At 42.6% G+C, this 144179-nt stretch overlaps 1 protein-coding gene, 2 non-coding genes and 1 pseudogene across 4 annotated transcripts; 1 reads left to right on the top strand and 3 right to left on the bottom strand.

Moving 5' to 3' along the window:
* Positions 1-522: 522 nt before the first annotated feature.
* LOC138436254 (non-POU domain-containing octamer-binding protein pseudogene) lies at positions 523-3900 on the bottom strand (annotated as a pseudogene).
* A 28229-nt stretch (positions 3901-32129) lies between these two features.
* TRNAG-CCC (transfer RNA glycine (anticodon CCC)) lies at positions 32130-32202 on the top strand. The gene has a single exon. It is a non-coding gene; the product is annotated as a tRNA-Gly (tRNA).
* A 10309-nt stretch (positions 32203-42511) lies between these two features.
* KCMF1 (potassium channel modulatory factor 1) lies at positions 42512-120722 on the bottom strand. 2 transcript variants are annotated; one of them, XM_069583085.1, is made up of 7 exons: positions 120313-120722; positions 75657-75824; positions 69590-69729; positions 54504-54605; positions 51029-51203; positions 48766-49048; positions 42512-44632 (listed from the first exon to the last, which is right to left on the bottom strand). In XM_069583085.1, the coding sequence occupies exons 1-7, from the start codon at positions 120326-120328 to the stop codon at positions 44371-44373; spliced, it is 1146 nt and encodes a 381-aa protein (XP_069439186.1). In that variant the 5' UTR covers positions 120329-120722; the 3' UTR covers positions 42512-44370. The 2 variants fall into 2 exon arrangements, with proteins under 2 accessions (XP_069439186.1, XP_069439187.1); XM_069583086.1 differs by lacking the exon at positions 120313-120722 and adding an exon at positions 119841-120189.
* On the bottom strand, positions 50788-50860 carry TRNAE-CUC (transfer RNA glutamic acid (anticodon CUC)). The gene has a single exon. It is a non-coding gene; the product is annotated as a tRNA-Glu (tRNA).
* Positions 120723-144179: the final 23457 nt, after the last annotated feature.

The raw sequence follows: 144179 nt of genomic DNA, 5'->3' as shown, positions 1-144179 counted from the left end.
CATGTATATTGAGACAGACAGTGCACTAAGTCATGTCCAACTCTTGTGACCCTATGGACTGTAGCCTGCCACGCTCCTCTGTCTATGAGATTGTTCAGGCAAGAATACTGGAGTGGGTTGCCATTCCTTCTCCAGGGGATCTTCCTGACCCAGGAATCAAACCCAGGTCTCCATCATTGCAGGCAGATTCTTTACCGACTAGGGTGGGGGGCGGGGGGTGGTGTAAGAACAAGAAAGCAAATAGAACAGGGTGGACAAAGAGTGGAATGATTAAGATTGATGGGGGCTCTAACTGGATCCATTTTGCCATGGCTCCCTGGCCCTTGCAGGCTCTCAACAATCACATGAGATTTTAGGAATGCACCACACAGAATTGATTAGTGAAAGGATATACCACATAGAACTGATTTGTTAAATATCACCCCTCCCTTACCCTCTGCCTCCAACATACTCCCTAGAGTACTAGAGACCTAAACTATTGGGAGGAATCCTTGACACTTTTCCAGAGTAGAATTTGGCTAAGTCCAAAAAGGATCCTTCTTTTAAGGGTTTTGGGAAACTAGACACTGCAATTTTATTAGTATCGGCGACGTTTGTTTGGAGCAAATTCAGCTCCAGGAGCTGCACAGCTGAGCGCAGGAGGGGTTCCAAATGCCCCAATTTTTTCCATTGTAGCAGCTTGGCCAAAGCGTTCAGTTGTTGGTGGGGTCAATCCTAAGGTTCCACCTGGCATCATAGTGGCTGGTCCTGGAGGAGCTGGGGTACCAGCTGGCACAGGAGCAGGGGGCATGGTGCCTCTGTTGTTTATGCCCGTAGCACCTCCCATGGGCATCTGACCCATCCGTATCTCTTGCTCTCTCTCATCAGGGAAGGTTCCCTTGAATCCTTCCTGCTGTGGTCGCATCATTTCTTCTTGTTGCCGCCGCATCTCTTCCTCATGGCGCCTGCGCTCCTCCTCCTGCCTGAGCTCCAGCTGCTTTCGTTTTTGCACTTGATTGTGCAGCTCTTCCATCCTCCGAAGTTCTTCTTGACGCCTCATCCAATCCTGCCTCATTAGCATGACCTGGTGCTCATGGCGAGCAGCCTCCATCTCCATCTCCAGCTTCTCACGAGCTTCCTTGATGTCTCGGTCCACTTGGTCCTGCTGCTGCTTTTCCATCTCAATAAGTGCCTTCCAGCGCCTGGCATACTCATACTGAAAGGAGCCAGGCTGTGCAAATCTGGGTGGCTGTTCTCGCTGTTTGTGAAATTGCTGATTCTTTATAACCAGCTTCTCTGGGAGTCCCTCTTCATCATCTAACTGGTCCATGGGCTCCATAGTCACAGGTCGAGGAAATGTGGTTAGCAGGAAGGAGCCTTCACTGCATCTGTCCAGCTGCTTTCTGAGCAGCTGGCTTCCCTGAGAATTCAACAGTGCCTTTTCCTGAGGGCCTGCCTCGATCATCCACAACGACTACAGCCCTCTCCACCTGGCCGAACACAGAAAAGGCCTCCTCCAGCAGTTCACTGGACACACACTGAGGAAGGTTTCGGACTGTAAGGGATGCACTGTGGCAGGCAAAGTGCACACACAGCTGCTTTCCACGGAGTGGCATGTTGTCCAGTTCTACTTTGGCAATCTCCGCTAGGGTTCGTGTTTCCAAGCGGATAAAGCCAAAGCCCTTGTCCTTATGAATGAAGACTTCACCTGCCTTCCCATATCGTATGTGAAATAGATTGCCAGTCCAGCTTCAATGCATGAGACAGGGCGCTCAGGGCCGGTGCACTGGGATGACCCTGAGGGATGGGATGGGGAGGGAGGTGGGAGGGAGGGTCTGGATGGGGAACACATGTCCACCCATGGCTGATTCATGTCAATGTATGGCAAAACCCACCACAATATTGTAAAGTAATTAGCTTTTAATTAAAATTTAAAAAAAATTTTTTAAATCCTCTTGTTTATGGATAAGATTGTTTATTTATAAAACCAAAATAAACTACAGGTGAATATTTAAACTTAAAAGTATTTATTTATTTTTGGCTGTGCTGGATCTTTGTTGCTGCATGAAGACTTTCTCTGGTTACAGGGAGCAGGGGCTACCCTGTGTTGCAGAGTAGCTTCTCATTGTGGTGGCTTCTCTTCTTGCAGAGCTTGGGTTCTAGAGAGTGGGGGCTTCAGTAGTCATGACTCACAGGCTCAGTTGTCTGGGGGCATATGGAATTTTCTCAAGCCAGGGATCAAACCTATGTCCCCTGAACTGGCAGGCAGATTCTTAACCACTGGACAACCAAGGAAGTCCATCAGTTTCACTCACTCTTATTCCTCACTCTCTTCCCCTGGGATTGCCCTCCCCAAAAGCTTTTTGCGCAGACTCCTTTGTCTGTTCTCAGGGGAACCCACAAGATAAAGTAAAAAAGGCACTTGACAAAATTCAAACTTGATTTTATATACAGCTACCCAGTATTTATTAAGTACTGCTTATTTAACTTCTATGTAGTGTACATCATGAGAAACGCTGGGTTGGAAGAAGCACAAGCTGGAATCAAGATGGCCAGGAGAAGCATCAGTACCCTCAGATATGCAGATGACACCATCCTTATGGCAGAAAGTGAAGAGGAACTAAAAAGCCTCTTGATGAAAGTGAATGAGGAGAGTGAAAAAGTTGGCTTAAAGCTCAACATTCAGAAAATGAAGATCATGGCATCTGGTCCCATCACTTCATGGCAAATAGATGGGGAAACAGTGGAAACAGTGTCAGACTTTATTTTTGGGGGCTCCAAAATCACCACAGATGGTGATTGCAGCCATGAAATTAAAAGATGCTTACTCCTTGGAAGGAAAGTTATGAGCAACCTAGATAGCTTATTAAAAAGCAGAGACATTATTTTGTCAACAAAGGTCCTTCTAGTCAAGGCTACGGTTTTTCCAGTAGTCATGTATGGATGTGAGAATTGGACTGTGAAGAAAGCTGAGTGCCAAAGAATTGATGCTTTTGAACTGTGGTGTTGAAGAAGACTCTTGAGAGTCCCTTGGACTCTCAAGATTCAACCAGTCCATTCTAAAGGAGATTAGTCCTGGGTGTTCTTTGGAAGGAATGAAGCCAAAGCTGAAACTCCAGTACTTTGGCCACCTGATGGGAAGAGTTGACTCATTGGAAAAGACTGTGATGCTGGGAGGGATTGGGGGCAGGAGGAGAAGGGGATGACAGAGGATGAGATGGCTGGATGGCATCACCGACTCGATGGACGTGAGTATGAGTGAAGTCCGGGAGTTGGTGATGGACAGGGAGGCCTGGCAGGCTGCAATTCATGGGGTCACAAAGAGTCGGACATGACTGAGCGACTGAACTGAACTGAACTGAACCCACTATTTAGCATCTTATCTTAGTGTAGAAATATTGAAATTAGAAACAGTGTTACTATCTCTATTATGGTTTAACATCATTTCGGCTGTATTAGTCAACACAAATTATACAAGGGCAAGCATATTAGATAAGAAATATAATATTGAAAAGAAAGAGATAAAATGATCTCTATTTAGCAGCGTGGCCAGTGGTCCCATCGATCTGTCTCTTGTTTCAACAGTGTTTGGAAGGAACAGACCTAGGGCCCCATACTCTGACCACCCTGCAGCCTCCTCTCCAGCCACAAGTCCTAGACCACCTTCTTGGCCATTCCCTGCCTCTGGAACCAACCAACCCTGAGGTTAGCCCCTTATTGCCCACCAACCAGGAGCTCCAAGATTCATCAGGATTATTCCACTGAGATGGAGGCCATTTCAATGGCCTGGTTAGCCTGCATCTGCTGGCCTCCTGTACCCACTTCTTTCTGGACTTCTATTCTGACCACAAGGATGTGGCTCTAGAAGGTAGAAGATCCTTCTTCCAAGTGTTGACCAGAAGAAGCACCCGAGTACCTCATGCCTCTTGAAGAGGGAAAATCAGCACAATGACTACACCCCCTTCAGGACCTGCAAAAGCTGTCTCAAGATGAAAGGTGTAAAACCCTGGACATCATGGAAGACTCTATGGCCCTGGAGAAGAACTTGAACTAGGCTTGTGGGGATTTGCATGCCTTGGGCTTGGTCCATACATCCCCCACCCCATCTCTGTGACCTCCTAGAGAACCATTTCCTGGATGAACAAGTGAAGCTCATCATCAAGAAGTTGGACCACTACTTGACTAATTTCTGCAGGCTGTCCAGCGCTAGTCTGGGCTGGGAGAGTATCTCTTGAAAAGTCTTAACTTCCAGAAGGACCAGGAGTCACCAGAGCCCAGCAGCCTTTGAGGAGTCTCTCTGCTCTCCACCTGACGTCAGAGCTTCAGCCTGATCCTGTATCTATAGCCACTAGGCAGCTCTTTAACCACCCTGGAATCTTCTCTTAAGCCTTAGACCAAATGGAAACATTAATGTTTCGCAGCAACAAACAAACAAAAGCCCTATCTCTCTTTGTAGACAATTGTTTAGTTGGGACACCCAAAAGGATTGAAGGAAAAACTATCACAAACAATAACATGTAGAAATCAGTAGCCTTCATGTATATGCTAAGCAATCAGAAGATGTAATGAAAGAGAAGATACATTTAAAATAGCAAAAGTAAAATAAAATATCTACTGTAGATCTAAAAGACATGTGCCAAACTTCTATGAGTAAAATCGATGAAAGACACAAAAGGGGACTGGAACAAATAGATCCATCTCGCTTTTGGATTGGAAGATTCAGTTTGTAAAGTTGTCAATTGTCTGTCAAGTAAGTGATGTACTTACTAGTCATGATCTCAGTGGAAATTATCATTGGGTTTTGATTGTTTATTTCGTAGGGTTGAACAAATTTATTATGCAAAGATAATTCTTCCAAAAGGAAAGAATAAACAAGCAAAAATTGCTAGTAAAATTCCTTAAGAGAAAAGTAGAGTCGAGCCCTTGAAGACATTAAAATGTTATAACTAAATGTTATAATTAAAACAGCATAGAAGTGACACATGAACAGATAGACAACTAGCACTGAATAGAAATCCAGAAATAGACCTAGGTGCAAAAGGAAATTTGGCATACAAGAAAAGGTTGTATTTCAAATCAGTGGGGGAAAAAACTTTTAATAAATGGTATTGAGACCATATGGAAAAAAGTAACATGAGATTCATTCTTTTGATAAGCTGGAATAAATGGTAAATGAATAACAGATCTAAGTATGGAAAATGAAAACACAAATACTAGAAGAAAATCTGAGAGCATTTCTTTATTGCCTGGGAGTGGGGTAAACATTCATAATTTCACAAATCAGAAGTAGAAGAAAAAAACTGATAACTTTCACTGAAAAGACATAAACATGCTTTGCGGGAGATAAATTAGAGAAATAAAGAGACACACAGAGAGAGAACCATACATTTTCAAAAGACAAATTGACAAATGGGGAAAAGGTATTATAGCTTGCATCACAGAAGGCTAATACTTCTAATATATGAAGTGTTCCTGAAATTTAAAATAAGAAAAATACACAAACATAGTAGAAAAAAATGCAAATTGCAAAGATGCTCAGCCTATTTCATAAGATTGAAGGAAATGCTTGTTAATCAGGGAAGTGCTTGTTAAAATTACCCTGAGATAATATTTCTCCCCTATCAGATTGGCAAAATCCAGAAGTTAACAGCATACTCTGATGGTGAGATATAGAAAGTGAGGCTCCCCCATTACTCACGAAATGCAAAGTGATATAATCTTAATGGGTATCAACTTGGCAATATCTAACAAAATTAAATATGCATTTGCTCTTAGATTTAGCAATCCTAGGAATCTATCAGGACTTTCCTGGTGGCTCAGATGGTAAAGCGTCTGTCTACAATGCGGGTATCACAGAGTGCATGCTTGCTAAGTTGCTTCAGTTGTATCCAGCTCTTTGCGATCCTATGGACTATAGCTAGACAGGCTTCTCTGTCCATGGGATTCTCAGGCAAGAATACTGGAATCAGTTGCTATGCCCTCCTCTAGGGGATCTTTCTGATACAGGGATCGAACCTGTGTCTTTTGTGTCTCCTGCAACTGGGTTCTTTACCACTAGTGCCACCTGGAGAGTCACAGGTAAAACTATGAAATGACATACAAACATGAGGTTTATTGCAGCACTATCTGTAAACAATGCAAATATCTATCAATAACGACTGGTTGAATATTGCCCCTATGAAAATGGAGTACTATACAGTTATAAAAAGCAGTGAGAAGAATCTCCACTGCTATGATCTAAATTGTGTTCCTTCCCTCAAAATTCCTATGTTGAAGCCCTACTCCCAGTGTGATAATATTAATATTTGGAGATGGAGCGTTTTGGTAATTAGGTTTAAATGAGGTCATGAGGGTGTGGCCCTTATTATGGGATTAGTGCCTTTTGAGAAGAGGTACTAAAGGGCTTACTCTGCTTGCCATGTGAGGACACAGTGATCAGGCAGCCTTCTGTTAGCCAGGAAGAAAGCTCTTACCAGAAACTCATCATGCTAGTGTCTTGACCTTGAACTCCCAGCCTTTACAACTGTGAGAAACTTAATTTCTGTTGTACAAACTGCCCAGTCTATAGTATTTTAAAAATATTTATTTATTTGGCTGCATTGGGTCTTAGTTGCAGCACACAGGATCTTCGATCTTCTTTACAGCATGCAGAATCTTTAGTTGCCACAAGTGAACTCTTAGTTGTGGCATGTGGGATCTAGTTCCCTGACCAGGGATCAAACTCAGGCCCCCTGCAGTGGGAGCGTAGAGTCTTAGCTAACGGACTACCAGGGAGGTGCCTTTGTTGTGGCAGTCCAAGCTGCTTAAGATACCTATCTACCTCTATACAGCGATCCCAGGATATATTGTTCAATGAGAAAAAAGAGAAGGTACAGATTTGTGCACAGAATGCTGTCCTTTGGGTTAGAAAAATATGGCGATATGAATATGCAAATGTCTTTGGTGATATTTTTGTAAAGAAAAAGTGAAAGCATAAATTTTTACTACAGAGCAATCTTTTCCAGTTTTTTTATTCCAATGTAGCTCTTACAATTATTTTTAGATCCCAGGGGACCTTGCCTAAAAATTATACCTACAGCTCATGGTACATTAGCTTGCTTGTAAAATGTACATATAATTGCCCAATAATAGTCGACAGTGCTCTTTTGAGTAGAGAATGCTATTTTCTCCCGCCCTGGGAGTGTGCATTTTGCTTAACTTATTAGCACAATCTTTTTTTGTGGTTTCTCCAGTCACAAAGAATATTAACTCCAGTGCAAATCACTAGTGTAGGTAAGAGAAGTTTTAGCTGCCATTAAAAAATAAGTTTCCTACATGAGTATTTAACATTATCCAAACAGATCTTCCCAGATGGCACTAGATGGCACTTCCCGCCTGCCAATGCATGAGACATAAGAAACTCGAGTTCAATCCTGCATTGGGAAAATCCCCTGGGGAGGGAATAGCAACCCACTCCAGTATTCTTGCCTGGAGAATCCCATGAACAGAGGAGCCTGGCGGGCTACCATTCATTGGGTCACAAAGAGTTAGACATGACTGTAGTGACTTAGCACACAACACAAAAAGATCTGAAGTTTTACTACAAATTTCTACTATACTAGATGTTAATGAGGCGTAATATGTGTATGTGTGGTTTTTTCCCCACTGAAAAGTAATAAGTACTTTATAGCCAACACTCTCTTTTAAAAAGTATTGACTTACTTATATATCTATTTCTCTGGCTGCGCTGGGTTTTGGTTGCAGCGCTCAGGATCTTCACTGAGGCCTGTGGAATCTCTTAGTTGTGGCATGCAGGCTCTTCATTGCGGCATGCGGGATCTAGTTCTCTGACCAGGGATAAAACCCAGGCCTTGGGATCTCGGAGTCTTAGCCACTGGACCACCAGGGAAAGTCCCAAACATTCTCAAAAAAAAAAAAAAAAAGGTAAGCTTAGCTAACCTTTTTTGAAATTAACTGGTTTCTTTCCAAATCTTGCACAAAATTTTAAAGTTGTATTGAGATATGATTCACATACCATGCACTACACCCATTGCAAGTGTATAGTTCAGTGATTGTCAGTATATTGACAAGTGTACGCAACTATCATCACAGTCAAATTTAGAAAGTTTTCATCATCTCAGGAAGAAATCCAATACTCTTTAGCTATAACCACCCCCACCATACACCCCAGCCCAAGGTAACTATTAATCTCTCTCTCTTTTTTATTTATTAATTTTTTATTTTTGGCTGTGCTGGGTCTTCATTGTTGTGTGGGCTTTTCCCTGGTTGCAGAGAGTGGGGGCTACTCTATCGCAGTGGGCAGCCTTCTCATTGCGATGACTCTTGTTGCAAAGCACAGGCTCTAGGGCACGAGAGCTTCAGTATTTGCAACTTCCAGGCTCTAGAGCACAGGCTCAATAGCTGTGGCAAATGGGGTTAGTTGCTCTTTTGCATATGAGATCTTCTTGGATCAGGGATCAAACCCGTGTCTCTTGCATGGGCAGGTGGATTCTTTACCACTGAACCACCAGGGAAGAACTATTTGAAGGTTCTAGTAGCCATGTACAGTAATTAGCCCCTTTACTTGTCAAATAGCTGTTGTTTGCAGGTCAATCAGTCAGTCACGTCAGTTGCTTAGTCATGTCCGACTCTTTGGGACCCCATGGACTGCAGCATGTCAGGAATCCCTGTCCATCACCAACTCCCGGAGTTTACCTAAACTCATGTCCATCGAGTCTGTGATGCCATCCAACTATCTCATCCTCTGTCGTCCCCTTCTCCTCCTACCTTCAATCTTTCCCAGCTTCAGGGTCTTTTCTAATGAATCAGTTCTTTGCATCAGGTAGCTAAAGGAATGGAGTTTCAGTTTCAGCCTCAGTCCTTCCAATGAATATTCAGGACTGATTTCCTTTAGGATGGACTGGTTGAATCTCTTTGCTGTCCAAAGGACTCTTAAGAGTCTTCTCCAACACCACAGTTCAAAAGCATCAATTCTTCAGTGTTCAGTGTTCTTTATAGTCCAACTCTTACATCCATACATGACTACTGGAAAAGCCATAGCTTTGACTAGATGGACCTTTGTTGGCAAAGTAGTGTCTCTGCTTTTTAATATGCTGTCTAGGTTGGTTATAACTTTTCTTCCAAGGAGTAAGCATCTTTTAATTTCATGGCTGAAGTCACCATCTGCAGTGATTTTGGAGCCCCCCAAAATAAAATCTGTCACTGTTTCCATTTTGCCCCCATCTATTTGCCATGAAGTGATGGAACCAGATGTCATGATCTTAGTTTTCTGAATGTTGAGTTTCAAGCCAACTTTTTCACTCTCCTCTTTCACTTTCATCAAGAGGCTTTTTAGTTCTTCTTTGTTTTCTACCGGAAGGGTGCTGTCATCTGCAGATTTGAGGTTATTGATATTTCCCCCAGCAATCTTGATTCTAGCTTATACTTCATCTAGCCCAGCATTTCTCATGATGTACTCTGCATATAAGTTAAATAAGTAGGGTGACAATATACAGCCTTGACATACTCCTTTCCCAATTTGGAACCAGTCTATTGTTCCATGTCCAGTTCTAACTGTTTCTTCCTGACCTGCATACAAATTTCTCAGGAGGCAGGTCAGGTGGTCTGGTATTCCCATTTCCTCCAGAATTTTCCACAGTTTATTGTGATCCACACAGTCAAAGGCTTTGGCATAGTCAATAAAGCAGAAATAGATGTTTTTCTGGAACTCTCTTGCTTTTTCGATGATCAAATGGATGTTGGCAATTTGATCTCTGGTTCCTCTGCCTTTTCTAAATCTAGCTTGAATATCTGGAAGTTCACAGTTCACATACTGTTGAAGCCTGGCTTAGAGAATTTTGAGCATTACTTTGCTAGTGTGTGAGATGAGTGCAATTATGCGGTAGTTTGAACATTCTTTGGCATTGTCTTTATTTGGGATTGGAATGAAAACTGACCTTTTCCAGCCCTGTGGCCACTGCTGAGTTTTCCAAATTCGCTGGTATATTGAGTGCAGCACTTTCACAGCATCATCGACATGTTTGTAGGTAAGTGTCTTTAAATTTTGGAGTCAGCTAGACTAAATGTGTTCCCTAAGAATTCATGCATTAAATCCTAATGCCCAATGTAATGGCGTTTGACTGTGGGGCCTTTGGGAGGTGATTAGGTCACAAAGGCGGGGCCCTCATGAATGATTACTACTTTTATAAAAGAGATCCTTCCCCTGCCCCTTCACTTCCATGAAAAGATGGCTCTATGAACCAGGAAGCAGGTCTCATTGAATATGCTAGTGCCTTGATCTCGAAATTCCTGACCTTCAGAACTGTAAGAAGTAAATTTCTGCTGTTTGTAAGCCACTTGATCTATGATAGTCAGTCGTTGTTATTGTTTAGTCACTAAGTTGTGTCCAACTTTGCGACCCCATGGACTGTAGTTTGACAGGCTCCTCTCTCCACGGGATTCTCCAGGCAAGAAGACTGGAATGGGTTGCCATTACCTTCTCCAGGGGATCATCCCGACCCAGGGATCGAACCCACATCTCCTGCTTGGCAGATAGGTTCTTTACCACTGAGCCACCAGGGAAACCCTGATAGTTGATTGTAGTAGCCCAAACGGACTAAGAGCCATTGCTGAATGTGTCAGTTTGGCGCAGACAGTGCACAAAGGAACAGAACACCTCAAAGTACCAGTCCATGTAAAATTCATTCATAAATGTTTCTCGTCACAAAAACGTCCTTTTTTTTTAATGTCTATTGTCCCCTACTGCATTGAGAAAGCTCACATGCAGCAATGAAGACTCAGGGCAGTCAAAAATAAATAAATAAACAAAAGGGCATGCATACAGAAATGAAAGGAATTTATGGCCATTTTTAAGTCTACCATAAGTGGGGACATCTTCTGTCAGAAAGCATAGAAACTGTCAAAGACTAATGGAGCCATTTTAAAAGGGCATAGGAGACAATCTTTCGGGGCTTCCACTGGCCTAAGATAGAACAACGGAATTTGCTTTAAAATATCCAGAAGGAAAATTCCCTGGTTGTCCAGTGGTTAAGACACAGAACTTTCTTTCCCGTGGTCCCAGTTCAATCCCTGGTTGGGGAACTAAGATCGCTCAAGTCGTGCAGCATGGCCAAAAAATAAAATAAATTCCTCTAGAAAAAACAAAGCTGGGGTGTGAACAGATGCAATGTTTGGCAGAATGTTGAATATAGTAGAAGCTGAGTGATAGACACAAGAAAATTCATATTAGTAGTTTCTTTGCTTTTGGTATATTTGAAATTTTCCTTAAGAAGAATTTTTTAAGTAATACTATTTCAGGTTAAAAAATGTAGAAAATACAGAAATAGCCAAAATATAAAATTATTGGTTAATCCCATCACTCAGAGATACAGCTAATAACAACAGTGAACCATTCTTCTGGGCTGTTCCTATTCATGTTTGCAAACCCTGGCCCGTCCGGCATTCCTCAGGTGTCATTAGCCATCATTACATAAACACAGACTTCTGCCACTCTCTGGGGAGCCGAACCTCATGGTTATCTATGGGAGAAGCAGCTTGCTTGCAGATTGGCATCTACAATAAGGAGGCTCTGTCCTTGGCACCCTGGCTTTGGGGTACATGTCCGAAACCAGTTTTTTTGCCCTGACTCAGGATTTCACCTGGGCAGGTCCCTTCTGGTTCTCATACAGGTCTCCCCTCCAACTTGTCTAGCTGTCTGTCTCTGCTCAGACTGTCAGTTTCTCACACCCACAAAGGGAACTGTGAGTATGCCATGATCTTTTTTTTTTTTTTGCCATGATCTTATATCTGAATTCAGTTCATGTTAAACATATCCTACACATTTGGAGAGACTCTGCACCCCCCACCCTTTTAATTTGGGGGGAGTGGGGTAACAAGAAGACTGAACTTTTGCTTAATTCGTATGGATTCATTTTGCAAACAGAGCTTCAGTGTTAAAAGAATCTGCCTACCAGTGCAGGAGATGCAGGAGACGTAGGTTGCATCCCTGGACTGGAAAGATCCCCTGGAGGAGGAAATGACAACCCACTCTTGTATTCTTGCCTGGGGAAGCCCATGGACAAAGGAGTCTGGCAGGCTACAGTCCAGGGGGTCTCAAAGAGTCAGACACGAATTAACAACTAACCACTCCAGTGTTCTTGCCTGGAGAATCAGGCAAGATTTGGCGGAGCCTGGTGGGCTGCCATCTATGGGGTCGCCCAGAGTTGGACACGACTGAAGCAATTTAGCAGCAGCAGCAACACACGCATTTTGCAAACTTAACAAATTGGGATCATAACCCCCCCTTTTTTGTTTTTTGCTTTATATATCCTGGAAATAATTTCACATGCCAGTGAATATACTTTCTAAAATGATTTTTAGTGGTAGCATAATTTTCTGAACGAACAGTCTGCATAGTATACATTCAAATAATTTTCCGTGGCTTTTTAACATAATTTTTATTTATTTGGCTGTGTCAGGTCTTAGTTGTGGGCACGTGGGATCTTTGATTGTGACACTCGGGCTTAGTTGCTCTGCAGCATGTGGGAGCTTAGTTCCCTGACCAGGGATCAAACCCAAGTCTCCTGCATTGCAGGGCAGATTCTTAACCACTGGATCACCAGGGAAGTCCCCGCAGCCTTTTTCACAGCTCTAAATAATGCTGCATTGAAAGTAACAAAACCTTCCACTGCATCTCCATTTCCCTAGGATAGGTTCCTAGAAATGAGATTACTGAATCAAGGCATTTGGACATATGCATGTGTGTGATACATCAAAAAGTTGTCAGTGTTCTATGTGAAAATGGTTTTCCTTTGATTTGCTTTTTTTTTCACTTGTACATCTAATCTTTTTTTTTTTTAATATAATTGCTTTATAATGCTGTGCTAGTTTCTGCTGCACAACAGAGGGAATTACTGTATGTATACATATATCCCCTCTCTCTCGGCCCTCCCTCTCATCCCTTTTGTTCATCACAGAGCACTGAGTTGAACTCCCTGTGCGTTATAGCATCTTCCCACTAGCTATCTATTTAGTGGTTGCTCAGTTATGTCCAGTTCTTTGTGACCCCATGGACTGTAGCCCTGCCAGTCTCCTCAGTCCATGGAATTCTCCAGTCAAGAATACTGGAGTGGGTTGCTGTCCTCCAGGGGATCTTCCTGACCCAGGGATTGACCCCAGGTCTCCTGTGTTGCAGGCAGATTCTTTACTATCTGAGCCACCAGGAAAGCCATTTTACACATGGTAATGCATATATGTCTATCCCAATCCCCCAGATCATCCCACCCTCCCTTCCATTTCTTTGGTTATTGGTAAACAGAAGAAGCATTTCAATGATTTGGGCGGAAATGTCAGGAGATATTAAGGGAAAGAAGCACACAGAGCTTTCTCTTTTGAAGGATACCTTTATTGGGCACTGCATTAGTGACTGGGAGGAGTGAGCAGTAAAGTGCTGGCGCTCCTAGGCAGGTGTCTTAGCCATTTCTCTATCTGTGAGGACAGAGTCACAGGAGTACTGACCCCTGTGTCCTATTCCGATCTTGTAAGATAATCCACACAAGGCCCAGCTTTCTCCTACTGTAATGCAAACACATCTCTGTCAGGGTCATGACGTGAATGGACATTTGGAAATATTAACTGAGTTTATCGCCAGATGATAGCATTACATGTGATTTTGAGTTTTCCTTTTTTTCCTGCCTTGTTATATATTTTTGAAGTTTTTTTTTTTAAGATAATGATCAAGTGCTACTTTAATGAAATGAAAAGACTCTAAAACAGTTTGTAAAAATGAAGCAGCCCCCAGCTGGAAGCTCTCATTCTCCAAGATCAGCAAACGATTCAGCATCACAAGCTGGCCACTCGCCCCAGACACCTGACACCCTCACCCCGCGCCCCCACAGCTGCCTGCCCCTCCCCCCAGAAACTGCATGGGATTGTGTCTTGGGGCCACCTGCCCAGTGCACAACTGTGACCCCTTACACCCTAAGCTGCTCTCGCCATGGTAAACTGAGGGGTTGGCTGGTGGGGAAGAGGGTCGTACTGGAGTTGAGCAGGGATGGGGAAGCTGAGGACTGCAGTGGAGCCCCAGCCCATCCAGTACCACCATCTGCTTCTCTGGCTTGGCAAGCCCCAGATGGCCCTGGATCATTTTTAGAATTGACAGAGGCCATTCAGATCACCTAGCCTGTGGTCCAGCCTAAACTTAGCATGAGAATCAGGCACCAAGTGTCTTCAAACATACGGATGCTCTGGCCTCACTCCAGACCTATTAGATCAGAACTCTGGAGGTGGCCCCTGTCATCGGCAGGTGAGTCTGTTGGTCAGACAAGGTTGAGAACCACTCAGTCCAAACCCTACATCTTATTATCTGAGATGCTCTGCCATGCGGTATCACATGACCTGTGACAGGACTTGAACACACACCGCCACTGGTTATGCAGCTTGACTCATCACTGTCCTTCCTTATATCTTGAGGGTGCCTGGCTGTTTACCCAGATTTTCTGAGCTATCATCTCTATTGGTCTGCATAGCACAGGATGAGGAAGGCAGGCAGACATTGTTATCTCTGCTCTGAAGACCAGGAAACTGAGGCCCATGAGGGTGAAGTGAATTTCAGGTCTGAGATGGAGCCAGAACTGTAATCTGACTTCATTTTCAAGACACTCAGTAGCAGGACCCCTTCCAAGGGGGGTCACTCAGGTGTGAATGCCTTGAGAGTCTGCATTTCTGAGCCCTGCCCCAGACCCACTGTATCAGCACACCTGGGTGTGGGAGAGAGTGAATGCAATTTTTAGAAACTCCTGAGGGATTGTGATGGACACAAAGTTTGAGGATCATTTCAAGTGCCTCCGTGGTGGTTAACTGAAGCTACATAGTAACATACATGCCTGCGTGCATGCTCAGTTGCTTCATGGTGTCCAACTCTTTGTGACCCTATGGACCACCGTCTGCCAGGCTCCTCTGTCCGTGGGGTTTCTCCAGGCACGAATACTGGAGTGGGTTGCCATGCCCTCCTTCAGGGGAATCTTCCAGCCCAAGGGATTGAATCTTCCTTCTTTAATTTCTTCTTAAAGAATGTTATATAAATGGAATCATACATTGTATATTCTTTGTGAATCAACTTTTTCTACTCAGCATAATTCTCTGGTGGTTCATCCCTTTATTTTTCTGAGTGTTTTTTTTTTTTAATCACGAATGGGTGTTGAATTTTTTACATGTTTTTTCTGCATCAATTGATCTGATCATGTGATATTTCTTCTTTAGTTTGTTAACATTGTAGATCACACTGATTGATTTTTTTCCATCTTAAACCAGCCTTGCATTCCCGGAACTCCACCTGTCATGGGACATCATTCGTTTTATATATTGCTGAATTCTATTTGCTAATATTTGTTAAGGATTTTACATTTGCATTCATGGGGGATATTGGTCTACCTATTGAGTTTTTATTTCAACCATTATACTTCAAAAATTTTTTCAGTTTATGTTGAAGTATAGTTGATTTACAGTGTTGTTAGTTTCAGCAAAGTGATTTAGTTACTCATATACATGTACCTGTTCTTTTTCAGATTGTTTTCCCATACAGATTATCACAGAGGATTGAGTTATCTGTGCTCTCTAGCAGGTCCTTGTTGGTTATCTATTTTATATATAGTAGTGTATATGTGTTAATCCTAAACTCCAAATTTATCCCTTCCCCAATTATATTTTAAATTTCCAAACATTCTACTTAATTTACCTCAAAAACTGCCATGTAATTGACAGTCTCCTGTTGCTCTCTCATTTTTGTGTTTCTGTAGTGATAAGAGATTGTGAGCTCATATTTGACTTATCTTGATCTGGGGGAAATCCCAAGGGTTTACACTAGGGAAGATTTCCTCCAAGTGGAATTGCATTTCTTTGTGCTGGGGGGGTCAGACAACCAGTCTCCTGGGTCCCCTTCAGCCTTCTTTGTACCCTCCCATCAGAGTTTCAGGCCCAGCTCCCCACCCAGCCCTTTTGTTGATTGTCTGATCTCCCAACTGCAGGGCTGTCAGCATTTACTGTCCAGGCAACTCTGCTTTTCAGGAATTTTCCCCTTGAAGATTTCTCTCTGCTTCTTGCAAACCCAGAAAAACAGTACAAACCATGATTTTTGTATTTGTTTGAGGTCATCTAAGAATTTCTAGTCCACTACAGTGCTGGCAGGAATTGGGGGCAGGAGGAGAAGGGGACGACAGAGGATGAGATGGCTGGATGGCATCACTGACTCGATGGATGTGAATCTGAGTGAACTCCGGGAGTTGGTGATGGACAGGAAGGCCTGGCGTCCTGCGATTCATGGGGTTGCAAAGAGTTGGACACGACTGAGCGACTGAACTGAACTGACAGTGCTGACAGCAGAATTAGATTCCAATTTCACACCTATCAGGGTGGCAAACACTTCAATACCTGATATTTCATGTGTTGAGGACATGAGCAAGTTAAACCCTTACGCGTTAGCGGTTGGAGCATAAATTGGGAGAGCCACTTCAGAGAGCTAGTTATTATCTAGAAAAATTCAGTTGCACATATCTCACCTTCTACTTTTGGTATATATACTCTAGAGAAACTCTTCCACAGATGTCCTAACAGACAAGTATAAGAACATCCACCATGCTTTGTTCATAAGAGAACTCATTGGAAACAACATTCATTTAAAAGCATACATTATGGTGCATGTATACAGTGGAATACTGGGAAGCAATGGAGATGAACAAACTAGAGCTGCATGTATTAATATGGATAAATCTCACAAATATAATGTGAGCAAAACAAGTGACTTGCAGAAAAACATACATGATTACGTTTGCATAAAGACTAAAGCGTGAAGAACAACAGCAAGCATAAATAAGTAGGAGTAGGAAGAAACACTAAATACTAACCCAGCACCAAACTGAGAACAGCAGCTGCTTCTCAGAGGTAGGCTGAAGGGACCTCCCTGGTGGTCTAGTAGCTAAGACTTAGAGCTCCCAATACAGGGGGCTTGGGTTTGATACCTGGTCAGGAATCTAGATCCCACATGCCACAACTAAAAGAAAAGATCCTGCTTGCTACAATGAAAACTGAAGATCTTGCATGCCTAGTTAAGACCTGGCACAGCAAATAAATACAATAGAAAGGAAAGGGATATAAATGGGGGAGGGGGACCCAGGAGCTTCAACTGAATTAACATTTAAAAAATAATAATTTTATTTATTTACTTATTTTTGGCTGTGCTGGGTCTTGGTTGCTGTGTGGGCTTTTCTTTAGTTGTGGAGAGTGAGCGAGGTGGGGACGGGAGGCTATTCTTCACCGCAGTACGCAGGCTTCTCACTGCGGTGGTTTCTCTCGTTGCAAAGCAGGCTTCAGCAGTTGCAGTTCTGGGCTCCGGAGCACTGGCTCAACAGTTGTGGCAAATGGGATTAGCTGGGCTTCCCTGGTGGCTCAGTCAGTAAAGAACCTGCCTGCAATGTAGGAAACCCAGGTCCGATCCCTGCATGGGAAGATCCCCTGGAGAAGGGAATGGCAACCCACTCCAGTGTTCTTGCCTGGAGAATTCCATGGACAGAGGAGCCTGGTGGGCTATTGTCCCTGGGGTCACAAAGAGTCAGACCCAACTGAGCAACTAACACACACACACAGGCTTAGTGAATCCATGGCGTGTGGCATCCTGCTGGACCAGTGGATTCTTTACCACTAAGTCATCAGGGAAGCCCTGAATTAATATTTTTTCATTTCTTAAACTAGGTGATGAATACATGACTATTCACTCTATTATTCTTTGTATTTTTAGTATATAGTGTCTTGTCATTGAGCCACCTTGGTACCTCTGAGTACTTCTAATGGAGTGAACCCCAGAGTCTGCAGTGGTAATGAGACTGTTGAGTTCAGTCAGGAAGAAGGTGTGGCGTGAGAATAGAAGACAGCTGAGGTCCACCAACATCTCTGAAGGCTGCAAGGGGGGAGGAGTTGGCAAGCGTGGTGTTTACAAACCCTCAGAAGAGAATTCTAAGACTGCTTGCTTGGTAGGCAGCTTCCGAAATGGCTCCCAATGATCCCCCTCCTGCATTTATATCTTTGGGTAATAACTTCCCATGGAACATGGGCTAGACACAGTCCCTTGATTCTAATAAGTGTTAGTCGCTCAGTCACGTTTGACTCTTTGCCACCTCATAGACTGTAGCCCGCTGGGATCCTCTGTTCATGGAACTGTACAGGCAAGAATACTAGAGTGGGTTGCCATTCCCTTCTCCAGGGGATCTTCCCAACCTAGGGATCGAACACAAGACTCTTGAATTGCAGGAAGATTCTTTACTCTCTGAGCCACTAGCAAAGCCCTGATTCTAACAGAGAAATGGGCAAATGCAATGGGATGTCTCTCCCCAGCTTAGGCTGAAAAAGAATGTGACTTCCATCTTGCTTGAATTGATCTAAGGAAAGACACACTTGACGTGGAACTGGGGGTGACTGGCAACAGTCAGAGATGAACTCAGTCCAGCCAACCCTGAGGAACTGAATCCTATCAATAGCCACATGGGTTAGCTTGCAACAGACTCTTTCTATAGACAAGCCTTCAGATGAGACCATAACCTGACTCACATTCTGACTGGAGTCTGTGATGGACCCTGATCCACAGAACTCAGCTAAGGCCTGCTTAGGTTTCTGTGGGCTTAGGTTCCTAACTCAACAAAACTATGCTCCGTGTTTCCTCCAGCCTCTCTGCTGATGGCTTCACTCCTCTTCCCAGATTCTCTTTGCTCAGTCTGAAAGAGCAGCACCTGATCTGAATTAGGCCCCCAAGCTTTACTCTCTCCCCCAGAAACCCAACACTCAGCAGGAATACTGAAGAGGAAAGCAGTCTCTGCTTTCTTGGATGTTAAAAAAAGTTTTTTTTTTAATTTTTTGGCCTCACCATATGGGGCATGGGATCTTAGTTCCCCAACCAAGGATCAAACCCAATGCCTCTTGCATTGGAAGCACAGAGTTTTAACCACTGGGCCACCAGGGAAGTTCCAAGGCCTTCTTGAAAATTTGAAGGAAAGAAAATAGTCTGAATGTTCAGGGGCCCTAACTGTCCTCTCGGCGAGATCTTTAGTCAACCCCCCCTGGCCAGACCTGCTGCAGCTATGCCCAGCATCTCTGCTCATCAGCCTCTTCCATAAGATAAAGGTTGGGCTGGGAGCCAGTATGATTGACAGCTGGAGCTCCTATGGGGCTCATTAAGAGAACTGGATGAGGGACTCCAATAGAGTTTGCCCTCTCTTGCCAACCCCAGACCCATCAGCAGTCTGGGAGCATGGAGAAGAGTTCTCCTGGGCTAGATGCTGTCTGCATCCTGCCAGCTCAAATCCATTGCCAAGGGCAGCTCTACTTTTGCCCAGCAGCTGGCCTGGAATATTTCTAAGTACCAAAGCTTCCCATCCCTGGGACCGAGGGTCTCCTCAGAGCCCCTGGCACATGCTCCTCACTGCTTTCCACTCTGGGGACCCCAGGAGCTACTCTGGACCACTCGGGACCACTCCTAACCCTTCTTCCTCCCCATCCAAGTGCTTTCCTTCCCTGATTCCCCAGTCTCATGACATCCTGAGCTGGGCTATCTTGTTTCTGGTTGGCTAATTTCATTTCCAAAGACCTGCTTACGATACAGAGTGTTTAAAACTAGCTGTAGACTTCATGCCCACATAACTACATCCAAACCTGGGCTGATTTTCCTTTTCTGTTTATACTCTGCATTGTTCTAATATTTTTATGGCTCTTTTGTTACTTGCAACCTCTGGCAGAGCAAGAGATACTTCCAGTTTGGAAGGTCATTATTTTCTCTCCAGGTGATCAAGAGCAAGGACTCTGGAGGCTGTAGTATTTGAATTCCTCACCTGGGTGAATTTGGGCAAAATACTTCATCTTTCTGTGCTTTAGAATTCTAACCTGTGAAGCAGAACCAATAACCATTCCTTCGGCAGAGGATTGTGATGAAGATTAAATGAGTTAATAGGTATAAAGTTCTGACTGATATACACTACATCTTATAAAGGGATTTTTTAAACAATATTTTTATTTGGCTGTGTAGGGTCTTAGCTGTGGCACACAGGATCTTCTGTCTTGCTGTGGAGTGGGGGGTCTTTGGTTGAAGCCTGTGAACTCTTAGTTGTGGCGTGTGGGATTTAGTTCCCTGACCAGGGATTGAACCGGGGCCCCCTGAATTGGGAACAAGGAGTCTTAGCCCCTGGCCCACCAGCGACATCCCCACAGTATATTCTAAACAAATATTTATTAAATAAAAATTTGAAATTCAGCTCAGCTGTCAGTGAAAGCAGGTGAGTCATGGGGTCCAATGGCTCCCACCTCAGCCCCTGCTTCTGTCTCTCCCAACCCACTTGGGGCCCCATCTCCCCAGGCCCAGGTGTCAGAACTGGTGCTAGTTTTGGTTATGACTCCAAACTATTGGCTCAGGACACAGCCCATCACTCAGGCCCCACAGGTCCTGTGCAGCTTTCACCACCTTTATCCTTTGCCCATGAGCACTGTGCTGCAGACCTTCAGGGCCTGTGGACAGGCCATCCTCCTCCATCTGACTTCCCAGGGTCACTGAGTTCCCCTCCCTGTCCCTCTGGGGCCACTGTAGGACTGTCCTGACCCCAAAGCTTGACTGCTGCAACCTCCTGGTCCTCCAAAAGCATCGCGCCAGGTCTTTAGTGTGCTGACCCCTCACTATGGGGCATGGTTGAGGCCCAAGTCCCAACCAACTCCCAGTCCCCCTTTCTTGCTTGGTGTGGAGACCACTCTTCCTTACAGTGAAGCCCACGGTTCCCTCTTGAGGGCCGGACTCTGTCATTATCCTCTCTCAGCCCCACCCTGCTGCTGTTGAGATGGAGATGAGCTCAAGGATTCATTCACTACTTGGCTATGGTTGAACCAGCTGCTTCAGACTCTCAAGAAGTTGCTTCCAGGCTGTTGTCCTGCAGGTCTCAGGTCTTCACTGGCTGTTGGCTAGAGGTTTACTGTAATTCTTTGCATTGGAGTCCTCTCCACAGGGCAGCTCACAATATGGCATCTGGCTTTCCCTAGAACAAGCAAGTGAGAGAGCCAGGGGGTGCCTGCAAGGTGGAAGTCAGAGTTGTTGTGTAACCAATAAGAAATATGTATTTGGTCTTTGGTTCCTGATAGAGAGTTATCGGATTCCAGGGATTTTCCCAGTAGGAGAGACAGCAACCTTTTTTTCTTTCAAGGCAACTCTTGGCAGCCCCTAGATGGCTTCAGGGTGGCTGTTGGCCACAGGAAGACAGAGGCATGATTAGTGGATTAGAACTTTCAGCCCTATCCTCCCAGTCTCTGGGGAAGAAGAAGAGGCTGGAGACTGAGCTAATCATGATAGCCAATGATTCAGTTAATCATGCCTACATAACAAAACCTCAGCTGGACTTCACTGGTGGTCCAGTGATTAAGAATCCACCTTTCAATGCAGGTTCTAGGGGATGCAGGTTCATTTCCTGGTTGGGAAGCTAAGATCCCACAAATTCATTGTTCAGTTGTTAGGTCATGTTTGACTCTTTGCAACCCCATGAACTGAAGCACACCAGGCTTCCCTGTCCTTCACTATCTCCTGGAGTTTGCTCAAACTCATGTCCATCGAGTCAGTGATGTCATTCAACCATCTCGTCCTCTGTTGCCCCCTTCTCCTCTTGCCCTCAATCTTTCCCGGCATCAGGGTCTTTTCCAGTGAGCTAGCTCTTCATATCAAGTGGCCAAAGTATAGGAGGTTCAGCATCAGTCCTTCCAATGGAAATTCAGGGTTGATTTCCTTGTGATCTCCTTGCTGTCCAAGGGACTCACAAGAGTCTTCTCCTGCACCATCGTGGGGCAACTAAACCCACACACAACAACTAGAGAGCCTGTGCACCACAACTACTGAGCTTGTGTGCTCTCGAGCTCATGCTCTGCAACAAGAGACACTCATGTGTGCCGCAATCAGAGAAAGCCCATGCAGGGCAATGAACACCCTGTGCACCACAAGGAAGAACCAACACAGTGCAAAAAAAGAAAACTCCACAGAACCACAAAATCATGGCTTTCCAGGTTGATGAAAATATGGAGGTGCTGGGAAGGTGGTGCACTTGGGGAAGGTACGGAAGCTCTGAGACCTTCCACCACCTCTCACCCTGTGCATCTCTTCCACTTGGCTGTTCCTGGGTTGTATCCTTTATAATAAATTCATAACAATAAGTGCAGTATTTTCCTGAGTTCTGTGAGCCATTCTAGCAAAACGTGAACCTGATAAGGGGGCCATGGAAACCCATGATTTATAGCTGGTTTGTCAGAAGTACAGGTAACAATGCTGGGACTTATGACTGACATCTGTGGCTGGGGTAGGGCAAGGGGGACAGTCTTGTGGGACTGAGCCCTTACCCTGTGGGGTCTGTGCTGACTTAAAGCAGATAGTGTCAGAATTGAATTGTAGGACACCCAGCTGGTGTGAGAGCTGGTTGTTGATATGGAAAAATGCACAAATTTAGTGTTAGAGATGTTATGAATGGAAACAGCTTTACAAAGACATAAAAGGCATCGACTGGAAAAAAAGAGATAAAGCTTCCTATAGTTAGATGATGTGATTGTCTACATAGAAAATCTAAGGGTTTCCACAGAAGAAACTTCTTGAACTAATAAGTGAATTTAGCAAAGTCACAGGATACAAGGACAACACACACATGCGAATCTATATTCTTATTTGTTACCAATGTGCAAGGGGAAACTCAAATTTTAAACAAGATCAATCCCAGGACTTCTCTGGTGGTCCAGTGGTTAAGAATCTGACTTTCGGTGCAGGAGATGCAGGTCCTTGGTCAGGGGACTAAGATCCCTCATGTCCTGCATGATGTAAAACAGATTCTGCATGCCACAACTAAAACCAAACGCAAATAAATAAATATTTTTAAAAATCAATACCATTTTTAATATTAAAAATATACAATACTTAGGCATAATCTAATATATGTACAGGATTGGTATGCTGAAAACTATAACACCAATGAAAGCCATCAAAGAAGACCTAAATAGAAGGGCATACCATGTTTGTGAGTTGGCTGTTAATAATTCTCCCTAAATTCTTTAAGCCTTTGACTGTGTGGATCATAATAAACCGTGGAAAGCTTTTAAAGAGATGGGAATACCAGACCGTCTACCTGTCTCCTGAGAAACTTGTATGTGGGTCAAGAAGCAGGAGTTAGAACCCTGTATGGAACAACTGATTGGTTCAAGATTGAGAAAGGAGTATGACAGGGCTGTCTGCTGTTTGTTTAATCTATACACTGAGTACATCATGAGAAATGCCAGGCTGGATGAGTTGCAAGCTGGAATCAAGATAGGTGAAAGAAACATCAACAATCTCAGATATGATACCACTCTAACGGCAGAAAGTGAAGAGGAACTAAAGAGCCTCTTGATGAGGGTGAAGGAGGAGAGTGAAAGAGCCAGCTTAAAACTAAACATTATAAAAACTAATATCATGGCATCCGGTCCCATACTTCATGGCACATAGAAGGGGAAAAGGTGGAAGTGGTGACAGATTTCCTCTTCTTGGCCTCTAAAATCACTGCGGATGGTGACTGCAGCCTGAAACCAGAAGATGATTGCTTCTTGGCAGGAAAGCTATGACAAGACTAGACAGTGTGCTGAAAAGCAGAGACATCCATTACTCTGCTGACAAAGATCCATATAGTTCAGGCTATGGTCTTCCCAGTGGTCACGTAGGGTCACGTATGGACCATAAAAAAGGCAGAGTGCCTAAGAATTGATGCCTTCTAACTGTGATGCTGGAGAAGACTCCTCAGAGTCCCTTGGACAGCAAGGAGATCAAACCAGTCAATCTTGAAATCAACCCTGAACACTTGTTGGAAGGACTGATGCTGAAGCTAAAGCTTCAGTATTTTGGTCACCTGATGCAAACAGCTGACTCATTGGAAAAGTCTCTGATGCTGGGAAAGATGGAAGGCAGAAGAAGAGGGTGTCAGAGGATGAGATGGCTGGATGACATCACCGATACAACGGACATGAACTTGGGCAAACTTTGGGAGATGGTAAGGGAGAGACCATTACTTTACTAGCATGTGAGATGAGTGCAATTGTGTGGTAGTTTGAGCATTCTTTGGCATTGCCTTTCTTTGGATTGGAATGAAAACAGACCTTTTCCAGTCCTGTGGCCACTGCTGAGTTTTCCAAATTTGCTGGCATATTGAGTGCAGCACTTTCACAGCATCATCTTTCAGGATTTGAAATAGCTCAACTGGAATTCCATCACCTCCACTAGCTTTGTTCATAGTGATGCTTCCTAAGACCCACTTGACTTCACATTCCAGGATGTCTGGCTCTAGGTGAGTGATCACACCATCGTGATTATCTTGGTCATGAAGATGTTTTTTGTACAGTTCTTCTGTGTATTCTTGCCACCTCTTCTTAATATCTTCTGCTTCTGTTAGGTCCATACCATTTCTGTCCTATATCGAGCCCATTTTTGCATGAAATGTTCCCTTGGTATCTCTAATTTTTTTGAAGAGATCTCTAGTCTTTCTCATTCTGTTGTTTTCCTCTATTTCTTTGCATTGATCGCTGAGGAAGGCTTTCTTATCTCTCCTTGTTTTTCTTTGGAACTCTGCGTTCAGATGCTTATATCTTTTCTCTTTTGCTTTTTGCTTCTCTTCTTTTCACAGCTATTTGTAAGGCCTCCTGAGACAGCCATTTTGCTTTTTTGCATTTCTTTTCCATGGGGATCGTCTTGATCCCTATCTCCTGTACAATGTCACAAACCTCCGTCCATAGTTCTTCAGGCATTCTGTCTTTCAGATCTAATCCCTTAAGTCTATTTCTCACTTCCACTGTATAATCATAAGGGATTTGATTTAGGTCATACTTGAACGGTCTAGTGATTTGAACCATGAACTTCCAGATGTTCAAGCTGGTTTTAGAAAAGGCAGAGGAACCAGAGATCAAATTGCCAACATCTGCTGGATCATCAAAAAAGCAAGAGTTCCAGAAAAACATCTATTTCTGCTTTATTGACTATGCCAAAGCCTTTGACTGTGTGGATCACAACAAACTGTGGAAAATTCTTCAAGAGATGGGAATACCAGACCACCTGACCTGCCTCTTGAGAAACCTATATGCAGGTCAGGAAGCAACAGTTAGAACTGGACATGGAACAACAGACTGGTTCCAAATAGGAAAAGGAGAACGTCAAAGCTGTATATTGTCACCCTGCTTATTTAACTTCTATGCAGAGTACATCATGAGAAATGCTGGGCTGGAAGAAGCATAAGCTGGAATCAAGATTGCCAGAAGAAATATCAATAACCTCAGATATGGATATGACACTACCCTTATGGCAGAAGGTGAAGAGGAACTAAAAAGACTCTTGATGAAAGTGAAAGAAGAGAGTGAAAAAGTTGGCTTAAAGCTCAACAATCAGAAAATGAAGATCATGGCATCTGGTCCCATCACCTCCTGGGAAATAGATGGGGAAACAATGGAAACAGTGTCAGACTTTATTTTGGGGGGCTCCAAAATCACCACAGATGGTGATTGCAGCCATGAAATTAAAAGATGCTTACTCCTTGGAAGGAAAGTTATGACCAACCTAGATAGCATATTGAAAAGCAGAGATATTACTTTGCCAACAAAGGTCCATCTAGTCAAGGCTATAGTTTTTCCAGTGGACATGTATGGGTGTGAGAGTTGGACTGTGAAGAAAGCTGAGCGCTGAAGAATTGATGCTTTTGAACTGTGGTGTTGGAGAAGACTCTTGAGAGTCCCTTGGAATGCAAGGAGATCCAACCAATCCATTCTAAAGGAGACCAGTCCTGGGTGTTCATTGGAAGGACTGATGCTGAGGCTGAAACTCCAATACTTTGGGCACCTCATGTGAAGAGTTGACTCACTGGAAAAGACCCTGATGCTGTGAGGGACTGTGGGCAGGAGGAGAAGGGGATGACAGAGGATGAGATGGCTGGATGACATCACTGACTCGATGCACATGAGTTTGGGTGAACTCTGGGAGTTGGTGATGGACAGGGAGGCCTGGCATGCTGCGGTTCCTGGGGTTACAAAAAGTCGGACACGACTGAGCGACTGAACTGAACTGAACTGAAAGGAGAGACCTGGCATGCTGCAGTCCAGGGGTGTTGCAAAAAGTTGAACACAACTGGGTGACTAAACAACAACAACAACAACAAATTCATTAAAACTCAATTCAAGAAAAAAATCCAAGAAGAATTTTTATAGACATAGACATGATATTCTAAAGTTAATAAATAAAGGCAAAAAATAGCTAGCACAATGTTGAAAAACAATAATGAAATGGACAGAATTACAGTACCCATTTTGAAGCTTAAAATAGGGACTTCCCTGGTGCTTCACTGGTTAAGACTCTGCAATTCCAGTGCAGGGGGTGTGCATGCATTTGATCTCTGGTCAGCGAAGTATAAGATCCCACATAAGAAGTAAGATCCCACGTGCTCTGTGGTGAAGACAAAAAAAAAAAAAAAGAAGAAGCTAAAATAACCCAGGGAAAATGAAAAGTGAAAGTTGCTCAGTCGCGTCTGACTCTTTGCAACCTCATAGACTATGCAGTCCATGGAATTCTCTAGGCCAGAATACTGGAATGGGTAGCCTTTCCCTTCTCCAGGGGATCTTCCCAGCCCAGGGATGGAAGCCAGGTCTTCTGCATTGCAGGCGGATTCTCTACCAGCTGAGCCACAGGGGAAGCCCTAAATAACCCAGACAGTGTGCTGCTGGTGACACTGAGATACACAGACCAATGAAATAGGATAGAGAGAAAAATGGAGATTGGATTTTTGACGTTGGTTTAGTGGAGGAAGGATAATATTTCCAGCAAATGATACTGGAATAATTCTATATGCATATGCAAAAAAAATGAACTTCATGCCTTATATTTTAAAGTTAAGTCAAATGGATTACAGAGACAACATTAAAAACTTTTGTACATCAAAGGACACTCTCAAGAAGATGAAAAGACAACCCACAGAATAAGAGAAAATATTTCATATAAATATTCATAATCATATACCAAGTTTAAAAATGGGCAAAGGGCTTACCTTGACATCTCTCCAATAAGATATACAGTTAGCCAGTAAGCACGTAGAAAGATGCTCAGTATTACTAGTCATAAGGGAAATGTAAACCAAACCCAGTATGAGATACCACTTCACATTAATTAGAATGGATACTTTTTTTTTTAACGGAAAATAACAAGTTTCAGTGAGAATGTGGAGAAATAGAACACTGTGCATTGTTGCTGCAATTGTAAAATGGTGCAGCAACTGTGGAAATAATGAAAATGGTTAATTTTATATTTTGTGAATTTAAAATCAATAAAAATGGAATGTCATCAAAACAAAAACCTTCACGCTGTGAAAGAAACTATTAAGAGAATGAACAGATAAACCACAGACTGGAAGAAATTACTTACACAAATTATATGTGGTAAGGACTTGTTTCCAGAATATATCGGAAACCGAACCCAGTAAGAAGACAAACAAACCAATCAAGATATGGATGGGCAAAATAAACATTTCACCAGAGAAGATATATGAGTGTCTAATAAGCATGTGAAAGATGTTGCATGTCATTAGTCAATTTGGAAAAGTAAATTAAAACCACATTGAGAGGCCATTATACCCTCATTCAGATTACTATAATTAAAAGAACTCTTGGGATTAAGCCAAGAGTTAATACACTACCAAGTGTATTTCCAACACACAGCAGGGACAAGGGAAAAATGCCCGTGGGGTTCTACCAGCCTCAGTGGACCTGCTCCAAAGCGGACATTGGCTAGAACTCCATTGACTCCCATTTACTCCCTTGCCCTACAGGCTCCTGTCCTTTAGGGGCCATGGATCTCAGGCTATCAAAGTCAACTGGGAATCTGTGGGCAGATTTTCTCCAAATTTTAGGTATTTCCCAATGCTTAATTACCCAGGTTAATAGCCATAGGTCCCAGTTGGGAGAAGGCCAAAAGGAATCATTACCATATTCAGTTGCCATTCATCACCAGGGCCATCTGCCTGGAGTTCCAGTCTCTTTTTTTATATTTTAATTTTAATTTTTTGGCCATGCTGCAGTGCTTGCAAGATCTTAGTTCCCTGACTAGGGACTGAACCCTACGGCAATGAAAATGCCAAGTTCTAACTGCTGGACCGTCAGGGTTCCCTCCAGCCTTTTCTTTAGTCGATGGATTCTGGGTTCAAAAACTGGCTCTGTGTAGAAATAGGCAAGAGGGTGTGCCTTTATCAGGGATTCTCCGGTGGCTCAGCGGTAAAGAATACAACCGCAGTGCAGGAGACGCAGGAGATGAAGGTTTGATTCTTGGGTCAGGAACACCCCCTGGAGGAGGAAATGGCAACCCACTACAGTATTCTTGCCTGGGCAATCCCATGGACAGAGGAGCCTGGTGGGCTACAGTCCATGGGGTCACAAAGATTTGCGCACGACTGAGCATGCATGTGATTTCATCATCGTCATCCTGGATTTCTCAGTTTGAGTACTGCTCTTGCTGGCTAACCAACTGTTTTGTCCGCGGCCAAAATGTTTCTGTCACCGTCTCCATAGCTCCCTTCTGCCCTGATCCATTGCTGGCTGCCACATCAGCCTTGGTGCTTGCAGGGATTATTGCAACCCCCCGGGGTTCAGGTGGTAAATGCTGCCACTTATTCTCTATTGCTTTGTAGTCCTTCCTGGCCCACTGTTGCCAGAGCCCTTGCGTAGGAGGAAAGATTCCCACTATTGCTCCGGAAATTTGTAAAGGAAGTGTGCAAAGGGACCCCCTGGAGGTCTTCAGGAGGGTTGGGCAGTGGGTGGCTTCTCCATTAGGTGTTTATGCACTGCCCCCAGGTGGCCACATCCTGAACTTCACCCTTATCTCTTGACTGGAGGTTGGCTCTCCAGATTCTGTCTCTGCCTGAAGAACCTCCAACCTCACGCTGCTGGAACATACCCCATCCCACAGGCCAGTGTGACCTGGGGCAGGTTATGTAACCTTTCTGGGTCTCAGGGTTAGGTTCTTTGTAAAATGGGGTAATGATAGTGAATTAAATGAGATGATGAATTTATACATCTAAATTCCTGGTTTAAAGGAGAAGGAAATGGCATCCCACTTCAGTATTCTTACCTGGATAATTCCATGGACAGAGGAGCCGGGCAGGCTACGGGGTTTCAAAGAGTTGAACACGACTGAGGCAACTGAGCACAAACTAAGGACGCAATAAACATTAGCTGCCACCAGTGGTAAAGAATCCACCTACACCCCTACACCACCTACACCTCTTACACCCCAGTGCAGGAGGTGTAAGAAACGCAGGCTCGATCCCTGGGTGGGGAAGATCCCCTGAACGAGGGCAGGGCAACTCATGACAGTATTCTTACCTGGAGAATCCCATGGACGGAGGAGCCTGGCGGGCTACAGTTCATAGGGCTGCAAAAAGTCAGACACGACTGATGCAACTTAGCACACATGCATGGTGCTGGCAAGCTTAGTTCTTTTCTCTCTAAATAGGGAGACACCTCTGCAGAATCCGTATTCAATATGAGGCCACCCTCTTTTCAAGGCTCCTTGAAAAACGTTCTGCTTGGTTCTTTTTAAAATTCCTTTATTTATTTAGAGTTAGTTTTGGTTGTGCTGGGCCTTTGCTGCTGCATGCAGGCGTTCTCTAGTTGTGGCGAGTGGGGGCGACTCTGTTGTGGTGCCCAGGCTTCTCATTACGGTGGCCTCTCTTGTTGCGGAGCATGGAGCTCTAGGAGTGTGACTTCAGTAGTTGTGGCTCAGGGGCTTAGTTGCACCTTGGCATGTGGGATCTTCCTGGAGCAGGGATCAAACCTGTGCCCTATATTGGCAGACAGATTCTTTACCACTGGCCCATCAGGGAAGTCACTCTGCTTGGTTCTTTCTGGCTTGACTGGACCACAGAGTTGAGTAAAAGGATAAGAGTTGCTCAAATGATGCAAAACTTGGCTCAGAGCTGATTTTGAGACTGTTTAGAAATCTCTCACCAGGGCTTCCCTGGTGGTCCAGGGGTTAAGAATCTGTCTGCCAGTGCAGGGGACACGGGTTCGATCCCTGGCTGGAGAAGATCCCACATGTAATGGGCAACTAAGCCCATGCACCACAACTGCAGAGCCCTAGGGACCGTGCTCTGCGATAGAAGTTGCTGCGATGAGAAGCCTGTGCACGACTACTAGGGAGTAGTCCCTGCTCGCCAGAACTAGAGAAGACCCACACAGGCAGCAAAGACCTAGCGCAGCCAAATATAAATAAATAAATATATATAAAAAAATCTCTCGCCAGATAGTGCCTGTCTGCTCTTAGACCCGGAAGGACAGACTTCTCCAAGGGTGGGGCCATGGAAGCATGCATTTGCCCCAGACCTCTCCTCACTGGACCCATTGTTGGTGCTTCTTGCTGTGAAACTGCCAGGTGACTTCACAGACTTGATGCCTGCTCATTGACACAGCTGGTCTCTGTGAGGAAGCTATTTGTCCCCGGATCTCACAGAGCAGGAGAGTCAGGCTCAGAGGAAAGATGTTGTGAATTCATTGCCTGACAGGGCACTTCCCAGCCCTCCTTGCCTCTTTGTCATAATAGAGTCCATTCACAATGGCCCTGCAGGCCTGCCACCACCTCCATCCCTTCCTTGGCTGCTGAATTGATCCCTTCCACCACGGACAAGCAGAAACTTTGCAAGATCTGCTGCCTCAGCTTCACAGGAATGGGGCAAGCCTGTCCATCTCGAGGACGGAAGAGGCAGCTGAAAGGTCAGGCTGGCAAATGAAGAAGGCCTAGGTGATGTGTCATGACCTTAGTGTTCCTCATGGTGATGACCTCCAGCCTCTGGAAACATCAGGGGCAATTTGAAAGGCAATAGCGCTGGTGCCTCACACGGTAAAGAATCTGCCTGCAATGTGGGAGACCCAGGTTCGATCCCTGGGTCGGGAAGAGCCCGTGGAGGAGGGCATGGCAACCCACTCTAGTACTCTTGCCTGGGGAATCCCATGGACAGAGGAGCCTGGCAGGCTACAGTCCATAGGGTCTCAAAGAGTTGGATACGACTCAAGTGACTTAGCATGCATGCATGTCTCATTAGCTATCATGCCAGATGAATTTTCCTTTGTCTAATTCGAGTCAGACCACCCGGTCAGTTCCTCGGCTCCTGCAGTGGTGGAGCCTGGGGAAATTTGTTTCATCCCTGCTTTTCAGTGTCAAGCATTCCCCAGGCAGCAGTATGGTAGCTGACAGGGCAATGAGAATCACCGCTTCAGCTGCCAGGCTGGCCGGCCACACTTCCATGGGCTGCAAGGAGGTACTGAGCCCATGTGGATTTAGATCAAATGTTACATACACGGACAGAAAAAGCAAAATCAGCATGGTGTCAGCAACTGGTGTCCCCACAGGACAACCCCGAGCTGATGGTTTGAGTGACAGATGGCAGGGGCGGTGGGCTGCTCTGCTGTGCAGAAGCCCAGACTCAACTTGAGCCAAGCAGTTTCATGAACTGACTCAGGGGCTGCAGACGCATCCTTCTGAAAGCCAAAGAGACAAGTGGGAACCAGGGCGTGGATGAGAAATGGCCTCACAGCAGGCTCCTGAATGGTAGAGAGGGCCAGGTAGCTCAGGGGTAAAGAACTGGCCTGCCAGGAGTAGATGCAAGGTTTGATTGCTGGGTCAGGAAGATCCCCTGGAGAAGAAAATGGTGACCCACTCCAGTACTCTGCCTGGAAGATCCCATGCACAGAGAAGGCTGGGGGTCGCAAAGAGTTGGACACGACTTAGGGACTAAATAACAATAACAGGTTGGAAAGGGCCTTAGGGCAGCAACTCTCTAGGCAACTCACCTCCTGTTGACCTAAGTTACTGCAGGATGATCCTGTAAGACACAAGTTGGAGTATAGTTGAGGGGCACCAGGGCAGAGCTTCTGCTGGGCACTTGGTTTCATCATCTGTAATACAGGGATAAAAGAATATCTAACACAGGTATATACATATACATATTTAGAGAAGGTTCACATGCAATTTACCATCTTAAAATATACGTTTAAGTGCTTTAGTATATTCACAGAATTGTGCGACTGTCACCACTACCTAATTCTGAACATTCTCTTCACTTCAAAAACTGAGGACTTCCTTGATGGTCCAGTGGCTAGGACTCTGTGCTCCCAATGCAGAGGGCCCAGGTTCGGTCCCTGGTCAGGAAACTAGAGCCCACATGCTACAACCAAGTCTTCGAATGCCGCCGCAAAGATCAGACAGCCAACAAGCCACAAGTAAGACCCGATGCAGCCAAATAAACAAACATTAAATAACAAAAGAAAACAAAATAAACTGCACTCATTAGCTGTCACTCTCCATTCTCCTGTCTCCCTGGCCTCTGGTGACCACTAATCCACTTTCTGTCTCTGTGGATTTGTCTATTCTGGTCATTTCATTTAAATGGAATCATACAACATATGGCCTTTTGTGTCTAGCTTCTTCCATTTACCTTAAAGTTTTCAAGGCCCATCTAAGTTGTTGCGTGTGTCAGAACATCATTCTTCTTTACGGTCAAATGATACTCTACTGCACAGATATATCCTGTTTTATTTATCCACTCATCACTTAAAGGACATTTGGGTTGCTTCTACTTCCTTGTTGTTATGAGTAATGCTGCTCTGAACACTCATGTATACGTTTTTGTGTGAACAAATGTTTTTAATTTTCTTGAGTATATACCTAGGAGTGGAATTGATGGGTCATATGGAGAAGGAAATGGCAACCCACTCCAGTATTCTTGCCTGGGAAATCCATGGACAGAGTAGCTTGGTGGGCTACAGTCCATGGGGTTGCAAAAGAATCAGACACAACCGAGTGACTGAACAACAACAATGGTAACTATGTTTAATCTTTTGAGAAACTACCAAACTCTTATCCACAATATCTGAGTATTTTATATTGGTGTGAACCTTTAAAATAATAAAAATCACTCTTAATAGCATGTGGCCCTCAATTGTCATCCTTTCATCCCATAAATATTTATGGAGCAACTACTATGTGCCGAGCATCATTGTACATGCAGGGATTTAGTGACAAATAATACTGACAGAAAGCTGGGACTCATGTGTGTGCATGTATATATGTTTATGTATGTGCACAGGGGTATGTGTGTGTGTGTATATATGTGTGTTATACACGTGTATGTATATGGGTATATGTTTATGTATGTGAGTGTGTCTGTTTATGTGTGTATGTGTGTATGAATGTATCTGCGTATATATGTATTCAGTTCAGTTCAGCTCAGTTCTGTTGCTCAGTCATGTCTGACTCTTTGTGACCCCATGAACTGCAGCACACCAGGCCTCCCTGTCCATCACCAACTCCCGGAGTTTACCCAAATTCATGTATATATTATGTTGGAGCAAAAGTAATTGCGGCCTCGAATTGTTGAATTTTCCTGTTTGATATTGGAATATGTTCTTAAATAAATGTGGCTATGTTATACATCATTTTAATGTGCATTTCTTGCTTTATGTTTTTTTCACTAATGACTTATTACTTGCTGTTTTTTAATATTTATTTTAGACCAGGGAAATGATGTTAGACAAAAATCTAATTCAAACGATTTTATTATTTGAGTTCAAAATGGGTCGTAAAGCAGTGGAGACAACTCACAACATCAACAATGCATTTGGCCCAGGAACTGCTAACAAACGTACAGTGCAGTGGTGGTTCAAGAAGTTTTGCAAAGGAGATGAGAGCCTTGAAGATGAGGAGTGCAGTGGCCACCCATCGGAAGTTGACAATGACCAATCAAGAGCTATCGTTGAAGCTGACCCTCCTACAACTGCAGAAGTTGCCAAAGAACTCAGTGTTGACCATTCTGTGGTTGTTTGGCATTTGAAGCAATTGGAAAGGTGAGAACGCTTGATAAGTGGGTGCCTCCTGAGCTGACAGCAAATTAAAAAAAATGTTGTTTTGAAGTGTTATCTTTGCTTATTCTACCCAACAACAATGTATCATTTCTTGGTTTGATTGCGACGTGCGATGAAAAGCGGATTTTTACAGTTGGTGACGACCAGCTTAGTGGATGGAGCGAGAAGTTTCAAAGCACTTCCCAAAGCCAAACTTTCACCAAAAAAATGTCATGGTCGCTGTTTGGTGGTCTGCCCAGCTCTCTCTATGACAGCGCCCGACTGCATGTGACGCAACCAAGGCTTCAAACGACGAATGAACTGGGCTACAAAGTTTTGCCTCGTCTGCTGTATTCACCTGACCTCTTGCCAACCGGCTATCGCTTCTTCAAGCATCTGGAAAACTTTTGGCAGGGAAAATGCTTCCATAACTAGTAGGAGGCAGAAAATGCTTTCCAAGAGTTCGTTGAATACCAAAGCATAGATTTTTACTCTATAGGAATAAGCAAACTTACTTCTCATTGGCAAAAATGTGTTGATTTTAATGGTTCCTATTTTGATCCATAAAGATGTATTTGAGCCTAGTTATAAAGATTTTAAAACTCATGGTCCGAAACTGTGATCGCTTTTGTACTAAGCTAATATATGTGTGTTTAGGTGTGTGCATGTGTGCGTATGTGTATGTGTATATGTGTGTGTGTATATGTGTGCGTATGAGGGGGAGTCAGATGGTGAGAGGAGTGTTGGGCAAACAATGAAGCCGGGCAGGGACTGGGGGAATCTGGGGTGCGGGAATCGCTGTTTTTAACTGAAGGATCAGGAAAGGTCTCACAGACAAAGAGGAGGAAGTGAGGGAAGGCGGACCCTCCAAGAGAAGGAACTAAGAAGGCAAAGTCCCCTGAGGACACCGAGGTGGCCTGCAAGTCTGAGGCCAGGGAGGAAAGAGAGCAGCGAAGATGAGCACAGAAGAGTGACGCTAACCACACCTTGCAGCGCCCTGGGGCCATGGCAAGACCGCTGCCTTCATTCTCAGAAAGAAGGGTGCCTTGGGAGGATTTGAGGGGCGAAGGGACCGCATCTCCCCTGGTTCTAACAAGGTGGCTCAGCCACTGCGTTGAGGACTGATCCTGAGGAGATGGGGATGCTAGTGGGGATACAAGGGCAATGGCCTCGTGGGAGATGGTGGTGACTTGGGCCCAGGCAGCCGTGGAGATGGTGAGGAAGGGTCAGTTCCTGGGCAAGCTGTGGAATTAGAGTCAGCAGGATTTACTGACGAAATGGCTGTGGAGACACACGAGGTGAAGGCGATGTGAAGACGGAGGCAGAGACTGGAATTCCAAGCCAAGGAATGCCTGGAACCACCAGGGCTGGAAGAGGCAAGGAAGGGGCCAGAGCACCTCCAGAGGGAGTGTGGTGGCTGACACTGGCTTTGTGACCCCTGGTTTCAGGAAGAAGTGTGAGACTATACGTTTCTGTTACTTTAAGCTACCCAGTTTGTGGTATTTTGTTATGGCAGCCTCGTGGCACCTGGAGTGCCCTGGTAGGCACTTGAAAAAATAAATAAATGGATGTGAAATACAAGGAAACAAAGAGAAGAAAACGATTCCAGCCGATTTTGCCCTAAGCAACTGAAGAGAAAGCAGACTGGGGACCTCCCTGGTGGACTAGTGGTTAAGATTCTGAGCTTCTACTGCAGGGGGCACGGGTTAGATCCCTGGTCCAGGAAATAAGATCTCACAGACACCGTGTATGACCAAAGAAAAAAAGTAAGCAGACCATGCTATTCGGTACGCTGGGGACAACTCTGCTTTGTGCTCTGTAAACTCAAGTGCCTGAACAGTGCCCAGCACTTAGGAGGGCTCAACACACTGAGTCAATGGACAGGAGGCAGGGTGTTTAGGAGGGTCTTGGTTAATCTTATTCTTTAGACCTGTGGTCACCTGACCTAGAGGGATACCTCCGTCCTCTGATTGCAAACTCTTCAGTTAAAGACTCTTGAGGTTTTGTGGCTTTTATAGGTCACTGAGCTTCAGTGGAGATGGTTGCTAGAATCTCTTAGAAGCGTTAATCGACGTGCTGCCTTTGCAGAAGCGCGTGTTTTCCTCTGTCTGGGGTATGTGCCCAGGGGAATCTTCACATTGTTCTCTGTCACCTGACTGATCGCCTACATTCATTGAATGATTATTTTGTGCCAGGCACTGACTGAGCACATTAATATTATTAGTTTCATTTAATAGTGAGGAAACTGGCACAGTTTAAGGTTAATTATCTCAACCAAGATCACACAGCCTGTAAGTGGTGGATCTAGAACTGACACCCACATCTGCGCTTGTACCCACCGCACTTTATCTTCTCCCTGTCATTTTTAAGGTGTGTTTCCACGGGAACTCCTGCATTCAGAGGGCAATCGGACCTTTCCAACTCTGAACTTTAATCCCACAGGTCCATTCTCCCGGTTTAAACTTCACTTTTAACTCAACTCCCTTTCAAGCTCTATCTACTGCTCTTAATTTGAAAGCATGCATCTTTTAATCCATGTGGTGAATTTCAAGTTCTAGCCTTTGATTAAGGAACACCATCATCTCCCCACACCCTTGAGGTGAGTGACATCATTAATCCAAGGAATCCCCCCAAATTTCAGACTCTTGACCAATGATTGCCCAGGACTTGTCTTTTAGTCCAGTCTTGGATTTGGTAGTTTTTTCCCTTTGGCCGAACCATGCAACCTGTGGGATCTTAGTTCCCTGACCAGGGATGGAAACTGGACCCCCACAATGAAAGCACTGTGTCTTAACCACTGGACCGCCAGGTAATTCCCTGACTTGGGTACTTTTGAAGTGGGAGAGGGAAACTTCAGGTGATGAATTGAACCCTAATTTCTTCTCTTTTAAAAAATTATTTAATTTTGGCTGTGCTGGGTCTTTGTTGCTGTGCATGGGCTTTCTCTAGTTGTGGTGAGTAGAGGCTACTCTTCATTGCAATGCACAGGTTTCTCATTGCATGGCTTCTCTTGTTGAGGTGCACAGGCTTCAGCATGTGGCTTTAGTAGTTGCGGCTTGTGGGCTTTGGTTGCTCCAAGGCACATGGAATCTTCCCGGAGCAGGGATCAAACCCATGATCCCTGCATTGGCAGATGGATTCTTGTGCACTGTACCACCAGGAAAGTCCTGAACCCTAGTCCCCTGAACATTCATATACATTCTTATGGCTCACTGCAATCTTTTCAACACGTCTCCTTTCCACCAATCTTATTCCATTCTTTTTCTTAACTACCATCTGTTATGGCAGTTAAAGAATTTATAAACATCTAAAAGCTGAAAAGTGTCCAACTCTTTGTGACCCCATGGACTATAAAGTCCACGGAATTCTCCAGGCCACAATACCGGAGTGGGTAGCCTTTCCCTTCTCCAGCAGATCTTCCCAACTGAGGGATCAAACCCAGGTCTCCTGTATTGCAGGAGGATTCTTTACCAACTGAGCCACAAGGGAAACCCTCTAAAAGCTGAGCATTTTCCAAATACTTTATCAAAACTGCCCTAAATTCTAGGTGAAATGCTCTATAACAATGTCTATCTTATAACAGCATAGTAAATTGTGAAAAGAAATCTTTGTTGCAACTTTTAACAAATATTAGCCAATCCTTGGGTGCCTGGAAGGCAATTTGAGATTGGGCAGGGTGAAAAGAGTGTCTGGCACCATGGCCACCACACAAACACCTAGAAATCTATGCAGTGGGTTATGGTTTAATCAGATGGGACCTGGGTTCGACCCTTGGTCTGGGAAGACCCTAAATGCTGCAAAGCCACTAAGCTTGTGTACCATGACTACTAAGCCTGCGTGCTGCAACTACCGAAGCCCATGCGTCTAGAGTCCATGCTCTGCAACAAGAGGAGCCACTGCGATGACAAGCCTGTACGCTGCAAGAAGAGTAGCTCCCACTTGCTGCAACTGGAGAAAGCTCTTGCTCAGCAACGAAAACCGGGGGGAAAAATTGATGGGTAGCAAGCTTTGAACCTTCTCTCTGGCGGTGGGACTCGTGCAGTGCAGATAAAGTTCTGGGGTCTCCTCCCCAGTTCCGTCTCTGTAGTCTCACTTGTCCTATGAGGCTGTGAGCAGGTAACTATTCCAAGGTCCTTGTCTGCACTGAGCAGAGGCCCCACCTTCCCCTCTCTGGCTCAGCAGTCTTCATGGTCATCCCAGGTGCCATCAGCAATGGGTCTTAAGGGAACTTGGATGGGTCCTTGAGAATTCTGCAGGCAAATGGAGCTAAAACCTCAGGTGTCACTAGAAACACTAACAAAACACACACACAGATGGAAGACAGAGGAGATAGGAGAGGAAGCAGAGAGGGCCAAGAATAAGAGATCCATCGGGGCATTTTAAACTACAAAAGTTCCCTATAGAACAGTTAAGACTGCTACCACATGTCTGTTGAGCATAACTTCTAAGATGGAAGCAACAGTCACTGAAGCTCCACCATGAATGAAAAGTGCTGTGCACAACACGTTTGTTTATATATACATACCCCAAAATGTATTCAAATCAGAACACAGATAAGCTGGGTGACCAAGTGATGATGTTATAAAGATAATCCATATAAGGATTCAGTGTAAATTAGTCTGGGAGCCTGTTACAACGTAACATGGTCGCTGCCATTCATTTGGGTTCACTCAAGCTCTTTTTTTCGAAGTAGCAAACTTTCATTAGCATGCTGTATATCCTAAAATGCTGTTTTTCACTGGTGAAACTAGGTGTCCTGTTGGGGCTTCCCAGGTGGCATTAGTGGTAAAGAACTACAATCCATATGGTCACAAAATAGTCGTGCTTGGCTAAAACAGCTTATGTGACTAGGGTGTAAAACATCTATGTAATCTTCACCTCGAAGAAAGTGTGGCTGAAGCCTGCTTCCTAGATGGTCTGGCACACTTGCTGATTTAGGAGTACTGCAAAATCTTACCTTAAGAATATTCTGCTTCTATCTCAAGTGTTTAAATCTCTTATCTACAGTCAGAAGATCTAAAAGGAGGGAGCTGGGACTTCATCCAAGCTTACAGAATAGGATGTCCCAACTGTTTTTGTGCAGCTTTGCTATCAAAAGGCTTCCCTGGTGACTCAGACAGTAAAGAATCTGCCTGCAATGCAGGAGACCCAGGTTTGATCCCTGGGTTGGGAAGATCCCCTGGAGAAGGGAATGACAACCCACTCCAGTATTCTTGCCTGGGGAATTCCAAGGACAGAGATATCTAGTGAGCTACATACAGTTCACAGGGTCTCTGAGAGTCAGACAGGGTTGAAGTGACTAATACTTTTGCTTTCAAATGCAGACTAGTATTTCGTGTCTAAAGCAGGATTCTAAACACACTCACTCCAATCTGACAAGATTTCCAAGAGTAGCACACTCACCAGATCAGACTGGTCACCTTTTCTACCAAATGCAACAGGCTTGGTGATTTTTGAAAACACTCCCAATAGAGGAAAACTCTTGTAGGATCACTCCTGAAGAATCCACTTACAGAGGGAACATCTGTAAAAACTACAAGTTGTAAATTATGCTTAGGCTTAGACCAAGGCTCTGGACCCACTGAGAGCTCAGGAAGTATGTATGAATGAGAAGACAGGGGTGATGGTGGTTTACGCACACAGAGCAGGCCACACCCACTGTCTGCAAAGCAAAAGTACTAGGTTCCTGGCGGTTCGTAAGGGATCAGTGAATTCTTCAGATTAGAACTCATCTAGGCCTAAGGAAAGCAACTCTAGGAGGGTGTGTGCACACCTGGCCCATAGGGCTTCAGGTCAGACACACACATTCAACTTTTGTGCACAATCTGTTTATCAAGAACAGCTAACCAGGGATACAAAATCATACTCAAGGGTTTCTTTTTTTGAATCATCTCTTTTACTACTGCTGTAAAGTTCTATGGACTCTACGAAACCTGAAACCTTGAGAAGAGCATTGTTCTTTGTAATTTGAGGCAGCTAGCCAAGGCACCCACTTGATAGCAACTAAGATGTTATGTTCTGGACCAGCCTGAGATGAATAGTCTCTCATATTTGAATCTGCTAACCAAGTTATCTAGGCTTGCTGTAGGGTTCCTTAAAGAAGTAACTTCCCAAGCTCATGTATTTATTTATAGAAGAATTACTTGACAGAGATGGGTTGAAAATTAGAGTACTAATCAGAAACAAAGACAAAGCATTGCTTAGGTATGGCTGAGGTCAATGGGCACAAGGATTAGATTTTTATACTATTCTGAGAAACAAAGTCATCTGAACTCCACTTTGGGATACTGTGATGAATTTAAGGCCATATTTAAAAGCCAAAGAATCTCATAACATTGTTATAAATGACCAGCAAGTCTGCAAACTGCTGTTCCATCTTATGTTCCAACTTAAACCTCTCTCCAGCTTAGCCTGGACCTAGGGCTTCAGTTAACCATGCCTCAGGGAGAGAGCTATTTTGAGTTTTTAAGTGCCTAGTGGAACTTCAAAAAAGAGCAGTGAGGGAGTTCCCTGGCGGTTCAGTGGTTAGGCCTCACTGCTTTCACTGCCGGGGCCCAGGTTCAATTCCTGGTTGGGGAACTAAGATCCTGCAAGCCACATGGCAAAGGTTCCCCAATTCCCTGCCCCCTGAAAATAAGAGCATGGAAGAGCCTGACCCTTGTGCCAGAATTAACACCAACTTTAGCATATAATTCTGGGAAAGTTTCATACCTGGCATTTTACTTATTGCATGTGAAATCAATTTTGCTTGTACCTCCAAAACTGTGTCTGCAAGTAAGGGAGACATGGCAGCTCTCTCATGTATTTACTAAACCCTGATGTGGGGCTTTATGCTACAGAACAGATACACTTGTTAAACAGCTTCTAGCACCCACTGTTACACGTGGATAGTTTTTTTACCCATTACTGCACTAACCACATGAGACTCCAGTTACAGTCCACTTACCTGTTTTATCGGACACTTTCAGTGGCTGGGACTTCATTCAGAAGACCCCCCTTTCGCCAACCACCTCCTCCCACCATCTTTCTTCTTGACCACCTTTCCTTATATAGCCTTAAAAAGAGCTGAGATTTTGAAGTCTGTGAGGCTCAAGACCCATGGAGTGAAATGCACAAGTGAAGTGGGTCACTTGCTATGAGGGGCCATCAAGAGAACTCTGTGAACTGCTTACTTTTAACTATGGCCCACAGATCAGAAAGAGGCTTATTATAAAATCTCTTTGTACGTCATTGAAAATTCAAGTATTGAGAGGGAAAAAACTGGGGGGAGGATAACGGAATGGATGGATTTTTGTATTGTTTCTGTTGGTCTAGTAATGGAATCTGCTTTCTTAAACTACATTTCTTTGTGGATTGTTCATAGGGAAAGGGGCCTTCTCTTATATTGCGTGAGTCTAATTATAAATGAAATAAGAATCTACTATATAACCTAGGCTTCAACTCTGTGGTTCAAAGAGAAAATAAACAAAAGACAGATACAATCTGAATACAAATCCAAATATTTCACTGTAACCAATCATAGAACGCGTATCCTATGACCACAGTTATAAAAGCACAGGCATTTCTATTTGCTCAAGAGAGCTTCAGTATTTCAGAAAACTAAATGAATGAAAACCTGAGGTAGAGGCAGATTCTACTATTTCAGCCAAATTCCAAAATTCCGTTGTTCTAGGTGACTAAATATCCAGGAGTGGGAAGCCCACGAAACCCTACCCCCAGTTACAATTTAACAGGAATTACTTCTGGATTCTTAAAAGACAGTATAGCAGAAATAGAAAAAAATAGAGTTTCAACATCCCCTTCAGGTCTTCCTCTTCACTAGTTTTTTTTGGGGGGTAGGGGAGGAAAGGTATTCTGAGTCATGATGTTAAATTTCTTACAGAATGTCTTGAGCAGAAAGATTTAAATTACTTCCATACAGGAAGTAAAGACAAGCACTGCAGAACACTTAGAAACTTACATACTAGACAACTCACTCAAAACTCAACCAAACCAAATCCTCTCAAAACTCAGGATCTAGTTCTTAGAAACCTGAAGCCGTAGCCAAGATAAACAATGGTATATTGCTCTCCTCTACATCAGTCTTTGCAATTATTTTTATTCAGTAATTCCAATAATACGATGTTAATTAAGAAACTAAAGAAAAGGACACAAGAATTTGAAGGGCTTAAATATATTTTTTATATTGATAATCTGTGTCTTTCTACCCTAATACATTATTATTGATTACATACAGGATGAGGTATTTGTAAAATATCTGGTAAAAAATAATATACAGTATTCTGTATGAGATGGAATTTTATGAACCTTTAGGTCTTCTGAAGTGTCAGATTGATCATCTAAGTTAAATTAAACTGCCCTGATGGGACTTACAGCTATTCCCTCAAACCATGTTTAAAAAAAGGAAGGATCTTACATTTTCCCAGAATTTGTGCAGAAAAGGGAAAGCACATAATTGACAATTTCTATTTCTCACATCCAAAGTAATGCATTCATACAAAATCAGGACCTCCAAAGTCAAACATGAAAAGAACAAAAAAACAAAAATCTAGGTTAGAGATATATAATCTCTGAATAATGGTTAGGCTAGTTTACCAACACCAAAGAAATCCAAGTGGCCAACAGTCTTGAAAATGCTTTATTGAAATGTGTGACGTATGTGCAGAAGATGTGTGTGAAAAGACCACAGCTTGAAAACTGGTTTTGGAAACGTCTTAACAACTGATTTGAAAAAAAAAAAAAAAAAAAAAAAAACCCTACTGGGCTGGACTTCTAGTGTAACCAGAAGCCTATATAGAATTTCCTTTAAAACATTTTCCATCGCAGAGACTAAAGAAAACAAAGCTAGGGTGTCTGGAAACTGTTGGGAGGCTGAAGTTTCAGAGGAGGAGAAGCCACAGTTTTTTTTTTTTTTAAAGAAATGTGGGGTGACATCTTTTTTGGTTACATCTGAATGAGCATGGACTTCACAGTTCTCAGGAGAACACCGGAGGGTGCTCGAGTCTGTATGCTTGTTGAAGAAACAGAGAAACACAGATAGGAGGAGAGAGGGGAGACAGAGGGAAGGTCTCGGAGGAGAGAGAGCACTGGAACAAGACATGATTAGGTTAAGTCTAGTTATAAATTTATCAGAAGCTGTGCGCACCTTTTTTAAAAGTCCTAAATTTACATTCCAAAAACTGCCCCCTCCCCTACCCCCAAACCCACTGTCCCTGCCTTGGAGCTATTGTGAAAGTCTATGCACAAAAACTGGAACAGAAAATAAAAAAATATCCCGGCCCCTTCAAACCCCAAAACAAACCCAAAAAAGCTGTACAATTTTTTTTTTACACATAGGATTAATAATATAGGCATATAGGTGGCATGATTCAATTAAAAGGCTTTACTTTTTATGCTTGAAAAAAAAAACCCAATAAATAAAAAGGTGCTAAACTTAGCATTAAGAATTTGGTTGTAATATATTGACAAAGTCTGGGAAGGCAAATCCTCAAAGCTCCCCTGATACTGATCTGTCTCAGCAAAACTATGAAGCAAATACATAAATAACGCAACATATGATCGAGAAGGTGAGATTTTCAAAAACAAAGACAACATAATCCAGGTTAACTTTGTTGAACAGTGAATAAATGAAATTCATCTACACCTGAATAGAACATATTTAACAATTGAAAAAAATTTTCAACAACCACAAAAAGAACTTTTTAAACAAAGAGAACAAGACTTGTTTTCAGGACACACAGACGCCTGCAGCAGATTCCCACAGCAGCTGTACTGGTGTATCTTCTATGGATGAGTTAGACAGGCTGAGCTCCACACGGAAGATGACTGACAGGGCGACGGGACAGTCACACAGGGCGGAGCGACACCGGCTACGACCCCAGGTTCCACTGCAGAGCTGGCTTGTGCGTAGGAGGCACACAAAGAAAGGTGATTCAGGCAGACATTATTCAAAAGCTACTTTGTCAAGGAACTCTTTTGCCTCGTAACCATTGAATAATGTTTGGGAAAGCTTTGGGCTTTTATGTTTGTTTTAAGTTTTACTCCTTGTATTTAAATTTCTTAAATAACAAGGTCACTAAAACTCATGCACGCTGCAAAAAACCTCATGCAGTAGTTAAGGTAAACCATCCAAGCAGTTTTTATTCATTAATATTCATAAATACACACAGCAGCTTCATTAGAGATTTCCATTTTCCTCTTCAGTTTGAATGTGGAGTATTACGAGAGCCTTCTGCATGTCAGGGTGCAGGAAGCAGAGATCACCCCTGCACTGCTACCTACATTTACCTGCTAGAAGTAAAAATTAGTTAAGTGGAAATGATTATCATATATATTTTTCTCTCTTCCTTTTTGAATGTACACAATGTAACAAGAGTGACAGACCTGAAATTACAATCACCAAACAAACCCAAGATAGTTGTTGTCCACTTTCATTGGCAAATACAGCACAGAGGACATTGTCTGCGAATTGGGATGTCATCAAAGAGGAGGTGGTGGAGGCTCATTTCCTTTATTACTCTCTTTTAAATTTAGGTTTTCTAAAGCAACATCTAAAGGCATAATATCTACACAGCCCATAGCACCAAAATCTGCCATTTCCCCCCGTTCATCCTCGTCTGAGGACGAGCTCTCTTCGCGCACTAAAGTGGACAGAAGGAGCTCTTGGACAAAGAGGCTGCGGTCTGCGCGCTCACTTTCCATGGACTGGCGCTCTGTTTCAGACATTTTAGGATCATTCAACCTGCGTAAATTAAAAAGAAAAGATCTCATTGGTAAAAAGTCAAGGAACAATGGCATGGTCAGTTTCTACAATGTCCTACGTTATGCGAGCTCCACAGAGTCTAAGACATATTATTGGAACACCTTGCTCTAATTTACCTCCTTAATTATGTGGCTGTGAATTACCCACACTGATAACAATACTGTTACCCTGAGGTGCAAATCTATGCTTTAATTAGCTTCAATGAGAAAAAACACATTGGATTTCTCATACTCCCTATAGAGAAAACTGAGGTGAAAAATCTAGGAAAACAAAATTTCTAACAGATTAGATGCTTGGGGAAGTAGTAATTTCCTTAACCAGAATTTCACCAGTTGGTAGTAAAAAGAGGAAAAGTAGCAACGCTGGTCCTAAAAACAAAATCTATAGCAACTAGTCAACTGAAAATAAATCCTAGTTCTTTTGGCCTTTCTCTATTATTTCTACCTAATTCTTCCAAAATAAAGACACGGCCAGGAGCATGAGAGGGCAAACACACATGTACAAACAGACACACGCATGAGCATGCGTGTGTGCACCTATGCTCTCCTACCAAGGAGCCTGCAACAAGGCTGACCTGAGACTTAAAACGGCCCACTACGCTCAACTGACACACACGCTTCTGAGACCTGTGTCACGCTGGGAAACCTGGTTCAGCAACACAGAGACAGGACAGATATTAGCATGTTCGGATTACCAACCTGTTAAATGACTTATGCAATATCCTGGTTAGTTTCATTGCTAATTTTATTTATCTACATTTTTTAGTGTCCAAGAAAGAAAGGGAAACTGATTGAAGCACTGGGGTAGGAAAAGTATCAAACAGGAAGACGGTAACAGCGAAGGGAGGTCCAGCAGGCACGCGTGACCCCCAGGGGCAGCAGGTGCACCTGGAGCCCATGCTCACCTGCACCCAGCACCTGGTCTCCACAGTCCCACCTGGGCTGGAAGGCACGGGGGCATCTCAAAGTAGCAATGGAGGAGATGTGACGGACAATATGGGCTTTAAGTGTTTTTTGTATGGATAATCTCTTTTAATCCTACAAATTAGGTTTCATTATTATCAATTTATGGGAAGAAGAAACTGAAGAGGTTAAGTAACGCTCAAAAATCTCACAGCTATCAAGTTCAAACCACTCAACCATTAGATTAATGGCTCAGAAAACAAAAGATCTAAATTTCAGAACTGCAAGAACACAGAAGGCTCTGGAAAGTAACGACATTAGATCCACACACTAAAGGAAATGACTGATGACATTTATAATTAAAACCAAATTCAGGATACAAGAGAGTATATACTGGAAGAGGAGACTGAGCAATAGGCTACATATTCAAAATCAAAACTTTGAAACTGCTAAGAAATGAAGTACATTCCACATTCTCAGTTTTGGAAAAAGCCTTAAAAAGAAAAATAAACTGAAGTGAAACCCATTATAAAGAGAAAAGATGCAGAGACAACTATTTACATAGCAAACAGGCAAACTAGAAACATGCAGGCTAAGGCCCCCCAAACTTTTGGAAATCATGTAATTCTTATATTACAGTTTTGATTTTTCAGAAATAACTGAGAATATATTTCACTCCTGAAGGGGCGAGGGAGATAAAAACAGCACTAAGGCTAGATTTCCTGGTGGGCCAGTCTTCATCTGGGATCTGGAAGTAACTGCAAAGCTTGTAAGAAGCTTCAGCCTGGAGTGAGCAAAACTAGCTGGCTCCATTGCCAAGAGACTGGGATCTGACACAGGCACTTACAGTTGGTTTCTGAAAGGTCCACCATTGGTGGATCCCAAAGACACTGTTGCACCATCAATTCCAAGACAGTGGGAGCAGGACTTGCCCCCAGTCAAACAGACCAAGACAAGGCATGTATCACATTACAGCTGTGGGCCAGTGACAAGGATTTCCACTTGGAAATGTCACAGCCATTCTCCTGGGCTTGAAGATTCTCAGTGTGCACATTTATGTATTTGCAGTTGGAAGATGCTCAACTGTAGATAAACTATTTTTGTTACTTAGTTTTGCCCAAGCTTATTTCCCAGGAACAAAACTTAAACATAAATAACTATTTATATTTCTTAGACTATACAAAGTCCCAGGGAATATTTTGGAGGAAATGCTGCCTTAGATAAACCTTATGAGTCAGAATTTAATGACACAATGAAAGATGTAGAGAGTGGTCTATCAATTGCTAGGTACTATGCAATGTACAGTATCAGATGACAGAAGGGGGCGTTTCAGAAGCTACCACCAGGATCTAAGGAGAGCACTCAGAGGCCACCCTATTGTTCCTGGTTGCTGGTGTGGGGGTGGTACAGAATAACTGCACAGAGAAAAGTTCCAGATCAAGCTCACTGAGGCTGGAGCTCCAAAAACAAAATAAAACCAGAGTGGAAAAGAGGTGGAAGATGTCTCTTCTGAAGGGCAGTGGGACAGGACATTCATTCCACCCACAGGCCAGCGAACCTGCATCAGACAACACACTGGTAGGGTTCCTTTCTGAGGCCGGAACCCAGCCCGGCAAGCTGGAAGCCTGAAGTCTGTCAGTCCCTACTGGTAAGTTACATGGCAGAAGGATGGATCCATCTGTGGCTCTGTGATTGCTCTATGCTGAAGCAACGTTTTCTGGTAATAATCAGGCATAGTTACTCACTTTGCAGAAATAATCCAAAGGTAAACTTCTCACTTGAAATTTCCTCCTTAGAGCCATAACAAATGATAGATAATAAGTACTGTTAATTGGGCTCTTGTTATATGCCAGACATTGAACTAAAGCATACACATACCAGTGCTCCCATTTAATCCTCGAAACAATTCTCACTCAAATGAGGCAAAACTCAAGGGATATTAAGATAGAATTTAATTATAGTCTGGAGAAGTAAAGTGACTTGCCTAAGGTCCAAACTGGTAAAAGCTGGGGCTCTTGACAGGGGTCCTATTTGCAGGAATTGGCAAGTATTTTTTATTCTGCATCCACAATATGTTATTTACAACTATACACATGTGCCACTGTACTAACAAGAGATGTTTAAAAGCATGAGATAAGAGAGAGATAAATGGAAATAATGCTTTTTTCTAATATCTGTCACATTACTTTTTGGAGGCAACTGCTATATTCCACTAATTTTCTTCCTTTTACAGTTTTTACTTTATATTCCTATCTGTTCCATTAAAAGTCCAAATTAGAACCAGGCTCATTATCTGCTGACCCTGTGTCTACTCATCACTGCTCTTTCTAAAATTCTTTTATTTTTAAAAGTCACATAAAATGCCCATGAGGTCTCAGCAGAGGAACATATTCAGTTGCTAATGGTAGCTTTCAAGAACAAATATGAACTCTATTCCATCCAGCAGAGCCATTTACTGTGTGTTCTAAGTATTTTTTACACTGTGCTAAACCATTTTTTAAAACAGCTACTTTGTATATGTTAACCACAAACATTTAAATTTCACTTCTTCAGAATTTCTCAGAAGAAAACCACCACACTATAAAATCTTGCTTGTACTTTGGGATATTTCAGAGCAGACTGAAACCGGCTATAAAAAGAAAGCAATGTTAATTATGACAGTAACTATACCTAATACGTCCCATATATGTAATGATACTGTGTTTACGTTTTATGGGCAATGTAGGAAAGGAAATTCCTATCACATGATGAGATACTGTTAGAACAAGGTTATCAGCACTCATAGTTGATCTAAGTGAAAGTTGCTCAGTTGTGTCTGACTCTGCGACCACACGGAATGTAAAGCCTGCCAGGCTCCTCCGTCCATGGAATTCTTCAGGCAAGAATACTGGAGTGGGTTGCCATTTCCTTTTCCAGGGGATCTTCCCAACCCAGGAATCAAACCAGGGTCTCCTGCATTGCAATGGATTCTTTAGCTGGGCTATCACCATTAGTGCTACCTGGGAAGCCCAGTTTATTTAAAGCAAACAATTATTTTTCTTAGTTTTGAGGCAATACTGAATACAGATTTTGATTTGATTTCTGTGAGTTTTAAAGGTCTGAGCAAAGGTCGAGGCTTTAAGAACACACATAAGGACAAAAGAGCAAAGGTTATCTCAGACTGCAGTGTTAACAAAATACTTCTCCAAGTCACATTAATGAATGAACTACCTTGTTAAAAGAAACTGGGAGTTCTGGATCGTTTGCTGACTGCTTTCTGTGTTAGCTGTGTTGGTTGTTGCCGTGGATTGCGTGATTGTAGTGGTGACACTGCTTGTGTTAGTGCGCCGGGTTGCGTTGCGTGCGGTCTCCAGTTGTTGCCGTGCCGCCTGGGCATGCTGCCGTTCGAGCTGCAGCTGCATCTGCAACTGTTGTAACTGAGAAGCGGAAGGGCCAGAGGAGTTTAGCTGTCCTCCTGCAGAACGTCTCACTCCCGATAACTGAGATAAAAGCTCTGTCAGAGGAAATGAAGACATTAATGTCCACTGCAGTAGGAGAAAACAAAATGCTACCATCATCCTTTTACCAGACGAACATTCAAAGCGATCATCAACGGGAAGGTAACCTGGGGCAACATACAGTCTCAGCTTGGAGCTTACTACGTTTTAGGATGCCTTCTGGAGGCGGGAGTTGTGTGAGGGAAATGTAAACATACGTATGACTATTAGCACACATATAATTCTTTCTAAGTGAAACAGCAAATTGGTTTTTCAGTTGTTTGCATAACGGGTTGATTTAGTTATCCTTTCTCTCGGTATTTAGTATTTAAGGTGTTTCATCCACTGGTCCAAGCATAATATAAGCCTTCTCAATATGACCTCCATGAAAGCAGGGAGTAAGTCCACTGCTCATGGCTTTCCTGGTTCTTAGAACCATGCCTGACACATAGCGGGCACTCCAACACTGATGTAATGATTGAATGCCTCTCAGAATTAAACCAGAGAGAGAGATCGGCATTGTTTCTCACTGTGGTCGCCCTGCCTCCTTTCTCTCGCACCTTCTGGGGCTGCTCTCGGAGTCGCAGGGCACTGCTCCAGTGATGACCGCTGAGGCTGACTGACTCTCAACTGCATAGCCTGTTTTATTTAGACTCCTGTTTGCACAAGGCTGTGCTCACTGGGAGACTCTCAGCTAAGGGAGGTGCAGCACCTGCCTTCTCCCAGTGGCTTGTGTGGAGTTGATGGCTGCCTTTTGGACATTCTCAGGCTGGCAAAGCTTTTCATCATTAAAACTCATTTCCAGGGCAGGTTTCTGCCTTACTGCTCACAGCTGTTTAATCCCTGAGGTTCTTAACACCGTTTTTTCATACAGTCCATCACTAACATAATTTTCACTGACAGAAAAAAACTGAATAGAGAAAATGTCTCATATTTGAATTTTGCCCCCAGAAATCACTTAATGTTTAGAGCCTACTACCAAAGACAGCACGTAAATATATTCCTTTTGGATGAGGCAGTGTTTTTTAAAATCCCCCAAACTCAAGTTTTTCTGGGGCTTCTTGTACATCCAAATGCCCAAAGCACATCTGGAATTAGATTTTACACTGAATAGCTCACAATTTAGAGAAGATTCTATGAGTAACACTGTTCCTACTTTTGGTGACAGATTTACATTTGCCATGTTTCAGGTGCAAATCCCACTGTGTGCACACATTTTGGTCTTGCCCAGGCTCCTGGACTCTTAATGCCTGGTCATGTCTTTCAGGGTCTTAGGCTACAACAACTTCTGACATTTTGGCTGTCAAATTTAGTGCTCTGCTGTCCAGGTTGGCCATGCATTAGATCCAGGTACAAATTACCTGTTCAAATGATTTTTTAAAGTAAGACTTTCCCAAGCTATTAGAACATGAATGTTTCATAACAATATAATTCTCAAATTAAGACAAGTACAAAACATTCCTACTTGACTTCATTCCATGAGAGAGCTTATTTCTTTAGTCTTGTCAATTAGTTTTCTTATCTGTGTGCTTACGAAGGAGGTTGAACCACAGAATTCTGGAGGTCTTTCAACTCTGAAATCTTCTATGATTTTCTTGGGTTTCATTGGAGGTCACAAATAGAACACAGACGTTCCTTATCATTTTAAACCTCTAAGTACTTAAAGAAATGCCAGAATAATATGAACTACTTTACGTGTTCTACTCGACTTTAAAAATATTTTTATTTTTTTGCTATGTGGCTTGCAGAATCTTAGTTTCCTGACCAGGGATCGAACCTGGGCCCTCAGAAATGAGAGTACCGAATCCTAACCACTGGACCACCAGGGAATTCCCTACATGGTCTACTTTAAACATATTTTACACTTATCGAATTTCAGGGAATTTTGTCAAGGAACACAGGAGGGTGATGAGACTGAAACATAAATCCTACTCCCCCAATTGAAAGGAAGCCCCCCATCCCTGGCCATTTCCCTTAAGGATGTGAAACTAACTTACCAGCTATGGGATCCATGGCTTCCCTATTGCTTGGAGAATATGAACTCTGAGAAGAAGAAAGTCCACCAGTAGAACTGCTAGTAAAGTGCATGTTTGATCTGCGCGCACGAGGACCTCCTAACCCCCGGCCAGGGTGAAACATTCTACGTACATGTCGGACGCCGCTCGACTCATCATAACTCCAAGGTTAAGAAAAGGACTCGGGTATTTCATAGTAAGAATAAAATACATATATAAAAGAAGGCACTTGAGCCCTTGCAAGATAAGCACGCAGATTTCCCAAATTGTAAGCATTTTAAAACAGCACATTTAGAATACAAATGGCACAACTATGTCTATGAAGGCTATTAACTCTAAAAATGGACACTGGAATATAAAGCAATGTATGTATATACTGTGTGTCTATATTGTATATGTGTGTATGTTTTCAAGGAGAAAAAAAAGTTTCTCCAGATGGGAAGAAGTCTCTTCCTAGGTTCCAGCTACAAGGGCCAGAGTTAATATCACCTGACAAGGTGAAAGGTGCCACCTGGTCAGATACCCAGAGGGAAATATTCCCTTAGCCATATATGTTCATATCACAGTAACCACAAATAATAACCATCAGTTTTTATATCTGGTGAGAGTTGTGCTAATATACAGGCTAATCAAATCTCAGTGACCATCTGTAACGAGAAAGGAGTAGTACAAATAATTTAAATTCAGGAGCCAAAGATTCCTTTCAACTATCAGTTTTAATCTGTCAATGTGTTTTTCTTTTTTTTCCCCCTAATACTGCTGTTAAGCAGAAAACCAGATTTGAATTTCTTGTGTTAAGTGGACACACAGAGTTAACAGAACATTTATCAAGAAGTCAAACCATCTTACACACGTGTGTGAGTTAAACTGAAGAAAGTCCTGAGGAGCAAACAGCAGCCAAAACCTGTGAAGACAACACTGTGTCTCTACACAGGCAAGTGGAGTGTACAAGGAGGAGGGAGGGGAGAGGGGGGCTGGGGGAGCCACATGTTATAACGGAAGAGATTTTCTTTTGAAGCTGCCAATATATAGGAAGAGAATTCTAAAAAAAGAGGGGATATATGTATAACTGATTTACTTTGTTATTCAGCAGAAACTAACACAACATTGTAAATCAACTTTACACCAACTAAAAAAAAAAATTCCCCAAACAAAACACAAACCAAAAAGCAGCCAACAGAACAGCTACATAATGCAGGCTAACTTTTGTGCTGGATTCCCAGTTCAGGAGTCATGCGGGGACAGGGTGGGCAGCCACAATGCACATTCTTGCATGGGATTCATGACACAGGCTTGGGCTCTACAGAAAGTGATGTTATGACCATCACACTTTATTTGTAAAAGTATAAAAAGTACACTTTAGGGATTTCCCTGGTGGTCCAGTGGTTAAGAATCTGCCTCGGAGTGGAGGGGACACAGGTTCGATATTTGGTTTGGGAACTAAGATTCCACATGCCTCAGAACAACTAAGCCCACACTGCAACCACTGAGCCTGACACAACCGGGGTCTCCTGAATTGCAGGCGAATTCTTTTCCAACTGAGCTATCAGGGAAGCCCTGCCAAATAAATAACAAAATTAAAAAAATTAAAAGTACACTTTAGGAAGAGTTCTATCAAAGTACCAAAAAAAAAAAAAAGCCTAGTTACAAAGAGGCTTAGAAACAAGTCACTCTCTCATGTCAAACAAAATTATCACATAGTGGCACTTGAAGAACTTGACAAATTAGTTATATTTTCAGGAAAACTGCTATGCCACCACTTTACTTTTTAGAATTTAAAGATAATAGTTGCTAGTAATCTAAAATGCAGCACATGACTTCTCTTATTCTCATATTTTACATAATTTATTTTTTCTTGGTAATGAGAGACTCATACACATCTACAAAAAATGGATGTGGATGACATGGGACATTCTACTGAATGGATGCTGATTTCACTAGAGGTCCTTGAACCTGCTGGAGAAGTGCAGGATAATGGCATGGTTTTTAAAACTTTTTTGCCTAGCTACTCTATGAAGATGGAGTGAAGAATGGATCAAGTATAACTCTTCTGGGTATTGTTACAGAATTCTTTTATACAAAATGGGAAGTAACTAACAGGCTAAAAGTATTCTTGGCCCATTTGGATTTTCATGTTCTTGGGGGAAACAAAAAATAAGCAAGCACCACTTTCTTCATTTTGCTTTTAGCATCCCCTGCACTTAGGAGGGAGGAATAGTGGGCTCTTCTGTTCATTCAGTACTTGCCCCAGACTGGCTCAGACCAGGCTGATCTTCTCATTTCTCAGGAAGGTTCCATAGCTTTATCTTCTCATTAGTTTCCACTTGAAAGTGGAAGTGTTAGTTGCTCAGTCATGTCCAACTACTACCACCTCATGGACTGCAGCCTGCTAGGCTCCTCTGTGAGATTCTCCAGGCAAGAATACTGGAGTGGGCTGCCATTTCCCTTCTCCAAGGGATCTTCCTGATCCAGGGATTGAACCCTGGTCTCTTGCACTGCAGGTGGATTCTTTACCATCTGAGCAACCAGGGAAGCTTTCCATTAATTTCCACTTATCTTCCCCCAAACTCTAAAGGGTCAAATTTCTGATAAGAAAATTACATTCTGCGATTAAGGGCTGAGAGCTGAAGGACAGGAACACCAAGTCTAAGGTTGTCTTATGATTGCCAGGAGGCAAGCAAAGGTATCAGAATGGAGTCTGGCAGGGAGAAAGCTTGTGATTAGCTTTTGATTGCTTCAGACTGCAATGAACACTAAAACCTTCCCAAGAGCACACAGCCCTAAGTTAATACGTGATAGTTTTAGAAAGACAATTCATAACTTGAAACCAGAAGCACCAAGTCTACAAATCAATGTACTCTGGTGGGCCAGTAATCTCTTGCAGAGTATAGAGAATACTGTCAGGAACCATCATGAGACTGGCTTGGGAGGAGAAGCAGAAATCAAAGTGGGAAAGAAATTTAGAACTGGATCTGACCTAATGCTGTCCTACTCAGATGGGCAAGAAGCCCCACGGGGCACACCTGCCCACCACCCAGCCTATAAGAGACTATGGCAACAGAGAACACAGATGGCGAGCAAGTACATCATCCATACAGTTAATGCACTAACCATATTTTAATTTGGATTAGCATTTTCCACTTCTGTATGAAAACACCCTCCTGAAGACTTGTAACCTGGTCAAACTGTCTTAAAAAAAATAATAATCCTGATGGCAAAGAACTGAAGATAATAAGCAAGTGAATTTCACTTACTGAGCACTTTTCACTTAATGGTCACAGCGCGGAAAAAGAGAAATAAGAAATTGCACCTCAACGCTGTATCACTTTTAGGAAAATGTCAAATCAACTAAGATAATTCAGAGGTTAGTTTTTTCCTTATGAATACTGCCCTTAAAAGTCATCACAATGACAAATGTTGCAAACAACTTTTCCCCTTGTTGCATCTCAAAGGATATTAAATCTCTAGGGGCTCTGTGTTCAAGTGTAAGATGAGCTGCAAAGTCATCCGTGACATGATTAGGATCGCCTCCAGGCAACGCTGCACATATTGGACAAATCTGAAATGAAAGCAGAGAAAGCAGATTTACTTATCGATGAACATTGATCAGGGATCTTTCTGGATGAATACTTCATTGTAATTTTTACCTTGACCATGTTTTAACCAGGCAAAAATACAGCAGATCCTGAACTAGTGTACAGCGTGGAGGCTGAACAAGAGCCGCAGGCCTGAATGTGGTGACTTTCCACTGAAGTAGACCATTTGTCGGGGTCAGACAACACTTCTAAACACACCAGTCAGATCGGAGCTCTGGCAAATTCGTCTGCGTGGTCTAGCAAACTATTTTTCATAAAAAAGTTTTTCAGTGTGCCATTTAGTGCATGTTCATGTCTAAGTCCTGAATGACTGGCAAACGCTGAGACATAATTTTCCCTAAAGTAACCTAGACTCGAGGGCCAATCACCGAACAAGACAGCACAGCTCTTATTAAAAATGCAACTGTACAAACTTAACCACCCTGAATGTGGTACAGTAAGACAGACAATGACAACTGATAATAGGCAAATATGCTCTATTAATTAATGAATGGGACTTCTAAGAGGGGAAAGGGGGTAGAGATAATTTTTAGAACTTTATCTCCCAGAGGGATGGGAGGCAGGACAAAAGCTTGTGATCAGAGCAGAGGAGGCTTGAGAGGTTGGGAGTGTGGTTTCTGAAACAGTAGTTTCAACAGAGGTGGTGAAATATGAGGCAGGAGAAGGGAAGGACAGAAAGAACATGGAATTTTCAGGGTTGAAGCCCTTACTTTTTCAGAAATCCAGCTGGACAGATGATAACCTAAAAGTGGGAGCCAAGCCCTGAAGTATGAACTTCAATCTCAAAGAACAGAGCCAAGAAGGAAAGTCTGAGCTAAGGAGTACAACCAAAGGGAGCCCCAGGACCTGGATGGTGGAAGGTTTTGGCCTGTGCCCCTCCAGGGACAGGGGAGATGAGGGTAGGATACGAGATTCAACTTTGCCACTGCATATGTCATGTGCTCAAGTTCTTTCACTGGGAGTAAAACCAGGCACCTGATTAACCTTACTGCAGGCTCACTGTAGAGTGGCAAAGGAGAGACACGGAGAGGAGGTAGCAGGAGAAAGGTGAGGCCTGGACAGACAGCACTGGGATATGGGGGGAAGACAAACTAGTCTGATCCTAGAGCCTGAGCGAACACAAATCCCTGTCTCTAATGGCTAGAAACTGGAAGTCCCGGAGACTGTGGTGATCCAGTTCCTCCTAATATGCAAACAGTCAGCTGTCCTGATGATTTGCCTCAGGACTCTGAGAAACAGCATCAAGAAGACTAAAGATGCTCAGGAAAAAAACACAGAGGCACGACAGTGTGCAAAAGAAGGAGAGGTCACGATGGGACGTACCTCTGAGGCAAAGCAGAGAAAGAAGCACATAGACATGCTTATGCTTTTCCCGGAAGATGCCAGAAAGATGGTCATTTTTTTCTGTGTCAGACAGAAAAGCAACTGGATCTGTTTACGTTTATAGATAATCAACTCTCTTCTTATCAGAAAGTTGGCTTTTACTGTGTAGCTTCCTGTGCTGTGTGACACTGTGGGGTAGAGTCTGATATACTTATTTTACTTTTCACATGTTTCTGCCTTGTCTATAGATTGTAAACTCTTTGAGAAATGCAGGACAGTGTGATTTCTTTCTTTGTGGGAACTGTGACCAGATTTGTTAAAAGCAAAAACACCGACATGGTTTAGACAAGCAAAAACGATCTCCAGTTGCATGTATAAGATTGTTATCCAAAAAGAAAATAAAGGAAGGCATCTTCCTTCTAAGGTACTTCCCTTTAGATTAGTCTTTGGATAAAATCTACAAATAACCTGAACTGCACAAAGGAGACAGCTACAGAAGCTGCAGTTCTCTAATGATGCAAGTAAATGGACTGAGCTGAGAAAAGTCTCCTTGAGAACATGCATTCCTGGAAGGAAGACAGAATGGGGAAGCACAGATACGAAACATACTAGGAATGTTCTAGTAAGACTGAAAATCTCCTGCAAACTAGAAAAAAGTACCCTTGAGTTAGAGATGTAAAACAGAAAGAAAAATCAAGATCCTTCTATATACTACTGTCTGAGAATTTCAGTTCTGTGACTTAGAATCTTTTAGATTTTACCACAGGGATAAGGCAGGATGAAGGTATACAGACCGCTCCATCCAGAGAGAAAACAGAAACAAACACTTCCTAGTAATCGGGGGTAAAGAATCACTGGGGTGGAAGGGCCACCTAGCTCGGCAGCTGGCACAGGAGAATCAGGAGACTAGATGAGAACCAAGTGGAAGATGCTGCCACCCTTGGGTCACAGGAAATTAACTCAAATGAGGACCTGGAAGGGAAAATGAAGTGTTGATGGGACCAGAGGCCACCATGCAATTTTTTACATTTTATATTGAGCAAATGAACTCATGTTTCAGGATAAAAGCTTTGGTAACTCAAGGTTGTACTTTCTGAGACAATGCAGGGCTCAAGAGGAAGAGGGAAAAACAAGAGTGAAGTGGGGCAGGAGGAACAGAGATGAGGTGAGAATGGAAAGGGGCAGATGCCACTGTGCACCCAAGGGCACAAATGCAGCATATCTCTGAGTGCATCTTTACTTCCCAAGACGGCACCTAATATGTTTTACAAGACAGGCAAATTCCACACAAAGGATAAGCTACTGACGCTAAAATTATGAGTCTGTCAACACTGATATTTATCATAATTCTACTGCTACATGATACAACAGTACCTATCACTAGGACAAGAAAAGTCCATTAATTTACATTAACTCAAAATTATGACAATTAACACTATAAATCAACTATACTAAAATCACAACAATTTGTTGACATTATTAAGGCTGACTGAATTGGCCTAAGTGTTTCCTAAACTTGGCTAAGGATATCATTCATCTGGAGCATTTGTTAAAAATAGAGTTTCCTAGACCCCTGCCTAGAAAGTGATTCCAGGTTTGAGAATCTGTATTTTTGAGAAGGATCCCAGTTAGTTTATAATTAGAAAGCTTGGTAAACACTGCTTAAATATACAATGGTATTGCAAAATAATACTTACCCTGTTGTGTGAAACACCAAATGCTGTCCCCTGCTACCCCCCTACCTCCTTATTCACAATGTCCTTGATATTCTCAGTCTTTGCTTTCCCTCGAGTCTTCTCCTTCTGCTTCATCCTGCCACTGAGTCACCATCAGTCCTGCTTTTTATCTGCAGCACCTGTGGGAGCCTTTACCAATGTGCTGAGGTAAGACCCCATGCCAAAGACATAATGGAGTTTCCATTCTTCATATGGTCCCAGGGCATGATGGCCAGCGAGCAACCAGTCAGTGCAAATCCTTAACATGGGTGGTCACCTGTGTGACCAGTGTCTAGAACACACCTCCTGAAGTCATTAGGTAAAATGCTCTAAGTCACTACTGAACTTACAAAACCTTTTCCCTATGACAGGTTATGTGCATTAAAAAAAAAAAAAAATCAGCTTGCTTTTAAGCCAGCCCCCACTACAATTAGCAACCAGTCTAAAGCAAGTTTGGATTTCCCCCAGCCTCTTTCCTGAATTGGAACATCCCCTTCAGATGGTATTCTCTGTCTGGCTCTGTTCAGTGCTTTAAAACAAGAGAGGAAGAGTTAAGTTCCTATGATGTGGTGAGTTCTCTTCCTCTCTCCCTCCCCCTTTTCGGATAGACTTCACAATATGTTTTTTTTGCCGGTTTTGTTTACTGCTACAGAAAAATGCATTTAAAAAAACTGCTTATGATCCAGCATATAACCTGGAACCTAGACTGCAGCATTAGAGAAACTGGTCTTTCACCAAATCACTCAGCAGCTGCTGAGGAGCCAGGCTCCTTCTCCACCAGCAGGATGATCCACTTTGATGCACCATCTTCGCAGACCCCTTGCCTCTGCCCTTCATCTCAGATCCTGGGACACCATCCTTCTTCTCAACAGCAAATGCCTTAAGTGCAATAACCGCCTTGGCAATCAGCACTTCTTGACTAGGTTTCTGGATCACAAGCTTAATTTCTTTTTCTGTCCTAATTTTAGATCCATAAGAAACATTTTCCTTTTGAGAATACAGGTTCAAAGGCTGTGATTTCCCTACATCACCATCTACTATTACTTTCTGATGACACTGGATGTCTGAAGCATCATTTCTATGATGATTATGCTCCTATAACAGGAAGCAAATGCTTCGGGGTAAATTCTACCCTTTCTGGATTCATGTTCATCCACATAATCACTATGTTTAAGTTCATCATGTTTCAAAAGAACTACAGAATCACTCAAACCCTACTATCCTTCCCTTCCGAATTGAGAGCTGAGATGGCATGAGGGTGGAGCAAGGTCATTCCTTGGTGGACAAATACTCTGGTTTTAAAGGTTCTCTACTATCTGGCCCCATCTGGCACATTTGATTTTGTTTCCCACCCAAGTCCACAACAATCGATACTCTCTATCCTCTCCACCTACCATGCTGTTTCTGTCACTGAATCCTGGTTCATGTCTCCTCCCTCTGAGTAATGCCATTCCTTTCCATTCTGTCCACTTTTTGAAATAACACCCATTCTCAAGGGCTACCTCAATTCACAAAATCCTGACTCCTTTTGGCATTTTTCTCCAGTTGTGTCAGAAAAGCCAGTTTGCTTTTTAGACATGCCATACGGTGCGTGTAGAGGCCCTGTTTTAAGTTTACCACGCTGACAGACTTCCCTGGTGGCTCAGACGGTACAGCGTCTGCCTGCAATGCGGGAGACCTGGGTTTGATCCCTGGGTCAGGAAGATCTCCTGGAGAAGGAAATGGCAACCCACTCCAATATTCTCGCCTAGAAAATCCCCTGGACAGAGGAGCTGCTTAGGCTGCAATCCATGGGGTCGCAAAGAATTGGACACGACTGAGCAACTTCACTTTCACTTTCATGCTGACAGCCATATATTCCCAGAATCTGACGACTTCAAAAAGTGCTACTTCACATGATGTATTAGAAGCAATGCTCCTGGTTAATGCTTGCAGAGACACACTGAGAACTACAAGGACATATAGGGTCTTGAGTAAGACCAGCAAATGCTTCCCTCTCCAAACTGTCCTTAATAACTGATGCAGGCATGACCTAGAACAGCCTTCCTTCTAACATTATCCGTCTGGGGGCAAAGAGCGGAGTAAAGTAAATACTGTGTTCTATTGGCTTCCTCAATTAGAGCTAACAACTCAATTAACTTTTGCTCAGGCATCCCCACTTTTTCTCATACACAAGGCCTTCTACAGCCCCTGCTCCGTGTTTCCCTGTCATTTCCTGAAAACTCCTTTTCCATTCTTCATTCCTTTATTACAGCTGTGAGTCAACTTATGAAGTTAATCATGATTGAAAAGATCACAATACCCTTGTCCCTGAGGATTGACAAGTTCTAAAGGAAAATCAAAGTGCAGTGAGAAGCTGTCTGCTGCCATAACTCTACTGTCTCCAGAAAAGCTCTGCTTATTTCTTTATGTGAATGTGTTTTTTCCTTCCAGTAATCAGACAAGAAAGAACACATAATTCTCCTGTGTTAATACTACACTAACTTTCTAGCATCAGGTTACTCAGGCCTTCCCAAGCTAGCTTTGAAATCAAAGTTCACTTCATGATAAAAAACAAAAAACAAAGTTCCCCACTTGATGTGTTCTGCCAACTTATATGCTTATCATGCTCTGAGTTCCAAACCAGGTGTCTAAAGGACATTTCCAAAATTAGCCTCTTTTAAAAGTTGGTCTGGGTCTTCCTTTTTTTAAACAAAATATATAGAGACAGATTATGTAGTAAATTCAAATAAAACATTTAAGTAAAGCCTTGTGTGTGTCATTTAAGATAGGGGCAACTCCTGAAGCACAATAACCACACTTCTTTCTGTGCTGCTCTTTTCAACTGGGTCCTAATTTCCATTAAGTAAAGGACTTATGCTGTGAAGTCCAGATAACGGGGTAAAGTTAAAGTTCTGACTGGCTATATTTGTTATATTGTATAGTTTTGCTACATGGATTAACTAATTAAGTATTTACTGAGTAAATATTTAGGTACAATTTATGTCTGGGGCTTCCCAGGTGGTGATAGTGGTAAAGAACCTGTCTGCCAATGCAGGTGATATAAGAGACGGAGATTCGATCCCTGGGCTGGGAAGATCCCCTGGAGAAGAGCACGACAATCCACTCCAGTATCTTTGCCTGGAGAATCCCCATGGACAGAGGAGCCCGGCAGGCTACAGTCCATGGGATCGCAAAAAGTCCGACACGACTAAGCACTTGAGCAGCATGTCTGGGACACAATTCGTGTCTTCCTTTTTAAGGGGCTCTTGAATTCACCTCTAGAAATAACCTATGTTTATTCTGTAAGGCAGATTTTCCAGTCATCTGCAGTATAAATGGGAGTGTTTCTGGTTTTGTTTTTATTTATTTGATTGTGCAGGATCTTCACTGATACATGTGGGATTTAGTTTCCCAACCAGGAATTGAACTCTGGTTCCCTCACTGGGAGCACAGAGTCTTAACCACTGGACCACCAGGGAAGTCCCCAGTGGGGGTGTTTTTAACAAAGTTTCTTTTACTGAAAAGTGATGATCCTGGAGAAGCTATTAGAATTTAAAACGATGACACACAAAACCCCTTACATGCATTACATTTTAATCCTCATACAAAAAACAGAAGTGGCATTCTACTGAGCTAACAGTTGCTAAGGCTAACTGGTAACTCCAGGGTTTCGGCTCTCTTGCCAACTTAAAAGTAGTTTATCTGATCAGAACTGTAGATATAATGAAAATAAGGCTGAAGGGTGAAGTTTTGCTTTGAGAAGATACAAAAAGTGGAAAATCTGTGCTACATGGGCAATAAACCTCTGGGCTCTTCTTAGAAGCATCTAGCTTGTAGCTACGTGCACCTTGGCCATCTGTCCAACACAGTACAGGTTCTTTCAAGAGCTGAGGGAGCACACTATTTAACTCAATTATAATTTTGCTTTCTGTTGTTGCACTGGAACATTCAAATTAACTTATAATTAAGTATGAGCTACTTCGTACTGAATTTATTTTTCTCCTCAGTTCCATTTTCCCATTTTAATGCTTGGGTTGGGACTGTTGCCTGCTTCCAAAGAGCAGCATTTAGAATGTTAGGGAGTTTTTGTTAAACATAAAAATTTCAGTTTTCCTTTACATTTTTATCTATGGTTTAAAAGTACTAAATAAAGTTTTGGTTTCAAACATGTTTCCTGACATAAATTAGAATTCCATGTGTATACTGATGTGTTGGGAACTCATAAAACTTGAAAAAACATCAATTTAGCCATAATGAAAAATAATTCCAAAGTGGTCAGAGCAGTCCCATTTCTTTATCCTGTTCACAAGTCACTCTGAATGTGGGCAATTATGTCCAAGACCACTTAGAAGAAAAACCCCAATAAAAGTTTGATTGTTGCTTCCTCGGTGGCTCAGTGATAAAGAATTCACCTGCCTATGCAGGAGACTTGAGTTTGATCCCTGGGTTGGAAAGATCCCTGACGAAGGAAATGGCAACCCACTCTGGTACTCTTGCCTCGAAAATTCCTGGAGAGAGGAACCTGATGGGCTATAGTCCATGGGGTCACAGAGTCGGACATGACTTAGCGACTAAGCAACAACAAAGCTTTACTGTTTTCATCCATCCTGGGGTAAGCTACATATTTCACCTGCAGGCTTAGAGAAAGAAAAGGAAAGGGGCATCTCGTGTTGTTAGGCGGTGTTGGTAAGCACCTTCAAGCCACAGGGGGATAGGTACAGGGAATGCTGGACCCAAAGTCAGAGACAATTTTAGTGAAAACTCACAAATGACTCTACCTAAGTTAGGTAGGGTTTATATTGCTTATAATGAGTTTAAATTAGAGTCTGACAATGACAGCAGCTCTGTAGGCTCCTCTTCTCCAGAACTTAATGATGTCAAGTGAGGCTGAGTCTGGTAGGATTTCCTAGAAAAAAACCACCTCAGCTGTGAATATCAAGACTGGCATCTTAAATAATTTTCTTAACCAGTTTTCTTTTTTTTTTTTTAACCTGAGGAGCACACTGGGAAAAGAAGGGGTATCAGGAGAATAAGAGACAAGGTGGGGAAAAGTGCTTAAGAACTTCCAAGCTACCTTACAATTTGCCAACAGCTGTCAGGGGGCTCCCATCTTTAATTTATACCACACTTTCTACACATTTTTCTGCATGCCTTCCGAAAAGAAGCTCCATTACTATGCACTACCTTGAAATTAGCTGTTTGGATACTGAATCAGTGTTTTACAGGACAAAGAAGAAATCAAATCAGTGGCCAAAGAAAACCTCAAAACTAATGTCTCTACATGCACTGGTCTCTTCCCAGCACTCCCCTTCATACTGGGTGCTTTTCCCATTCTGCAAACAGCCTACTCATCTCCCCTATGGGAGTTTATATCAACACAGAGGAAGGTACAGAGCAAAAAAACCTACCCATGGTAACCACGTATTCTGAAATACTAGGCATGACACTTTCTTGGAAAAGCTATCATCATCTGATTCTCATAATATTTTAAAAGACGACTCCCCTTCTGGTTTTCACATCACCTAAAGGAACTAATTTTTCATAGAAACATCTTTTAAAATATCATGACACCCATATAAACAGAAGTATCCTAGAACAACCTAGAATCCCAAATGTGCCTCCTAACATTTCCTTCCCTCCTATCAATATCAACTCAAAAATCTACTGGGAACAATGGCTATATCACCCTTTGTTGTTGTTCAGTCGCCCAGTTGTGTCTGACTCTGAGACCCCATACATGGCAGCACACCAGGCTTCCAGTCCTTCACCATCTCCTGGAGCTTGCTCAAACTCATGTCCATTGAGTTAGTGATTGCATCCAACCATCTGGTCCTCTGTTGTCCCCTTCTCTTCTCGCCTTCAATCTTTCCCAACATCATGGTCTTTTCTAATGAGTCAGTTCTTCGCATCAGGTGACCAAAGTATTGGATTTTCAGCTTCAGCATCAGTCCTTCCAATGAATATTCAGGGTTGATTTCCTTTAGGATTGACTGGTTTGATCTCCTTGCAGTCCAAAGGACTCTCAAGACTCTGCTCCACAGTCCAAAAGCATGAATTCTTCGACGTTCAATCTTCTTTATGGTCCAACTCTCACATCCATACGTGACTACTGGAAAAACCATAGCCTTGACTAGATCGATGTTTGTTGGCAAAGTAATGTCTCTGCTTTTTAATATGCTGTCTAGTTGACCACAGCTTTTCTTTCAAGGAGCAAACGTCTTTTAATTTCATGGCTACAGTCACCATCTGCAGCGATTCTGGAGCCCAAGAAAATAGTCTGACACTGTTTCCACTATTTGCCCACCTATTTGCTATGAAGTGATGGGACCAGATGCCGTGATCTTTGTTTTTGAATGTCGAATTTTAAGCCAGCCTTTTCACTCTCCTTTTTCACTTTCATCAAGAGGCTCTTCAGTTCCTCGTTGCTTTCCGCCATAAGGTTGCTGTCATCTGCATATCTGACGTTACTGCTGTTTCTCCTGGCAATCTTGATACCAGCCTGTGCCTCATCCAGCCCGGCATTTCACATGATGTACTCTGCATAAAAGTTAAATAAATAAGTAGGGTGACAATACACAGCCTTGATGTACTCCTTTTGGAACCAGTCCGTGTTTCATGTCTGGTTCTAACCGTTGCAAGAAGACCTGCATACAGCTTTCTCAGGAGGCAGGTAAGGTGGTCTGGTGTTCCTGTCCCTGGTATTCCTGTCTCTTGAAGAACTGTCCATAGTTTATTGTGATCCACACAGTCAAAGTCTTTAGCATAGTCAATGAAGCAGAAGCATATGTTTTTCTGGAATTCTCTTGCTTTTTCCATGATCCAACAGATGCTGGCAATTTGATTTCTGGTTCCTCTGCCTTTTCTAAATCTAGCTTGAACATCTAGGGGTTTGTGGTTCAGCTAGCTGCTGAAGCCTAGCTTGCAGAATTTTAAGCATTACTTTGCTAGCATGTGAGATAAGTGCAATTGTGTGGTAGTTTGAACAGTCTCTGGCATTGCCCGTCGTTGGGACTGGAATGAAAACTAACCTTTCCCAGTCCTGTGGCCACTGCTGAGCAGTTTTCCAAATTTTTTGCCTTGAGAAGTCCATGAACAGTATGAAAAGGCAAAAAGATACCACCCTTAATAAGCGAGAATATTACTACTGTCTGATTTTAAACAAGTAAATGTGCTCAAAATAACTATTATTAAAAATGTGCAAAGTTAGCCAAATACTAGAGATAGAAAAAAGTAATTTATAAAATAGAAAGTGTTCTGCATCAAAAGTAATGAAAAACACAAATACCAGTCTTCTGTAATCTAAGTGCAGTTGAGCAGCAGCAAGATAGCTGCCTGCAGCAGAGGTATTTTTCAAGTCCTATGTTAATTCAATAAAATACCATTGTTAGTTCACAGAAAAGCAGACTACACAAGCAGTAACAGTCAGTCAAAGCCTATTTTTAAAACAAAGTGTATTTGGCTTTTAAATGCTTATTTTTCTTGATTACCTGCTTATAAGAGTAAATAGTCAATTATAATATTTAAGAAAATGTACAAGGTTGTATCAGCAGGTTTGTAAAAATTATGGCTTACATCACTATTACTGGTTCTAATGAGGAAACACCTGTGTTGGGAAGTTATCAGCTCTATATGTTTACATATTAAAATGGTCTTTCAATGAAATAGATACTACATTGATGGTCAAAATTTAAAAGTCCCATATAAAACTAAAAAATATGTAACTTCTCATAGCCCTGATGTATAAACCATATCTGTCACATTATTCTGGTTTGCAGTTTACTTCATCTAATATTTTCCTGCCTGTTTAATTTAGGAATCAAATGCATCTAACTGTTTATACACAAAATACCACAATGATGAGGGTAATTTCTATTCTGTGCTCTATGATTCCTTTTAATTGACATTCAATTGTTTAAATATTAAATAAATTATCAGCTAAAACCGATTATTCTGACTCACTTAAAAAAGATTTAAAAGACCTTTTAAGTCATTATGTTTCCACAAAAGAATAAAATTGTCTAAAGTCTGATTATGGAAAATTTCTAAAATCATTCTTTCCCCTTTATTATTATTATTTTTTATCAAATTGGTGTAAATGGAACACAATACAACCATGCTATTATTACAAAAACATCTAGGTCTTCACTAAAATGGGAGGGGCTGTATCACTTGCATGGATGAAGAACACCTCAAAGCAGGAGACTGCCCTATGCTCCTTTCTGGAGATGAAGAAAACAAAGAGTAAGCCAAATGAAAATCAGAAAGAGAAACGCTTGCAGCAGGGAATACTAGAGAACTGATGTGCCTATGAACAGCGCAATATGCTGCAACACAGATTTCTAGATGTGAGAAGACAACTTTGGTGAACCCAAAAGTGCTTTTACCTTCTAAAATGGAACATTCTTAATATAAAATTGCAAGAATTTATTAAACAAAGAACTGAAATATTAATTATATATCACTAATTAGAGGTAAAGGTACATTTCACTTAAAAAACAACAATAAAAATCCCTGAAGGCTTTCTAATAAGCTGCAGTGCTATTGAGCAAATGTGAAACTTAAGAAAATCATCAGGAATCACGCTTAATGTTTTTATGTTCAAGGCTTTCCTACCACGTTTCTTGCACACTCCTTGGCCACCTCCTCAGCAGATCCTTCACGTTTGCACTCCCATTTGACCTCTAGTGCTCACTTCTACTACCAGCTGATAGATTTTGATAAGTGCATACTACTTCCTTTCTTACTTCTTCCCACAACCAAAAACTAGGTAGTTGTCCCAATCTACCTGACCTCATAACTGTAAGGGTTTTTAAGAACTTGCCCTTAACTTCAAAAATCACACTGTTTATCAGATTTGGTGTTTATAAAAAGACTCTTGAGATTATACCCAATCCGCTTGTAAAATTTTAATCAGCTTCACTATGCATTCTACGTCAGGTGTTGTTTTTCATGATATCTAGTTTTGAAGAATCCTCCATATCCTCACATCAAAAGCTCAAGTAATCGGAAATTAACCTTAAGAAGGGAGGCGAATCTTAGGTGAGGGCGTTAGAGTCCCAAGTTGAAACAAATGAGGCAAAAATACAGACGAGGACTACAAAGCTATTAACCTTCCATAGACTTTCATATTAGCTATGCCAGGCATCAGTGAAGACTCCCTAATGATGACAGTAACATCTGCAGTGATATACCCTCCTGCCCCTTAATGTTCCAAAGGGGCGATGGTTAGAGGAATGAGGTCCCAGAGGACGGTACAAGCTGGTGGCACAGAGGATCGGTGCAGTAAATGCAGGGGCAACGAAGGACAGCACACTGAGCATTTAGAAAGAAAAATATAAGCAGGAATAGAAAAGGAGATACAGTTATTACGTGACTCTTAATTCCTTACCTACCAGAATGACATGAGTCACTGCTACTGAACTCCAGAATTCAAAGATGTCTGATTTACCATGACTTGGCAAAACAGAGGAAGGGAGGGTGCTGAGAGGGGACATATAGTAAAATCAGGTGGATATTTACATATATCTGTAGCACATCAGAGCTTATAACATGCTTCACGTATATACCTAGAGGCATTCAACACACTTAACTGGCACGTTATCAGCAGTGATCCCTAAGCACAGACCCCGGCAACATGCCACATGTGGCATACCTGCTGAATGCAGCCCTGGATCTGGGACACGACCTACTTGGTTCAAAGAATCAAGCTCGCTCGCACCAAAGGTTCTCGTCTGCTGGCTACTTTTCACTTTGAAATGTCTGGTATTCTATGAATGGGAACAGAGGTAGATGCAGTGTTCATGCAGACTAAGAGCTGATGAGGAGGGAGAAATCCTTATAGTATTCCACAAATACGAATATGAAAAAAATAGTATGGCCACTGCCTTGAGCTATGTTCCCAAAGTTGGGGAACTAAAGCAAGGCATATAACTGAACACAACTTATGAGAGACAGATCACAAAAGCAATGTGTAGATGGCATTTAATTTTCAAACTACATGTATCAGGTAGGTACAAAGGACTACAAATAAATTGTATTTACTTTCTGGAAAAATAAAGGCAAAGCTGCTGGTGGTTATTTCTCATTTTAAAAAATGAACAATTAGTTTTTCATTCATGGAGAGGACTTGAATTTTCACTGAACTGTCCAATTTTAGATATGGAAAATGGACACACTGTCCTATCCCAGTGGGGTGATGAAAGTACAGTACTATACTAGGGTCTATTGGCTAATACAATGATTTTAAGAATGCCTGGTTTACAACTGGGAAACCCTGCCTTATTATGATAAATAAATATTCAAATATAACAGAATTTAAACCAAAGAGAAATTATTCCAACTTTTCCACGCAAACAGGGCAGACACGCAGTCAAAATCATCACTCTCCCCACTGTTATCTAGGACTGTTCTAGAAGGAAGCAAAATCACCTTTGCAGAATAAAAAGAACAAATTAAGTCAAATGTGACAATAGTGTTCTGAGGTTCCACAAGGTGTCAATGAGAGCACTTATGAGCTGTTAGGAAAATTTGATTTGAGAACTACATAATGGAAATTTACCGACTGTTTGGACTATAAACCTTATAACAACTTTAACATCAAATTAACTGTACGTGGCAATAAGAGTGAACCTCACAGCTGTAACTGCAGGGCTGTAGCAGAGATGGAATATGACAGTGGCTAAGTAGGGACTCTACAACTCAGAGGGGCTCTTGCTGAGCTCAAACATCTGGTTCCACCTTTAATTTTCACTTAATTTGTTCTGAGTACGTTCAGGGGCTTCTGCGCTGAAGCAGTGTGCAGCTGTTTGTGCCCAAGCTCTCCAAGTCCCATCCCATATGTCCAGCTCTCCTGGTTCACTCTATCTACTGGTACCAATGGGAAATGAAGGAAGCGGACTCTTTGTGGGTGATGCATCATTTCTTGAAGTTGGAAATATGCTGACTCAGACGTTAGGTAAACTATCTACAATGTTTTCAAGGCAAGACTCAATGTGTTTTTCTGAGTCCCTGGCCACTGGCAAAGACCAAAGTAGGAGGAACTTCTAGGGGCTCAAAGCTTTGACCTAAGAAGCAAGAGATATGGTCTGATGAAAACCAAGTAAGGCCAATGACATGTTACAGTGAGATGTGACAGTGGATTACTACTTCATATGTGACTAAAGATTTTAAAATTTTCTTATGAATGTTTCCTTACAGAAGAGAAATCAACCAGGTAGCAAGAATACTATAAAAAGCCATGTGCTGGGCTTCCCTGGTGACTCAGTGGTGAAGAATCCACCTGCCAGTGCAGGAGACACGGGTTTGATCCCTGGACTGGGAAATCCCACGTGCCACGGAGCAACTAAGTCCGTGCTCTACAACGACTGGCCCTGTGCTCTAGAGCCCAGGAGCTGCCAACTATCAGGCTCATGCATGGCAGCTACTGAAGCCTGCGAGCCCTTGGGCCCGTGCTCCACAGCAAGAGCAGCCACTGCACTGACAAGTCCAAGCACCCCAACTAGAGAGCAGCCCTGCTCGCGGGAGCTAGAGAAAGGCCCGCGCAGCCACAAAGACACAACACAGCCATAAATAAATACATAAGTAAATTTTTTTAAAAAAGAGACAGAGATGTGCGTTTCAAGTCAGGGTTTTTTAAGCCTTTTCACCATGCATTTACTAAAGGCGCCTGAATTTGGTTAAGATGCCACATTTGCTTTTAGCTGCAACAGGGAAAGAAAGGCTAGTGGGGACAAGAAGGGGGCACTATCTTGTACACATGCAGCTTCCCAGGATGTGTAAAAGTTGCTGTTGAGAGATAATTTTAACAATTATCATGCAAACAGTATCAGTACACTTAACAGGAGGCAGAACATAGTGACAGGGCTCTATCTTGTGTTAGAAACAATGTACTTTACCGGATGATTTAGACACAAGGCTGCTTCACTTACCACTTCTGTTGATGTTTCTGCGTGTTCAGAAGTAACATGTTCTTGAAGAGATGTCTCCGTATAGCCCATTTTTCCACAATAGGGACAAGTAAAAGACTGTGGCTGTTCTACGGAGAAAGCTTCCCCACCATAGTACAAATCTGAAAAACAGAGTGGAACTGCATTGAGAAATAATTACCAATTTTTTAAAAATACAGAAAAATGTAGCTCAGTCATATCTGACACTTTTGCAACCCCACTGACTGCAGCCCACCAGGCTCCTCTGCCCATCGGATTCTCCCTGGGTTCAATCCCGGAGTCAGGAAGATCCCCTGGAAATGGAGACAGCAACCCACTCCAATATTCTTGCCTGAAAAATCCCATGGACAGAGAAGCCTGACAGGCTACAGTCCATGGGGGTGCAAAGAGTCAGACATGATGACCACATACACCTATTCTTTTAGTATATCACTTCATTACAAACATCTCATTATTTAACATGAAACAAATACCTAATTTAAGAGGATAGGATCATTTCTGTGAGAAGAGAAAATGAAAGAAAATGTTTATTACATGACAGATTTCTTCATTCTTTGGGAGATCTCGATTACCTTAAAAATACTTAAACCCATTATGTATATACTGACCATTTATTATATGTATAAGACTTGCCAGGTGAATTTGGGGTAGGTGAAGATAAACGTACTTTAAAAAAAAAAGAAGAAGAAATAACAGAACTTCCTTACCTGATAAAGGGCACCTACAAAATCCCCAAGCTGACATCATACTTACTGGTGAAAGGGTGGATGCTTTCCCCTAAGACCAGGAACAAGACAAGAATTGCCACTCTGGCCATTTCTATTCAATATTTTAGTAGAGAATAGATAATCACAGTAGGCAAGAAGATGAAATGAAAGGCATCCAGATGGAAAGAAAGAAGTAAAACTCTCTATTAGCAGATGACAGGATCCTGTATATAAAAAATCCTAATGAATCCACTAAAAAACTAGCAGAACTCATAAACCAGCTCAGTGACATTACAGGATACAAGATCTATACCTGGGGTGGGGGACTGGAAGACTAGGATTAATATACACGCTACTGTATATAAAATAGATAACTAATAAGGACCTACTGTATAGCCCAGGGAACTCAATACTCAATACTCTGTAATGACCTATACAGGAGAAGGATCTAAAAGAGTGGACATAGGTATGTGCGTAGCAGATTCACATCGATGTACACCTGAAACTAAATGCAACATTGCAAATCAGCTGTACTTCAATAAAAATAAAAACAAACAAAACAGCAGATACAAGAGAAGCTCTAAAAACTGAGAAGTTACCTTTTGTAAGAGATATTTACATTATGAGATAAACCTCCATCTGTAGCAGGAAGAGAAGAGGTTCAGCACTAAACCTCTAGAAACACCTACCAAAGGAGAGGCAAAGACCTGAATTTACATAACAACTTAACTCTGCAAAACAAAGTTACCCTTGTTTACCTCCCATAACTGGCCTCCTCCCCACCCAGCTCCCCAAATCTTCTTTTGTCTTTAGCTAGAGATGGTATTTAAGATGAAGGTTTGGGCCATTTCAGGGAGTTACTGTTTTCCTGGGCATCACTCATGTATATAGAAGGTAGACATGTTACCAAACTTGTTAGTTTTTTTTTTTTTTTAATAAAAGATCTATGACAGAAATAAATTGTTTCTCTGTAACTGGGAGTGGGCAATCCCAAAGAAAACTTTTTTTAAATTTCATTTACAATTGCAAAAAGAATAAAACATTTAGAAATACATTTAATAACAGAAGTGTAAAACTTATCCTTTGATAACTATAAATTTTTGTTGAAAGAAACGAAAAATGACCTAAATAAACAGAAAGACATCCTGCTTTAACAGGGTAGCAGACTTACTATCATTGCTTTCCAAACTGATCTACAGATACAAAACAACTCCTATCAAAATCCCAGTTGGTTTCTTTGTATAAATTTGACAAGCCAATTCTAAAATTCACACAAAATTCAAGGGATTAACAATACCCACAGTAAGCTTGAAAATGAACGAAGTTGGAAGATTCATACTTTATGATTCCAAAGCTTACTATGTAACTGAGACACTATAGTATTGGCATGCAGACATACAAATCAATGGAACAGATTGAGAGTCCAGAAATTAAAAGTGACGTTTATGGTCAGTTGATTTTCTAACAGCTTTACTGATATACTTTGATAAATAAAAACTGTATATATTTATGGTATATAATGATATTTTGACATATGTGTATAGTGTGAAAAGATCACCACAAACTAATTAACATTTCCATCACGTCTACACAGTTACCATTATGTGTATATGTATATGTGTTGAGAAGATTTGAGATCTATCCTCTTCAAAAATTTCCAGTACACAATATTGTTAACTATGATCACCATACAACACCATACACCATACAACTATGATCCCTTTTCCAGCAACACTAGAGAAGACTCTACACATGGACGTCACCAGATGGTCAACACCAAAAACAGACTGACTATATTCTTTGCAGCCAAAGATGGAGAAGCTCTATACAGTTAGTAAAAACAAGACCGGGAGCTGATTGTGGCTCAGATCATGAACTCCTTATTGTCAAATTCAGACTTAAACTGAAGAAAGTAGGGAAAACCACTAGATCATTCAGGTATGACCTAAATCAAATCCCTTATGATTATATAGTGGAAGTGACAAATAGATTCAAGGGATTAGATCTGATAGACAGAGTGCCTGAAGAATTAGGGACGGAAGTTCATGACACTGTACAAGAGGCAGTAATCAAGACCATCCCCAAGGAAAAAAAAATGCAAAAAGGCAAAATGGTTGTCTGAGGAGGCCTTACAAATAGCTGAGAAAAGAGAAGCTTAAGGCAAAGGAGAAAAGGAAAGATATACCCATCCGAATGCAGAGTTCCAAAGAATAGCAAGGAGAGATAAGAAAGCCTTCCTCAGTGATCAATGCAAAGAAATGGAGGAAAATCATAGAATGGGAAACACTAGACATCTCTTCAAGAAAATTAGAGATACCAAGGGAACATTTCATGCAAATGAAAGTGAAGTTGCTCAATCGTGTCCGACTCTCTGCAACCCCATGGACTGTAGCCCACCAGGCTCGTCTGTCCACAGGATTTTACAGGCAAGAATATTGGAGTGGGTTGCCATTTCCTTCTCCAGGAGATCTCCCTGACCCAGGGATTAAATCCAGGTCTCCCACATTGTGGGCAGACGCTTTACCATCTGAGCCACCAGGCACAATTAAGGACAGAAATGGTATGGACCTAACAGAAGAAGATATTAAGAAGAGATGGTAAGAATACCCAGAAGAACTATACAAAAAGGGTCTTCATGATCCAGATAACCATGATGGTGTGATCACTCACCTAGAGCCAGATATCCTGGAATGCGAAGTCAAATGGGCCTTAGGAAGCATCCCTACAAACAAAGCTAGTGGAGGTGATGGAATTCCAGTTGAGCTATTTTAAATCCTAAAAGATGATGCTGTGAAAGCGCTGCACTAAATATGCCAGCAAATTTGGAAAACTCAGCAGTGGCTACAGGACTGGAAAAGGTCAGTTTTCATTTCAATCCCAAAGAAAGGAAATGCCAAAGAATGTTCAAACTACTGCACAATAACACTCATCTCGCATGCGAGCAAAGTAATGCTCAAAATTCTTCAAGCCAGGCTTCAACAGTACATGAACTGTGAACTTCCAGATGTTCACGCTGGATTTAGAAAAGGCAGAGGAACCAGAGATCAAATTGCCAACATCCATTGGATCATTGAAAAAGCAAGAGAGTTCCAGAAAAGCATCTACGTCTGCTTTATTAACTACACCAAAGCCTTTGACTGTGTGGATCACAACAAACTGTGGAAAATTCTTCAAGAGGTGGGAATACCAGACCACCGGACCTGCCTCCTGAGAAATCTGTATGCAGGTCAAGAAGCAACAGTTAGAACTGGACATGGAACAACAGAACGGTTCCAAACTGGGAAAGGAGTACATCAAGGGGGTGTATTGTCACCTTGTTTATTTAACTCATATACAGAGAAACATCATGTGAAATGCCGGGCTGGATGAAGCACAAGCTGGAATCAAGACTGCCGGGAGAAATATCAACAACCTCAGATATGCAGATGACACCACCCTTATGGCAGAAAGCGAAGAAGAACTAAAGATCCTCTTGATGAAAGTGAAAGAGGAGAGTGAAAAAGTTGGCTTAAAACTCAACATTCAGAAAACTAAGATCATGGCATCTGGTCTCATCATTACATGGGAAATAGATGGGGAAACAGTGGAAACAGCGTCAGACTTTATTTTCTTGGGCTCCAAAATCACTGCAGATGGTGACTGCAGCCATGAAATTAAAAAGACGCTTACTCCTTGGAAGGAAAGGTATGACCAACCTAGACAGCATATTAAAAAGCATAGACATTACTTCGCCAACAAAGGTCCGTCTAGTCAAAGCTATGGTTTTTCCAGTAGTCATGTATGGATGTGAGATTTGGACTATAAAGAAAGCCGAGCACCGAAGAACTAATGCTTCTGAACTGTGGTGTTGGAGAAAACTCTTGATAAGTCTCTTGGACTGCAAGGAGATCAAACCAGTCAATCCTAAAGGAAATGAGTCCTGAATATCCATTGGAAAGACTGATGCTGAAGCTGAAACTCCAATACTTTGGCCATTTGATGTGAAGAACTGACTCACTGGAAAAGACCCTGATGCTGGGAAAGATTAAAGGTGAGAGGAGAAGGTGATGACAGAGGATGAGATGGTTGTATGGCATCACTGACACAATGGACATGAGTTTGAGTAAACTCCAGGAGTTGGTGATGGACAGGGAAGCCTGGCGTGCTGCAGTCCACGGGGTCACAAAGAGTTGGACGTGACTGAACTGAACTGATGATGACCATGCTATACATTAGATCTCTAGAACTTACTCATCTTGCATAACAAAACTTTGTTCTCTTTGACTAGCATCACCCCATTATCCCCTTCCCTCTAGTCAGCTGATCTGCAACAGGAATGCCAAGACAATTCACTGGGGAGAGGATCTTCTCAATAAATGACACTGTGACAATTGGTAGTCATATGTGAGAAATGAAGCTGGACTTCTACCTCATTCCACGCACAAAAATTAAATCAAAATGGACCAAAGATCTAAATGTTGGTACTAAAATTATAAAACCTTAGAGGAAAACTTTTTTTACAACATATTTTTACATCTTCATGATCTTGGATTAGGTGATGGTTTCCTATATATGACATTAGAAGCACAACAAAGGAAAAAAAAACAGATAAACTTGACATTATCAAAATCAAAACTTATGTGCTTCAAAACATATCAGCAAGAAAATGAAAAGACAACCCAAAGAATGGGACAGAATTTCTGCAAATCATTCACCTGTAAGGAACTTGTATACAGAATACACAAAGAACTATGAAAACTCAATAATAAAAGACGTATTACCCAATTAAAAGTTGGGCAAAGGATTTGAACAGACATTTCTCCAAAGCAGATATGCAGGTGGCTAATCAGCACTAGAAAAGACGGTCAGCAGCATCACTGGCCGTCAGAGAAATGCAAGTCAAAACTACGAGACACTACCACTTCACATCCACTAAGATGTCTACAGTCAGACAGATAATAACAAGTGTTGACTAGGTAAGAAATTATAGCATGAAACATTTAAAGGTTTTCTTATGCACTGACAGTGCCTTCTAATCAACTGTACAAATAATCTGCTTCCTGATCACTACAGTATGAAGATTTCTGTACTGTTAGCAAGAACAGTCAATTTAAACTTCACTCCTTCTTTACCGAGGCACTGTTTCATTTCACACTTTGCCAGGTGTATTTATTTCTGAATGGCTTTCATAAGCAAACTATAAGAGAAAAAATTACTTAGAATAAAAAGTAAGATTTGTGTTATTTTTAATGAATTTGGAGCCTCATTATGCAATGGGGATCGTTTTAGAACGTTTTGCCTTTACTTCTTCATACTCGTATACAAAGTTCTAAATGATAATTCACTAAACTTTAAATACGTACCAAAATCTACCCTTGTTAATATGCACTGCATTGGGTGGTCAGTTGTATGCCTTGTTGTTGTTGCACCACTTTCATAACAAGATGCACAAAGATCGTAATCGTAGCAAATTAAACACTTGTATCTGCGACCTCGAAAATTTCCTTTTAAACATGCATCACAGCTGACACCTATAAAAAAAGAAATATCATTAATTAGCAGCTGTAAAAGGCCACTCTTCATTTCATTTTTATAAATAAAAAGATGCACATACAACCCCAGATTTCTTTTCCAAAATGACTGAAAACAACAATGTAAAATAATATAGGAATTTCTGTTCCCTCGATTTACACTTCTCATGGAAGTAACTTAAAATGTTTAACAAAATGTAAGAAAACTTTTAAAATGTTTTGATGAACTAGCAAGAGGGCAACAGTCGAGTGAAAGAGGAGTGAGTAACTGGCCTCACTCAGGGAGGTGGGCAGCTACTTGGGAAAGTCTGAGCTTACGTGTTCACAGCACTGCATGACAAAGCACAGGTAGCACAGACCTGCCAGGCTTGCCACGGTGGGGTCTGAACAGGCAATTCCTCATAAAGGTGAGACCCTAATACACCCTCACTATATGTGCGAGCTAGCAATCCTTAGGGGATTACAAAACTTGCCCCCTGAAATCCCCTCTGCACAAAACACCACCACCACCACCACCACCCTAAAAAGTTATAACTATCAGTACAAACCAGTCCAGATTTCACATAAGTGAAAAATCCAAATTCAGACTTCCAAATGGTTCTAGGTCAAGAATTTAGAATAGTCCTAAATAAGCACCGGCACCAAGCATCAGACAAATAAAATTTCAAGGAATGACAGTTCATGCACAAAATACCAACAAAAGCTTAGATACCACCAGAAAGAAGTTTGTAAGAATAAGCAGCAGAATCAGAATGGCAAAGAGTTGATAGCAGAACTGAATATCAAATACTAACAGTTTAAAACAATAAAAGAGGAGCTTAAAAAGAGGCAACCAACATATTTGAAAATGTACCAAATATCTCAATATGCAAAATTTGAAACTTAATGGGCAGGTATAATAGCAAGAAAGCCTTTTATTTACATGTGATATGCCTGTTTATATAGAAAACTCCTGCTAAATTATCAGAATTAAGTATTTTAAGCAAGGTAGCCAAACATAAACACCAATAAAATACTGATTGATTTTTCATTCCAAAAAAGACAAGTATATTTTAAAAATGCCATTTGAGTCTACTGATATGAGGTACTCATGTGCTGTGTGCTAAGTCGCTTCAGTCGTGTCTGACTCTTTGCGATCCCGTGGACTGTAGCACGCCAGGCTTCTCTGTTCATGGATTTCTCCAGGCAAGAGTACTGGAGTGGGTTGCCGTGTCCTCCTCCCATATGAGGTACCCAGATTAGTCAAATTCACAAAGAACGAAACAAGCCCCTCCCAAACCCAGAGCAGAACAGTAGTTAGCAGAGACTGGGTGGAAGGGGAGAGAGGGAGTACTGTTTATTGGGTTTCAGTCTGGGATAATGAAAAAATTCTGGAGATGGATAGTGGTGATAGCTGCACAACAATGTGAAAGTACTAATTCCACGCACTTAACTATATGCTAATGGGTTAAAACGACAGAGTTTACGTTGTGCTTATTTTACCACAATAAAAAAATTACATCATTTGTAGTAGTATTTCTGAAAAGTGCCTATGAATAAACCTAACCAAAGATACGCAGCCCTTTATGAAATAAATTAGTAAAAATGTGTTCAAAGACATTAAATAGCTTTTAAAAAATAAAAACACCAGGTTCACTGACTAGAAGGTTCAACATAATAAAATACCAATTCTCCCCCAAACTGATCAGCAGATTTAGTACAATTCTAATAAAAAGACAATCACAAAAGAATTTTTTGTGGAACATAAGCTGACTCAAATCTTTACACAATTTGCAAAGGGTCAAAAATAGCCAAGCCATTCCTGAAGAGGTAACAAGATGGAGGGATTTGCTTAACATACCAAGAGCTATTATAAAGCTACGGTAATTTAGATAGTAGGATACTGGCTTAGAGACAGACAAACTGACCAAAGCAACAGAACAGAAAGCCCTTAAACTGGTGCTCAGATGGTAAAGAATCTGCCTGCAATGCAGGAGACCCAGATTTGACCCCTGGGTACGGAAGATCCCCTGGAGGCAGGAATGGCAACCCATGCCAGTATTCTTTAGGATTGACTGGTTGGATTTTCTCACAGTTCAAGAGACTCTCAAGAGTCTTCTCCAACACCACAGTTCAAAAGCACCAATTCTTTGGCGTTCAGCTTTCTTTATGGTCCAACCCTCACATCCATACATGACTACTGGAAAAACCATAGCTTTGACTAGACGGACCTTTGTTGGCAAAGTAATGTCTATGCTTTTTAATATGCTGTCTAAGTTGGTCAGCTTTTCTTCCACGGAGCAAGTGTCTTTAAATTTCATGGCTGCAGTCACCATCTGCAGTGATTTTGGAGCCCAAGAAAATAAAGTCTGTCACTGTTTCCCCATCTATTTGCCATGAAATGATGGGACCAGATGCCATGATCTTAGTTTTCTGAATGTTGAGTTTTAAGCCAACTTTTCACTCTCCTCTTTCACTTTCATCAAGAGGATCTTTAGTTCTTCTTCGCTTTCTGCCATAAGGGTGGTGTCATCTGCATATCTGAGGTTATTGATATTTCTCCCGGCAGTCTTGATTCCAGCTTGTGCTTCATCCAGCCCAGCATTTCGCATGATGTACTCTGCATATGAGTTAAATAAACAAGGTGACAATACACCCCCTTGATGTACTCCTTTCCCAGTTTGGAACCGTTCTGTTGTTCCATGTCCAGTTCTAACTGTTGCTTCTTGACCTGCATACAGATTTCTCAGGAGGCAGGTCCGGTGGTCTGGTATTCCCACCTCTTGAAGAATTTTCCACAGTTTGTTGTGATCCACACAGTCAAAGGCTTTGGTGTAGTTAATAAAGCAGACGTAGATGCTTTTCTGGAACTCTCTTGCTTTTTCAATGATCCAATGGATGTTGGCAATTTGATCTCTGGTTCCTCTGCCTTTTCTAAATCCAGCGTGAACATCTGGAAGTTCACAGTTCACGTATATTGAAGCCTGGCTTGAAGAATTTTGAGCATTACTTTGCTCGCATGCGAGATGAGTGCAATTATGCAGTAGTTTCAACATTATTTGGCATTGCCTTTTTTTGGCATTGGAATGAATTCCACTGACCTTTTCCAGTCCTGTAGCCACTGCTGAGTTTTCCAAATTTGCTGGCATATTTAGTGCAGCGCTTTCACAGCATCATCTTTTAGGATTTAAAATGGCTCAACTGGAATTCTATCACCTCCACTAGCTTTGTTTGTAGTGATGCTTCCTATGAACCAGTCAATCCTAAAGGTAATCAGTCCTGAATATTCACTGGAAGGACTGATGCTGAAGCTGAACCTCCAATACTTTGGCCAGCTGACTGATTGGAAGAGATCACGATGCTGGGAAAGATTAAAGGCAAGAGGAGAAGGGGATGACAGAGGACGAGATGGCTGGATGGCATCACCGACTCAATGGACATGAGTTTGAGCAAGCTCCGAGAATTGGTGATAGACAGGGAAGCCTGGCGTGCTGCAGTCCACGGGGTCGGAAAGAGTTGGATATGAATGAGTGACTGAACTGAACTGAACCAGTATTTTTGCCTGGAAAATCCCATGGACAGAGGAGCCTGACAGGCTACATACAGTCCAAGGGGTCACAGAGCTGGATATGACTGAGTGACTAACACACACACAAACAGATGCAGACATGTTGAAATCTGTGTCACAACAGTAAGGTCACTAGAGATCAGTGGGGAAAAGAGGGAGTAGACAGTAAATGGTACTAAGACAGGTGATCTCCCTGCCATATACGGGGACAACAGAGTTGGATCTCACCCACAGATTCCACACACAGGAATCAATTCCATCCACAGATTCCACACACAGGAATCAAATCCAGATGGTTTAAAGACAAGTGTGAAAGAGAAGTGAGAAAAATCTCTGAAGACAATATAGGGGAATATTTTTATAAACCCAGAGTAAGAAACCATTTCCTTAACACACACACACACAGGGCCCAATAAAGGGACACATTCAACCACATTAAAATTATGACTTTTCCTTCACTTTTGATATCCTGAAAGTGAAGTAAAAGTGAAGTCGCTCAGTTGTGTCCGACTCTTAGCGACCCCGTGGACTGTAGCCCAACGGGCTCCTCTATCCATGGAATTCTCAAGGCAAGAATACTGGAGTGTGTTCCCATTTAATATCCTAGAGTGATGGAAAAGACAAGGCCCAGAATCTGGCGACAAATAAAACATACATGACAGACAAGAGTTGGCTATACAGGATACACTAAGGAACTCAAACATTTCAGGAAGAAAATGACCAACATCCAATAGGGAAATGGGCAAAGACTTCAATGGGCCCTATAAAGAACAGCAAACAAAACTGACCAATAGATACATGAAACGATGTTCAATCTCATTAGTCATCAAAGTGCAAATAAAAACACCATGAGCCATTATTTTACATCGACTGACTGCAAAATCCTAGAAGCCTCTTGCTATCAAGTGCTAGTGAAGACTAGGAGCAACAGACACGCTTCTATGTCACTGCTGGGGACATCTGTCAGCAAAACCATTTTGCAAATTTTATTCACATTCTAGTCAAGTTAAACATGTACAATTACTATGTCTCTGCAATTCAATTCAAATCAATTCCCTGGGCCATCTTTTGCCCAGGAGCATCAGAAGAATGTAAAAGAATTTTCACAGTGGTTTTTGTAATTGAATAAAAACGCTGTTAACAACCCAAAGGCCCATCAGACAGTCCATTATGGAATGAATTAAAAGATAATAGGGACTTCCCTGGTGGTCCAGTGGGTAAGACTCCAACCTCCCAATGCAGGGGATCTGGTTCATTCCTGGTCAAGGAACTAGATCTGGTATGTCCCAACTAAGATGCCTGCTTGCCACAAGGGAGATTCTGCGAGCTGTAAAGTAGACCCAGTGCAGCCAAAATAAATAAATATTAGAAAAAAAAAAAAAACAACAATGAATGATAGCCTAAAACAGGGGATGAAGACAGGCATAAAATCAAACTAAGTTCTAAAACAAGTTAGAAGATACATGCCATGGAGGAAAAGAAGTAAAAAAGGATAAACAGTGTGGACAAAGAAAGCTCACTGAAAAGGATGATGAGCAAAAAGATGGACTACTTCAAAATTTGCCTATTCAAAGCAGCCTCCAAGCATGACAATGCACAACACTGAAGATACTGAAAAGGGGTAAGTACCTATTTATTTAGATTCACAAATGAAAGTTTAATTTAACAGGATATAGTAACTTTGCCAAATAAAATGTAGTGTGAACTAAGCTACACCTCTTTAGGGTGCCAGAAAGGTAAGCTCAGGTTTGAACACTAACTTTTTGGAGTGTCCACCCCATCTGACAGAAAGGCTTCCCAGGCGGCGTTAACCTTTCTGTCTGTGCGGAGACTTAAGAGACATGACTTTGATTCCTGGGGTGGGAAGATCCTCCGGAGGAGGGCATGGCAACCCACTCTAGTATTCTTGCCTGGGAATCCCATGGACAGAGGACCTTGGCAGGCTATGGTCCATGGGGTCCCAAAGAGTTGGACATGACCAAAGGGAGTTAGTACGCATGCATACTGCATAGAGCAAATGAAACCTAACATTTTTTAAATCCAGGAGACCTCAGTGCTATCATCTAGTGGTCCTACAGCCTTGGCTCTTAAGGTGATATTTTAATTGACAACATTTGAACTCTTGTTTCTATTATGATACTTTTTCTATAGGAATTTTGGTTTTCAGCGTTGTAAATATTTCTTTTCAATATCACCAGAAGCAGTTTCATTCTTCCTATCAAGGAAATGATCATTCTACATATGCCACATGTATGTTCTGTTTCAGATTTCCTGAGCCTCTTGGTACAGGTGGAACACTGTTATTAACCAAGGAACTGTGCAATGAAGAGCTGGCTTATTTTCCCTGTTAGGGTAGACAGGAAGGGAGCAAATTTTGTTAGTCTGTGTTATACAAGTGATTTCTGACAGATATACTTAAAAGAGATTCTGTTCTGAGTGAGAAATGTGGGGTCCTTTTCTAAGCTAAACGAGATTTAGTCATTTCAGGTGGGGGCAGAGAGAGAGAGGATTGCTACTGAGAAACTGTAGCAAGCCTATGCATGCTTCTTCCATGCTGTTTAGAGACTCTGAGCCTGGCGTGCTGCAGTCCACAGGGCTGCAAAGAGTCAGATGCCAGTGAGCGACTGACTGAATGAACTGTACTGAGCTACTATCGAGAGAGGTGGTATGGAATCTTCTCTCAAGTCAGATACTGTCTAAAGCTTGTGATGACAAATTAGACGTGTTAAACTGGCAGAGCTATTACAATGAGAAGAAGTAGCAGGATATAAGGAAAACTATATGTAAGGAAATATTTTTACTTCCCTGACTTCTTATTCATATTACACTCATCACCAAAACACATCCCATATAGTATACTTGCCACCATGGATAATTACAGTTACTTTTACTTGTATTTTGAGAAACCCTGCTGAGAATTTACCTAACATAACATTTAATGGTCTGACTGAAATATATATTTTTGTTTAAAATAGTGATCTTGAATCACAAAAGTTGTTAAATGTCTTTCAGTGTTTAAGAAGTTAAAAAATATACTTTGGGGGTGGGGGTGGGATGGGGCAGGAGGCTTGGAGGATGTTAGTTTCCCAACCAGTGATAGAACCCAGGCCCATGGCAATGAAACCACCAGGTTCTAACCCTGGACTGCCAGGGAATTCCCAGAAAACATACATTTTCAAAATGACTCAAAACTAGTAGTTTAAAAAAAAAAGAATTCCATTTCTTTAACGGTGGTTTTTGTTCGTGCTTTGGGGGGCTGTATCGAGTCTTCACTGCTGAGCAGGCTTTTTCTCTAGTTGCAGGGCACGGGGTTCTCACTGCAGCGGGTTTTCTCACTGCAGAGCACAGGTTCTAGGTGCACAGGCTTCTTCTAGTTGCAGCATAAGGGCTCACTAGTCGCGGCTCCCAGGCTCTAGAGCGCAAGCGCAATAGTTGCAGCACATGGGCTTAGCTGCTCCCCAGTATGTGGGATCTCCTGGATCAAGGACCGAACCCGTGTCTCCTGTGTTGGCAGGTGGATTCTTTATCACTGAGCCACCAGGGAAACCTGAACCCCAATTCCTTGAAGGGCTAACAGTTATTTAATGTTAAAAAGCTGAAGGCAACTAGATGGTGGTACTGCCATTCTCCAGGCAAGAATACTGCAGTGGGTTGCCATTTCCTTCTCCAGGGAACTCTATATAATATACATCCTGCAAAAACTGAGTTAACCAAATAATAAAATATGTAAGTCATCCTTGAATAATCTGGCTTTAGCCATACCATCATAAACAAATTCAGACAATTATTACTTCGTAAAATGGAAACAAGCACAAACTACATCTTTTTAAAAAACATTTTACTTTAAGTACAGTTGATTTACACTGTTGTATTAATTTCTGCTATATAGAAAAGTGATTCAGTTATACGTGTGCATAGTCTTTCCTATTCTTTTCCAGTATGGTTTATCACAGGATATTGAGTGTAGTTCTCTGTGATGTACAGGAGGACCTTGCTGTTTATTCATCCTATATATAACAGTTTACACCTGCTAATCCCAAACTCCCAATCCTTCCCTTCCCCAGCCCCCTCCCCAATGGCAACTACAAATCTGTTCTCTGTCTCTGCGAGTCTATTTCTGTTTTGCAGGTAAGTTCATCTGTGTCATGTTTTAGATTCCACATATAAACAATATCATATTGTCTTTCTCTGATGTACTCCACTTAGTATGATAATCTCTAGGTCTATCCATGTTGCTGCAAATGACATTACTTCAGTCTTTTTCATGGCTGAGTAATATTCCATTATATACAAACACGGACACACACACCATGTCTACACCTGCACAAGCCACATCTTAAAGTTATGGTAGGATATTTGTGATTCCCCACCTGATCAAGTTCACCTAATAGGACTTTTCCAGTGGTTAAGACTCCATGCTCCCAATGCAGAATACACAAGTTCGATCACTGGTTGGGGAACTAAGAACCCACCATGCTGTGTTGCACAGCCAAAAAACAAATGCTGGGAAACATAGCTTAACCTCAATTTCGACACTGCCATATGTGAAAGTTACATAAAAACAATGGTGTATATTTGATAACCCCTACTATAAAAGGTGTATCTAAACACATTCATATCCTCAACACTTATATTTAGCAGTTCTGTAAAATAAATACATAAAACCTATGAACTAAAATTAAAGGAAAAAATCCCCTCTAGTGGGAACAGATATTTAAAAAGCCACTGAAATAATACATAAAGTCTTCTCTTTTTCTAATGTTCTAAAATAAAGGCCTATTACTTATAAACACGTGCATTACACATACATTTATTTATCTTTTAAAAGAAACACCCAGAGGTTGACATAGCTTTTCCTTAACAGAGAGGCAGTGTGAAAAGAAGGTTGATAAAGGGAAAGCCACCTGTCAAGATAAATAGTGAAAGAACACAACGGGAAGAGACTGTACCCCTAATCTGAAGCCCTGGGATTATTCAGCATTTGCCACTGACAAGCTATCCTGACTGCCAGATACCATGCAATCTGGAGTGAAGGTCCTCCTTTTATTCTAGTCAAGTATCTCTTCAGGGCCTATGGATGTTTAAATAAGTGTGCCTTTTAAAAAATGAATGTGTGTGTGTGTGTGTGTTATATTGTGCGTGTGTGTGTGATGTTATATTCCCAGAGGTTCTTTGCATTTAGATGGTTGAAAAATCATGCAATCTTTTGAAAAGGTTCTTAACTGAACATAGAAGCAAATAAAGAAATGAACTATGGTAACTCAGTGAAAAGCACTAGCAGCCAGAATTAAAGACAATGATCAAGGGATATTACTAGAAATAAAACCGCTGGAACCTAAGACAAATTTTATAATGCTTCCCAAGCTGGGAGCCTAGTTCAGGAGCAGAAAGCTTTAAAGAAGTACAGGGGGAAATATACTCAATCATGCATTGCAAAGGTAAAGTAACTCAAGGAGTTCTTTTTGAAGACAAAAACACACAAAAACCCTACTTATTTTTAGACTTAGGAACAGAATCTTCCCCTGCCAATTAAATATACACATAACTCTATATATGTTTATTAAAAAAAAAAAACTACGCCTTATGACAAAGGGAAACTCAAAAGGAGAGAAAATTGGGTAGACAGACCCATACAAATACACCATTCAAGAAAAGACCTATAGTTAAAGGGATTCCAGGGGCAGAGAAAAAGAGGTAAATAGATTGTGCAGTGTGTTCTTAACACTTAGCAGACTTGCTTGAACCTGTGATACATTTACCTGGCTGAGCATTTAAAACAACCTTTTCTGTACTGGGATTTAGCTTTCTTTTACTTTATTGTTTTCAAGTGGAATTCCATGAGTGTGGTGACATGTCACAACAAGGAGCATCCATCTATCCTTCCATTATGTATAAAATATAGCAGTGAATAAAGGCCTGTGCCACACAGAGCTAATACTCTAGTGGTAGCCCAGAGAATCTTCTTCATTACTGCATTAATTTTCACATCAAAGTCATGAGGTAGCTGGAAATTATGATAAAATTTCTTTCATGGTTATGGACGATTCAAAGCTAGTTCATATCTGCCCAACAAACCAGACAGAAAGGCAGGAACTGGACACTGTATTTAAGACATTCCTTCCTTATGCATTCTGTCAAAGAGGGAAGTTTAATTCATTTCTAAAAGTTTTTAGTGCAGCAGAATTTGCTCCATTTTGGAACAACTGGATGTTTTGCTTAGTTTTAAAGACCTGTTCCATGCTCTTATTTCATAGAAATGCAATACTGGCCTGGGAACAGAAACACATCTTAGTAACAATGAACGTGCTCATGAGCAAGCTTAGTAAGGAATAGTCTTTCAGAACCCCTTATCTGGAAATAGAGAAGCTTCAATCTACTATTATACTCAGCCATGTTTAGAGCTATTTTCTGACTCACACATAAAATGAAGGAAGAAGAGGTGTGTAAGGAATGCCTGGGACAATGTAGGAATTCAGTGGGTATCTGCTGAATGAATGAAGTGGATGAAAAGAAAAAGGGACATTCTCCCAGAGTAATTAGATAAGAGCTCAAAAGAGAGAAGGGAAACAGGGATTAATGTGTGTCCATAATAGACTTTTTGATGTAAGAATAACTCAATGATGAAAGTAGTCGGGGGAAAGAAGGGATTGAACAACAGGTACTTGTTTCCCCTAGAAGAAAAGAAAATTAAGTCAGTAAAAATGCTGTGCCAAATACTTCTAAGCATGAGCCCCCATTTGGCAGCATCGGCCCAGAAGACTTAGCTGCCAGCCATATAAACGACGAGGTTGTTCTTCAGAAACACATTTTTTGTCAGCCACAATTTTGCGTTGACAATTTCACATGTAAAAGCTGAAAATAAAGCCTCCAGTAGTTTGAAATATGTGTGCATCTTTATTTAAGTTGCTTGAAACAATGCACATTAATCAGAATCACTGCCGTTTCTTTGTGACCCTATGGACTGTAGCCCACCAAGCTCCTCTGTTCATGGGATTCCCCAGACAGGAACACAGAGTGGATTGCCACGCCCTCCTCCAGGGGATCTTCCCAACCTAGAGATGAAACCTGAGTCTCTTAACGTCTTCTTTATTAGCAGGTGGGTTCTTTACCACTAGGTGCTGCTGCTACTGCTAAGTCACTTCACTCGTGTCCGACTCTGTGCAACTCCACAGATGGCAGCCCACCAGGCTCCCCCGTCCCTGGGATTCTCCAGGCAAGAACACTGGAGTGGGTTGCCATTTCCTTCTCCAATGCATGAAAGGGAAAAGTGAAGTTGCTCAGTCGTGTCCGACCCTCAGTGACCCATGGACTGCAGCCTTCCAGGCTCCTCCGTCCATGGGATTTTCCAGGCAAGAGTACTGGAGTGGGATGCCATTGCCTTCTCCGTTACCACTAGCACCACCTGTAAAAAATATATTACGTTTCAAACTGATTGAGGCCGGTCTGAAAAATTAAACCCTTTAAATGGGTATAAAATGCCACTGGAGACTCTCCTTCAGATCATCTCCACCTAGCTTTGATCTTTCACTAACCAATTAGTGTTTAACTGAACTTGATGCCTGAGGCACCTGGAAAGGGCTTGTCACTGAACAGTTGTTCTTTTACATGTGAGTAAACTGAGGTCCACAAGCACTAAGTGACCTGCTCCAAAGGCAAACAGTCATGAAGTGACAAACTGAGCCTCTGATAACAGTAAATCTGTTATTTGTGTATCTGTTTCAGAAGTAGATGTCTTCAGAACTTTTTATTTACTATGGCACAGAGATACACATTTAATATTATGTTTATTGTTCTCTTAATTCTTTATTTTCTAAGAGAGCTTAATTCTACCAATCATATAACTTCTCTAAAATGAAACTCTGAGCTTGAGGAATTACTTTCAAGGTAGGTGTTAATAGATATTTGCTTATTTATTTCCAGAGGTTGATAATCAATCAAACACAGCTCTACCTGAAGTCACTAATTTATAAGTTCTTATTCTAGAGTACTATTCTCTTAACTTTTTGAAAACCCATGTCATATACTGGTAAATACTTGAAAACATTACTATCTCCTTTGTTTAAAATTTCAGTAAGCAAGAAACATGTCAGGCCTCACTCTTTCAAATCACAGCATAATATCAATATGATTCTCAAATATATAATTTATTTTTAATTTTGTTTTTGTCAAATGTATAAGGAAATACACATATATACATCTTTAGACAAGGGAATCAACAGCCTATCACACATGACATCATTGCATAACGAAAGTCTAGAATATTGCATAATGAAATTCTAGAATATTGTGCTCCAACAAATTGCTATTATCACGTGTTAAGTCTGTACAAAAACAGGCTGTAAAAGGATATATACCACATGGAAGCATTTATGTAAGTTTTAAACTATACAACACAATGCTCTATAGTTACAGTGTATGGACACATACTTATGTAGAAAGCATGCTGAAATGTGGATGGAAAGGATACACACCAACTCCCAAGAAACAATGACATCTGGGAGGTAGGGAGAAAAAGGAAAGAAACAATGGAATCAAGAAAGAGTACAAAGTGGAAGCTGTCCACATCAGCACTTTCTATATGTTTTCAATGTTTCATTAAGAAAAAACCCACCATAACCTAATGTAGACAAAACTCCACCATCCCATCTCAACTTGTACAGGAGCATAGAAGGTGTCAGGATGGTTGGTTTTACACTGAGGTATAAATGGGTAAAACAGTTGACTCAGTGCAATTACAGAATACAACTAGTGTCTTTTTGGCCCCAGAGATGGATTCTGTATCCCATACGTGTTAATTTTTGCTGAAGTATAAACTCATCACTGAGTTTCAAGCCAAGTGTTCACAGAATGACTTCTCCCAAGCACAGTGCATCATCTGGGCATGCTGGACCCCACACAGACAACACGGAAAGCCTACTAGAGGGCAGTGACAACGAGGCAAGCTGCCGTTCAGAAAGCCTTCCTGTCACACACAGTACAAGGAGCAGTAGGGGACTCTCTGCCTTTCCTGGAAAGACAGACTACACATATTTGCTAGAGAGAAGAATGTCACAACTAAAGGGTGAGACATGCTTAATGGGATTTGTGCCCCCCGCCTTGGGTAAAACAGTTTAAACCCTTTAAATCTGATTTTCTGCAACTGTTTTAGGGTAAGCTTGAGGAATTACTAGAAAACCACTAGATGAATAGGGAGGGAGCAGAAAACATACTACTTAATGGTTATTTGAGCTAGAAATGTCTGCATACTTATTTGTGATAAATTCCCAGTCTGTATGTGTCAGCTCTACTAGAGTGTAAAGGATTTGTCCTCCATGGATATTAGGAGATAATTTCACATTAAATTACCATAACAACATTATCTCAATGAACATAAGTTTCTGAGCACCTACAGTACCCATTTAGTGCCTGAAGTTTAAAAGGGAAGACAAGTAAACAGGCAATTAAAATACAGTATGAAGAGTGAGTGGCAGAGAACTTTGGGAACACATCAACAGATAAGAGCAACACAAGATGACCTGTTCTGGTGAGAGGGTCCAACAGAGCCCCACCGTCAGCAGCACCCTGACACAAGGCTCATGGCAGGCAGGCCCTAAGCACCTTGTCCTCAAAACGCCAAGGAACAACTTCAGGTCCCTTTGTTCCACGTTTCTTCCACGCAGAGCAGTTACTCTAAATCCATTCTCAGAAACCCATGCATAGCTTAAGACAAGAATCAAGTCACTGCCTCCTCTGTTCTTGGTGGACCAATTTCAAACCTAATAGGTCTTCAAAAATCCTGCCTTCAACTGTTAGGTTATGATTATGTCTGCTCTAGTTCCTTCACTGATTTTGAACCCAAGGGACCTATAACAGATAGGAAACTCTGGAGAGGACTAGGCATAATGCAAAGTCAGAGACTGCTCTGGCAATAGAAGGGAAGCAGCTTATGCCTGGCTTAGAACACACACTAGCCTAACTTTGGATCTGAGGCGGTGATGAGACAGGAAAGATACTATAAACTGTTAGGCTGATCTTTGGGAGATTTCTTTTGAGAGAGGACATGTCTTTCTGTTATGGAGAGTGATACACAACCGTATGGAACAGAAGACAGAAAAGGACTAAGCATAAAAGCAAATGAGAACAATAAGCAGTGCCTGCACAGTTTGAAGCAGCTCTCTAGGAAACCAAGTTAACTATTACTAAAAGTACCCAAAACTAAAAAACCAAACACTGGCTTTACCATAGATTTTTTTTGGCTGTGCCGTGCTGCTCATGGCATTTTAGTTCCCTGACCAGGGATAGAACCCAGGCCCTCGGCAGTGAGACAGCATTACCACTGGACCACTAGAAAACTCCCTCACAAATATTCATGTTTCTTCTTCCCTCCACTTGTGAACATTTTTAGCCGTGGTTCTGAGCATGACTCTGGTAGGGCAACATTCAGAAGATGTACCCAGATGACAATATACCCATAATGACTTGAAAATACAACACTCAAAAGAACGGTTCCTCCACTTAAAAAGGATGGCAATAAGGCATAGCCTTACAAGCTAAAAACTCAAGTGCAAACTTCAAGAGGATGTAAATAAATAACTTTATCAGCAAGGATGTGAATCCTGCCTGAAACTACTTAACTGGTCTTTGCTTTCCTCATTAACCAGAAGAAAAAAAGCACATACCAATCTCTGTATTGCAGGATTGTAACAAGCACGTGAGGGTTAACTTCTCTTCCCCTCCTTCACATTCCAGAGTTATGTGAAGTAGAATAGGCTGCTGGTCAGTACTACTGCTTCTCAGCTCCAAGCCTCCCCTTCTATATTGTTTCCTACAATGCTGGCCCAGGAGGTTGTCCTCGATGGGGTCATTTTGCTCCCCCAGGGGATATCTGGCCACATATGGAAACATTTGGGTGTGGGGTGTGTACTAGAATCAAGTGGGTAAAGGCCAGGGATGTTACTAAACATCCTATGAAGCACGAGACAGCCACCTGGCCCAAGATGCAATGGTGCTGAGGCTGAGGAACAATGGTCTAGGGTCTGGGGTCTGCAACGTTCATATCCCCTTGGCAGCTGGCTCCTGGTTTACATCTGCCAATGGGAGGTTCGAGAGGGAGACAGAGTATTCCTCCACCAGCAGAGGGGTTCTAGCATCAATCGCTCTGGCGTTCTCATCACCAACCAGCTATATCCCCAGACGCCAAGTACCAACTGTGCTGGGGTAGGCCCAGGGAAGCAGGAGTCTCTGAACTCTTAAAATTCTAGTACCCCGATCTTTTTCTTTTTCGCAATGACAGAAATATCTGTTTATCTGTACTGCCCAATATAACAGCCACCAGGCTCTGTAAAATCTGTAAAAATCCCTTGTCAGCTTACAGAGCATAGAAGCTGTGCTGGTCCAGCAGCTACAAGCCTACCAGGCAACCAGATCTGGTTTCCAAATAGCATTCTCCACTGGATGGATGGAGGAACTAGAGGTCCTTGGAGAAAAGGATGACTCCAGAGGAATTACAGCAGGGCAAGCTCATAAGGAGGCTATAATGTCTAGTTCTAGAATGAATGATCCAGGAAAAATGATGGAGACATGTCAAAGGACACAGAAGAAACCTGAATGAGGTTTCCATGGTTCAAATCTGGGACAATTTGAGCATCAAAATCAATAATAAAGAAAAATAATGCCCACTTTCAAGTACAGAAATCCATGTGTCCATACTGATATAAATGAATAAAAAAAAAGGAGAAGGAAAAAATTTCCATGTAGTAGATACATCAACTAGAACTTACATTCCAACTCCAAGATCATCAGCTCTGGACCTGAACTGTCCAGTATATGCTAGCCACTAGCCACATGTGATCATTTAAATGTGATTTGTTAAAATCAAATAAAGACAATTTCCTGGTGGTCCAGTGCTTAGGGATCCACACTTCCACTGTAGGGGGTGCAGGTGTGATCCCTCATTGGGGAACAAAGATCTTGCAAGCTGCGCAGCATGGCCAAAACAAACAATAATAATAAAATTCAGTTCCACACTGAATTCCACAGCCTTATTTCAAGGTTTCACACAGTGCACTGGACAATCTATTTGAGACTGAGCTGTAATTTTGTGACAATAAGGTCTAGAACAGATAAGGTAAGACCTAATTTTGTTCATTTCTGAAAATCAAATTTAGTATTGGAATTTTTTATTCATTTAATTGGAGGCTAATTACAATATTATGGTGGTTTTGCCATACATTGAATCAGCCACAGGTGTACATGTGTCCCCCTCCCACCCTGTCCCAAACCTCCCCCCCAACCCATCCCTCTGGGTCATCCTAGGGCACTGGCTTTGAGCGCCCTGTCTCATGCATCGAACCTAGACTGACGATCTGTTTCACATATGGCCATATACGTGTTTCAATGCTATTCTCCCAAGTCATCCCACCCTTGCATTCTCCCACAGAGTCCAAAAGTCTGTTCTTTCTATCTGTATCTCTTTTGCTATCGTGCACATGGTGTCATCGTTACCATCTTTCTAAATTCCATATGTATGCATTAATATACTGTACTGGTGTTTTACTTTCTGACTTACTTTGCTCTGTATAATAGGCTCCAGTTTCATCCACCTCATTAGAACTGACTCAAATGTGTTCTTTTCAAGAGCTGAGAAATATTCCATTGTGTATATGTACCACAGCTTTCTTATCCATTCATCTGCTGATGGACATCTAGGTTGCTTCCATGTCCTGGCTATTATAAACAGTGCTGCGATGAACACTAGGGTACACATGTCTCTCCGGTTTTCTCAGTGTGTATGCCCAGCTGTGGGATTGCTGGGTCGTATGGCAGTTTAATTCCAGTTTTTAAAGGAATCTCCACACTGTTCTCCATAGTGGCTGTACTAGTGTGCATTCCCACCAACAGTGTAAGAGGGTTCCCTCTTCTCCACACCCTCTCCAGCATTCATTGTAGACTTTTTGATAGCAGCCATTCTGACCGGTGTGAGATGGTACCTCACTGTGGTTTTGATTTGCATTTCTCTGATAATGAGTGATGCTGAGCATCTTTTCATCTGTTTCTTAGCCATCTGTTATGTTTTCTTTGGAGAAATGTCTGTTTAATTCTTTGGCACATTTTTTGATTGGGTTGTTTATTTTTCTGGTACTGAGCTACATGAGCTGCTTGTATATTTTGGAGATTAATTCTTTGTCAGTTGTTTCATTTACTATTATTTTCTCCAATTCTGAAGGCTGTCTTTTCACCTTGCTTATAAAGACAATTTCATAAGGATAAGGAGAGTAAAAGTAAACAACAGCAACAAAAATTTGGAAGCTGGAAAGCAGATGGATGAGTGGCAACTGAGTCAGGAGGCTGGAAAAAGATGAACCCTCATAAAAAGGTAAAAGCAAAGGGTAAAAAGGAGAAAGCAAAGAAACCACCCAATATTCAATACAAATTCAACAAAGTGTCCAGGACTGGCAGTATCAGGTATTGCTGGAACTTGGGTTAGAGAAGAGAACTGTCTAAAGATGAAAGATGTAAAAAGCTCTTCCAGAAGCAGTTAAATTTGTACATTGCCTTTCAGACATCCTCTACTTCAAGTGGAAACAAGAAGTTTACTCATTAAAGGGTAAAACAGGGCCTCTAACCTAGGGAACTCAAGGCACTGTTGACAAGATAGTAGTATACACAGTTTACTGAACAAAGAAGAGTTTGTGTTAAATCGTAACTAAATTATTCTCAGAAGGAGAAGGTGAAAAGAGAATAGAACATTAAAGGGAAGAAAACTGGAACTCCAGCGTCAATAGCCTGAAAGCAACCTTACACTTAAAGGAAGCAGAAAAAGAACAAACAAAAGACAAGTTAGTAGAAGAAACGGTATCATAAAGATGGAAGCAGAAATAAATGAGAGAGACTGAAAAAGAAAAACCAAAACAGAAAAAAGATCAATGAAACTAAGAGCTACTTGTTTTGAAAAGATAAACAAAATTGTTAAACTTTTAGCCAGACTCATCAAGGAAAAAAAAACCTAAATCAATAAAATTACAAATGAAAAAGAAGTTACAAGTAATGCCACAGAAATACAAAGGATCATAAGAGATTATTACAATTATACACCAAAAAATAGACAACTTAGAATAAATGGACCAATTCCTAGAAATGTACAATCTGCAAAGACTGAATCAGGAAGAAGTAGAAAATATGAATAGACAAATCATCAGTAAAGAAATTGATTCAGTAATCGAAAAATTCCTAACAAACAAGTCCAGGACCAGAGAGCTTCATAGGTGATTTCTACCAAACATTAACAACTATCTTTCTCAACCTACTCAAAAAAAAAAAAAAATAATAATAATAATTGGAAGAAATACTTTCGAATTCATTCTATAACCTTAGCATCACCCTGACACCAAAACCCGACAAAGATTATCACACAAAAAAGGAAATTACAGACCAATATTATTGATGAACAAAAATCCTCAACAAAACATTAGGAATCTAATCCAAAAATACATTAAAATAGCAGTCTACAATCTTTTTTGCACCAGGGACCATGGAAGACAATTTTTCCATGGATTGGGGGAAGGGAAACTGGGATGGTGCAGGTGGTAATGTGAGTGAAGGGGAGTGGCAGATGAAGCTGTGCTTGGCTCACCTGCCACTCACCTCCTCCCTTGTGGCTCAGTTCCTATTAGGCTGTGGACCACTGGTCTGCAGCCCAGGGTATGGGGACTCCTGCATTAAAAGGATCATACACCATGATCAAACAGGATTTATCCCAGCGTTGCAAGGATCGTTCAATATCCACAAATTAATCAATGTGGAAAAAATCAATTAATCAATTGGAAAAAAAAATGGCATGACCATCTCAATAGATACTGAAAAAGCTTTTGACAAAACTCAACATCCATTTATAATGAAAAAAAAATCAAAAAAGTGGGTATATAGGGAACAAACATCAATATAATAAAGGCCATATAAGCATCATACTCAATGGTGAAAAGCGGAAAGCATTTCCTCTAAAATTAGGAACAAGACAAGAATGCCCACTCTCACCCACTCTCATCACTTTTATTCAGTACTGCACTGGAAGTCTAAGGACTCCAGGACTTCTCTGGCAGTACAGTGAATAAGAATCCACCTCCAATGCAGCTAGAACTGGACATGGAACAACAGACTGGTTCCAAATCAGAAAAGGAGTATGTCAAGGCTGAATATTGTCATCCTGCTTATTTAACTTCTATGCAGAGTACATCATGAGAAATGCTGGGCTGGATGAAGCACAAGCTGGAATCAAGACTGCTGGGAGAAATATCAATAACCTCAGATATGCAGATGACACCACCCTTATGGCAGAAAGTGAAGAAGAACTAAAGAGCCTCTTGATGAAAGTGGAAGAGAAGAGTGAAAAAGTTGGCTTAAAACTCAACGTTCAGAAAACTAAGATCATGGTATCCAGTCCCATCACTTCATGGCAAATAGATGGGGAAACAATGAAACTTTATTTTGGTGGGCCCCCAAATCACTGCAGATGTTGACTGTGGCCCTGAAATTAGAAGACACTTCTCCTTGGAAGATAAGCTATGACCAACGTAGACAGCATATTAAAAATCAGAGACATTACTTTGCCAACAAAGGTCAGCCTAGTCAAAGCTATGGTTTCTCCAGTAATCATGTATGGATGTGAGAGTTGGACTATAAAGAAAGCTGAGCACCGAAGAACTGATACGTTTGAACTGTGGTGTTGGAGAAGACTCTTGAGAGTCTCTTGGACTGCAAGGAGATCAAACCAGTCAATCCTAAAGGAAATCAGTCCTGAATATTCATTGGAAGGACTGATGCTGAAGCTGAAATTCCAATACTTTGGCCACCTGATGTGAAGAACTGACTCACTGGAAAAGATCCTGATGCTGGGAAAGACTGAAGGCAGGAGGAGAAGGGGACAAGAGGATGAGATTGTTGGACGGCACCACCAACTCGATGGACATGAGTCTGAGTAAGCTCTGGGAGTTGGTGATGGACAGGGAAGTCTTGCGTGCTGCAGTCCATGGGCTCACAAAGAGTCAGACACGACTGAGGGATTGAACTGAACCAATGCAGGGGACATGGGTTTGATCGCTAGTCCGAGAAGATTCCACATGTTGAGAAGCAACGAAGCCCATGCACCACAACTACTGAACCTGTGCTCTAGAGCTTGGGAGCTGCAACTACTGAGCCTGCACGCTGCAATCACTGAAAGCCCCACGCCGAGAGCCTGTGCTCCACAACACAAGAAGCCACCACAATGAGAAACCTGTGCACTGCAGCTGGAGAAAAGTCCACACCCAGCAACAAAGACCCAGCACAGCCATAAATAAATAAAAAAATAATTTAAAAAATAGTGTTCCAAATTGGAAAGGAAGAAGTAAAACTGTCACTCCTTGCAGATGACATGATACTATACACAGAAGAGCCTAAAGACACCTCTGAAAAACTACTATAACTCATCAGCGAATCTGTAAAGTTGCAGGACACCAAAAAAATCTCTGGCATTTCTATACACTAACAATCATCAGAAAGAGAAATTAAGAATACAGTGCTACTTAAAACCACATCTAAAAGAATATCGAGAAATCACTCTAACTAAGGAGGTAAAGGACATGTACTCAGAAAACTGTTACATGCTGATGGAATAAACTCAAGATACCAAAAACAGATGGAAAGATACACTGTGTTTATAGACTGGAAAAGTTAATATTGCTAAAATGACCACATTACCTAAGGCAATCTACAGATTCAATGCATTCCCTATCAATATACCACTGGCATTTTCTATAGACCCAGAGAAAATAATTCTAAAATATATATGTAAACACAAACTACCCTGAATAACCAAAACAATTTGAGGAAGAAAAGAACTGGATGAATCATGCTCCCTGACTTCAGACTGTACTACAAAGCCACAGTAATCTAAACAGTATAGTACTAGCACAAAAAACAGACACAAAGATCAATGCAACAGAATAGAGAGCTCAGAAACGAGCCCACACAAATACAGGAAATTAATCTATGACAAAGCAGGCAAAGATACACAATGGAGAAAAGACAGCTTCTTCAATAAATGGTGTTGGGAGAACTGGACAGTTACATGCAAAAGAATTAAATTACTTTCTCACACTATACACAGAAATAAATTCAAAATGGATTAAAGACTTAAATGTAAGACCTGAAGCCATAAAACTTCTACAAGAAAACACAGGCAGTAAGCTCTTTGACATTGGTCTTAATCTTATTTCTTATTGGTCTTTTCTTATTTCTTATGTCTCATCAAGCAGGAGAAACAAATGCAAAAGTAAACAAATGGGACTATACAAAATTAAAAAGCTTTTTTGCACAACAAAGAAAAGTATCAATATCACTGAACTTCCCTGGTGGCTCAGATGATAAAGCGTCTGCCTATAATACAAGATACCTGGGATCAATCCCTGGGTCAGGAAGACCTCCTAGAGAAGGAAATGGCAACCCACTCCAGTACTCTTGCCTGGAAAATCCCATGGACGGAGAAGACTGGTAGGCTACAGCCCATGAGGTCACAAAGAGTTGGACACGACTAAGCAACTTCACTTTCTTTCAATATCACTAAAACAAAAAAGGTGCCTAGGGAATGGGAGAAGATATTTGCAAATGACATATCCAACAAAGGGTTAATATCCAAAATATACCAAAACCTCATACAGCTCAACATCAAAACATTGTTTTTAGAAAAAAAGCCTTATTGAAACCTGAATAGATGTTTTCCCAAAGAAGATATACTGATGGCCAACAGGGACATGAAGAAAAACACTCAAATCACTAATCATCAGAGAGATGGAAATCAAAACCATAATGCTGCTGCTGCTAAGTCACTTCAGTGTCTGACTCTGTGCGACCCCATAGACTGCAGCCCACCAGGCTCCCCTGTCCCTGGGATTCTCCAGGCAAGAACACTGGAGTGGGTTGCCATTTCCTTCTCCAATGCATGAAAGGAAAAGTGAAAGTCAAGCCACTCAGTCATGTACGACTCTTAACGACCCCATGGACTGCAGCCTACCAGGCTCCTCCGTCCATGGGATTTTCCAGGCAAGAGTACTGGAGTGGGGTGCCACTGCCTTCTCCGAAACCATAATGAGATCACCTCAAACCTGTTACTATGAGTATTATTAAAAGAGAAAAAATAACACAGCAAATAATAAGTGCTGGTGAGGATAGGGAGAAAAGTGAATCCTCATATGTTGTTGGTAAGAATGTAAATCGGTGCAGCCACTATGGAAAACAGTACGGAAATTCCTCAAAAAATTAAAATTAGAACTATCATACAATTCAGCAATTCCACTCCTGAGTATTTAGCTGAACAAAACAAAAACGCTAATGCGGAAGGAGGGCCTAGAGGTCACACACGATCAAGAATCAGATATGTGCAACAGGGACATTGGACTGTAAAAGGTAATGCACTAATGTCATCAAACTTCCAAAGGAAAAGAACTTCCACATTAAAATTACATACTTTGGAAAGTTGTCATTCAAGTATGAGGTGTTAACGATAGTGTCAACAGTATCTTCAAATTTGCTAAGTTTTAAAAATAATTGTTCCCAGTGAACCCTTCTTCAGAAACAATGAAGAGTAAGAGGAGGAAATAATGGGGGAAATCGAATCTAGGAAAACAGGAGATCTGAAATAAGAGAGAAGCAACTAAAATCACCAGGAAGGCGGTTAAGTGGGAACCCCAGAATGACAGCCATGCTGTAGCTGAGGACAGCTTGTCCACACCGGAGTGCTAACACTCAAGAGGCATGCACACTGAGTGGTCATCACCCAGATCCTGGGGCCAGAGTATTGTTTGTTTTACGCTGTTTACTGAAGTGAAACACCATTCAGAAATTACACAAATCATAAACACACAGCTTGGTTTTCACAGAGTGAACATAACCTGTGTAACCCACACCCAGATCAAGAAACAGAACAAGTCTCCCTCATGCTCCCTCTAGCAACCACCCCAAGTTACTATCCTGACATCTAACACCTTGGAATAATTCTCCCTGCTTCGTGTGTATATATATAAGCATGCGTACGTACACAGCGATACTTGCAGTGCTTTCACAGTCACTTGTGCACATCTGAGTTACCAATCGGCACATTCCTAGCTGAGCTCAGACGAGTGGCTGCTCTGCCTTCCTGCTTCAATTCATCCTGTAAACAAACATCCTTTTCATGGGCTATGCACTGTCATGCATTTCAACTTTCTGTACTGTTTATAGGTGACTGCACTGTTTAAAATGGCCCCAGATGAAGCACTGAAGTGCTGTCTAGTGTTTCTAAGCGCCACAAAACTGACAACATGTGTTAGATAAACTGTTTAGCCATGAGGTACAGTGCTGTTAGCTATGACTTCTATGTTTAAGAATCAACTGAATATTAAGTAAGGTGTCTTTCAACAGAAACACACAGAAAACAAGGTTTTGTATTGATCTGTTGATGCCAAGTGTGACCAAAGGCTCACAGGAACCCAGCCCTATACTGCCATTAGAAGCTCTGGTTCAGTGTTTGCTAATTTAGTGTTCACGGCAACTTTAGAGAATACAGCTATCAAGAATAACAAGAATCAACTACACAGAGAGAGAGAGAGAGAGAGAGAGAGAGAGAGACAATCATATATTTTTGCTTTTTGACATGAGGACAGAAGATGCCTTGGGAGTCTAGTCCAGGCTCTGCTGCTCCCCTGGAGTTGGCTGATTAAGTTCCTGCTCTCCCCTTCAAGAGGGAGGTTCAGCTGAGGACCCTCACTTCACCCCCACGCTTCTGCTCTGACCTGCTCCTGAAAGCTGGGAGTTGACCAAGGGGAGCAGCTGTCCTCTGACCACATATCTGCTGGAGATCTATCCTGGTCCACATGAAGGCCCAGCCAAATACCCCGTGTGGTGGTCCTGGGCTTTCAAGGCTCACTCGTGATCTCGCCCAGTTGACTTCTGCAAAGGGTCTCTGGGAAGCTCTCAGGCAGGTAGAAGGCAGATGGAGCTCAGCTTCTGCTCTCCTATGAGCTTGCATCCAATGGTGCAAACTGCCCATTCCTCACAGAGTGCACTCTGAATCTGTCACCCTGTGCTTCGTAACTAAAGGCTACGCTGCTCAGATAGGAAGAGATTTACTGGGGGTAAAACTAAACAGGAAGGCAAAGGGTAGCCAAGAAGAAGGTACAGATAAGTGGTTATGGATATTTCTGTGAGATGGTCTATGTTTTAATATAGATGGATATTACTTATTGTCGTTCTAGTGAATACAGACATACTGCACACTTCTGAATGCACGACACATTTCTCACACATGCATAAAAATCCCTTTCTCAAAGAAAAGATCTAACTGGTTGGTGTATATCTTAAATATGGCAAGTATGTTTCAATTTTTTTAAAAAGCTATAAACTTCTTAGAAGAAACTATAAGAGGATCTTTTTATTTTACTTCTTGGTGTATGAGAACTTTCTAAGCAATACAGGGAACACCTGAAACCATACACAGGGCAAGGAAGCACAATGTAAATTTGATAAGCAAGTACATACAAAACTTCAATAATGGAAAACAGCCAGAAAAAAGTCAATTACAACAGATGGAGCAAGATAATCTGCAACAGATACAACAAACAATGGGCTCTTAAAGATTAAGAAAAAGACCAACATGAAAAAGAAAAATGGGAAATGATATATGACTTGGGCTCTATTGAAAAAGAAGTATTCAAATACATCCTTGGTAATTTTTAAAAAGTGCTTCTAAAGCCCTCCAAAATTCTCAATTTCATTCATAAAAAGGCCTAATTCAAGAAAGGCTCATGCAGTCTTAGAGTAGAAGTAGCAGGCATGTCCAGTTAAATGAAAGCTAAGCTAACAATCTTATGAATCACAGCTGGCTTCTCCAAAGGTAAAACTGACCCTCCAAAAATCCATTTGTTCTCATTCTGCAAGAGTTCTCTAGCTTAGACACCACCCCAGTTGACATGGAAGACTGAATCAAGGCCTGCACTCTATGATAACAGCACTCTTTAGCATCCTCATACAGTCAAATGCTTGCTGTAACTTCTTTACACTTGCCATCTTGTGCCATGGTAAGTTCTGGACTTGACCCTGCTCTATGCAATATTTTTATTAGCATTTTAGAAAATGACAGAAAGCATACTGACAAGCTTTGCATAAAAGAAACTGTGAAAACATTGGCGGGCAGAATAAAAATGCAAAGAGGCGAATGGATGTGCCAAAATAAAGAATTTGTTTTGAGATGAATTTTTAAAGGGATTCACATAAAGTCTTGCTGTTGGATTAAAGAGCAATTCATATGACATAAAAACAAACTTTGGGTGAATTAGCTAAACAGAACTTCGACTTCAGTATTAGATCAATATGGGATGCAGTTGCTTAAAAACAAAACAAAACAAAACAGGCAGGAAATAAACAAACAGGCTTAGGCTACACTAACAGTCATGCGAGATACACAACTGCAGCATTTCCACCTTTCGCTCCTGTCAGACCACATGTGAAGAATTGCATTCAGTTCCTGGTGTCCTGTTTTAAAATGAGAGGACTTCCCTGGTGTCCCAGGGTTAAGAATCTGCCTTCCGATGCAGGGGACAAGGGTTCAACCTGTGGTCAGGGATGTCCTGGGGCAACTATTGAGTCCGCACACAACAAATGATTCCACATGCCGCAAGGAAGACCTGATGCAGCCTGATGCAGCCCAATACATTAAAAATAAAAGGAGAAACAAATGCAGTATATTGGCAGAACAATGAAAGATCTAGCAACCAGTGGGCAGAAGAGCAGAGGGCAGGCCATGTGGAGAGGATATGCTGGCCCTGCGCAGATCCAGGGCAGAGGAGGAGCCCACTGCTCTCCACACAGAGACTCAAGCCCAAAGCAAGAGGTACATGGAAAAACTGGTAAAATCTGACCAAGTTTATGGTTTCCAGAGTAACAGTATTTGGTTTCTTAGGACAAAAATGCGTCAAGGTGACACGCCAACACTTGGGAAAACTGTGACGCATACATGGGCAGTCTATCCTTGCAATCTTTCTATAAATCTAAAATAACTACAAAATAAAAAGTTTATTGATAAACAGAGACAAGGAGGCAGATGGTTCAACCAATGACACTCAGTGTAGTGAGTGTGACCAAACATAGAAGCTAACTGAATTTTACAAAGTATCTTTTGTAAGATTTTTAATACACACACTGAAATCACCAGTAATACAACTCTTTGGGTAAACTGTTTAAAACTTGACACCAAGAGTTGATCAAGAGAAACACTGATGGCAACATTGTTGAACGTGAATCTCTAACAACATGTCTACCATGGATCAATTTGAAGCTAGGTATTCAGTGAATTCGCTGGAGAAGGGAATGGCAACCCACTCCAGCATTCTTGCCTGGAGAAGTCCATGGACAAAGGAGCCTGGCTGCGGGCTAAAAGTCCATGGGATGGCAAAGAGTTGGACATAACTGAGCGACTGATACACACACACGCACATTTCAGTGACGCATATGCAGGTACAAGTATCTGACCTCTTCTTTACCTCCTGTAATTCAATTATGTCTGAGAATTTACATCTTGAAAAACATAAATTACTTCATTTTATTTCTCCGTTTGAGGCATTACAGTGATTTTTAAACAACTTTAATCATTGATGGTTTTTATATACTTTTAAAAAAATGTTTATTTATTTGGCTGGACCAGGTCTTAGTTGTGACATGCAGGTTCCAGGTCCCCAACCAGAGATTGAATCTGGGCCCCCTGTATTGGGAATGTGGAGTCTTAGCCACTGGACCACCAAAGAAGTCCTATAGTGATTTCTTGAAAGTATGCGAATCAGAGTTCTTTATAAACTATAATGAATAAACATAGGAAATATAAAAATGAAAAAATCGACACCCTGCAATCACTATGTAAACCAGCTTACATTAGTAACTGTGAATGGAGGCACATGTGACATTTGAACCCACTGAGACAACCAGTCATTACAGTCCTCTTAATAGAACTCTAGGAGTTGGTGATGGACAGGGAGGCCTGGCGTGCTGCGATTTCATGGGGTCGCAAAGAGTCGGACATGACTGAGCAACTTAACTGAACTGAGTAAGTATTATAAAATAATCAGCACCTATAAAATATTCTATGAAGCAAACATCTGAGTCAACCCTCTAGAACTGATTACCACTTAAAAGAAATATGGGGAATGAAAAAATATGCTAACATGACATCATAAAAATGCAAACCAGAATGTAGGAAATACCATAAAGAAATGATTCAGTTTCTTCAACAAATAAACAGCCTTTTTAAAGGGGGGGGAAAACTGTTATAATTTTGAAGGACATAACAACCAAATGTAACTATGTAGACCTTTTTTGGATACTGATTTTAACAAACTAACTCATTTCTGAGTCAACTGGGAAAACTGAAGGATCGGGTGTTGTATAAAAGAATTACTAACTCTTTGAGGAGTGACAATGATGTGGTGGCACCTATGTGCCTGTATAGTGCATCCCTAACAACTAGGGATAAATACTGAAATATCTGTGGGTAAAATAAAACACAGGTCTCAGTTTTCTTCAAAAATGTTCAAATCCTCCTAAAGGAAGTGAGTAGGAAACTGATATAAAAATGGCAAAATGCTGATGTGCTGAACCTAGGAAATAGAACAGGGGAATACATTACCAATGAGTTAAATCTCAGTCAATTAAAAAAAAAACAACACTCAAAACAGCAAAGAGATACAGAAATCACCTCCTAGTCCTCTCTTTACTCTGAAAAATTCAAAGTGCTAGTCGCTCAGTTGTGTCCGACTCTTTGTGACCCCATGGATGGTAGCCCACCAGGATCCTCTGTTTATGGAATTCTCCAGGCAAGGATACTAGAGTGGGTAGCCATTCCCTTTTCCAGAGGATCTTCCAACCCAGGGATGGAACCTGGGTCTCTTGCATTGCAGGCAGATTCTTAGCCATCTGAGCCACCAGGGAAGCCCCTCTTTACTCTAGGTTGCCACTAACCTAGGATCAACACTCTGTGAGCTACTCCATCAGCGATGCACTCCTCTGACGTCATCATCTAATATATCAAACATCCTGTCCACATTGACAATGACAGTCTTTATACACCTGAGTGAAAGATAGTGCCTATGGTGACATTTTGATATACCAATTTAGAAGCCCAAGCAAAAAAGTGGTAAGTTTGGTATGCTTGGTTTTGGTATATATCCTCAAATGTATCCTAATCACTATTATCTCTCACAGGCCTTTTCTCTTGCAAAACTGTTTACTGTTGAAAAATTCTCCCCTGTGTTTACCTACCTTGGCCTTATTAAATACTCATTTCTGCCCATCCCATTGGTCTAGAATGTCTGCTTCTACTCTATCCAGACAAATCCCTTACCCACAAAACTTGCTCAAACCTCTTCTCCTTAGTCCCTCTGCCTTCCTCTGAATACTCAGATTCACAGAATGTTAGAAGAGACCATTCATAGCTTTCACTGTCCAATCATTTTAAATAGATAATGCCTCCTGGATTGTAAGACTTCTTCCTCCATTATAATGCAAATTCCTTGAGGGCAGGGACATTGTTTTACCTTATATTCTTTTATCTTACCTTACTTCCTGTATCTTCTCATATATTCTGTATAACATTAACACTCAAATTATATGCACAGAACTTAGAAGTGTGGTAGACAACTGTTCTGTATGTCCAAGATGAAAATGATCATGATGGCTCAATAACTGCTTGCCATATGCCTGGCACTATTACAACTTACCCATGGTCACAGTTTGTAAAGTAAGTGACCAGGCTGGGGTCTGAACACCAGCAGTCTGGCTCCAAAGTCCCATTGATAAATCTACTATGCAGCATCTTAGAAAAAACTTGCGTAAACAGAAAATTTCATCCACTGAAGAGATCTAGCCTCAAAGTATCTATAAACTAATAAACCCTCCGATGCTACAGTTTGGGGTAATTTCATTTCAGTAGTATAGACAGTACAAAAGGAGTCTGGAATAAGAGTCATGAGATCTGAATTTTAGCTCTGTGATCTCAAGTAGTATGACTCAGCCTTTCTAGACTGCAATTTTATTTGGAAAAGAAAAAAAAGGAGGTTGATTTCCTTCTGGACCAAAAGGTCTATTATTCTATCTTCTCTTGATTTTATTGGAGAGAAAAAGACTAAAATAAATTAATTCATTATCCAGCTGCCAAACTGGCCTAATTCCCACACTGAGCTCTCTTGGCCTGGACCAGTACCACTGCAACACTGGTGCAGGAGACTCGCTGGGCTTGCCACCTCTGTGCTCCCTCTCTCGTGGCACTTTGGGGAGGAAAAACAAGGTTCACAGGCCCCCACACAGACATTTACATAATGAAAGGTTTGGGGGCTCAAGCCACAGTAAACTGGAGAGGGCAGCAGAATGGCATCAAGTCTTGGTTTTAAGGTCCCTAATGATACTGCTGAGCATGTGTCTGTTCACACTCACTCAACCACCTCCAGTTTATTCATCACACATCTCCACTTGAACATCCAACAGACATCTCCTACCTAATATGTCTGAAAAAGAACTCCTGACTTCTGCCTCCAGAAATGCACCTCCCCTCTGCATCTCAGTAAATGGCCCTCCTCTCACACAGCGGGCTGGCGTGTATCTTGTTAGCTCTAAGTTCAGAGGACTAAACCCCAGTGCCTCCCCATCTCCTACAAAGCTCCACCTGTACCTCATTTGCCCTCCTTCTCCTCACTGAGTCACCTCCAGCCACCCTGTTCCTCACATTACCTGCTTTATTCTGACCCCAGAGCTTTTATACCTGAAGTCTCTGCTTAGAGAAGTGTTACCTCTTGTGGAAGGCTTTCTTGACCACTCTTTTAAAAATAAACACACAGATCATCCATTCACCTCCCATCATAGTCAATCCTCCAGACAGCTTTATTTTCTTCAGAATATTTATCACTAACCAAAATTAAATTATATGTTTCTTTTCTCTACCCTCTCCCCATTAAAATGTAAGCTCTACAATAAGAACGTCCTCTCATTACTCTATCTCCAGTCTCAACACCAGGACCTGGCGCATTATTTACTGAGGAACTACTTTCCCAGTCTTCAGTATCAGTCTGGAGTATCTACCCTTGCGCGACACACATCTCTCCTTCCCTCACAGCTAAGTCTGTAACGGTGTTCCCAGCTTCTCGTGTTCATTTGGAATTGAATACCCTGCAATCTGGGCTCTAGCCTATGCTCATTAAGCTCTACAACCCTCCTCACTCCAACAGCCACAGCCAAAGAACACTCACTCCTTATCTTCTTGACCTTTCTGCAGCAATACTGACCACATCCTCCTTCCAGAAAAATCACCTTCCTAAGTTTCAATGACAATACTCTCTCCTGATTCTCCTTCTACTCTCCAGGTACTCCCTTCAGCCAGTCTCTCCTGCTCCTTAAATTTAATGATCAGTCTCCCCATTGTAATCTATAGGTTCTAACCATCCCTGAGCAATCAACTCTACTACTATGGATTTATTTTAGCCCAGACTTATTCCATCTGAATTCCAAATCCACATGCTCAACTGTCCTTGGATATCTCTACTTGGCTGTCCCACAGGTACCACAAATAAAACATGCTAGAAATGGAAGTCACTTCACTTTCCCCTGCTTCCAACTTTGACCCTTAAAGCATGCTTCTTTGTCCTAGATATGCATTCTGATAAACAGCACTGCCCAACTAATCAAGCCCAAACCCTGAGTTTTCCTAGACATTTCACTGTTCCAAAATCCCCGTGCCTCACTGTTCACCAAATAGGTCTCCACTTGAACACCTAACACACATCTCTTACCTAGTATGTCTGAAAAACAGAACTCCTGACTTCTGCCTCCAGAAATGCAGCTCCCCTCTGCATGTGTACATGCGTGCGCAGTCGCTCAGTCGTGTCTAACTCTTTGTGACCCAATTTGCACTCACTACAGCAATTATCTAGTGGTAACTTACCTGTTTGTCTCCCCACCCTGCCCTCTGCAAATCCATCCTTCAGAATCTCTCTTTCTAGAACACAAAACTCATACTGGTTTGAAATTTCTTAAAAACTCACTCCAATTTATATACCCTGTTTATCTACCCTATTGACAAGGTTCATTTCCTGGCATCAGCCCCTCCATTTTTGCTCCAATAATGTTAAATTTCTTATGGTTTCCCCTCAAAGGAAAATCCTTTCTGCTCATCTCTCTGTCCATGGGATACTCTCCCCAACATCAGAGACAACTCAAACACATAACCCCTTTTGGGATGTGTTCATGAATTCGTCCATGAAACTGAGCAGCCTCCCATATCGATTCTTTCACTGAACCTTGCAAGTATAAATTTATTATAGTTCATACTATGATGAACTATATGATTATAGTTCACACTTTGTATTCAAATTACACGTCTCATCTTAGAAGCCTGGAACTGGAATTCCCTTTGTGTTTTGTCCCAAGTCCCAACACAGTATCTCCACATAGAGAAGGTATTCAGTGCATATTTATTAAATGAATGGATGAAAGCAGAAGTCAGAAAACCATGGCCCATGGGCTAAACCTGGCTTACCACCTGTTTTTGTCTAATCTGTGAGCTAAGAACAGTTTTTGCATTTAAAAATGTTTAGAGAAGAAAATTTTAAAAGGAATATTCAGTGATGCCTGAAAAACACATGAAATTCAAATCTCAATATCCACAAATAAAGATTTATTGGATCATAGCCAAGCTTATCTGTTTACGTTCAGTCTTAAGGCTGCTTTCAAATCAGGAGAGCAGAGTAGAGTAGTTGTAGTCGAGAGCAAGTGGCCTGCAAAGTCATACTTGTTATCTAGTCCTGTATAGAAAGTGTACTGACTTGAATGAAATAAAATGATCACAGATGTTTGGATGTGACAGAACTCAGCAAAAGTCTTGTCTTTACCACTTACTGCCTGGCATGTGTGTGCACTCAGTTGCTCAGATGTGTCTGACTCTTTGCAGCCCCACGGACTGTAGCCTGACAGGCTCCTCTGTCCATGGGATTTCCCAGGCAAGAATACTGGAGTAAGTTACCGTTTCCTCCGCCAGGGGAACTTCCCGACTCATGGGTTTGAACCTGCATCTCCTGCACTGGCAGACAGATTCTTTACCACTGAGCCCTGCATGACCTAAGACAAAAAACCTAACCTTTCTTGCATGTGTGCATGCTAAGTTGCTTCAGTTGTGTCAACCTCTCTTACTTAGACTCAAATTTCAAATCTGCAGAATATGGTAACATATCTTGCTGGACTGTTCTGAAATTTTACTAAGCCTCATAACTGAGATCTCTGCTGTAGGAACCAGTCTATAAAATGCCTGGTACAGAGTACAGCTTAAAAGTCCTTGATGCTGGGAAGGACTGAGAGCAGGAGAAGAAGGCGAGGACAGAGGATGAGATGGTTAGATGGCATCTCTGACCCAACGGACATGAGTTTGAGTAAACTCTGGGGCATGGTGAAGGGCAGAGAAACCTGGCATGCTGCAGTCCATGGGGTTGTAAAAAGTAGGACATGACTTAGCGACTGAACGCAACAATGTTGAGAAACCAGGCCTGGATTTGAATTCCAGCTCCATTACAGATTGTGTGATGAAGAACTTCTCAGTGCTTCAATTTCCTCATTCATTACACTGGGATAATAATAATATATACCTTATAGAACTGTTATGAGAATTAAATGAGTTGGTACTTGTGAAATGCTGAGCACAGGGCCTTGCAAATGGTAAGCACTCCGTAAATATTACTATTACTACAACAGATATTTGCTTAGTAGTGGTTTCTCCCCTTCCCGCCTCCTCTTCTACTCTACCTCTCATCCCTATTCAAAAAAGCCTAGATCTAAATAAAGGAGTAAGTCAATACTTGCATGACAAGTGCAATTATACCTTAAGGGGAGGTTGAGGGGGTCATAACAACCTTGTGTTCACTCTCTGAGCCTCTCTTCTCGACATACTTTCTTCCTCAGAAATCTAGCCTATCCCCAGACTTCAATGTAGGGGGCTATAAGATTCTTTTTTCTAACCAAGATTTCTCTCTTCTGAGCCCCAGTGCAGTGTTTCTCAACTCCTGATTTCTCCCTAATGACCTTACCTTCTCGGGGCATCTTCCTGACCTAGGGATTGAACCAGGGTCTCCTGCATTGCAGGCAGATTCTTTACCATCTGAGCCACCAGGGAAGCCTACCTAATGGCCTACCATCACCTTAAATCCAAAATGTCAAAAGCTAAAAATTACTCTTTTCCCCACCTCTCCCTTCCTATCTTCCCTAACTAATATTAAGAACCTGCTATTCTTCCAGCATGTTGACTGGTCATCTTGAAATTATACATTAGTCCTTGTTCTCTTGCAATGAGACTTTATCTCAAATCGTGTTGCTTTTTTTTTTTCTTTTTCTTTTTGTTCCTACCATCACTGACTAATTCAGGTCCTTTCAACTTCAAGCTCATACCACCAGTCTCTGAATGGTTCCTGCCACAAGCACCAACCTACTCCACACACACTACCACACTAATCTTTCTGAAACTTACTCATCATGATCTTTCTTTGCTTCAAACTTTGACCCCTTTTCCATCCCATAATCTCTATAGAAAAAGGAAAAGACTAACCTTAGCGTCACAATCAAATCCTTCCCTATCTACCTTGTTCCCGTCTTCATTTCTAATCTTATCTCCCATAATAAAAAAAAAATACCACCATCTTATATTTATGCAGTGCTTCATCCAACTAGAAAACATCCCTACATGCCCTGGTATTTAATCTTCACAGAGACCCTTGGAAAGAGGCCAAAGCAGCAGTTGCATCCTTCTTTTACAGAAAACAGATCTCTCGCACTGACTCAGCAGTCAGGACTTACATATGGGCATCTGTTCTAGAGACCCTGGTCTTCTCAGTACTGTCTGATAGACCTCTCTCTAACATGCTCTTGTTTTCTCAGCTCTGCAGTCTACTCCCTGCCAGTCTCCTACTTGGTGGCCATCCTTGAAGTGAAGAGTGTTGGGGAAAGTTCAAAAAGCAGTGTTTCTTAGAGATGCTGAAATGTGCTACATCAGGTGTTTAGCTTCCAGACTCTGCCATATATGGCCAAAAAGATCCCTCTAAAGAAGGGCTTCTATAGTGTATTTCTCCAAGCACACACAATCAAACATCCTCACCGCAGGCCACAATGCAGAGTATGCTGTGTCTGGGCTAGTTACCCCGACTTCATTTCCTGACTCTCCCCCTCAACCACGGTCCTCCATCCACAGGGAGTTCACTGCTGTTCCCAGAACATTCCAAGTCTCAGGGCCCCTAGACTTGCTGTATCCTCTTTTTCATATCCTTCACTTAATTCAAGTTCTTTCTTTCAAAGTTCCATCTTCAGAAAAGCCCTCCCTGACCATCATTATCTAAAGTAGGCCCCCATTCTCTAGTCCCAGTCTGGGTTCTTGTAACAGTTATCACTTTCTAACACTCTATTACCTATTTCATGGTCTTTTTCAGGGATTCACAAACTTTTTCTGTCAAGAGCCACAGAGTAAATATGTTCAACTTTCTCTGTCATAACTCCTCAACTGTGCATTGTAGCACAAAGCAACTTTGAGAATATGGAAATGAGGAGATGTGGCTGTGCTCCAATAAAACTTTATCTACCAAGACAGGCAGTGGGCCAAGTCACAGGCCATACACCCTTGGCATGTTCCTTCTAACGGAGTGTGAGTGTCAGAGGAACGGGAAGCTTCTCTATTTTGTTCACTAAGGTTTCCTTGTGGCCAGAATAATTTCTGGCCCCGAGTACATATTCAATATATAAATGTGTGTTGAGTAAATAAAAAGAACTAGTCTGGAGTGGGGAGTTATGCTCCTCTTCTACCTTCTCAGGTGACAACAGCATGACATTGAAGGAGAATGAGGCCAAGGTCATCAGCTCCATTTCCGTTTGGTTAGTATCATACCATGAAAAGTGGTCTCACAACCATTGTGTGCCTGTCACCAGCAATAACCACCTCATGCAAACAATGCCTTTTATTACATAACCAGGTCCAGGTAGGAGTCTGTTAAAACACAGGCCGCTGGGCCCCATCCCCAGAAGTTGTGATCAGTAGCTCTAGGGTAGAGTCTAAGAATCTGCATTTCGAGTAAGTTCCCAGGTGATGCTGATAGGCTGGTCCTGAACCACATGCTGAGAAGCACTGGATGACAGTGCCCCAAAGCAATAGGATGTGAGTGCTCAGCTGCTCAGTCCTGTCTGACTCTTTGCGACCCCATGGACTGTAGCTCACCAGGCTCCTCTGTCCATGGAATTCTCCAGGCAAGAATACTGGAGTGGGTTGTCATTTCCTTCTCCAGGGGATCTTCCTGACCCAGGAACTGAACCTTTGTCTCCTGTATCTCCTATAATGCAGGCAGATTCTTTACTGCTGAGCCATCAGGGAAGACCCCAAAACAATAGTACTAGCATTTTTACACTATCGGGTGGAAGGTGGGGAGGAAGGGAGAGCCACAGATTCCTGATGTTTCAGTGATCTGGCCGGAGGGGAACTGAGGAAAAACAAAAACATAAAACTGACAGCTCCGTGGAACTGCTGCTCCAGTAAAATCAAGACAGAAAAGCATTAGGTCTTTAATTTTTAACAGACTGTCTTCCAAACACTCTTATTTTCACTTGCAAATCTAGCTGTAACCGGCTAAAACAATAAGCCAAATAGGTAAAAGAGAGACACCACCAGTGGGTAGCTAACCTTGATAGTGGACTAAGGATTATCTTCTCCATTGGCTCCCTAATCAATTTCCTTAAAATTAAAGAAGAATCATAGCCACCTGTCTTTCTACTGCTAGATGCCAGGAGCCTTTTGGAGATGGATACTGGGTATATAATCTATACAGTGAAAGTGTTAGTCACTCAGTTGTGTTTGACTCTTTTACTACCCCACGGACTATAGCCCACTAGAATCCTCTGTCCATGGGATTTCCCAGGCAAGAATACCAAAGCGGGTAGCCATTCCCTTCTCCAGGAGATCTTCCTGAAACAGGAGAGGAACTGAACCGGCGTCTCCTGCATTGCAGGTGGATTCTTTATCATCTAAACCACCAGGAAGCCCAACAAAATACAAGTACAATAAATGACCAAACCTAGGGGTCACTTTTTTCAAATGATGACTTCACCATAATAAAACCTGAAATGGACTAGCAATAATTTTTGCAAATTCTACATCTGTCAACTCCAGGGACTTCAAAATAACCCCTCAAACTCACATTAAAACCACCCCAAATTACTTACACCTCATCAATCTGAACAGCCCTCAAAGGAATTAGAATTTATATACATTTGTAGCTGTTTATAAAGTGGATTTCTACTGTGATGGTTTTATGTAGCTGAAGTAGGTTAAGAATAATTTTAAGGTCAAAAAATAGGGTAAAATCTAACTTCTTAGGAGAGAAATTCAGGAAACAGAAATCAAGAATGTTCATGAATGGACAGTTAAGTAGATGGCAATACTGCATCAACATGTACTTACAAAAAGAGAGTATTATGATCAAAATATGAATTAGCAGACTTCCAATTTGTCTGGACGTCTAAAGTATTTCTCAGCTAAGAGTAAGTAATTTTTTAAATGAAAAATCTAGCATCTGAATTAAAAAGTTTCAGTGTGGAATATATCCTAGATTTTTACAGTGTTATAAAGAAAGAAGAATGTAAAAACATCTCATAAACAATTTATATACTGGTTACATGCTGAACTGTTATTTTGTATATATTGAGCTAAACCATTAAATTATTGAAATTAATTTCACCTTCTCAGTTTTGTTACTGTGGCTCCCAGAGGATTTCGAATTACATGTGACTTGAAACTAGGTGCCTGTTAGACAGTGCGATCATGCAGCCCAATTCTGCAAGGTTTGCGATCTCTTTTTCCCTTTGGGTGGTTTCTAAAAAGTTGCAGAAAATGATAGGGAGCAATGAATAAGCATACAGATACACAGTATGTCTGACATGGAGTGAAGCTCTTTGATCCTGGCCTAATACAGGGTCACCTCAGGCCAGGTGCTCATCCATTGAAACCTGAGGTTCTAATCACCATTTTTCCCAGGGGAAGGAAGATCGGTTCCACCTCAGCGACCACTGTCCATGTGTGTTTAGTTGCTAAGTTGTATCTGACTCTTTTGCAACTCCCCAAGGACTGTAGCCCACCAGGTTCCTCTGTCTGTGGGATTTCCCAGCAAGAATACTGGAGGAGGTTGCCATTTCCTTGTCCAGGGGAATCTTCCCCACCCAGGGATAGAACCCGGGTCTTCTCCACTGGCAGGTGGATTCTTTACCATTGGGCCACCAGGGAAGCCCTCAGTGACTACTATGTATACTCATATCTGTAGCTATAAAACACATGAAATTCATTTCAAATTGCAATTAACTATCGGAATTGCTAGCAGTGTTAATAAGAATGAACATGATCTCTGACTATGAAAACTACCTGGTTCCCACCACCCCCCACCTCCCAGCATGTATTTCATTCTTACAGAGAAGGGACACATTTCTAACAACTCCTTTATATAATCCCTGCCCATTTCACTTCAGTGTCTTTAACTCCTGATTTAGAAAGTTTCTCATTTCTTTGCACTCACTGTCAAAACTCTACAACCACAGAGAACACCAAAGGAGAATGCTGGTTGAGGAAGAATACCAGAAGGAAGTAGGGTCCAGTTACTCACCCCAACAGTTGCTATATAACCATAAGGATGCCACACACCAAAAAAAAAAAACCAAAACACTATACGGAATATAAAAAGTTTAATACCTTGAGCTCTCTTTGCTAAGTATCAAAAAGATACTTACGTGTGCAGATGTGTGTTGAGACCTTAAGTTTAAGGATAATATTGTTAGAGAACAAAATGTACTGCTGGCAGAATTAGAAGTGACTGTGAAGCCTGAATGAAAACAATGTTTAAAAAAAAGGGAGAGGGGTACAAATATTGCCAAAACATTAAAACACTTCCATGATTTAATTACCCTGTCATAAAATATAAACTTCAAGGACTAATTTGAGCACACTGGAAAAGAGCCACAACCTATGCAACAGGAAAGAATGTAATTCCCTAACATGTGTTTCTAAGCCACTGAATATTATCATCCTGCAGCAAGGGTCAACAACTTGTGGCCAGCTCTGGAGATGACTTGGAGTGGTACTTGAGTAGGTAGCCATAAATATTCTCTGAATGAAAGACTGAATGAAGCAGGAAGCTCACACACAGTGCCAATTAACATGCAGATCTTCACAGCCAGTTAATCTGAAACCAGAGCCAGAGGGAGAACAAAACAGCACCTTGGTGTCCAGTCTCAGGCCATTCCCCAAGGAGTCAGCTACCCTAAGTTATTTTCATTCTATGCACACACAGTTTACTCATCCCCTCTTACTTTTATGAAAGTTCCAAGTTCTCTTTCCTATACTCTTTTCCTCCTAACCAGTCTCCCCGTACAAAAGCAGGGATGCACTTTCCAGTCTTACCATTTTTTAAGACAATTATTAAACATCTCTAACAGTCACTCCCAAATGTTTACTGGGCCTCCCAAAGGCCAGACACTATTACGCTAGGTGGTAGCATACAGAGATATAACACTATACCTATGTGGGGCAGCCAGACAAGTGAACAATTACAGCATAAAAAAAATGCCTGGAGAATGATGCACGAGTGCTATCGGAAGGACTTAACTTCGTTGGGTGGGTGGGGAGAGTGACAAGAGTCTTACGGAACAAAGGTAGAAGAAGTCAAAACCAAAATTACAGTCTAATATACCTGCAACTGTTCTAACGGTCAGCTCATCAAGTTAGCGCTCTAAAGTGGCTCTCTGAATGAAGATGCTCTGACTACAGAGAAATCTGAAGTTCGTGACGGCGGCACTGACTACTGGCAAGAGAAGGAAAACACACACACACACACATTCCAGCAGAAGAAAATGTGCAAGCCTAATTAGTCATGATGTCAAGAGGCTTCACCCACTTAATGTCTGTCCCTCCATGCTGAAGGTGACTTGACTGACCCACTCCTGTGATTGACTTCAGTTGGATTTTTCGCACAGTAGTGATGGATTTGCAAGAATCCATCCATACTTTCTCCCTGATACCTCTTGTGGCGTGGCTACTGGCCAAGTCTGCTGGACTGCTGGTTGGTACCACGGCCCTGAAGAGATAAACAGACCATGTACGTGAACAAGATAGACCCACACTCTGCTTTGGTACTATTCAGAAAGACAGTTAAAAACATGTGGGAGGGCAGTTAGAAAAGCAGCAAGGATGGCACCTGGGGAGGTGCCTAACAAGCAAGTCATCTCTTGCTGGTTTCACATGACCCTGTTTTTACCTCCTGGTACCCAGTTCTTTGGACATTTCATCAGGCATGAGAGTTTTCCATTTCTGACTTCCTGTGGCTACAGCTCATTCCCAAGATTCATGACTACCCTGCCTAACCTTCTTCTGCCATCACCCTCCTCGTCTCTTGTCCTCACCCTTGCCGAAACCCTCTTTTCACACAAAACACTCACTTTCTTCCCATGGAACATAGGTAATGTGTTCCTCTGGAAACCATCTGCCTTATTCAACATCTCCATCATCAATCAGGGCACAGATAATATATAAAAATTACCACATTTTAAAAAATGCTCTGATCTATAGACCTCTTACAGGTTCTTTCCTCAATTTTAATGAATAACTTTAGTGACTAAAAAGTATGTGTGTGGGTGTTAGCTGCTCAGTTGTGTCCAACTCTTTGCAAACCCATGGACTGTCAGTGGCTAAAAAGAATACCCAACCATTTTAAGGCAATGAAAAACATCATGGCTCCTAGCACAATGCTAAAATTAATGTGAAATTAAACTTTCATCAACAAAGATTTTAATTACGAATGGCACTACTTTAAAATTTTATGAACATGAAGTGTAGGAAATGTTTCCGTATTCATGAAAAGAAGCCCCACGGCAGTACTTCTGATGAAACTTAAAACACACTATTTTTAGGAAAATATATCCTAAATGATACCTTAATCTTCACTAAAAACAATTTTTGGAAACTGCATTCTAAAAAAATCCAAACCTCAGTAAATATATGTGTTAGATGTTATAAAGCTGATGTTTTGAAAATTAAGTTAAGACTCATAAGGACATGGATTTCTTTTTTGAAATGTTGCAAACCTAATGTGAAGGAATTTGGTCAATTCACATCAGAAGCTTCCTAATTTTCACTACGAAAAAGTTTTCAATCTTTAAACATGACTGCTGTTAATAAACTTAAAATTCTAAGACTAACAGAAATTCCTTTCAAACTAAATTTCTAATATAAAACAAGAAAGTTATATTTTGCCATATTTTAACTTACACATGGATGTCAACAGATGAAAATGGACTTCAAAATCAACTTTATACAAAATCATGGAATCAGACACCAGAAATTAAAATATTTATGTTCTATTCTTTATTGAAAGTCAAAGTAAATATAATAAATGGTTCACTGAAATTTAAAGTCAAGTAAGAATGTCATAATCTTTTTAACAGATCACTTAGTGAAGTAAGTTGTCCAACATGATAGCAAAGAACTTTTCAGTGAGAGTGAATTTACTTTGTCACAGGAAAGCCAAAGTTAAAACTCCCATGCTAATTGCCAATCCTGGCTTTCCAGTCCCCAAATTCTGAAAACAAAATTATTGCAATTCCCTCTGGGACTGTCTGCATGTTCATTTATAGCACTAGACAGCACTCATAGAGAATAGAAATCTAACAAAAAAGTGATACAACTTCAAAAAATGGTACACCTTTCAAGAACCAGAGTAATGACCTACCTACTGTTGTACTTAACATTTTGAAAATAAACAGTCTCAGATGCTTTTGAGAATAACATGTTAGGATCACTAGCCCATTTATTCACTATCATTGCTTACATATGGAAATCTTCAAAAACTTAGGGGAAATATAAATCAAGTAGAGATTAGTTCAAATAGGAACTCTATTTGAAAGCTGAAATGCATTTATCCAAAATGAAGAGCAGCCCACAAAAAAGCTAGGAGGCACTCACGAAAAAGGAGTTAGAAATCACAACAGATTCCCTCTCTAAAACTGGGCAAAATTGGTAAGAAAAAAGTTGGTAATTATATTGTTGTCAATTTGTTTATCCCTTCCTTATGGCATGTCTCGCACTGTGCTGCAGAAGCTGTGCACACGTGCGTCTTCCGTTTTCCCCACCAGACTTAAGTTGAGGAGCTCTCCCTGCCTCATTCATCCTTGGTACCTAGCCCAGGGCCTTAAACATAGTAGCAAATGAAAAAAAGGGTGAATGATTTAAGGTAATAAAACATATTCCTAACTAGGTAATCAATTAGCCTCCAACTCATGCAAGAACATTTATAATTTCATTTTAGCTAATAAACAGAGTAATTTGATACGTTTTTAAAAACATTTGCAAAGCTATTAAATGGATTTTAAGCTCTGAATAACATATTTATACTCTAAATGCATTTAAGAAGAAAGCATGTAGTGAAACATTAGGGGGGAAAAAAAAACTTCTACCAGTGAAATAGAAAATGATGGGTTTCACTGTGTATAACGTGGAACTAGATGGTGCTGGTAGGTTGAACATAAAGTGACTAGGAACTGACACTGTAAAATGTTTGTTGATGTGACAAGAACATTACAAAGTGAATTTTAAAAGACCCTGGGATTCTGGTTGTGAAAGTCAAGATCAGCAAGCAGGAGACAATGTAGAGTACCACAACTCCAGTGTCTGCAAAGGTGGGTGGGGAGTCTGTTTCTCCTGCCGCAGGAACACTAACTCTGATCACAGTCTATATAGTACTGCTGGAAACAGGTACAGAACCAGCTCAGACCATGGACGCACTCCCCATACCCCAAAGGAAATGATGGAATATCAAGCAGAGCAGGCCCTTTCTGAACTCTCCACAATTCCAGTTCAAGCAACTCTAAAACTAAAGTCCAGAGCTAAAGTAGGCAAATGATAGCCTGCAGGCCAAAATGGGCCAAATGTGGCCACCTCCAGTGTTTGTGCAGCCCTCAAGCAAAGAGTGGTTTTTACATTTTTAAATGGTAAAAACGAAGAATCATAAAAATTATGTGAAATTCAATGTCAGTCCCATAAAGAAAGTTTTCATTGGAACACGGCTGTGCTCATTCATTACATGTTGTCTGCTTTTACACTACAACGGCAGAGGGGGCATAGGCTTACCAAGCCTATGATATTTACTCCCTCGCCCTTCACAGAAAAAAAGCATGCTGACCCCTAGAACAAGCCTAGAACATTTCTCTGTGCTTCCAGTTGCACCTTGTTTCTCTGAGGTAGTCCACTGCTTTGCAAAGTACAGACTAAAGCTTGACAGATGTCCACCTTGGGGTTCTGTTGTCCAAAGCTACATCCTTACATACAATATAGTGCAACTCATTAGGGTGGGCCCAAAGACAAAGTAACAAAGCACTGGCACACAGAAGCACTGAAACGGAAGCACAGGGCAAGCACATTACAGGCCTGTAGCACAGTTCAGATTTCTTCCCAGACTACTACAGCCAGTTCTAGGTAATGCTACTGAAAGGAAAAGGGAACTACAGAGAATTTGGAGGGGGACAGATGATTAAAAGAGCTCAAAAATCCTACCACTAAAGAAATGGGATTAGTTGGCCCAAAGAAGAAAGGATGAGAAAAGAACTACACTACGAGGGTGTCAATCTCTACATTTGTTGATACGTTAAATTCTAACCAATGATAATAACTGGCAGCCCCAACTAAAATTCCACACACCATATATCTAATAAATTAAGTGTGATTCTTAAGGAGATTGTCATTCCTGCCTTAGGCCATTAGTTAGACCCTTAAAAAGTAATTGTTTGACAAATACTGTACTATAAATCTTCAACTGATGTATGGTAGGAATGTTCCTTTTTCCAGAAACATCTGGCATGCTCTAAGTTACAGAAAAGGTGCGCTATTCCTGTGCTGAGGGGTTCAGTAATATTCAAGTAACTAAAAGGTAAATATAAGTTTCATGACCACATGTCTTTCCACAGGACCAAACAGGGGAAAACAGGCTTAAAGTACAGAATTTGTGTTACATTCAAGAATGTTCACACTGTGGGGTTTTAATTTCTCTGAAGGATTCCTGAGGGTAAAGGAATTTTCCCAGGATACCATTCAATTACAAAACTCAGTCTGCAACTATCCAGATATTTTCTTGAAGCAAGGAGAATGGGTCTCAAACACCCTTCTTCCATTGCTATGATTCTGTAACTGTAACTCTCCCAGTTCTTATGAGTAAGAGAGCCTACAGCCATTGCTCACTTTTATTTTGTCCTGAAGGTGGTCAATGTACACACGACTTCAGTCTAAGATAAACTTTACATCCCAAATTAAAATTTGATTACCATTTTAATTACAACTTATTTTTAATTACAAGACAGGAATGTTTCATTAAGTAAAAAAAAGGGGGGAAGGGGAATAGGCATAGCTTCTAAATATTTCTATGAGCCTATGTACCTTATTATTTCAAACTGTCCAACACTAGTTCACAGTAAGTGAAGAAAATACAGTATATTTCCTATCGGTTTTGTGATTTTAGAATACAGAATCCTTGGACACAATATATTATTGGAGTCAATCTCAAATTAATTGTAATTAGTAATGCAAATCCTGAAACTTGCTCTAAATATAATTTTGATCAATCTGAGTTTTTCAATCTTGAAATTCTAAGGCCTGTATTTCCCTAAGAATACCTCTGCAACGTTGTGGTGCACACGCACGAATCTGACTCACTAAACTTTCTCCACTCCTACATCACCTATATAGGATTTTAACATCAAGAGTACAAAATGTCTTCAAGCCACTTCTACAATCTTGCATTAACCTTACCAGGATAAACTTTTCCGCCAAGTTTCGTCAAGACTTTTTATTTAAAGACCTGTGGTAGTGAAACAAAGAAAACACAACCCCCTCCCCCTTTTCTAAACCATATGGCAGCAAATTAAAGTTAACTTATTTTTTTATCAGCTCAACGCCTAGACCTCGGCCCTAAACATTTTTCTCTTTGTGCTCTGGGATCGGACTAGAACAGTCTGCTGATTTGCAACTGTACCCCCATGTTTTAAAATCACAAAACAAAGTCCCAAACGCCCCCTAACCACTACCAGACCTCACCACGGTCATTTACTAAAACCTGGTTCAGGAGACCGTGCATGCCGGGCAAGGGGCCCGCCGCCCGCCGGGAGCGAGTCCCCTTCCGACCCAGTGACCGAGCAGTGAGTTTGCTCGCCCGGCTGGGCCGGATCCGCCCCGGGAACTTGGGTTACCCGAGCCCAGGGACGCGCCGAGGCCTAGCCGCGAGGCCGGGGCGGGCTCCAGGCGACGGGGGCTTCCCGTTCCCCGACCGCAGAGCCTTCCCGCCCGCCCCGCGGTCGCCCGCAGGCAGGGGCACTCCCCGTCGTCTCCCGGCGACCGGACTCACCCGCCGAGTCCCGGGTCGGGTCCTCGGTCTCCTGCCGCCGTCAGCGGCCCCACTCGGCGGCCGCGCCGGGCCCTTCCGGGACGGTGGGAGCTCTAGGCCGCGCCGGGGCCCCGCGGCTCCGGGGCCGGGCGGCCGGGCCGCGGCGTCCGGTATCAGTCCCGAGGACCGGGCTCCCGCCGGTAACGGGCCCCGCCGCCTCCCCTCCCCCTCCCCCGCCCCATGACAGTGCAAACCCTCCGGCCGGCCCGGCCGCCCCGCCTCCGGCACCAGGCCCAGCTCAGGGCCGCGGCCGTGGCGGCGGCGGCGCCGCGGCTCTCCGCCCTCGCTCGCTCGCACTCGGGCCCGGCCCGTCGGGCCCGCCTCGGGCCCGGCCGAAGTCTCCGCCGCTTCCCGGCCGCCCTCCGCGGCGCCCGGCCCGGGCGGGGTAGGCCGAGGCCCGGGCGGTGGGGGTGGGGGCGGGGGCTCCTCTCACCTTCATGTCGGGACATCCTAGTTCAGACGGTGGCGGCGCGGCCCCTCCCGGGCTCCGGCTGCAGTGTCCCCTGTGGGGTCCCGGCGCTGCCCGCGCCGGCCGGCCGACTCCCACTCGACTCCCGGGCTCGGCCGCGGGGGCGGGGTGGGCAGGGGAGCGCTCCCGCGGCGGCGGCGGCGGCGGCGGGGAGGCGGCGCGGGGCGGGAATGGGGCCGGGCCTGGCCGGGGCTGAGCTCCTCCAGGAGGCGGGTCCGACGCCGCGGCTCCGCCGGCGCCCGCCGTGACTCGGTCACTCTCGGGCCCGCCGGCTCCCGGCTGCGGCGCCGCGCTCCGCAAACCCCGCTCCTCCCCTCCCCCGGCCCACCCCCCGCCCCTCTTCCCCGGCTCCCGGCCGCCGCCTCCTCCTCCTCTTCCTCCTCCTCCGCCTCCTTCCGCCGCCCGCACGCCGGCCCCGCCTCTCGCTGCCCGCGCTGGGCCCAGCTGCCCGGAGCCCCGCGGCCGGAGGGCGCGGCGGAGGCGCCGCGGAGGCGGCGGCGGCGGCGGCGACTCGGGCCGCGGCGTTTGGCCGCGCTCGCCGGCAGGCCGCGGTCGGGCGCCCGAGCCCGGCCTCGGCCTGGCCACCGCCGCGCCGCCGCGCCTCGCGTAGGGAGGAAGAGGAAATGCCCGGGCGCCGGCGCTCGCCGGTACGGCCGGCCCGCGCGGCCCCGAGCCCCGCCTGGGGCCTACGCGGAACCGAGCCCTAGGCGCTTCGCCGTTGGGCCGGGCCGACCGCGACGGCAGGTGCTTCCCGGCAGCGAGCTGGGACCGCGGGAGGCTCCCGCCTTCGGGAGCTTGGTCGTCGGGCCGACCGCGGGAAGCGCCCTGCTGCTCTCAACCCCGACGGGAGGCTGCGCACCGGCCGGGGACACGTGTTTGTATTTCTTTTTAAACCAGAGCCCCGGCAGGAAAGGCGGCTAACCTCCGGGTGTTGTCCCACGTTGCCCGGCCCGGTGACGCGCGATCGGGAGGACACGGGCGCGGGAGGCGGCTGGGCTTGGCTGCTGTGCCCCACGGCCGTCTGGCTCCTTGGGAACCATCCCGGTGGAAGACTCCGCTCCCGCCTGCCCCGGTGTCCCGGCGGCCCTCGCGCAGTTTGTTCCAGCATCTTGGCTCAGCCTGAGTGCTCCGCTTTGAAAACTATTGGGGTGTGTGTGTCTGTAATTCTTTTTTTTTTTTTCCAGATCCTGAACTACTTTTCCGTTTTTAATCTATCTTTTATATTTTTATCATCATCCTTGTCAACTTTGTTTTCAGGCATTATTCATCAAATATTTATGCATCCCCTTAACCACGTGTCTGTTGGCAGCGTGGTTTGGTGGAAAGAAGCCGCACTTTGGAATCCAGACAGATCTGCCATGGATTCTGGATCTGATATCCTCTGTATAACCTTGGACAAGCTCATTGACCTTGCTTGAGTCCCGGTTTCCTTGTCTTTTGTTTGTTTTTTTACTGTTATTTTAATTTACCCTTTTATATTTGAAATTCCTTTGTGTGTGTGTCTCTGTGTATGCAAAAACCAGAACTGTGTCCTTTAGCTAAGTCTACCTAAATTGGATTCTAAAGTACTTCTTGCTTTGGGATTATTCTTATTCCTTTCCACCATTACTAGCTGTGTTACCTGGAGAAGATGAGAGCCTTATTGTGCCTTTCCCATCTTTAAAATGGGTGTTAAAAAAAATGGGCGTGATTACAGATAATAATAACAGCAAGTGTTTGGTGAATTAAGAGCTAAAGTATATATAAACTAGCAGGGGACACAATAAAAGCAGTTTGTTACAGTATTTCTTAAATCTGATTTAAGAGGTATCTTGATTTCAAAGATATAAAAAGCTCGTCTTAAAGGCAAGGAAATATTCCGTCACTCAGCTCTACCCAAGGGCTTGTGTGTGTTTGGTGGTAATTAATGATCAGCCAAACTAAGGTTTAAACAAACACCGCTTTAAATGAGGACTTTGTCACCAGAACTATTTACAACGCATGTATGGAGCTTTTGCCTGAGTCCAGTCCCGCACAGCTTGAAAAGGTTCATCAAGGCCATAATGGGGTTTGGTGGGATAGAAAGAATAGGGCTTCCAGGGACTTCCCCGGTGGTCCAGTGGTTAAGACTCCATGCTTCCAAGCCTGGGGACTATAGTTCGATCCCTGGTTGGGGAACTAATTTCCCACATGCCCTGTGGCATGGGAAAAAAAAAAAAAAATAGGGCTTCCATCAAGGATCAGTTCAGTTCAGTTAAGTCACTCAGTCGTGTCCGACTCTTTGCGACCCCATGAATCGAAGCATGCCAGGCCTCCCTGTCCATCACCAACTCCGGGAGTTCACTCGCATCCATCGAGTCAGTGATGCCATCCAGCCATCTGATGATTGTCTCCTGCCAGTGACTTTCTACGCATTTTAGAGTATTGTGTGTGTGATCTTAGGAATACCAAACTATTAATACCCTTGGGCTATAAAAGAAAAGACAGCAACATCCCATAGTCCTGTGATAAGTAAACGATGTCTGTAAATATAATGTGATAGAGATTAAGGCACTATCAATAATATAGTCAGACAAAATGCTGGAGCAGGTAGGAGAGCTGACAGAAATACAACTAAACTCCAGGAAGGAGTAAGGGTTTGTTTTGGTTTGGGAAATTGTTAGCTAATCTATTAAGGATTGCATACAGATGACTGTCTAAACCTGAAAGGGATATCAGATGTTTGACAGTTATTGTTTTCAATCAGGCAAGAGTAAGAAAATGAAGAATCTGATTAAAATATTTTTTTTTCTCTTTGTTAAGAGTAAGCAGGAATATTATGATTATTCAGGGTTTTCATGACTGGACGAAACATTTCCTCAGTTCAACTAGAGTCAGCCCTTCAGTTAAAACAACCGCTTGCTCTCCTGCCATATAGGAGACTCCATTTGCCAAAGGATTAATGTAAACATTCATACCAAGTTGTTCATCAAATGATGTTTGTTCAGAAATGTCTTCTCCAGTCCTTTTCCTGCACTTCCTTGAGTTCTCCTTCCATCTCTAAATCCGTATTAGGGGCTTTGCAGGAGGCACTAGTGGTAAAGAACCCACCTCTCACCTCTCGCAGAGAGTCAGACAAGACTGAAGTCAGCACATCCTCACATGTTCCTTGAAAGTGAAAGCGTTACTCACTCAGTTGTGTCTGACTCTTTGTGACCCCATGGACTAGCCCACCAGGCTCCTCTGTCCATAGAATTCTCCAGACAAAAATACTGGCGTGAGTAACATTCACTTCTCAAGGGGATCTTCCTGATCCAGCAATCAAACGTGGGTCTCTTGCATTGCAGGTAGATTCTTTACCATCTGAGCCACCAGGGAAGCAATGTACATACATCAAAACATTCATGATAGGCATGTTCAAAAATTATAGTAACCTTACAAGTCAGGGTGGTCAGACAAATTTCCCTTTATAATAAAAATGGTGAAATTATTTCTTGAATTTAAGTTACAGGCACTGTGCCAGATAAGCATACCTGTATCACCTCCTGGTGTTTAGTCACTCAGTCTTGTCTGACTCTGCAACCCTGTGGGCCGAAGCCCTCCAGGTTCCTTTCTCCATGGGATTTCCCAGGGAAGAATACTAGAGTGAGTAGCCATTCCCTTCTCCGGGGGATCTTCCTGACCCAGGGATTGAACCTAGGTCTTCTGCATTGCAGGTAGATTCTTAACCGTCTGAGCCACCAGGGAAGCCCAATTATGTTCCTTAAAGCAAGCTAATGCATGTAAACTTTGGTGAAACCAGAATAGTTTCCTGGTTTGATATGTTCTGTAGTTTTGTAAGATGTTACCATTGGATGGAGCTGGGGTAAGGGTATATGGGCTCTCTGTGTAACTTCTTGTGAGTGTATAATTAATTTTATAAAGTAAAAACTTAGGGAATATCCTGGTGGCCTAGTGGTTAGGATTCCAGGTTTTCACTGCCATGGCCCAGGTCCAGTCCCTGGAGAGATCCTACCAGCTGTGTGACATGGCCAAAAATCAAATAAAAACAAACTAAAAACAGAAATCAGATTAATAGTTACCTGCAGCTGAGAAAGTGAGGGTTGGGCATTGGATACATAGAATTTACTGGAGTGATGGGCGTATTGTCTTGGTTTTATTAGTGTTTTCTGTATACCTTTGTCACAACTTACAGGTCTATAGACGTAAAAGATTATTACATTCTACTTCTGTGTAAATTGTAGCTAACTAAACCTGTGCTTTGTTGTACTGTTTTGATTCCTGCCTCTGGTCGTGGGCATGTGCTGTTCCCTCTGCTTAAATGAGCACAAGAAAATTCAAGCCTAAATTCAAATTGCTTGTACTCTCTTAAGCCTTCTCTTGCCTCTCAGACCCACCACTCCAGCAAGTTCTTCCCCTATGCTCACTTATGCTATGCCTAATTTTTAGTTTTCATCTGTTTCTTAGCTAATCTCCTCCAAGACAGGCAGTCACACGATTTTTTTCTGTCGCTGGGATCCAGTAATGTTGAATAGGTGAATGAATGAATGGTTTAAAGCAGGAAGAAAGGAACTTACCTGGTGGTCCAGTGGTTAAGAATCCCAAAGATCACACGAGCCCCGGGGCAGCTAAGCCCACTAGCTGCAGCAAAGACCCAGCCCAGCCAAAATTTAAAAAATGAAGTTGGATAAAAGCTTAAAGTAACCATTCTCAAAGTGTGGTCCGGGGTCTTTAAGACCCTTTCAAAGGGTCCGTGAGTTGCTTGGGTTTTCTTATATATTAATACTTGAAACAGCACAGCTCAATAGAAGGCAGAAGCAGCTGAGAGAATCCAGCTGTCTTCAGTTAAGTCAGCCATTAAAGATATTGCTTGCAAAGATGTAAAATACTTTTTACTTTGAAAAATTATTTTTTCTTAAAAATACTAGGAAATGGGTTATGATCAAGTTTTTACTTAGTTTTAATTTTCATTAAAATGCAGTAGATAGGCAGTAGATACATGTTTGGGGTTTTTTTCAGTTATTTGGAGTCTTCAATAATTTTTAAGAGCAAAAAGGGGTTCTGAGACCAAACAGTTTGAGAGTCTGTGCCTTAGAAACTGTTACAACCCCTTCGTTCAAGTAGGAAGTGACAATGATGTTGACATTCAAGTAGTGCTCTGGTACATGTGGCAGGCCTTGTGATAAGCACTTTACTTGTCAGTGCTATTGTATCTCCATTTTACTCCTAAGACCAGTGAGGCACAAAGTGAATTGACTTGGCCACACACCTAGGCAGGATTTGAACCCCCATGTGTTTCAGAGGTCCTGCTGCCAACAGTTTTCCACCGCCTTCCCAGAGGCCTGGAAAGGAGCGGAAGGAGAGGCCTGGAAAGGAGTGGAAGGCTGGTGCTATCTGTTGCATCCCTGCTTTGTGCTCTCCACTGACCTCGCAGTCACTAGACAAGAATCGTAGAGGCCTCCAACTTTTCAGTTTTCATTTAAGACCCTGCTACCCTAGTATTTTCAAGCACAGCCTTGCAATGCCTTGGTTTCTAACAATCTAACCACGTGCACCTGTGCTTCAGCCACCCATTCCTCTCTCTGAACCACACCCAGACTCGAGTATACAACTTCCTGTTTTATTGTGACAGCCTACTTTTCTGGTTTTCTTAAGTGTGAAAGTGAAGTCACTCGGTCGTGTCTGACTCTTTGCGACCCCATGGACTATAGCCCACCAGGCTCCTCCATCCATGGAATTTTCCAGCCAAGTGTACTGGAGTGGGTTGCTATTTCCTTCTCACCTGGTTTTCTTACCCTGGAATCAAAGCTATTCTTTTACTGCTTCAGGCCCTCAATCTTTTGATATTTCCACTTGACTTTTTTTTTCCCCTTCAACCCCATTCTCTTTTCTTTTTTTCAAAAGATTTGTTTATTCTTTTGGCTGTGGCAAGTCTTTGTTGCTGTGCATATGCTTTCTCTAGTTGAGGTGAGCGGGGCTACTCTAGTTGTGGTCCCTGGGTTTATTGTGGTGGCTTCTCTTGTTGAGGAGCACAGGTACTAGAAGTGCCGGCTCAATAGTTGTGTTGCACAGGCTTAGTGGAGCCACGGCATGTGGAATTTTCCTAGACCAGGGATCAAACCCGTCCCTTGCATTGCAAGGCAGATTCTTAACCACTGGAACACCAGGGAAATTCCCCATTCTCTGCTTGACCAGTGCGTTCCCTGTTGTCAGCTAAAACTCTTCTCATTCATGACCTTCAACTCTTTAGATGGTAAACTCCCAATCCTGAATCAATTGCACGATTCCGCACACCATCACCACCTATGTTGGATTGGCATGCAGAGCACAATGTAAAATATGCTGGAAAGATACGGAGTTGGAGCCGGGGGTTGTGCAATGGAGGGGGGAATCTGTTAGAAGAATCTAGTGGATTCAGCTACAGTTTGACCTCTGTATCATTGAGCACTTCTTATCTGATCAGCACCCTTTGTTATTCTCAGATTTCTTTAGACCTTCACCAGCTGGTGTCAACTACTTACCTATCCATAACCCCAGTAGATAACCTCACCCAATTCACAGGGGGAGTGCAGTTCACAAAGGAAGAACTCCTTCCCGTTCCCACTGTGAACCCCCAAAGGAATCTGTACATATCTATCCTATTGCCTCATGCTCTCACTCCCATCCCGGAAGAACTGAGAGGTCCTTTTTCCAGTTCAATCCCACCTCTGCTTAGGATCCCACTTCACCCCATCTCAGATCAGGCTCCTTCAGCCACTTCCTTGACATGTATACTTTGAAGTAGTCAGCCTTGGTTAGTCTGCTTCCCCTTTCTGAGAAACACCCCAACTCAACACTCCCTCTTATTACCACCCAGTTGTTTCTTTCGCTTCGTAGTTAAGCTTAAAATAATTGTAGCTCCTTTTCCTCAGCGTTATAACCTGATTCATCTGATTGCTTGGCTTTTGATGCTGCAGGCCAGTCTCATTGCCTGTGACACTATTCTCATCTTCCCTCCCATGTCTCCGCTCTTCCTGGATTCCTTGTTGGATTAAGCAGAGTCACCATCAACCTAGTCAGTCACCCAAGATGAAGTCCAGCCATCATCTAGACTTCCCATTATCTCCCATGGCCAGTCAGTCACCAGTGGATTCTACCCATTAAACATTGGTCATATTCATCCCTTTTCATTCCCATGGCAACCAAACCATTCCAGGCTGCTACCCTCCCTCCTTGAGGCTCAGAGTGAAACTTGTCTCTTGATCACAAATTCATACCCCTTTCTCTCTTTTGTGCCACTCTGTGTGTGTGTTAGTCGCTCAGTCTAACTCTTTGCAACCCCATGGACTGTAGCCCAGGGGCTCCTCTGTCCATGGAATTCTTCTGGCAAGAATAGTGGAGTGGGTTGCCATTTCCTTCTCCAAGAGGATCTTCCCAAGCCAGGGATCGAACTGGGTATCCTAGACTGTAAGCAGATTCTTTACCACCTGCACTTCTAGTTTGTATTTTTCCTTTTTTGACTAAATTTCTGAAACTATAAAAGTAATACGTACACATTGGAGAAATTCTGGCCAATACAGAAAAGTGTAAAGAGAAAAAACTAAAGATCACTTAGAAATTTACCAGCCAGAGGTAAACACTGTTATCTTGTTGTTTAGATGCTAAGTCATGTCTGACTTGCAACCTCAAGGACTGGGCTTCTCTGTACATGGGATTTCCCAGGCAAGAATAATGGAGTGTGTTGCCATTTCTTCTTCCAGGGGCACTTTCCCACCCAGGGGTCGAACCCTGGTCTGCATTGGCAGGCAGATTCTTTAACACTGAGTCACGAAAGTGAAAGTGAAGTCGCTCAGTCGTGTCCGACTCTGTGCGACCCCAGAGATGGCAGCCCACCAGGCTCCCCCGTCCCTGGGATTCTCTAGGCAAGAACACTGGAGTGGGTTGCTATTTCCTTCTCCGATGCATGAGAGGGAAAAGTGAAAGTGAAGTTGCTCAGTCATGTCCACTGTTAGTGACTCCACAGACTGCAGCCTACCAGGCTCCTCCCTCCATGAGAATTTCCAGGCAAGAGTACTGGAGTGGGGTGCCATTGCCTTTTCCAAACTCTGAGTCACTAGGGAAGCCTAAACATTGTTATATACATATATATATTCTTGGCCACATGTCACGTGAGAATCTTAGTTCTCCGACCAGGGATAGAGTCCACACTCCCTGCATTGGAAACGTGGAGTCTTAACCTTGGACTACAAGAGAAGTCCCAATTTTGTTATATTATGATATATTTTCTTACTAGAGCTATAGTTCAGAGTCACAGATGGATCATATATTACTGCTTATTGTTGCTGTGGTCGCTAAGTCATTGGTCTGACTCTTTGAGACTCCCATGGACTGTAGCTCACCAGGTCCCTCTGTCCATGGGATTTCCCAGGCAAGAACATTGGAGTAGGTTGCCATTTCCTCCTCCAGGGAATCCTCTCACCCAGGGACTGAACCCGTGTCTCCTACATTGGCAGGCGGATTCTTTACTCCTGGGCTACTCGGGAAGCCATTCCACAGCTTCAGTTCAGTTCAGTCGCTCAGCCGACCCCATGGACTGCAGCACGCTAGACTTCCGTGTTCATCGCCAACTCGTGGAGTTTACTCAAACTCATGTCCGTTGAGTCGGTGATGCCATCCAGCCATCTCATCTTCTGTCGTGCTCTTTTCCTCCAGCCTTCAATCTTTCCCAGTATCAGGGTCTTTTCCAGTGAGTCAGTTCTTCGCATCAGGTGGCCAAAGTATTGGAGTTTCAGCTTCAGCATCAATCCTTCCAATGAATATTCAGGACTGATTTCCTTTAGGATTGACTGATTGTGTCTCCTAGTCCAGGGGACTCTCAAGAGTCTTCTCCAACACCACAGTTCAAAAGCATCAATTCTGTGCTCAGCTTTCTTTATAGTCCAACTCTCCCATCCATACATGGCTATTGGAAAAACCATAGCTTTGACTAGACGGACCTTTGTTTACAAAGTAATGTCTCTGCTTTTTCATATGCTGTCTAAGTTGGTCATAACTTATCTTCCAAGGAGCAAGCGTCTTTTAATTTCATTCCACAGCTTAGAGCCCTTCAAATGGTTTACCTTCAATGTCCTCATCTCTTAAAATCACTCAAATTCCTACCAAGGTATAAGTCCTGACAGGGTCTGCCTCCACTATATAATTCATGTTAGACAGATTGAAAGCATACCACAAGTATATTTCTAGCTGCTTTGAGTTTGGATAAACCATAATTTATTTAGGTTGTCCTCAATCTGTCTGCAGAGAAGTTTCCTTTCTTTCCTGTCCCTGGAATGTCTGTACCTTGTTCTTCTCGGAACAGCATTAACCTAAAGTCATCTCCTTAGGGAATCCTTTCCTGACCACTTTATCTGATATAAAGTCCTCCCCCCACCACAGGTTTTTTTTTTTTTAAGTCTTGTTTATTTTATTAATAGAAATTCACATAAATTATTACTACCATTCCAAAACAGGATTTCAAAGAGCTGTAGAGTTTTGCCCAATCTTTGGTACAGCAATCCCACTTGAACCCACTTGGTCTCTTTAAATCATGACTGATACATGCAAAGATTTTAGATACAAGGACATTTATCACAATGTTCTTTTGGATATTTAAGATTGAATACAACCTAAATAAATTATGGTTTATCCAAACTCGAAGCAGCTAGAAATATATTTGTGGTATGTTTTCAATAAGAAAATCAGACTTCAAATATACACTGATCCTCTTCTAAATGATGTATTTATAGCACAATGTCATTTTTGTTTTCTAGTAAAGCAAATAGGTAAAGACTGGATGGATAATATAAATTATTTATGTTATTTGTTCAATTTATACATCTTTATTGGGATTCTTCTGTGTCTACTAAGGATACAAGGATGAAAAAGAAAATCATGTCCTTATTCTCAAGGCCTTTACATTCTAGTGAAAGAATTGAATTGCCATTGTGCTAAGTGTTCAGTGTCTTGAGAGTTTATGGTGTGGTTAAGAAGGGCCTTTTCCATTGAGTTTTGAAATTTTCTAAAGTGAACATGTACTGGTTTTGGAATCAGAAGGGCCCTTTTGCCTCCTGCCCTTTTGTTTGTTTCTTTTTTTTTTTTTTTAATGTTTAAGGAAGCTTCTCACTGAAATAAATGGGAGGGACTTCCCTGATGGTCCAGTGGCTAAGACTCTTCTCCCAATGCAGGAGGCCTTGGTTTGATCCCTGGTCAGGGAACTAGATCCCACAAGCCACAACTAAGAATTTACATGCTGCAACTAAGACCTGGCACAGTCAAATAAATAAAATATTTTAAAAAGAAAGAAATGGGAACTAGAAGGTGATAAGTGGAGGGGTCCTGAGTGAAAGGGGCAGTTCTTACGGTTTGGGGAATGGGGGAGACTCCAGTGTGTTTAGAGGCTTGGGAATAGGATGTATGCGTGTGAGTGTTTGTTCCTGTCTGTGCCTAAGTGGGAGAGAGGAGGAGCCCAGGTGAAGAACTAAAATCAGTTTAGGTAGAGCTGTGTCTCTTGGCCTTCATTTTCTCAAAATCAAAGGTAAAGGTAACATCACACCATTTTGTGTCTCTGTGCCGAGTAAGTTTCTACTTCTTCCTCCTTTAAAAATCAGGCAAAGAGGAAGTTCCCTGATGGCCTACTGATTAGGATTCAGCAATTTCACTGCCCCCGGTTCAATTCCTGGTGGAGGAACCGAGATCTCACAAGCTGCACCCTGCTGTGCAGCTAAAAAACAACAGTAGACCCCTGCCCTTGTGAACCATTTCCTGTCCCCTTCCTTCAGGCGTGCTAGGGCCACTTTCAGTAAAATCACTTTCGTTTGTGTGTGTAGGGGGTGGCGGGGGGGGGGGGGGGGGCAGATGAACACTTGCTCAGACCTACTGGATCAGAATTTCTGAGTGGTGGGGACCAAGGATCTGAATTCGAAAGAACACCCACGAGGATCCTGGCCATCATGCACAGTTGGAGACTAGCCCCACAAAGTGCTCCCAATTCATTTTGTAATTCTCCATGGTTACAATGAAACTATTCCCTTTTACCAGCTTGACACCCTTGGGAGGGAGGGAGCACAGCCCTGTACTTGGCCACCACGGAGAGTTTTGGGTGCTAATTTGTGAAATGACTGATATGTCCAAAACAAGCCCATGCATCCTGATCCCCAGGCCCACACTTGCTCCTCTCACATCATGGTTTATCCCCACAGACCACTGAATTCTTCATGACAACCTTTCTGCTTCAACTTTGCCAAAAAATCATATGCTAACTAAAAACCTCACGACCTCACCTAGGAAGATCTTGGGAAGAATGGGACTTAAAGAGAATGAGTAGCTGTAAGGAAAGTCAGAAAATGTGACCCTTTGAAAGCAAAGTGAGTGCAATCCACACCAAATGGATGAGTCAGCCCCTGCCGCCGGCAGCCGGGCCTCTCAAGAGTGTCACCTGTCCCCCGCCACACCCATCAAGGAGTTAAAACAAGCTCTGGAAAAGAGCTCTGGAATGTAACAGTTAATAAGGTGAATGCTCAGCAGGCAATGAGTCATAACAAAAGGCTTGTGAGGAATCCAGAAGAGGGGTGACCACAAGGTTAGAAATTATAGTGTGTCTCCCACACTGTCCAAGGACAAAGATGCTCTGATTGGTCAGAGCTGTTCATTTAGAGAGTTGTTCAAAGGACAGCCAATTCATCTTAGGAGAAATGGGTGTATATTCTGATAACAGCTCATCCACTTTCTTTTATACAAGTCTTTATGGAGCACCTCCCATGGGTCAGGGGCTATACCCGCTGCTGGAGAGGTAAAGGTGGGCAACACAAGCATAGTACCTGCCCTTGAAGAGTCTCAGCATCATTTTCACTCACTCAGTTCCCAGCCTGTAATTAGGAACGCTTTGTGGGACTGGCCTGGTAAGGAGAGAGGACTCTGAGCAAACGATCAGAGCCAATTATTTTGCAATTAGGCCTCCTGTTCTCACATTAATAACATTCTAGTTTTGAGCCACTTATGACTCAGATGAGGGACAGGGAGGCCTGGCATGCTCAAGTCCAGGGGGTCACAGAGAGTCGGACATGACTGGGCGACTGAACAACAACAACAATGACTCAGATGAGTGTAAAATAGCCAGTTCTTCAGAGTTTGATTTCCTCTGGACCTGTGGATATGCTGGACAAATATCCCTGGCCTGGTAAGCCCTGTGATGGCCAGCAGCCTGGCTTTAGTAGCCCTCAGTTCCCGCACAGCCTCAGCCCCACCCCCAGCACCGCTTGGACTGCCTGTGCACTTTCCTGCCCCAGTGGCCTACTGAGAGGTTGTTGGGAGGATTTTTTAATTCCTGGGTGTCTCGAATTCCTAAACGATGAGCCAGCAGAAACCACTGCTTGCTGCCCACCCCACCCCCTAGTGGCCCCGGGTTGAGTTAAAAGGCAAAGGGAGAAGGACCAACTATTTGTTGTTGTTGTTGTTCAGTTGCTAAGTCATGTCTGATTCTTTGTGACTACATGGACTGTACCCCGCCAGGCTCCTCTGTCCATGGGATTCTCCAGGCAAGAATACTGGAATGGGCTGCCATTTCCTCCTCCAGGGGGATCTTCGTGGATCAGGGACTGAACCTGTGTCTCCTGCACTGGCCAGCAAATTCTTTACCACTGAGTCACTAGGGAAGCCTGGAACCAGCTGATATTCAGTGAAGAATGAATGTAATAGGAATGACTTTGAACTGGCCACACCTGTGACATTGAGGGCAGCTCCCGGGTTCTTAGTTGCCTTGAGAGAAACCCCGAGAGCCCAAACCAGGATCTTTAGCTGCTGGTAATTCCTAAAAACAGTTTCATAGACCTGGCTCTGAGAAACATTCACTCAAAGACAGATCCAGATTTTGGAGCCTGAGGCCTGCCTGTTTCTGAGGGGTGACTCTTAAGAAAGAAATACAAAATTAGACACAAGGTCTTAGGGAGCCAGGGACCCTGAAGCATAAGGTTGGATAGTTTCATGGTAAACCACCTACATGCTCATGCTAGAATATAAAAATATTGGGTGTTTCTGATCCCAAAGAATTGGAGGACTCTAGGGATGCTTAGCGGAGAAGGCAATGGCACCCCACTCCAGTAATTTTGCCTGGAAAATCCCATGGGCAGAGAAGCCTGGTAGGCTGCAGTCCATGGGGTCGGTAAGAGTCAGACATGACTGAGTGACTTCACTCTCTCTTTTCACTTTCATGCACTGGGGAAGGAAATGGCAACCCACTCCAGTTTCTTGCCTGGAGAATCCCAGGGACGGGAGAACCTGGTGGAAGCCCAGGATGAAAGTGACTTAAATGTTTTACCTCCTTGATCTTATTGATAAATCACACTTCCCTTTCTTCATACTCACGTCTAATTATAGATTCAAATGCTAGGCTCTTTGATACTCAAGGACAGAAATCACCTCCCATTCATCATTGAATCCCTAGTACTTCACAAATGTTTTGTTGTTTTTCAGTCACTAAGCCATGTCTGACTCTTTGTGACCCCGTGGACTGCAGCCCACCCGGCTTCTCTGTCCTCCACTATCTCCCACAGTTTGCTCAAATTCATGTCCATTGAATTGGTGATGCTATCCCACCATCTCATCCTATGTCGTCCCCTTCTCCTCCTGCCCTCAATCTTTCCCAGCATCAGTGTCTTTCCCAGTGCATTGGCTCTTGGCATCAGGTGGCCAAAGTATTGGAGTTTCAGCTTCAGCATCAGTCCTTCCAGTGAATATTCAGGACTGACTTCCTTTAGGATTGACTGGTTTGATCTCCTTGCAGTCCAGGGAACTCTCACAAACAGCATAAAGCAAAATACCTATTGAAGGGATGAATGGATGAATGAATGACTGAGTGAATGAAGTCTCTCAGGCACAAAGAAATGACAAGCCCTGTTTATCCCCTACCCGTTCTTTCTTGACTGCCTCTAGGTGGCATGGGATGAGAACCTGGGCTCTAGAGTTGAACTTGACCTTGAATCCTGATTTTGCCATACACCAGCCTTGGGCATCTCTCAGCCTCAGTTTCCTTCTACATTTTATAATGGAGCTAATAATCCCTCTCTGCAAGTTTGGGAGAATCAGCAATAATGTTTGAAAACTGCCTGCTACATGGTGGGTCTCAATGCTAGCTGTCCTCTTATTACTTTAGGTCAAGCCTAGGCAAACGGTGGCCCACAGGCCAAATATGTCCCCAACTCCTTTTTCTTGGCTTCCATGGTGGCTCAGCTGGTAAAGAATTCACCTGCAATGTGGGAGATCTGGGTTCAATCCCTGGGTTAGGAGGCTCCCCTGGAGAAGGGAAAGGCTACCCACTCCAGTATTCTGGCCTGGAGAATTCCATGGACTCTGTAGTCCACAGGGTCACAAAGAGTCGGACATGACTGAGTGACTTTCACTTCACTTCCTTTTTTGTAAATAAAGATTTATTGAAACATGGCCGTGTGTCTGTGTGTGTATGTGTGCATGCACACTTAGTCGTGTCCAATGCTCTGAGGCCCCATTGGACTGTAGCCCACCAGCTCCTCTATCCATGGGACTTTCCAGGCAAGAATACAGGAGTGGGTTGCCATTTCCTCCTCCAGGGGACCTTTCCAGCCCTCTCTTCTGTTTCCAGCACTGGCAGCTGGATCCTTTGCCACTAGCGCCACCTAGGAAACTCATGGCCATCTGTATTTGTTACATATTGTCTCTGGTGAGTTTTGTGCTACCATGGAAGAGCTGAGTAGTGTTGACAGAGACTGCCTGGTAAAAAAAGCTTGAAATGTTGTCACTCTCTAATCTAGGCCTTCATCAGTTTACTCTAAATTTGTGCTTTACAAAAAAGATCTTCACAAACAAGGTAATCACGATGGTGTGATCATTCACCTAGAGCCAGACATCCTGGAATGTGAAGTCAAGTGGGCCTTAGAAAGCATCACTACGAACAAAGCTAGTGGAAGTAATGGAATTCCAGTGGAGCTATTTCAAATCCTGAAAGATGATGCTGTGAAACTGCTGCATTCAATATGCCAGCAAATTTGGAAAACTCAGCAGTGGCCACAGGACTAGAAAAGGTCCGTTTTCATTCTAATCCCCAAGAAAGGAAAAGCCAGAGAATGCTCAAACTACCGCACAATTGCACTCATCTCACATGCTAGTAAAGTAATGCTCAAAATTCTCCAAGCCAGGCTTCAGCAATAAGTGAACTGTGAACTTCCAGATGTTCAAGCTGGTTTTAGAAAAGGCAGAGGAACAAGAGATCAAATTGCCAACATATGCTGGATCATGGAAAAAACAAGGGAGTTCCAGAAAAACATCTATTTCTGCTTTATTGACTATGCCAAAGCCTGTGACTATGTGGATCACAATAAACTGTAGAAAATTCTGAAAGAGATGGGAATACCAGACCACCTAACCTGCCTCTTGGAAAACCTGTATGCAGGTCAGGAAGCAACAGTTAGAACTGGACATGGAACAACAGACTGGTTCCAAATAGGAAAAGGAGTATGTCAAGGCTGTATATTATCACTGCTTATTTAACTTATACGCAGAGTACATCATGAGAAATGCTGGGCTGGAAGAAGCACAAGCTGGAATCAAGATTGCCAGGAGAAATATCAATAACCTCAGATATGCAGATGACACCACCCTTATGGCAGAAAGTGAAGAGGAACTAAAAAGCCTCTTGATGAAAGTGAAAGAGGAGAGTGACAAAGTTGGCTTAAAGCTCAACATTCAGAAAACGAAGATCATGGCATCTGTTCCCATCACTTCCTGGGAAATAGATGGGGATACAGTGAAAACAGTGTCAGACTTTATTTTGGGGGGGGGCTCCAAAATCACTGCAGATGGTGACTACAGCCATGAAATTAAAAGATGCTTACTCCTTGGAAGGAAAGTTATGACCAGCCTAGGTAGCATATTGAAAATCAGAGACGTTACTTTGCCAACAAAGGTCCATCTAGTCAAGGCTATGGTTTTTCCAGTGGTCATGTATGGATGTGAGAGTTGGACTGTGAAGAAAGCTGAGCGCTGAAGAATTGATGCTTTTGAAGTGTGGTGTTGGAGAAGACTCTTGAGAGTCCCTTGGACTGCAAGGAGATCCAACCAGTCCATTCTGAAGGAGATCAGCCCTGGGATTTCTTTGGAAGGAATGATGCTAAAGCTGAAATTCCAATACTTTGGCTACCTCATGTGAAGAGTTGACTCATTGGAAAAGACCCTGATGCTGGGAGGGATTGGGGGCAGGAGGAGAAGGGGACGACAGAGGATGAGATGGCTGGATGGCATCACTGACTCGATGGACGTGAGTCTGAGTGAACTCCGGGAGTTGGTGGTGGACGGAGGCCTGGCGTGTTGTGATTCATGGGTTTGCAAAGAGTCGGACACGACTGAGCGACTGAACTGAACTGAACTGAAATCACTTCAGTAGTGTCTGACTCTTTGAGATCATATGGAGTACAGCCCTCCAGTCTCTTCTGTCCATGGGGTTTCTCAGGCAAGAATACTGGAGTGGGTAGCCATTTCCTGCTCCAGGGGATATTCCAGACCCACAGATCAAACCCATGTCTCCTGCACTGCAGGTGGATTCTTTACTTTCAACTGGCAGTTACCTCCCAACTGGTCTTTGCTCTTCTTCCCACTCTATTCTCTTTCTATTCTGCAGCTGGTTGTTTTCCTAATATATATAATCCTGCTGCTGCTGCTAAGTTGCTGCAATCGTGTCCGACTCTGTGTGACCCCACAGACGGCAGCCCACCAGGCTCCCGCATCCCTGGGATTCTCCAGGCAAGAACACTGGAGTGGGTTGCCATTTCCTTCTCCAATGCATGAAAGTGAAAAATGAAAGTCAAGTCGCTCAGTCGTGTCCGACTTAGCAACCCCATGGCCTGCAGCCTACCAGGCTCCTCTGTCCATGGGATTTTCCAGGCAAGAGTACTGGAGTGGGGTGCCATTGCCTTCTCCAATATATATCCTACTAAGGTTTAACTCAGTGAAACCTCTGTTGGAGCCTCATTTTCTGCAACTTCTTAGTGTATTTTTAAAGTTTGTTGCCATCTGGCCACTATGTTTCCCTGAAGCCTCTCTCTCCCTACTTCCTTTCTGCGTCCTATACAACAGCCACATCACACCTCAGTGGCTTGTGTAGCTCTGTGATTCTACACCCCACCCACCTCCAAAATGTCCCCTTCTCTGTTTTCTGCTGCTCCTTGGCTTCATCTTACCAAGCATCTCTGTGAAACCTGTCCTGATGCCCTTTCTCTGTACTCTTAGATCAATCAGGAAAAGGTCAGTTACACTGCAGTAACAAACCCCCAAATCTCAGTGACTGAAACCTACAAAAACCAAATTTTAACAAAGAGTAACAAGTATACAAAGGTCCCACTCCTGAAGTGCTTGACAAATATCTATGTTTTTTTTTTCCTCCCAAGAATAGAAAAAAAAAACCAACCTAACCTTTTTTTTCTCCCCTGTATAATGATCCTATTAACAGATGCTTGTCATTTTGCCTAAAACAAAGGCTCTTGTAGAGGTTGTAGTTGATAAAAATTGTAAAAGGGAAATTTCATTTAAGGAAGAAAGAATGGAAAGTCTGGATAGATGAACTGTAACTAAAGAGTTGGCCTTCCCGCTAGCTCAGTGGTAAGAATCCACCTGCCAATGCAGGAGACACAGATTTGAAGGTTTGATTCCAGGTTTGGGAAGATCTCCTGGAGAAGAAAATGGCAATCCACTCCAGTATTCTTGCCTGAGAAATCCCACGCACAGAGGAGCCTGAGGGGCTACAATCTGTGGGGTCACAAAGAGTCAGATATGACTTAGTGATTAAACAGCAACAACAAACTAAAGAGTCATGATTAGCACCACTTTGGGCTACAGTAATAGCTCAGTAAGCACAGCGTGTGGGATCATAGTTCCCCACCCAGGCATTGAACCTTCCCCCGCTGCATTGGCAGCGCAGAGTCTTAACCACCAGACTGCCAGGAAAGTTCCCTGCATCCAGCTCTTGAGCCAGTCCTTCCCAAGCCCAGGTCATGGGGTTGAAAGAGGAGGGAGGGAGGACCCAGTCTATGTCTGAACCAGCGTGTGAGGTGCTGTCATCAGGATCCTCTTCCCAGGGGGCAGAAAACCAAATCTGAGCTGCTCCAAGGGTCATAGGAGAATTTCTCCAAGACTCTCTCCTCTCTCCATTCAGAATGTCTTTGTCCTTGTCTTGCTCTCTGATACTTGGTTTCTGCCTCGTCCCTTCCTGCTGTGCAGCCCACAGGGCACACCTTCATTCTGGGGAGCACATTAGGAGCTGGGTTGTTGCCTGAGCTCTCTTGTTGCTGTTCGCCATGCCGTTGTTTAATAATCTGGCCCCAGGAGTCTCTGGCCCAGGGCCACCCACTGTGCCTATGTGTTCCTGAAATCACTTCTTGCACTCTCCACAATCCCGCATCCTTGCGCTTGGCCTTCTTTAAGGTGTTACTGTTCCGTCTTGCTCTCTCCTGTGTTTTCCCTTTGGACTCTGAACACCACTTTTGGCTCCTGCCCTTGTTCTTCCAGGCAGTACCACGTCAGAACTCATGAGAAAGCCAGGCTTGGAAATCCATACTGGCCTCATCTCTGATCTACATCCAGATCTGTGCCTCATCCCACCCCTCCCCTCAATACCCCTAGACCCCAGTCTTACTCCGTATGCAGCCCTAAGAACTCTGGATGTAGAACTGGATTAAATTTACCATGCTGGGGGACTTGCCTGGTGGTCAAGTAGCTAAGACTCAGTGCTCCCAATACTGAGGGCCCAGCTTCAATTCCTGCTCAGGGAATTCGATCTCACATGCCACAACTAAGGCCCAGTATACCTGTGCATGGTAAGTTACCTCAGTTGTGTCCGACTCTTTGAGACCCTATGGACTGTAGCTCAGCAGTGTCCTATGTCCATGGGATTTCCCAGGCAAAACTACTCAAGCAGGTTGCCATGCCCTCTTCCAGGGGATCTTCCTGACTCAGAGATTGAACCCACGTCTCTTATGTCTCCTGCATTTGCAGGCTGGTTCTTTACCACTAGCGCCACCTGGGAAGCCCCAAGATCCAGTATAGTCAAAGAAATAAATATGAATATTTATTTTAAAACATAAATAAATGCAAAAAGGCAAAATGGCTGTCTGAGGAGGCCTTACAAATAGCTGAGAAAAGAAGAGACGCAAAGGTGAAGGAGAAAAGGAAAGATATGCCTATCTGAATGCAGAGTTCCAAAGAGTAGCAAGGAGAAATAAGACAGCCTTCCTGAGTGAACAATGCAAAGAAGTAGAAGAAAAAAATAGAATGGGCAGGACTAGAGCTCTCTTCAAGAAAATTAGAGCTACCAAGGGAACATTTCATGCAAAGATGGGCACAATAAAGGACAGAAATGGTATGGACCTAACAGAAGCAGAAGATATTAAGAAGAGGTAGCAAGAATACACAGAACTACACAAAAAGGATCTTAATGACTCAGAAAACCACGATGGTATGATCACTCACCTAGAGCCAGGTATCTTGGAGTGTGAAGTCAAGTGGGCCTTAGCAAGCATCACTATGAACAAAGCTAGTGGAGGTGATGGAATTCCAGCTGAGCTACTTCAAACCCTAAATAATGAATGCCAGCCTGCAGCACTCCAGGCTTCTCTATCTTTCGCTATTTCCTGGAGTTTGCTCAGACTCCTGTTAATTATGATTAACAGTGATGTTACCTAACCATCTAACCAGGTTGTTGTTATTATCATCATATAATTAAACTAGGCATGGCTTGGCCCCAGAAGAGGAAGACCTACATGGCAGTTAATAATCCTGGAACTTCCTTGGTAGTCCAGTGGTTAAGAATCCACCTTCCAATACAGGGGACACGGGTTCAATTTCTGGTTAGGGAGTTAAGATCCCACATGCCATAACTGGAGAGAAGCCTGCCCACTGCAGCAAAGATCCCACGTGCTCCCCAAAATAAATAAATTAATTTAAAAAATAATAATCTGGGCTTCCCTGATGGCTCAATGGTAGAGAATCTACCTGCCAATGCAGGAGACATGGGTTTGATTTCTGATCTGGGAAGATCCAACATGCCTTGGAGCGACTAAGTTCGTGCGCCACAACTATTGAACCTGTGCTCTAGAGCCCAGGGGCTGCATCTCCTGAAGGCCATGTGCCATGGAGTCGGTGTTCTACAACAAGAGAAGCCACTGCAATGAGATGCCTGTGCACTGCAGCTGGAGAGTAGCCCCTGCTTACAGAAACTAGAGAAAAATCTGATGCAGCAGTGATGACTCAGCACAGCCAAAAAAAAAAAAAGTCTTATTGTGGGAGCTCCCTGGCAGTCCAGTGGTTAGGACTCAGAGTTTTCATTGTTGGGGCCTGAGGTTCGGTCCCTGGTCAGGGAAATAAGATCTTCAAGCGTTGCATCTCAGCCAAAAAAAGCCTACTGTCCAGGTAGTTGGACATCCTGTTACCCCCGCCATGTTGCCTCAAACTCTGTTCCATGCATTTGGATTGTAGGACTCACCTTGACCTTTCACAAACCAAGTGCTCTCTCTTGGTCTGTTTCTTCCGCTTTGCTCTCAGCTTGTAATGAATGACCCTTTTATCCAATCCTGTACCCCTATGAAGTCATCTCTCCTCTTCCTCACTACAGACGATCCTCCGTCTGGATGAAGACTGAAGGTTAATTGTCCTTCCCCTAATGACCTTGGACAGGGTGGTGAGTTGGTGACTTGGAGAGTGCCTAACATCCCCTGGCTTCTTTCACTATAAATAGACTGTGGGCAAGAGGTGTCTCTTAGGCAGGAATCTGGACTCCAGTGAACACGGGCCTTGAAATAGGAAGACAGGAGGAATGGGCTTCAGGTTGTCAGGAGTTGCTGAGGCATTGCTGACAGATTCCAGGAACAGAGAAACACCACTATGGAGGCCACATGGCCACTGGATGTGAGTTGGGAGTGGTTAAGACTCAGTGCTTCTAATGCAGGGGTGCAGGTTCAAAAAGAGAAAGAGAGAAGGAGGAGATGCTTCACCAAAGGGAGGAGCAAGCCTGAAAGAGAACACACGCAGCTTCCTCAGGACCTGGTTCTGTGCCTGGACCACAAGAGCCATGCAGAATGGATGGATGAATGGGTTCAAGGGAGAGAAGGAAAGATAAAATACAAAAGAAATATGCAGCAGATAAGATAAGTAAATGAGTCATAGCAAGATCTGGCTTCCAGTAACCTGGGACCTTCCTTCCTTGCCTCCCTCCTCCTCTCCATCTCCCTCTCCCCCCTCAATCTCTCTCTTAGTCTCTCTTTCTTTTTTTTAAATTGACCTTGTTCATATGTTAAAATCATGTTTATTTATTTATTTTTTAAAAATTTGTTTTGGCTATGCCACGTGGCATGTGTGGTCTTAGTTCCTTGATCAGGGAACAGACCCAGGCCTCCCGGTTTGGAAGCACACAGTCTAATCCACTGGGCTGCCAGGGAAGCCCCTCTGTCTCTTTCTTTAATGAGGTTATTTCCCATCCTGGAGTGGCTCTAACTTTTGTCCCCACTAGAGTGGCAGCCTGGCTGAGTAGGGCGGTGTGTATAGGAAGAAAGCCAGAGGGCTGGGTCTGATGTGTGTGACGTGGGGCCCACAGGAGGGAGAACCAGAGGCTAAATCAGGCCCCTTTAGTAGCAGGGCTGAGCACAGAGCTTGGTTTCATAAAGGAACTAGCAGGATTAGCTGGACTGAAGGTTCAGGTGGAATGTACCAAAATTCTCTCTTGCACAGGGAAATCTTTGGCACGAACAGTTACAGCGAATCCACAATGAAGTCTATTGATATAACAATGTGTAGCTGTTAAAATATTTCCTTCACATACCAAGAAGTTTACCATTTTAAAGGGTGAACCTACTAGTTTTTACTTATTCACAGAATTGTGCAACCATCTCATCTAATTCTAGAATAGTTCATCACCCTGAGTCTATTAGCAGTCACTCTAAATTCCCCCTCTCCTCAGCCCCTGCTGCTGCTGCTGCTAAGTCGCTTCAGTTGTGTCCAACTCTGTGAGACCCCATAGACGGCAGCCCACCAGGCTCCCCCGTCCCTGGGATTCTCCAGGCAAGAACACTGGAGTGGGTTGCCATTTCCTTCTCCAATGCATGAAAGTGAAAAGTGAAAGTCAAGTCGCTCAGTCATGTCTGACCCTTCGAGATCCCATGGACTGCAGCCTACTAGGCTCCTCTGCCCATGGGATTTTCCAGGCAAGAGTAGTGGAGTGGGGTGCCATTGCCTTCTCCTCCTCAGCCCCTGGATACCAGTAATTTACTTCCAGTCCCTGGATTTGCCTATTCTGGACATTTCATAGAAATTGAATCATACAATATGTGTGGGGCCTTTTGTGTCTGTTCTTTTACTTAGCACAGTGTTTTCAAGTCTTATCCATGTTGTAGCATTTATCAGGATTTTGTTTCTCTTTATGGCTGAATAATATTCTGTTATGTGGATATATCACATTTTGTTTACCCATTCACACGTTGTTAGATGTTTGTGTTGCTTCCACCTTTTGGCTACTTGAATAATGCTACTCTGAACCTTTGTGTACAAGTTGTTGTGTGGACACATTTTTATGTGTCTTGAGTATATACACAGGAGTAGGCTTTCTAGGTCATTTATGGTAGGTAGTTCTAGGTTTATCTTTTTGGGGAACTACCAAATTGTTTTCCAGAGTGGCTGCAAAATTTAATGTTCCTGTCATCAGTATATGAGGGTTCCAGTGTCCACACATTCTTACCAACACTTGTCATTGTGCACCTTTTTACTAGAGCTATCCTAGTAAGTGTAAAGCTACACCTTACTGTGTCTTTGTTGCCAGTGATTTTGAGCATCTTTTCATACATTTATTGGCTGTTAGTATATCATCTGTGGGGAAATACCTATAACAATGTATAACTTTAACTCTACACACATATATTTATATTCCCCAGTACAGTCTGAAACTGTGCACAACTTCTGATCATTGCTTCATTGGCAGTCCAAGGGGAAGGGATTATCCCTGAGGCTTCTTGGAAGGAAGAGGAGTTTTTGTGTGGGTTGATATTTTTCCTTAAGGTTGCTTTTCTTGGCTGTCAGGTGGCATATTACTGGGGGGATTAAATTTGGAGTTAATATGGATAGTGTGATATTCAGCAGCTCACACTGGTCAGTGATACCAGTTATTGATGAATAAGGCCTGCCACAAAATTAAAAGATGCTTGCTCCTTGGAAGAAAAGCTATGACAAACCTAGACAGCATATTAAAAAGCAGAGACATCACTTTCCTGACAAAGTTCTGTATAGTCAAAGCTATAATTTTTCCAGTAGTCATGTGCAGATGTGAGAGCTGGATCATAAAAAAGATTGAGTGCTGAAGGACTGATGCTTTTGAATTGTGGTGCTGGAGAAGACTCTCAAGAGTCTCTTGGACTGCAAGATCAAACCAACAATTCTGAAGGAAATCAATCCCGAATATTCATTGGAAGGACTTTTCCTGAAGCTGAAGCTCCAATACTTTGGCCACCTGATGTGAAGAGCCAACTGACTGGAAAAGACCCTGATGCTGGGAAAGACTGAGGGCAGGAGCAGAAGGAGGTGACAGAGGATGAGATGGTTGGATAGCATCACTGACTCAATGGACATGAGTTTGAGCAAACTCCTTGAGATAGTGAAGCACAGGGAAGCCTGGCCTGCTTCAGTCCATGGGGTCACAAAGAGTTGGACACAACTTAGTGACTAGACAGCTAACAACAGCAAGGTCTGTGTCTGTTCTGATTGGTTGATGTCCATGCCATATGGTTATTTAATATTTGGAACACCATGCCTGTATATAGAGTATTCAGCTTGCATGTCTAGTGTGAGGTTGGTAATTG

The sequence above is a fragment of the Ovis canadensis genome, chromosome 3 (assembly GCF_042477335.2).
Source record: "Ovis canadensis isolate MfBH-ARS-UI-01 breed Bighorn chromosome 3, ARS-UI_OviCan_v2, whole genome shotgun sequence".
NCBI classification, from domain to species: Eukaryota; Metazoa; Chordata; class Mammalia; order Artiodactyla; family Bovidae; genus Ovis; species Ovis canadensis.
Note: the sequence above shows the minus strand (reverse complement) of the source record. Positions and strands in the feature narration are given on the sequence as shown.

What these genes read in the sequence shown, in the direction of transcription:
- KCMF1 (XM_069583085.1), bottom strand. An exon ending in ATTAACAAGGGTAGATTTTG is followed by an intron (nt 69,730 to 75,656) that starts GTACGTATTTAA and finishes TCTGTTTTTCAG; the next exon opens with ATTTGTACTATGGTGGGGAA. An exon ending in ACAGAGCCCCTAGAGATTTA is followed by an intron (nt 51,204 to 54,503) that starts ATATCCTTTGAG and finishes CCTTGGAGTTAT; the next exon opens with GATGAGTCGAGCGGCGTCCG.